The sequence below is a fragment of the Hyperolius riggenbachi genome, chromosome 3 (genome assembly GCF_040937935.1).
Source record: "Hyperolius riggenbachi isolate aHypRig1 chromosome 3, aHypRig1.pri, whole genome shotgun sequence".
Taxonomy (NCBI): Eukaryota; Metazoa; Chordata; class Amphibia; order Anura; family Hyperoliidae; genus Hyperolius; species Hyperolius riggenbachi.
Genome location: NC_090648.1, coordinates 15272971 through 15380991, shown reverse-complemented (window position 1 = coordinate 15380991; position 108021 = coordinate 15272971). Strand labels below are relative to the sequence as shown.

General features: G+C 46.6%; 1 protein-coding gene across 1 annotated transcript; it reads left to right on the top strand.

The window, feature by feature from the left end:
• The first annotated feature begins 32498 nt into the window (after positions 1–32498).
• On the top strand, positions 32499–93264 carry RNF167 (ring finger protein 167). Its single transcript, XM_068273899.1, has 10 exons — positions 32499–32679; positions 48995–49108; positions 63954–64040; positions 64923–65045; positions 65673–65760; positions 65850–65940; positions 66863–66968; positions 89422–89515; positions 90899–90979; positions 91541–93264. Exons 2-10 carry the CDS (start codon positions 49001–49003, stop codon positions 91816–91818), a joined length of 1056 nt encoding a protein of 351 aa, XP_068130000.1. The 5' UTR covers positions 32499–32679; positions 48995–49000; the 3' UTR covers positions 91819–93264.
• The last annotated feature ends 14757 nt before the right edge of the window (positions 93265–108021 follow it).

Here is a 108021-nt window from a genome sequence, read left to right as displayed (position 1 = left end):
GTTTGAACAGCAAAATACTTTTTTAAGTTGTTTCAACTTGTTTCACAACAAAAGCTGTTTGACAATTGTGCTGCATAAAAGACCGCTGTTGAATGTGTGAATGGGGCTTAGCAGACAAGTTTGGCAGATAGTTGGACAGATTGTTGATAGCAGTTTATGAGCCTTTACAGAAAGTCTGCATACACAGATCCAATTTTGATTGGTCAATGATTGGCCAATGTTACTACTTCCGTGTTGTAGGAGAGCTGTTGGCTCTCATGCTACATGAAGGGGGTAAAATTGCCCAATCACTGGCCAGTTAAAATTAGATGTGTAGGCTATAGTGGCTGGATTGTGCACTGGTTAAAAGGGGACTGAAGTAAGAGGTATATGGAGGCCGCCATATTTATTTCCTTTTAAACAATACCAGTTGCCCGGCAGCCCTGCTGGTCTATTTGGCTGCAGTAGGGTCCTGAATAGGATCTAAGGCTAAAAGTATTAGAGGCAAAGGATCAGCAGGACAGCCAGGCAACTGGTATTGCTTAAAAGGAAATAAATATGGCAGCCTCCATATCCCGCTCACTTCAGTTGTCCTTTAAGGGCTCAGCCTCTGACATAGGAGACCTAAGTTTGTATTTCGGCTCTTCCTGTACAGTAAGCTGCACCTATTCAGTAAGGAGGCCTAGGGCAAGACTCCCTAACACTGCTTCTGCCTATTGAGGGCATCCTATTGGCTGCAGCTCTGGTGCTTTGTGTACACCAGGAGAAATTCGCTATATAAATGTGCTGTGTCTTGTCTAGGCTGGGTTGACATTATGCATGTGGTTGTTAAATTAAATCCACTGTGACTGTCCATGGTTTTCACACTCTCGTTGGTGTGCATTGTAACGGATATGTCATACACGGCATCCTTCTGTCTGGACTTTCTGTTTCGTCACTACAATGGACAACTGACAGGATGGATAGGTCAGAGCAGATCCTGTACAAAGGGAACCTGAGGTGAGAGCGATATGGAGGCTGCCATATTTATTTCCTGTTAAATAATACCAGTTGCCTGGCTGCCATGCTAACCTGTTTAACTGCAATAGTGCTGAACCACACACCTGAATCAAGCAGAGCACCTGATCTGCTGCATGCTCGTTCAGGGGCTGTAGCTAAATGTATTAGAGACAGAGGATCAACAGGACTGCCAGGCAACTTGTATTGTTTAAAAAAAAAAGAAAAATATGGCAACCTCCAAATTTCTCTCAGTTCAGGTTCCATTAAAGAGAAACTCCAGTGAAAATAATGTAATAAAAAAGTGCTTCATTTTTACAATAATTGTGTATAAATGATTTTGTCAGTGTTTGCCCATTGTAAAATCTTTTGAATCCCTGATTTACATTCTGACATTTATTACATGGTGACATTTTTACTGCTGGAAGGTGATGTAGCTGCTGCATGCTGTTTTGCAAGTTGGAAACAACTGTAAACAGCTATTTCCCACAATGCAACAGGGTTCACAGACAGGAAACTGCCAGGAGTACCACGGTCCTCAGACTTTCTTGTGGGAGGGGTTTCGCCACAATATCAGCCATACAGCGCCCCCTGATGGTCTGTTTGTGAAAAGGAATAGATTTCTCATGTAAAACGGGGTATCAGCTATTGATAGGGATAAAGTTCAATTCTTGGTCGGAGTTTCTCTTTTAGGCTACTTTCACACTGACATGTTGTGTTGCGTTGGCAAACACAATACCAATATATTGCAATGGGAAGTTCAGGCTAGGTTCACAGTGGTCACATTTGCATAACACACGCTTTATAATGCGTTATAGTGACTGTGAACTGCAATGCAGACTGGACATAGACTTTACACCCAAGGTGGATCTTCGGGGGCAGATGGGACACAGAGGCATGCTCTCTGCCTAATGACATGGCTCTGTGTCCCCACACTGCCGCTCTCCTCCCCCCCCCCCCCCCCCCCCCACTGCTACTGCACCCCGAGTTTAGCCACAAGATTTGTTGCTAACTTGGAGGTAAACACAGGGGAGAGGAATTCACTGTTTAAAATACCCGCCAAGGGCGTTCCTGCAGGGTTACCAGATCTGCCATTGGGCAGCCCTATCCCTGGCCACGCCCCCTGCTGCTCCCCCGCCTCTCTGCACGCTATGTGAGACAACACAGTGCAGCGTCGGGACCCAGAGGTCACGCAAGTGAAAGTGGGCTATTGCAGCCCACGGGACCAGCGGAAAGAGCGGCGGTTTTTGCAGCTACCTGATCGATCCGCTCAGCCCTGCAGATCAGGCAGCATACTTTTTATTTATTTATTTTTTTTGAGCCCACCTCGGGCTCTCTTTAATACAAAGCTTGCATGCAGTTAGAATAATGTGAAAAGTTACAACGCAGTGCTGTGAACAGGCCCATAGAATTGTATGGGCAGCAATTATTGTGCAATGCAACTGAGCACTGTGAACAGGGCCTCACATCCATGCATGAGCAGCATGAGTCCATTGAAATAGCTTCATCTTTATCTTATTATATAATTACTAGTGACCTTAGCCAGTTTAAAAACGGGCTAGGTCTGTCACCACTGCCAGTGTGCGTGTCCCCGCCCCCTGGCTATCCTGCTCCCTGTCCAAAGGGTGTCCCTGCAGCACATGCACACGTGCGCAGTAGCACAAATGCAGGGACACACACACACACGGACACGGGATGCAGAGACACAGGGGCTTCAGTACAGAGGATATAGCAGTGACAGATTACATAGTCACTTCACTGACGGTCCTCAGAGGAGCTCACAATCTAATCCTACCATCGTCACAGTCTAATGTCCTATATTATTATTATTATGTATTGACAGTATATAGCACTGACATCTTCTGCAGCACATTACAGAGTACATAGTCATGTCACTGACTGTCCTCACAGGAGCTCACAGTCTAATCCTACCATTTTGATTGGCTTTTGCACGCTCCACCCACATTTCTGAATATTAATCCCAGTCACCCAGTGACCAACTGTGCAAAGTTTGAGAACCCTGCCATTAACAGTGTAAGAATGGCTGCAGTTTACATTTTCCCATTTAAATGTGTATTTTTCTCCACCCACTGATTTCCTGACATTGTTCAGGTATGTATTTGGCTGGTGTTGGCTCCGCCTACTTTTTCTAACCCTAACACACAATTACTCAATAACCAAGTTTGTGCGCTATGCGGTCTTTGGCATCAATAATTTGCATTGAGATTAAACAAATCTGATTGGCTGTTTGTGGCTCCACCCCTTTGTCTAAATTTGAACCCCAGTCACCCAATGACCAACTGTACCAGGTTTAAGGCTTGTGCCATTAGCAGTGCAAGAGTGGCAGCAATTACATATTCCCCTTGAAAATCAATAGGTGAATTTTGATTGTCTTTTGTAGGCTCCACCCACATTTCTGAATATTAATCTCAGTCACCCAGTGACCAATTGTGCAAAGTTTGAAAACCCTGCCATTAACAGTGTAAGAATGGCTGCAGTTTACCTTTTCCAGTGAAATTTGTATTTGTCTCCGCCTACTGATGACCCAGCATTGCCCGATTATGTATTTTGCAGGTGGTGGCTGCCCCCACTTTTCCTAACCTTAACCAGAGGCGGGACAAGGTCCTCCAGCACCCAAGGCTGAGACACCAAAGTGCGCCCCTCCATCCCTCCCACCCCAGCCGTCACACACTGATTGCTATTAGACTAAGAGGTGCCACAGGGCCCACAACCTCCCCAACACCTTAATATCTAGTTATCTGGCTTGCAGTCACTGCCATGTATCCCCTTTTCTTATTTCTTTCTGCTTCAAACACAATTAGGAATGACAGCTGAATGAATTCTGCGCCCCCTCCTACACTGCGCCCTGAGGCTGGAGCCTCTCCAGCCTATGCCTCGGCCTGGCCCTGACCTTAACACACAATTACTCAATTACTCAATGACCAAGTTTGTGAGCTTTGCGTTTTTTGGCATCCATAACCTGCATTAAAATGAAACAATAAGATTGCCTGTTTGTGGCTCCACCCCCTTTTATCAATTTAAACCCCAGTCACCCAATGATCAACTGTACCAGGTTTAAGGTTTGTGCCATTAACAGTGCAAGAATGGCAGAAATGAAATATTCCCCTGAAAAATCAATAGGTAATTTTTGATTGGCTTTTGTAGGCTCCACCCACTTTTCTGAATATTAATCCCAGTCACCCAGGGACCAACTGTGCAAAGTTTGAGAACCCTACCATTAACGGTGTAAGTATGGCTGCTGTTTACATTTTCCCAGTAAAATTTGTATTTGTCTCCGCCCACTTTTGACCCCACATTGCCCGCTTATGTATTTGGCTGGTGTTGGCTGTGCCCACTTTCCTAACCCTCACCCACAATTAATCAATTACCCAGTTACCAAGTTTGTGAGCTTTGCAGTGTTTGGCATCAATAATTTGCATTGGAATGAAACAAATCTAATTGGCTGTTTGTGGCTCCACCCCCCTTTCTCAAATTGAACCCCAGTCACCCAATGATCAACTGTACCAGGTTTGAGGCTTGTGCCATTCACAGTGCAAGAATGGCAGCAATGTAAATATTCCCCTTGAAAATCAATAGGTTAATTTTGATTGGCTTTTATAGACTCCACCCACCTTTCTGAATATTAATCCCAGTCACCCAACAACCAACTGTGCAAAGTTTGAGAACCCTGCCATTAACAGTGTAAGAATGGCTGCAGTTTACATTTTCCAGTGAAATTTGTATTTGTCTCCGTCCCTTTTTGGTTATGGGAATAAAAAGTACCCTATACTTTATTTCAGATAATGTACTATGTGTGTGCCAAATTTCATTCAAATCCGTTCAGCCATTTTTGCGTAATCGAGTAACAAACATCCAAACATCCGAACTTTCCCATTTATTATATTAGTAGGATTGATATAGCACTGACATCTTCTGCAGCACTTTACAGAGTACATAGTCATGTCACTGACTGTCCTCAGAGGAGCTCACACTCTAATCCTACCATAGTCATAGTCTAATGCCCCACCATATTATTATTATTATTATGTATTTATATAGCACTGACATCTTCTGCAGCACATTACAGAGTACATAGTCATGTCACTGACTGTCCTCAGAGGAGCTCACAATCTAATCCTACCATAGTCATAGTCTAATGTTCTACCATATTATTATTATGTATTTATATAGCACTGACATCTTCTGCAGCACATTACAGAGTACATAGTCATGTCACTGACTGTCCTCAGAGGAGCTCACAATCTAATCCTACCATAGTCATAGTCTAATGTCCTACCATATTATTATTATGTATTTATATAGCACTGACATCTTCTGCAGCACATTACAGAGTACATAATCATGTCACTGACTGTCCTCAGAGGAGCTCACACTCTAATCCTACCATAGTCATAGTCTAATGTTCTACCATATTATTATTATGTATTTATATGGCACTGACATCTTCTGCAGCACATTACAGAGTACATAGTCATGTCACTGACTGTCCTCAGAGAAGCTCACACTCTAATCCTATCATAGTCATAGTCTAATGTCCTACCATATTATTATTATGCATTTATATAGCACTGACATCTCCTGCAGCACATTACAGAGTACATAGTCATGTCACTGACTGTCCTCAGATGAGCTCACAATCTATTCCTACCATAGTCATAGTCTAATGTCCTACCATATTATTATTATGTACTTATATAGCACTGACATCTCCTGCAGCACATTACAGAGTACATAGTCATGTCACTGACTGTCCTCAGAGGAGCTCACAATCTAATCCTACCATAGTCATAGTCTAATGTTCTACCATATTATTATTATGTATTTATATAGCACTGACATCTTCTGCAGCACATTACAGAGTACATAGTCATGTCACTGACTGTCCTCAGAGGAGCTCACAATCTAATCCTACCATAGTCATAGTCTAATGTTCTACCATATTATTATTATGTATTTATATGGCACTGACATCTTCTGCAGCACATTACAGAGTACATAGTCATGTCACTGACTGTCCTCAGAGAAGCTCACACTCTAATCCTACCATAGTCATAGTCTAATGTCCTACCATATTATTATTATGTATTTATATAGCAGTGATATCTTCTACAGCACATTACAGAGTACATAGTCATGTCACTGACTGTCCTCAGAGGAGCTCACAATCTAATCCTACCATAGTCATAGTCTAATGTTCTACCATATTATTATTATGTATTTATATGGCACTGACATCTTCTGCAGCACATTACAGAGTATATAGTCATGTCACTGACTGTCCTCAGAGAAGCTCACACTCTAATCCTACCATAGTCATAGTCTAATGTTCTACCATATTATTATTATGCATTTATATAGCACTGACATCTCCTGCAGCACATTACAGAGTACATAGTCATGTCACTGACTGTCCTCAGAGGAGCTCACAATCTAATCCTACCATAGTCATAGTGTAATGTCCTACCATATTATTATGTATTTATATAGCACTGACATCTTCTGCAGCACATTACAGAGTACATAGTCCTGGCACTGACTGTCCTCAGAGGAGCTCACAATCTAATCCTACCATAGTCATAGTCTAATGTCCTACCATATTATTATGTATTTGTATAGCACTGACATCTTCTGCAGCACTGTACAGAGTACATAGTCATGTCACTGACTGTCCTCAGAGGAGCTCACAATCTAATCCTACCATAGTCATAGTCTAATGTTCTACCATATTATTATTATGTATTTATATGGCACTGACATCTTCTGCAGCACATTACAGAGTACATAGTCATGTCACTGACTGTCCTCAGAGAAGCTCACACTCTAATCCTACCATAGTCATAGTCTAATGTTCTACCATATTATTATTATGCATTTATATAGCACTGACATCTCCTGCAGCACATTACAGAGTACATAGTCATGTCACTGACTGTCCTCAGAGGAGCTCACAATCTAATCCTACCATAGTCATAGTGTAATGTCCTACCATATTATTATGTATTTATATAGCACTGACATCTTCTGCAGCACATTACAGAGTACATAGTCCTGGCACTGACTGTCCTCAGAGGAGCTCACAATCTAATCCTACCATAGTCATAGTCTAATGTCCTACCATATTATTATGTATTTCTATAGCACTGACATCTTCTGCAGCACTGTACAGAGTACATAGTCATGTCACTGACTGTCCTCAGAGGAGCTCACAATCTAATCCTACCATAATCATAGTCTAATGTCCTACCATATTATTATTATGTCTTTATATAACACTGACATCTTTTGCAGCACTTTACAGAGTACATAGTCATGTCACTGACTGTCCTCAGAGGAGCTCACAATCTAATCCTACCATAGTAATAGTCTAATGTCCTACCATATTATTATTATGTATTTATATAGCACTGACATCTTCTGCAGCACATAACAGAGTACACAGGGCCGGGCCGAGGCATAGGCTGGAGAGGCTCCAGCCTCAGGGCGCAGGGTAGGAAGGGGCGCAGAATTCATTCAGCTGTCATTCCTAATTGTGTTTGAAGCAGAAAGAAATAAGAAAAGGGGATACATGGCAGTGACTGCATGCCAGATAACTAGATATTAAGGTGTTGGAGAGGTTGTGGGCCCTGTGGCGCCTCTTAGTCTAATAGCAATCAGTGTGTGACAGCTGGGGTGGGAGGGATGGAGGGGCGCACTTTGGTGTCTCAGCCTTGGGTGCTGGAGGACCTTGTCCCGGCTCTGAAGTACATAGTCATGTCACTGACTGTCCTCAGAGGAGCTCACACTCTAATCCTACCATAATCATAGTGTAATGTTCTACCATATTATTATTATGTATTTATATAGCACTGACATCTTCTGCAGCACATTACAGAGTACATAGTCATGTCACTGACTGTCCTCAGAGAAGCTCACAATCTAATCCTACCATAGTCATAGTCTAATGGCCTACCATATTAATATTATGTATTTATATAGCACTGACATCTTCTGCAGCACATTACAGAGTACATAGTCATGTCACTGACTGTCCTCAGAGGAGCTCACACTATAATCCTACCCTAGTCATAGTCTAATGTCCTACCATATTATTATTATGTATTTATATAGCACTGACATCTTCTGCAGCACTTTACAGAGTACATAGTCATGTCACTGACTGTCCTCAGAGGAGCTCACAATCTAATCCTACCACAGTCATAGCCTAATGCCCTACCATATTATTATTATGTATTTATATAGCACTGACATCTTCTGCAGCACATTACAGAGTACATGGTCATGTCACTGACTGTCCTCAGAGGAGCTCACAATCTAATCCTACCATAGTCATAGTCTAATGTCCTACCATATTATTATGTATTTATATAGCACTGACATCTCCTGCAGCACATTACAGAGTACATAGTCATGTCACTGACTGTCCTCAGAGGAGCTCACAATCTAATCCTGCCATAGTCATAGTGTAATGTCCTACCATATTATTATTATGTATTTATATAGCAGTGACATCTTCTGCAGCACGTAACGTCCTACAGTCATTATTATTGATTTATATAGCGCTAACATCTTCTTTACAGTTGTATAATATAATTACAAGCTATGGGTGCATAACACAAAGGGACTATAACATAAGTATGACAATTACTACAATTAATTCCCCAATAAGTATAAAACAGTTGCAACAGGGGCGTAGCAATAGGGGGTGCAGCAGTAGCGACCGCATCGGGGCCCTTGGGCCAGAGGGGCCCTGCCTCAACTACAGTATTACCTCTCTATTGGTCCTGTGCTCATAATAATCACTCCTACAGATACTATGAATAGTGATAATCATTAACACACTGTTCCCCATCCCCTTCTTGCACCTCTGATACTGTAGTTGCCATTGGCAGGTTTTAGTGCGCCGTATCAATTGTTGTGTATAGAGTGTTTGGGGGGCCCCAATGTAAAACTTGCATCGGGGCCCACAGCTCCTTAGCTACGCCACTGAGTTGCAAGAAACTGGCTCTATCACATTACTATTATTACAATGTAGTGGCATCATCATGTATACACAAAATGCACAATAACTTTTCAGCTCACTGGCTGCCAGAAAAAATACATTTTCCCCAATTAACTTCAAGAATCTGAAGCTAAATTCAAACAAACAAACAAACAAACAAAAACCAGGTACTCACCTCAGGAGAGGGAGGGCTCTAGGAGAGGGAGGGCTCTAGGAGAGGGAGGGCTCTAGGAGAGGGAGGGCTCTGGGTCTTATAGAGCGTTCCTGTCTTGCTCCCTGCGTTCCAGCGCTGGCTCCCCAGGGGCGTGGCTAGCTACAAAGATCAGTGGTACGTGCCCTGGATGTATTCTTGAGTTTCCAGGATGTCCCCCAGGCAGAGTCAGCTGTGGTGCCTCAATGGCAGGCATGCTGGGAGCTGTGGTGCATCAATCGGAGTATGCTCGTTATATGGTGCCTCTATGTGGGCATACTGGGTGCTGTAAATGAAAAAACAGAGGCGCCAAATAGAGTAAAATTAGTGCCAATTAAAATAATTAAAATTGCGAGTGGCAATGGTGGACTTGCCCACCCTACAAGCAAACAACGGACCACTTTCTATGGTAAAAAGGGCAAATTTAATCAATTTAATATTCCAAGATAAAAATACAGTTTGCAACGCGTTTCGCGGGTCACAAGCCCGCTTCCTCAGGCAGAAAAATCATAAGCAGGAGCAACTGAAAACAGAAAGGAAACGAAAAAATATATATATATACACCAAACAAAATCCATAACAATTCAAAATCAAAATCAAAAAGGAAGAAAACGTCAGTTCACATGAGACTACAAAAATTTGTTGCATACAAATAATAATAGTAGTAGTAGTGGTCCAAGGGCTCCAAACAGGGAAGGGGGGGGGGAGCGGGGAAGGGAGGGGGTGTGACGTACCCCATCGACTATATATGATTAGTTGGTTACTAGTTTCCAACTGTGGGACATATATATAAAAAAATAATAATAAAGATATTCCTTCATATTTATCTTAGTTCTGGGTGATCAGAAATAATAATAACATTAATGATAATAATGATAACAGATACCAAATCACCATCATATCAGCCATTAGACATCAAAACAAAAGTATGCGGCTGCACCAACAACGCATGCATATAATACCATATCTACACGCACATATGTATGTATGTATACATATATGCGGGGGATGCATGCAAGGGATACATCCCATATAAACGCAGGACATAAATCAGGGAACACAGAGGTGCATGTAGTCATATATACATATATACTTCTATAGGTCAACATACAGGGGGCTCTATGGATGTCATAAGGGACCATTGTGTATAACCCCTAGAGCTTAATTGGCAGCAATGTATCATATACCGGACCTGTAGTGAGGCATCATGCACCTGTTTACTTAAAGATTGTAACATAGCCCTTACATTAGATGTATAGCGTGACCAAATAGAATATATATGGTCCTATGGCATGGGACAGGTTATGTTCTTATATAGTGGAGTCGGCCCATTATTCATCTCCCACATAAACAGGCCTGATGGTTAAATATAAATAAAGTATATAGAGAACACATAAACAATATACATGTATATGTATATGTGGGTAAAAACAGCCTATAAGGAGTGAACGGGCAGCGGGGGTCAGTGGAAGCCATTGTGAGCTGAAATAAATAAATAAACCAAGGTAAACTTACCCAAGCAGTGGTCAGAACTGGCGTGGCACCTCTGTTACGTCCGGGCGCCACGTCAGCCGCCATATATCCCCCTCCAGGTAGTAACGGTCGTGTGTGAGCGCCGTTATAGGTGGGCGGAGCCAGCAGTATGCGGAAGTGGACGCCCTCCGCCATCCGGCCATTGGTTAATGGCTCCCGGCGGAAGTACGTCACTTCAGGGCATGAGTCCTGTGTGGCCATATCTGTTGGGGTCCGTGCTAAGTCTGATGGGGGCGGAAATGTATCAATGTGGGTTATAAGCCCAGGACCGCATTTTGTTGTAGCCCTGATATATACAGTGTTGCGCGTTGGATAAGCGCAAAGATTTTAACCAGATAAAGTCTGTATATAAATAAATAAATAAAATGACTAAACAAACAGGTAGATCAAAGACTAAATAAGTTGTGTTGTATGGAGACTCGGGGGAAAAAAACAGAGGTGGGTAATTTATTAGGACCTGCTATGCATAAGTTTGTGTCCCATGAGTTATTGCCCCATCTAGTGGTCAAAAAAGAGATGGTGTTAGATAGAGGCTGTAATTAAATCAGGATTGTATGTAATCTATTTAAGGTATTTAAGATGTGTTCCTGTGTTGTGTATCCACACTTGCTCCTATATCCTATGTTCCGATGGGCTAGCACCCAGTAACGGCTACCCCGTATAAAATTGGTTATGATATCCGCATCAAGGTATAAAAATGTTTATAAAAGTGGTAGTACTACTAATAATGATGAGTAATATATAAAGGGATGGAGAAAAAGGTACTAAACATAAGAGGGATAAAAGAGAGCGACTAAGGTATAACAAGATCAACCTAAAAAGCATGACTTACAAAAAGGTCATGGTAAAAAGGAGGGGAGAAATGGAAAATAAGAAGAATAAAAATAATAATAATAATAATAAAGCACATATACATGTAAAATAACATGTACATGTGTGCTCCTATATTCCAATACTACGCTGATGTTATATCTGGTGTGCAGTGCTCACTCTGGACAGCGTATTACATAAAGTGCAAGCATGATGAAAGGACATGTGCCTGCCATATCCAACCAAACTGATAATGTGTGGTGCTTCTAGAAGGTTTTCTCCAATTGCTCATTCAAACCTAGAGGCACCAGAGTTTTCAGCGTTTGGATCCAAAACATCTCCCTGTTCTTCAGTGTCTGGATCGCGTTCTGTGTGAAAGGGTTAATGTGTTCTAAAGCTATGAATGAGAGCAATGATACGTCTCTACTGTGGACTAAATCGAAATGTCTAGAAAGGCTGTGTGTGGCAAGGCCCTTGAGAATGTTCCGTCGGTGTTGTCCAATTCTGTCCCGTAGTTGTTGGCTAGTACGTCCTACATATTGTATCCTACAGGGGCAGGTGGCCACGTAAATAACCAATTTGGAATCACAGTCAATATGTTTCTGGATTGGATAGGAAATTTTGTTGGTAGTTGCAACCAGATGATCCACATTGGTAATGAACGTACATGCTAAACAGCGTGTTTTATTACATGCGTGGGAGCCTACCGGTCGGGATGGCAATTTTGCGGTTGTCCTGATTCTACTAGGTGCTAGTAGATTGCGAAGGTTTGGTGCTCTGCGGAACGTCATTATTGGTTTCTTGGGGATACAATCTCGTAAATATGGATCCTGCTGTAGGATTTCCCATCTGTGGGCCAATATATTCTTTATGTGTTTGTGTTGAGCATTATATTTGGTGATGAATCGCAATGTGGTCTCTGTGTTATGGGGAAGTGTGGTATTGCCACTACTGGGGGATGTGTGGGGATGCTTGGCTTTGGACTTGGCATTTTGTATAAGTTTTTTGGGGTATTTCCTCTCTTTGAATTTGTCCACCAGAACTTTGGACTGGGTTTCATAGTCTTTGATGTCGGTACAGTTCTTACGGATGCGTTTGAATTGGTTATATGGGGTGTTGGTTGTCCATGGTTTGTAGTGGAAGCTGTTAAAGTGGATGTAGCTGTTTGAGTCCACCTGCTTGAAGAAGGTTTTTGTCTTAATCTTTCCTTCGTTATGAAACAAAACCAAGTCCAAAAATTCTAGAGCTGTACTGTTAGATTGTGAGGTGAAGGATAGCTTGGCTCTGTTTGAATTTAGATAATTAAGGAAAAAGGGGATTAGTGACGTGTCACCCTGCCAAATGAAAATTAGATCATCAATGTACCGTTTATATAGCACGATGTGGTCTCTAAATGGGTTATTATTATAAATATAAATAGTTTCTAATAATCCCATGGCGAGGTTAGCATAACTGGGTGCAAAGATGCTGCCCATAGCTGTGCCCCCTATTTGTTGGTAAATAGTGTCCATGAAAGAGAAGTAATTATGGGTTAATATGAATTCGACACATTGTAACAAGAAATTCTTCTGTTTTTGTGGCATATCCGGGTCAGACTGTAAGTAGAACTGTGTAGCTTCGATTCCAAACTCATGCGTAATGTTGGTGTATAAGGCTGATACGTCACATGTCAGCCATGTATAGTCGGATTTCCAGTCCTGGTCTTTGAGTGTGTCTATGAGATGTTGGGAGTCCCTTGTATACGATTCCAATTTACGTACATATTTCTGTAGGTGTTGGTCGACATACTTGGATAAATTGCTGGTAACAGAGTTAATACCTGATATTATGGGCCTTCCTGGGGGGTGTTGCAAATTTTTGTGTATTTTTGGTAATTGATAAAAAAAGGGGGTAGTCGGATTCTCAATCAATATGAAATTTTTTTCATTTTTGGTGATCAGGCCATCCATCAAGGCTGTATTGATAAATGTTTTTAGTGCCGTGTGATATGTAATAGTGGGGTCAGAAGGTAGTGTGCAGTAATTAACAGGGTCTCGAAGTAGGCGGTGGGATTCCTCAATGTAATCTTCCCTGTTGAGTATGACTATCCCTCCCCCCTTGTCTGCAGGTTTGATGACCAAATTTGTATTCTTTTTGAGGTTGTTGAGGGCAGTTTTCTCAGATTGTGTCAAATTGGACGGGAAATCTAGGTTCTCATGGCATAATTTCTGTAGATCCTCCAACGCTAGTGAATAAAAAGTTTCTATAAAATTGCCCTTGGAGGCTGTGGGATAAAATCTAGAACGACCCTTGAGGGAAGTCACTATACATTTCTCCAATTGTAATTCTTGTGGATCTATCGTAATTGTTGGTATACTGTCATCCTGTGTCAGAATAGGTGGTTTAGTATTATCAATTTTCTTTAGCGCAAAATGTCTTTTCAGAGTCAACCTGCGGACAAAGGCATTGAGGTCTGTGTACAGTTCACTGAGTTGGGCCATATTGGTAGGACAAAAGGACAAACCCTTGCTTAATAGTTTTGTCTCGTTTTCCTTAAGAATATAGCTGGACAGGTTAAAAATGGATCTGGTGTGCATGTCATTAGAGGATACTAGGTTTTGTTCCTTTTTTCGTCTGCCCCTCCCTCTTGATCCTCGTTTTCTGTGTTTTGGTATGGACGTTTGCGAATGCTTGTGGGCTGCAATACCATACGTGACGATTTTGGGCTGGGAAGCTGTTTGTGTAGTGAATCTGGCGGGTGAGTGGTGAGGGTGGGTGGGAGATCTAAAAAAGATTCTGAGTGTTCGCTTGAACTCGCTGATAGTGGATGATTGCAAATGGGAAGTGATGAATCCTGTTCAGGTATGTAGAATAAGTGAGCGACTTCTTAACCTGAGCGGGGACAGGTTTAATCTCCCCGCCTGCAATTCAAGTGGTTGCCTGATCCCGGCAACCTACACTTGTGAGTATAATCTACTATTAGATTATTTTCCCTAGACCATTTGATCTACAATAATACACTATTGGGGGCTCTCGATTGTTCCTTTCTCTCTTTATACTGGGTGCTGTGGTGCCGTGCTGGGCACTGTGATGCCTTTATGGGGGCATGCAGGGAGCTGTGGTTCTTCTATGTGGGCATAGTGGGTGTTGTGGTGCCATGCTGGGCACTGTGATGCTGTTATGCTGGGAGCTGCGGCTCTTCTATGGAGGCATGCTGGGAGTTGTGGTGCCTGAATGGGAGGCTCATGGGTGCATAGGAGGGGTCCACTAGAAGGTCAGGGAATGCTATGGGGGGAACTGGCAGTAGGCCAGCCCACCCAGCAGAAAGCCGGACCAGCCAGCACAGAAGTCAGGTAACTCTGCCTAGTTATGTTTAAAGGACACATCCGAGAAGATTACAAATAAAAAAATGCGCATGTGGCTCACAGAGTCGCGATGACATCATCCGGACTGTACTGAGCATGTGCTGTAGTTCTGCACCTGCGCAGTATAGCCCGGATGACATCAGTGCGACTCTGTGAGCCGCACGCTGGAGCGCAGGAAGATTCGGACCTGGTGAGGTCGGCATCTGCACCGGAGGGGACCGGGAGCCACCGGAGCTGCGGCGAGGGCATAGGCCGGCTGCCAGGGGCTGGAGGAAGCCCGAGGTGAGTGGATTTTTTTTTTGGGGGGGTGTATTAATAGAGAGGTGGGGCTTCATCCAACATTTTGCTGGGCAGGCCTACTCAGACCGCTGTTAAAGCGGATCCAAGATGAAAAACGAACTATAACACGTAACTTGTCTATATATCTTACCTAAATTTTAGATAGCTTGTACAGCAAATCTAGCTGCAAACAGCTTCAACAGTGTATGATTATTTCTTCCTGTGATACAATGAGGGCAGCCATGTTCTGCTTGTGATCATTGCACACAGGCAAGCTGCTCTGCATCTCCCCACCCCTCAGCCTGTGAAAACTTCACTCCCCTCTCCTCCTCTCTCCTCCCCTCTCCGACCCCTTGCCTCTGAAATCTCTGGCTAGTAACACCTCCTCCTCCTGCCCAGACTGAGCTCCCATATGCCCTTGCTCCACAGCTCTCAGAGTGCCTAGGTGCTGGAGGAGCTGTGGGCGAGGCTTGTTTAGTTTATAGGGAATTAGGGCCCATTCAAACTAGAAGCGCTTTTATGAACGTTTTGCGATAGATTCGCGTTTTTTTAAATCGCAACCATTCGCTCCTAATTTTCCCATGATTTTTTACCCCGATTTTAAGAAAAGTGAATGGGAGCGATTTTAAAAAACGCTAATCAACCGCAAAACGCTTAGAAAAGCTCTTCTACGGTGAATGGGCCCTGAGGCCCCGTTCACACTTGCGTTTTGGCATGCAAACGGACCGGATCCGGATCGTATCAGGACCTGATCCGGATTGGAGCCGTACGGTTCCGATCCGTTTGCATCAGGACTGTATCAGGCTGCCATACGGATCCGGATCGTAAAAAAATAACAAAATACCTTTAGGCTAATTTCACACCAGGACGTTGCGTTAGAGGGGGCGTTAAGGTCGCATAACGTCCCCCTAACGGAACGCCTGGTGGTGCTAGATCTGGACGTCAGAGTGAGCCGCGTTGTGCAGCTCACTCTGGCGTCAGTGATGCCGTGATGCGCACTCTTGTGCGCATGCGGCATCACGTGGTCCCGCCGGCCAATCGCCGCACAGAGCGGCTGCTCCAGGAAGTAAACACTGCATAACGTGCAGTGCATATTAATTAGCCATGTGCCTGGCCGCTCTCAGCTCCTCCCCAACATTTCTGAGCATGTGCAAGCAGTCTAACGCGGCTCAGCCGCGTCCAAAGTACTGCATGCAGTACGTTGTCTTGTGACGCAGCGTTACAATGTAACGCAACGTCCGCACTGTGAACAGCCCCATTGATTTTTCATTACTGTGCGGTGGGCTGCGTTACAGGCTGCTCTAACGTGCGCCTGTAACGTCCCACTGTGAAACCAGCCTTAAAGAGGAACTGTAACGACAAAACGGCCCCTGGGGGGTACTCACCTCGGGTGGGGGAAGCCTCAGGATCCTAATGAGGCTTCCCACGCCGTCCTGCGTCCCTCGGGGGTCTCGCTGTAGCCCTCCGTACAGCCGTGACGCAATATTTACCTTCCTGGCTCCTGCGCAGGCGCTCTGGCGGCTGGTGGCTCCGAAGTAGGCGGAAATACCCGATCACCGTCGGGTCTGCTCTACAAGTTTCCGGCGCCTGCGCAGTAGAGCGGACCCGACGGAGATCGGGTATTTCCGTCTATTTCCGTGCCGAAAGTCGCCACAGCGCCCCCGCTGGAGCCAGCAAAGGTAAATATTGAACTGACAGTCGGCACAGTCGCCGGCTGTTCGGAGGGCTGCGGCGAGACCCCCGTGGGACAGAGGACGGCGTGGGAAGCCTCATTAGGATCCGGAGGCTTCCCCCACCCGAGGTGAGTACCCCCCAGGGGAGGTTTTTGTTGTTACAGAGTCTCTTTAAAGTTGTTGGGGTCAGCAGAAGGTGCACCTGGTGCACGTGTACAATCAGGTCCTCCGCTGTTTAGGCCTCACCTCCACCTCCCAAATACTGTCAAACAGCTCCAGCACGTGTGTCACTGCTGCTCCACTCCAGATATGCTGGGCCCATGTGTCCCCATCCGAAATGGCCGCTATGATACGCATAGGAAGTGGGGTAGAACGTCCGGTATAAAGTATTGAGGAATGCCCTATAAACTATAGGAAAGGAACACAACTATGCAGTGAGTAAAAGTTTATCTCGGATCCACTTTAAGTTAATGTAAATTTGGCTTCACTCATGACCACACCCACATTCTGGTGCGTTGCCACACCCATTTTCCAGCTGGAGTGCCCAAGAGTGCCCCGGATGTCTTCCGAGATCCCCTGGTCTCCCTCGTTCAAAACTTCCGCCGCGGGAAGCTTTGGAAGTCTTCGGGAGCCCGAGTGCTCGCAAAGATGGGTGGCTCTGCACTGCGCATGCGGGAGTGTGCGTGAGTGCGCGGGGGTGACCAAGTGCTCCCGAAGAGTTCAGAAACCTCCAGCGGCAGAGAGCAGCCTCCAACCCATCGGACTGCTAATGGGGGATCCAGCACTGCAACGAGGGCCCCGGGAGAGGAGCAGGAAGACTCTATAGGACCCAGAGCCTTCCTTTCCTTAGAGGGGAACTGAAGTAAGAGGTATATGGAGGCTGCCATATTTATTTCCTTTTAATCAATACCAGTTGCCTGGCAGCCCTGCTGGTCTATTTGGCTGCAGTAGTATCTGAATAACACCAGAAACAAGCATGCAGCTAGTCTTGTCAGATCTGACTTTAACCACTTCGCCCTATCTGGACGGATATATCCGTCCAGATGGGCACTGCTGCTGCAGCCATGTGGTGCGCGCGATCGGGTGCGCACCTGTGCGCGCTCCCGCTGCCCCCCCCCCCCCCCCCCGATCAGTGAATGGGAATATAATTCCCATTCACCGATCTAAGTCTCCGGCAGAAATGCCGACGCTTTCTCATCAGAGAGCGTGGTATTTCTGCCCCCAGGAAACATCGCCTTCTTCTTATAGTTCCTAGATGCTAGTAAACTGCACCCACATACCTAAATTAAATAAAAAAAATACATTATATTACTTCTAAAATTAGCTATTTACCTCCCAAACTAAAATTACCCAAATACATTTTTGTATTTAAAAAAAAAATAAAAAAATTACAATCAAAAAAAAAAAAAACTACATAAATAGTTACCTAAGGGTCTGAACTTTTTAAATATACATGTCAAGAGAGTCTCATATTAATTTTTTTAAAATTATAAGCTTGTAAATAGTGATGGACGCAAATTGAAAAAATGCACCTTTATTTCTAAATAAAATATCGGCGCCATAAATTGTGATAGGGACGTAATATAAATGGTGTAATAAGCGGGACAAATGGGCACATAAAATGCATGGGTTTTAATTACTGTAGCATGTATTAATTTTAAACTATAATGGCCAAAAACTGAGGAATAATGATTTTTTTCCATTTCTATCTTAATCTTCCTGTTAAAATGCATTTACAGTAAAGTGGCTCTTAGCAAAATGTACTACCCAAAGAAAGCCTAATTAGTGGCGGAAAAAACAAGCTATAGATCAATTAATTGTGATAAGTAACGATAAAGTTATTGGCGAATGAATGGGAGGTGAACATTGCTCGGATGCTTAAGATTTTCGACGCTGTAGGCTGAAGTGGTTAAAGTCTGAAATACCTGATCTGCTGCATGCTTGTTCAGGGGCTATGGCTAATAGTATTAGAGGCAGAGGATCACCAGGGCTGCCAGGCAACTGGTATTGCTTAAAAGGAAATAAATATGGCAGCCTCCATATCCCTCTCACTTCAGTTCCCCTTTAGGTATCTATTTTTTTTTAAATTATTATTTAGCTTCAGGCCTGGAACCCACTACAAAATTCTGATCACAATCGCTAGCGTTTTTAATGAGCGTTATGTGAGCGATTTCATGAGTTTCCTGGCGATTTTGGCAGCGATTTTAAAAAGTGTCAGCTTTTTGCCAGCGATTGTGTAGAGATTTGCAATTAGCGTTTTTAATTCTGATTGGTCCTTTCAATTAATTTAAATTTTTGTAGTGTGCAGTAATGTAAAAAACGCTAGCAAAATCGCTCTGTATTCATGAGCGATGACGCCAGCGTTTATATACTTTACATTGCAGAAACGCTAATGCAATCGCTCCAATAGAATTTGGCCCATCTATTAACATTAGCTGAGCTTTTAGGGAAATCGCGAGTTTTTGAATCACTCCCTAAACGCTCAAAAAAATCGTTCTAGCGGGTTCCAGCCCTCAGAGTGCCTTTGATGTGAGTTTTTGAACCTTATTTATATTGTAGTATTTTTGTTTTACTTACTAGGTATAGAAGATACATGTTTTGAATCAGGATTATCCAAATAAAGGACAACTGAAGTGAGAAGAATATGAAGGCTGCCATATTTATTTCCTTTTAAGCAATACCAGTTGCCTGGCAGCCCTGCTGATCCTCTGCCTCTAATACTATTAGCCATTGCCCCTAAACAAGCATGCTACAGATCAGGATGCTGTTTCAGGTTGTACTGGATTAGCCATATGCTTGTTCCAGGGTTTTGACTCCAACACTACATATGCCAGACTGCCAGGCAACTAGCATTGTATACACGGAAATAAATACAGTGGGTTGCAAAAGTATTCGGCCCCTTTGAAGTTTTCCACATTTTGTCACATTACTGGCACAAACATGCATCAATTTTATTGGAATTCCATGTGAAAGACCAATACAAAGTGGTGTACACGTGAGAAGTGGTACGAAAATCATACATGATTCCAAACATTTTTTACAAATAAATAACTGCAAAGTAGTGTGTGCGTAATTGTTCAGCCCCCTGAGTCAATACTTTGTAGAACCACCTTTTGCTGCAATTACAGCTGCCAGTCTTTTAGGGTATGTCTCTACCAGCTTTGCACATCTAGAGACTGAAATCCTTGCCCATTCTTCTTTGCAAAACAGCTCCAGCTCAGTCAGATTAGATGGACAGCGTTTGTGAACAGCAGTTTTCAGATCTTGCCACAGATTCTTGATTGGATTTAGAACTGGACTTTGACTGGGCCATTCTAACACATGGATATGTTTTGTTTTAAACCATTCCATTGTTGCCCTGGCTTTATGTTTAGGGTCATTGTCCTGCTGGAAGGTGAACCTGCTCCGTCCCAGTCTCAAGTCTTTTGCAGACTCCAAGAGATTTTCTTTCAAGATTGCCCTGTATTTGGCTCCATCCATCTTCCCATCAACTCTGACCAGCTTCCCTGTCCCTGCTGAAGAGATGCACCCCCCCCCTCCCCCCGAGCATGATGCTGCCACCACCATATTTGACAGTGGGGATGGTGTGTTCAGAGTGATGTGCAGTGTTAGTTTTCTGCCACACATAGCGTTTTACATTTTGGCCAAAAAGTTCCACTTTGGTCTCATCTGACCAGAGCACCTTCTTCCACATGGTTGCTGTGTCCCCCACATGGCTTGTGGCAAACTGCAAACGGGACTTCTTATGCTTTCTGTTAACAATGCCTTTCTTCTTGCCACTCTTCCATAAAGGCCAACTTTGTACAGTGCATGACTAATAGTTGTCCTATGGACAGAGTCTCCCACCTGAGCTGTAGATCTCTGCAGCTCGTCCAGAGTCACCATGGGCCTCTTGACTGCATTTCTGATCAGCGCTCTCCTTGTTCGGCCTGTCAGTTTAGGTGGATGGCCTTGTCTTGGTAGGTTTAGAGTTGTGCCATACTCCTTCCATTTCTGAATGATCGCTTGAACAGTGCTCCGTGGGATGTTCAAGGCTTTGGAAATCTTTTTGTAGCCTAAGCCTGCTTTAAATTTCTCAATAACTTGATCCTGGACCTGTCTTGTGTGTTCTTTGGACTTCACGGTGTTGTTGCTCCCAATATTCTCTTAGACAACCTCTGAGGCCATCACAGAGCAGCTGTATTTGTACTGACATTAGATTACACACAGGTGCACTCTATTTAGTCATTAGCACTCATCAGGCAATGTCTATGGGCAACTGACTGCACTCAGATCAAAGGGGGCCGAATAATTATGCACACACCACTTTGCAGTTATTTATTTGTAAAAAAATGTTTGGAATCATGTATGATTTTCGTTTCACTTCTCATGTGTACACCACTTTGTATTGGTCTTTCACGTGGAATTCCAATAAAATTGATTCATGTTTGTGGCAGTAATATGACAAAATGTGGAAAACTTCAAGGGGGCCAAATACTTTTGCAACCCACTGTAAATCCAATCGAGAATCTGTGGCAAGATCTGAAAACTGCTGTTCACAAACGCTGTCCATCTAATCTGACTGAGCTGGAGCTGTTTTGCAAAGAAGAATGGGCAAGGACACTCCGCATCACGTGGTCCCGCCGGCCAATCAGCGGCCGCCAGTGCAGTGAATATTAAGTAGCCATGTGCGCGGCTACTGTAGCAGCATCTCCCCGCCTCCTCTCCGCCCCCTACTGCGCATGTGCAAACAGTCTAACGCGGCTATAGCCGCTCTAACGCCGTAGCATGCTGCACCTTCCCGACAACGTGCAGCGTTACATGTAACGCAACGTGGGCTGTGTGAACAGCCCACTTGTGTTACATTGCTGTGCGTTGGGGGAGCGTTACAGGCGCACTGACGTGCGCCTGTAACGTCCCTGTGTGGAAGCAGCCTAAAAGACTGGCAGCTGTAATTGCAGCAAAAGGTGGTTCTACAAAGTATTGACTCAGGGGGCTGAATAATTACGCACACCCCACTTTGCAGTTATTTATTTGTAAAAAATGTTTGGAATCATGTATGATTTTCGTTCCACTTCTCACGTGTAAACCACTTTGTATTGGTCTTTCACGTGGAATTCCAATACAATTGATTCATGTTTGTGGCAGTAATGTGACAAAATGTGGAAAACTTCAAGGGGGCAGAATACTTTTGCACCCCACTGTATGGCAGCCTCCATATCCCTCTCAACTCAAGTGACCTTTATGGAGAGCATTAACGGTACAATTTTTAGTGAATAATTGTATTTTCAGCCAGATTATTCCAATCAGATTGTATGAAAACAGAGAAGCTGATTGGCCCAATCGCTCCTGAACAATCACATTATCATTCCACATGGTGGATTTTTTTCACAGACACGATCACAAATGGTATAGATATGATTTCCTGAACTTTTAGCCACAGCCCGTGAACAAGCATGCAGCAGATCAGGTGCTCTGACTGAAGTGTAACTGGATTAGCTGCATGCTTGTTTCAGGTGTGTGATTCAGCCACTACTGCAGCCAAAGAGATCAGCAGGGCTGCCAGGCAACTGGTATTGTTTAAAAGGAAATGAATATGGCAGCCTCCTTATCCCTCTCACTACAGTTGTCCTTTGAGGCTGGATTCACAGTGGTCAGCGGTCAGTTTGATTTAAGAAGAATCAAATCTAGTGTAAAGCCTAGTACACACTTTCAATTATGATTGGCCAGTCACTGACTAATTCTACTACCGCCATGTAGTGTGAGGGTCATCAGATATTAATCCTATGAGCAGATTGTGTAGATAAACCCTCATACAACATTGAGGTGGTAAAATTGGCCAGTGATTGGCCAATCAAGACTGAGGGCTCATTTTTCGGCCTTTTCTCAAGCGCAGGCGATTCTTAAAATCGCCCACAAAACGCTTGTGCAATGGATCTGTATGAGAAGGTTCATATCAACACGGTTTGTGCGCCGTGCGTTCAGCAAAGCGCTGCCTGTACCATATTTAGGGTGATTCCACCTCAATGAAAGGTATAGGAAAAACACAAACGCTCACAAAATCGCTTTGTGCAGCGATTGCGTTCGCGTTTTTAAGTATAAATATTGTATTTATTCTTTCCTGGGTCAAAGAGTTCACTTCCTTACTTGCGTCAGGGAGTGAATTACAAAAATTCTCGGTAAAAGCGCTTAGAAAAGTGCTTTTCACAAAAACACATCGCCCACCCAAGCGCCGGGAATCAAAAAAAAAATTGCTCAAAAAAAAAACCCAACGCGGTTGGAATGCAGTGTGAACAGGGCCTGAAAGTGTGTACCAGGCTCAAGACACTGAGGGTTGTGTTGCGTTTTCAGTAACAGCAGGAAAACTGATGCTGCACGTTATTTGCATGTTGTGTCACATGCAGTGAAGCATACAGGCAATGAAGCAAATGCTTCACTGTTATCCCGTACAATTTTCAGCAAAGCACTGCATACAGTGGGATATGGAATGCCGTTATACCTCACCACAACGTACCACTGTAGGACAACTGAGGCACGAGCTATATGCAGGCTGCCATATTTATTTCCTTTTAAACATTACCAGTTGCCTGGCTGTCCTGCTGGTCTATTTGGCTGCAGTAGTGTCTGAATCACACACCAGAAACAAACATGCAGCTAATCTTTTCAGATTACACAATAATGTCAGAAATACCTGATCTGCTGCATGCTTGTTCAGGGGCTATGGCTAAAAGTATTAAAGGCAGAGGATCAGCAAGGCAGCCAGGCAATGTGCCTTGATTAAAAAGAAATAAGTATGGCAGTGCAAATTGGCACAAAAACCAGGTTTCGCTCAGGGCGCTGTGAAACCTAAGGCCGGCCCTGTTACTGATGCCAAAGAAATCACCAGGACAGCCAGGCAACTGGTATTGTTTAAAAGGGAATCAATATGGTAGTCTCCATACCCCTATCAATTCAGGTGTTCAAGTGTCCTGTAGGCTACTTTCCCATCAGGACGTTGCGTTTGATGCACCATAAAGGCCCGGTTCACACTAGCGTTTTGTGTGAAACCGGGCCGTACGTCCGGGTCCGGGGGGGTCCGGGGGGCCGTACGCATCCCTCAGGATCCGGTCAGGTTGCAAATAAAAAAGTATCAGTTCGGCATCCGGAAAGTAACACTTCCGGATTGCCGATACTTTACTTTAAACAGGCGCAGCAGCAGAGACAGGCATGGGGAGAGTGGGGGCCCCTATCTGTCCATGACTGGACCCCCCATGTGGCAAAGGACGGGTGCCGTAATGCCCGTTCCTATTGCCAGTGTGATGAGAAACTTCCGTTTCTCATCACTTCCTATGGTGCGGGGAAAATGGTCAGGTTCAGGGTCAGGTGCGGCGGCTGGAGCTGCGTTCCGGAAAAATGCTGCATGTTGGAAAAATCCTGAACGCAGCCCGGACCCGGATCCTGACAGACGGACGGGTGTGAATGGATACATTGATTAACAATGTATCCATTCACATCCGGGACCGTTTGTACAGTATACGGTGTGTTCCGGTCCGGGGAAACCGGACCTGGAACGCTAGTGTGAACCGGGCCTAAGGTCGCACAACATGCCCCTTATGCAACGCATTGTGCACTATGACTTGGACGTTATAGTGCATTATTTAGCCCTGCATTTGGTGCGCCGTTTTCATCGCATACTGATGGAACGAAAACGGCGCATGCGTTACATTTAAAAAAAATATATACATTACTGACAACACACATAACGCAGCAGATACATTGCTAAACGCACAGCATGCAGCACTTTCTAAATATTGCTACACGTTACACACAACGCAACGTGTGCACTGTGAATGTCGCACAGACTTTGCATTGCGTTATAACATTTTCTAACGTGCAACTTTAACGTCACACTGTGAAAGAGGCCTTAAAGGACAACTGAAGCAAGAGGGATATGGAGGCTGCCATATTTATTTTTTTAATAAATTACTGCTTCTAACCACTTGACGACCGCAGTGTTAAACCTCCCTAAAGACCAGGCCAATTTTAACTAATTGGGCCACTGCAGCTTTAAGGCCAAGCTGCAGGGCCGCACAACTCAGCACACAAGTGATCCTCTCCCCATTTTCTCCCCACCAACAGAGCTCTCTGAACAAGCATATGCAGATCAAGTGTTTCGGACATTATTGTCAGATCTGACAAGATTAGCTGCATGCTTGTGTCTGGTGTGTGATTCAGATACTACTGCAGCCAAATAGATTAGCCAGGCAACTGGTATTGTGTAAAAGGTAATACATATCCATATCCCTGTTAATTCAGGTGTCCTTGAACTGAAGGCTGACAAGGTACAATACAGATTAGACAGATAAGGTGAGAAATTGATAAGGAGAGATATATTGGGGAGAATATATGGGATCCGTTGAAAAGGGCTCCGCCTGTACGAAAAGGGCTCCTCCATAGACATCAATGTTATTTCTGCAAATATGGGCTACAAGGTGGTGAAAAGAGCTCCGGAGTTTTGATATAGGCTACAAGCGGACGCCCTTTTGTAGCCCATATTTTTTTTTATTCTACAAGGTTTTCGGCTACAAAAGGGCACCCCTTTGTAGCCCATATTTTTTATTCAGCTACAAGGTTTTTGGCTACAAGGTTTTTAAGTCTGCTACAAAAGGGAACCCTTTTATAGCCGATATTTTTAATTCGAGGGTGCAGGGGAGGTTAGGATTAGGCATCACAAGGGGGCGGGGGTCTTAGGGTTAGGCACCTCCTAGGTGATTAGGGTTAGGCGTCATCGGGGGAGGGTTCTGTGTGAGAGTAGGGAGCAGTTAGGTCATAATAATCACTTTTCTTAGCTATATCTAGAGCCCTTTTATAACCCAACAAATTTTGCTAATAAACTAAAACTAGCTTTTTCGGCTACACCATGCGCCCTTTATAGCCGAAGTTGGCACATATGGGCTACACCAGACTGCCCTTTGTAGCTGAAGTTGGCATATGGGCTACACCATGTGCCCTTTGTAGCCGAATTTGGTATATATGGGCTACACCAGGAGCCCTTTTTTACAGGAGCCCTTTTCAAATAGACCCGAATATATGGGGAAGCGTAATATCCTGATTGTTATTTGCGTGGATACATTGGGCTCTATTCACAATGAGGTAATTTAGGTAGTGATGAATACCGACCAATATATCTCCATTTTGAAATTCACTATTTTTCTTCTCCCTAAATTACCTCTTGCGGTTAAAGTGCGGTAATGACCTCAAAATGTATCTCCAATTTGAGATTCTCAATTGAATAGTTGGTGTAAACCACCCTGGCGTTCTATTAAATGCGCCAGGGTGGCGGCGCAGCACTATTTTTTTTTTTTTTTTTTTTAAATCATGTAGCTAGCCTAGCGCTAGCTACATGATTCCCCCCTCCCTGCGGCGTCCCTCCCACCCTTCCGCGTCCCTCCCACCTGCGCAGTCCGCCCTGGCCCCCTTGGTGGTGATTGACAGCCCCACTCGCGCAGGCGCAGTACAGGCCGACCTGGAGGTTGCTCTGACGTCATCACCAGGGACCGGAATGGAGCTGTGGCGAACGGCTGACAGCAGAGGTGCAACGAGGAACATGCTGGGAGCTTAAGGCTGGAGGAAGCTCCTGGTAAGTAGCACTTATTTTGTTTAAATATGCCTGATGACTCCTTTAAGGATTTTTTTTTTATCACCTACAAATAGTAGGTGATAATTATCACTTCTCCGCTGTTGGCCTTCAGGATGGAACCTTTTTAGCTTTGTTTGCTCGAGTTTATGTCAGTTTTACATAGAAGGCAAAAGACAAGTGTGTCTAATCTCAAGGCGCACTTTCACACCTCGTACAGTCTTTTAGATGATTTTATAGATGCCGAGGAGGAAATTCCTCTCTGCTCTAAAAGATAAGCAACAGCATAATAACCTTTAAAGAAAAACAAGTAGATGTACAGAGGCGCCAAAAGGATAAAATATGCTAAAATGTTTAAAATATTCGGGTGGCGGCGGTGGACCGGCCACTCAGAAATAGATTCGATGCTGTCGCTTAAGATAAAGACAATTTATTCACATACTCCATGAACAGAACCGCAATGCGTTTCACGGGTATATTCCCGCTTCCTCAGGCAATAAACAGATAGGAGTACACAGTACAGTCTCAAGGTCACGAATAGCGCCTCACTAACTATCTCTGCAGAGGTGCTATTCGTGACCTTGAGACTGTACTGTGTACTCCTGTCTGTTTATTGCCTGAGGAAGCGGGAATATACCCGTGAAACGCGTTGCGGTTCTGTTCATGGAGTATGTGAATGAATTGTCTTTATCTTAAGCGACAGCATCAAGTCTATTTCTGAGTGGCCGGTCCACCGCCGCCACCCGAATATTTTAAACATTTTAGCATATTTTATCCTTTTGGCGCCTCTGTACATCTACTTGTCAAGATATCCACCCTTGGTGGTTGGAAGGGTGACAAACCCTCCTTTCCTTCTTCAGAGAGCGACATCTTAATCCTGAGTGGGGTCAGGTCTAATCTCCCCACCTGCCTATATAGGCCTCGATTCATAAAGCATTCCCGCATTCGGAAATGCTGAAAACTGCTCACTTTACCGACCACACAGCAAAATCTGTATTCATAAAGGCTTTTTCCGCATGAAAAGCCGACATTCGTGAGCAGAGTGATCAATCACCGCCTTGCGCGGTGATTATCATAGCAAAAGTAACAAGTAGTCAATTCATAAAGATTAGAGGTAGCGGTATGCGGACGGGTATTACCGCTACCTCTGATGTGGCGAGAAGCGTGCGGAATACAGTGCAGTGAATGGGACAGACCTCCCAAGCAGCTGCAGAGAGAACACCGCACGGAGGGATTCCGCCTGCTTCTCCTGTTTCTGCATGTCTCCCGACAGCCTAACGCCTGCCTACAGCGGAATATCTCCGCACGCCTGTCACAACTAGCAACATTTTTATGAATTACCACCCTGAAGGCGGAAATACCGACAGCGGTGTTTCCCCGCTCGACGTTACCTTCCCGACAGCACTTTTATGAATCGAGGCCATAGTGGTTGCCTAAACGGTAACCCATGTTTGTAAGTATAATACTTACTCCACACTAATTCTCCCTCATCCAATACATACTACACTATATTGGGCTCTCGGTTTCTCTGTTTTATTTAAAGAAAAACATTTCTTTGATACAACTGATACAAATCCAACAAAAAAATCTCCAGTGTTTCTACTTCCCGTTTTCATGGAAGCAGACAAGGGGCCTGATTCACAAAGCGGTGCTAACAGTTAGCACGCTGGTGAAAAGCCCTTTATCATGCCTAAACTCAGTTTAGGCATGATAAGTTTAGGTGTGATAAGTTTAGGTGTGATAAGTTTAGGCATGATAAGTTTAGGTGTGATAAGTTTAGGCATGATAAGTTTAAGCACCAACTGGGTTAGCACCGCAGTGCACAGCTGATCAAAAGTTTTGCGCTAGCAAAGTCTGGTGCACATCGCATAGAGTTTAATGGCGCTGCTTTGCGTGCGGGACTTTGCACGCTATCTACACTTATCTAAACTTAGCATGCCTAAACTTATCACACCTAAACTTATCACACCTAAACTTATCACGCCTAAACTGGCTTTTCACCAGCGTGGTGCAATGGTTATCATGCCTAAAGTCTCTAACTGGGTTATCACCGCTTTGTGAATCGAGCCCATAGGGCTTGATTCACAAAGCGGTGCTAACCCAGTTAGAGACTTTAGGCGTGATAACCATTGCACCACGCTGGTGAAAAGCCAGTTTAGGCGTGATAAGTTTAGGCGTGATAAGTTTAAGCATGCTAAGTTTAGATAAGTTTAGATTGCACGCAAAGTCCCGCACGCAAAGTAGCGCCATTAAACTCTATGCGAAGTGCACCAGACTATGCTAGCGCAAAACTTTTGATCAGCTGTGCACTGCGGTGCTAACCTAGTTGGTGCTATAGTTATGACGCCTAAACTTATCACACCTAAACTTATCACACCTAAACTTATCACACCTAAACTTATCACGCCTAAACTTATCATGCCTAAACTTATCACGCCTAAACTTATCCCGCCTAAACTTATCACACCTAAACTTATCACGCCTAAACTTATCACGCCAAAACTTATCACGCCTAAACTTATCACGCCTAAACTTATCACGCCTAAACTTATCACACCTAAACTTATCACGCCTAAACTTATCATGCCTAAACTTATCACGCCTAAACTTATCACGCCTAAACTTATCACGCCTAAACTTATCACGCCTAAACTTATCACACCTAAACTTATCACGCCTAAACTTATCACACCTAAACTTATCACACCTAAACTGAGTTTAGGCGTGATAAAGGGCTTTTCACCAGCGTGCTAACTGTTAGCACCGCTTTGTGAATCAAGCCCGTAGGGTTAACATCCTGTGTTTACAAATTAACTGCTCTGCTGAGGCAGCCAGCTGGCACAGCTGAGAGCTCAAATTACACTTGTGATTATTCACAGATGAGGGGGAATTAGACAAGCTAAACTCTCTGTATACATACAGGGTGCATTTCTATATGTTTTCCTTCTCTACTGTGCAAGAGTTCAGGTCCCAATGTGACAGGCTTTCCTGAATCGTCTCTGTGTAATGGGCGGCAAGTATATGGGCTGCCCTACAGTGGTCTTTTTTTCCATACATATTACTAACTGTTTTATCACCTGTTTTACCGGCACTTTTATCAAACATTTATCACACTTGGTAAATTTTTAGTGAATACTCAAAAAAAACGGTACTTATCACTGGAGGTAATTTTTCACCTAAAAAAGAGTTACCGCACATGTTATTGTGAATAGAGCCCAAAGTATGGATTCCTGTATGCGAGGATACAATGTATGGCTGTGGATACAATCTATGGTCGTGGATACAGTGTATGGCCGTGGATACAATGTATGGCCATCCGTGGATACAGTGTATGGCCGTGGATACAATGTATGGCCGTCCGTGGATACAATGTATGGACGTGGATACAGTGTATGGCCGTGGATACAATGGGCTCGATTCACAAAGCGGTGCTAACCCAGTTAGAGACTTTAGGCGTGATAACCATTGCACCACGCTGGTGAAAAGCCAGTTTAGGCGTGATAAGTTTAGGTGTGATAAGTTTAGGCATGCTAAGATTAGATAAGTTTAGATCGCACGCAAAGTTCCGCACGCAAAGCAGCGCCATTAAACTTTATACGAAGTGCACCAGTCTTTGCTAGCGTAAAACTTTTGATCAGCTGTGCACTGCGGTGCTAACGCAGTTGGCGCTTAAACTTATCATGCCTAAACTTATCACACCTAAACTTATCATGCCTAAACTTATCACACCTAAACTTATCACACCTAAACTTATCATGCCTAAACTGAGTTTAGGTGTGATAAAGGGCTTTTCACCAGCGTGCTAACACTTTGCACCGCTTTGTGAATCAAGCCCAATGTATGGACGTGGATACAGTGTATGGCCGTGGATACAGTGTATGGCCGTGGATACAATGTATGGCCGTGGATACAGTGTATGGCCGTGGATACATTGTATGGACGTGGATGCAGTGTTTGGCCGTGGATACAGTGTATGGCCGTGGATACAATCTATGGACGTGGATACAATGGGCTCGATTCACAAAGCGGTGCAAAGTGTTAGCACCGTGGTGAAAAGGCCCTTATCACGCCTAAAGTCACTTTAGGCATGATAAGAAGAAACTCGCGCGAAGTTGCCGCGCGCAAAGTGTTGCGCGCGCAACCGCGCGCGTGCGCGCGCAGCGTCCCCGCTTCGCGCGAAGCTCCCATTAAGCCCTATGGGACTTTGCGCGCGCTCTCACGCGCGAACGCGCGTACGCGCGGTAACTTCGCGCGAAGAGCAGGAAAAAGCGGTGATAACTCAGTGGTGAAAAGGTCATCACGCCTAAAGTCTTTTAGGCGTGATAACTGGGTTATCACCGCTTTGTGAATCGAGGCCAATGTATGGCCGTGGATACAGCGTATGGCCGTGGATACAATGTATGGACGTGGATACAATGTATGGCCGTGGATACAGCGTATGGCCGTGGATACAATCTATGGACGTGGATACAATCTATGGACGTGGATACAATGTATGGCCGTGGATACAGTGTATGGCCGTGGATACAGTATATGGCCGTGGATACAGTGTATGGACGTGGATACAATGTATGGACGTGGATACAATGTATGGACGTGGATACAGTGTATGGCCGTGGATACAGTGTATGGCCGTGGATACAATGTATGGCCGTGGATACAATGTATGGACGTGTATACAATATATGGCCGTGGTTACAGTGTATGGCCGTGGTTACAGTGTTTGGCCGTGGATACAATGTATGGCCGTGGATACATTGTATGGATTCCTGTATGCTGTGGATACAATGTATGGTGGAGGATACGATATATGGCCGTGGATACAGTGTATGGCCGTGGATACAATGTATGGTCGTGGATACAGTGTATGGCCGTGGATACAGTGTATGGCCGTGGATACAGCGTATGGCCGTGGATACAGCGTATGGCCGTGGATACAGTGTATGGCCGTGGATACAATGTACAGGTCCTTCTCAAAAAATTAGCATATTGTGATAAAGTTCATTATTTTCTGTAATGTACTGATAAACATTAGACTTTCATATATTTTAGATTTATTACACACAACTGAAGTAGTTCAAGCCTTTTATTGTTTTAATATTGATGATTTTGGCATACAGCTCATGAAATCCCAAATTTCCTATCTCAAAAAATTAGCATATTTCAAATAATTATGTTCAGTTATGCTCTCAATACTTGATCAGGAATCCTTTTGCAGAAATGACTGCTTCAATGCGGCGTGGCATGGAGGCAATCAGCCTGTGGCACTGCTCAGGTGTTATGGAGGCCCAGGATGCTTCGATAGCGGCCTTAAAGGGGAACTGAAGAGAGAGGTATATGGAGGCTGTCATGTTTATTTCCTTTTAATCAATACCAGTTGCCTGGCAGCCCTGCTGGTCTATTTCTCTGCAGTAGTATCTGATTAAAACCAGAAACAAGCATGCAGCTAGTCTTGTCAGATCAGACTTATAAGTCTGAACCACTGAAACACCTGATCTGCTGCATGCTTGTTCAGGGGCTATGGCTAATAGTATTAGAGGCAGAGGATCAGCAGGGCTGCCAGGCAACTGGTATTGTCTAAAAGGAAATAAACATGACAGCCTCCATATACCTCTCTCTTCAGTTCCCCTTTAAGCTCATCCAGAGTGTTGGGTCTTGCGTCTCTCAACTTTCTCTTCACAATATCCTACAGATTCTCTATGGGGTTTAGGTCAGGAGAGTTGGCAGGCCAATTGAGCACAGTAATACCATGGTCAGCAAACCATTTACCAGTGGTTTTGGCACTGTGAGCTGGTGCCAGGTCGTTCTGAAAAATGAAATCTTCATCTCCATAAAGCTTTTCAGCAGATGGAAGCATGAAGTGCACCAAAATCTCCTGATAGCTAGCTGCATTGACCCTGCCCTTGATAAAACACAGTGGACCAACAGCAGCAGCTGACATGGCATTTTTTGAGAAGGACCTGTATGGTGGAGGATGTGTGTCTTCCCCCTGGGCTGTCAGCTGTGTGGGGAGGGAAGCCCACAGATGCACAATGGAAGGAGGAGGAGGGGATAGAGGAGGAGGAAGTGGCAGTCAGAGGAGGCTGGAGAGACAGGCGGATGTGAGGAGGACAGGCCAGGCGGAGTCACACCAGGAAAACAACCTCAGGAGACACACTGACACACACTGCAATCCCACCGACAACTGACACCCAGCAGCCAAGGGCAGAGGAGCAGAGAGACGGCGCTGACTATGTAACAAGAGACCGCACTGCACACCGGTGAGGTGTGTGTGTGTGTGTGTGTGTGTGTGTGTGTGTGTGTGTGTGTGTGTGTGTGTGTGTGTGTGTGTGTGTGTGTGTGTGTGTGTAGTGTTTGTGTCTCTGTACAGTGTTTGTGTCTCTGTACAGTGTTTGTGTCTCTGTACAGTGTTTGTGTCTCTGTACAGTGTGTGTGTCTCTGTACAGTGTGTGTCTCTCTGTACAGTGTGTGTGTGTGTGTGTGTGTGTAATGTGTGTGTGTGTGTGTAATGTGTGTGTGTGTGTGTGTGTAATGTGTGTGTGTAATGTGTGTGTGTGTGTGTGTGTGTGTGTGTCTCTCTGTACAGTGTTTGTGTCTCTCTGTACAGTGTTTGTGTCTCTCTGTACAGTGTGTCTCTGTACAGTGTGTGTGTGTGTGTGTGTGTGTCTCTGTACAGTGTGTGTGTGTGTGTGTGTGTGTGTGTGTCTCTGTACAGAGTGTGTGTGTGCGTGTTATCATGCAACGCTGCAGAATATGTTGGTGCTTTATACACAAATTTAGCCTCCAAAGGACCCAAAACCTTGCAGGGCCCAGAGCAGAACTCTGCAGGGGGCTAATCGGAGCCCACAGCTGATCTGCTGCAAAGGATTCTAGTTTCTGTGGAATCCCAATATGTGTGTTAGGCTTAAAATGGCAACTGAAGCAAGAGGGCTATGGAGGCAGCCATATTTATTTCCTTTTAAGCTATACTAGTTGCCTGGCAGCCCTGCTGATCCTCTGCCTCTAATACTATTAGCCATAGCCCCTGAACAAGCATGCAGCAGATCAGGTGTTTCTGACATTAATGTCAGATCTGACAAGATTAGCTGCATGCTTGTTCCTGGTATTATTCAGACACTTCTGCAGCCAAATAGATTAGCAGGGCTGCCAGGCAACTGGTATTCTTTAAAGGGGAACTGAAGTAAGATGTATATGGAGGCTGCCATATTTATTTCCTTTTAATCAATACCAGTTGTCTGGCTGTCCTGCTGGTCTATTTGGCTGCAGTAGTATCTGAATAACACCAGAAACAAGCATGCAGCTAGTCTTGTCAGATCTGACTGTCAGAAACACCTGATCTGCTACATGCTTGTTCAGGGGCTATGGCTAATAGTATTGGAGGCAGAGGATCAGCAGGACAGCCAGGCAATGTGCATTATGTAAAACGATATAAACATGTCAGCCTCCATCACTCTCACCTCGGGTTCCCTTCAAGCCTATTAACACACATCCAATTTCATTGGTCAATCACTGACCAATTCTGCCACTTCCATATAGTATGAGGGTTTAAAGGACACCTGAAGAGAGAGGTATGTGGAGGCTGCCATATTTATTTCCTTTGAAGCAATACCAGTTGCCTGGCAGCCATGCTGATCCTCTGCCTCTAATACTTTCAGCCATAGCCCCTGAACAAGCATGCAGCAGATCAGGTGTTTCTGACTTTAAAGTCAGATCTGACAAGACTAGCTGCATGCTTGTTTCTGGTGTGATTCAGGCACTACTGCAGAGAAATAGACCGGCAGGGCTGCCAGGCAACTGGTATTGATTAAAAGGAAATAAATATGGCAGCCTCCGTATACCTCTTACTTCAGTTTCCCTTTAACACAATCTGATCACAGTGCTCAAAATTTGTTAACCCTCACACTACATGGAGGCGGTAAAATTAGCCAATCCAAATTGGATGTGTGTGTCAAGCTTTAGTGCACACCACAAACCTGCTAGCGATTGTGATTTTTGCAATACCATTTTTGTATGAATGTGCTTTATTATTATTATTTTTATTTTTTTATTTATATAGCACCAACATCTTCCGTAGCGCTGTACATAGTACAAAACAAATATTGGGGAACATAGATACACGAGGCATTCACAGCTCTGTACAGTCAGGACATCCGCTCCAGCTGAGCTGCCATAGAAGATGCTACATGCAGCACGTTTGTGATTCTAAGGCCACATACAGACATCAGACCATAGTCTTTGGAAAATGAAAGATCACAGACCAATCTTACCCCCTTCCATGTAGTATGAGAGCCATACTCTACACAGTCTATTCTATGGAGCTGAACTCCCCATCAGACATAAATCTTTGCAAGATGCTGCACACACAGATGCTGTACAGACACAAAAGATCTGTAGCTGCAAAAGATCTGTTCCTGCCAAAGATCCGTTCCTGAAAATTGCAATGATAGTCCATGAGATCTGCAGATCATCATACACACATGATTTAACTGACATTCATCTGCAGATCAGATCCACCAGGATGGATTTTCAGATCTGCGGATGATTGCTTGATCTGCAGATGAATGTCAGTTAAATCATGTGTGTATGATGATCTGCAGATCTCATAGACTATCATTGCAATTTGCAGGAACGGATCTTTGGCAGGAACAGATCTTTTGCAGATACTGATCTTTTGTGTCTGTACAGCATCTGTGTGTGCAGCATCTTGCAAAGATTTCTATCTGATGTGGAGTTCAGCTCCATAGAATAGACTGTGTAGAGTATGGCTCTTATACTACAGGAAGGGTGGTAAGATTGGTCTGTGATCTTTCATTTTCCAAAGACTATAGTCTGATGTGTGTATGAGCCTTGACAGAATTGCTTCGCCTGATTACGTCTGTAGGGAGGGGGCTGTTTGCAAAGGTGGGGCTCTATGACTTGCATGCATGTGTAATGCAACTGCTATGCATCTCTGAGGCTCAATCATTTCTGTTGCCCAATTCTGGACTGTATTACAATTTGCATGATATTTGCATGCAAGAAGTGAGTGTTAGCATGTCATTGACCATCACTAATCGTTCACATCAGCTGATCTCATTTAAAGAACCACCTGCAGAGTGTTTAAACACACTGGAAGTGAGTGGGACATAGAGGCTGACATATTTATTTCCTTTTAAACTATGCACATTGCCTGGCTGTCCTGCTGTTCCTCTGCCTCTAATGCCTGGTGTGTGATTCAAACACTACTGCAGCCAAATAGATTAGCAGGGCTGCCAGGCAACTGGTATGGTTTAAATATGGCAGCCTCCATAGCTCACTTCAGCTGAAGGCTGCCATATTTATTTCCTTTTAAGCAATACCAGTTGCCTGGCTGTCCTGCCGATATTCTGCCTCTAATACTGAACCATGAACAACCATGCTGATCAGGTGCTCTGACTGCTTTAGCTGCTTGCTTGTTTCTAGTGTTGTTCAGACACTACTGCAGCCAAATAGACCAGCAGGGCTGCCAAGCAACCAGTATCTCCCTCTGTGCATATTATTATTATTATTATTATTATTATTATTGATTTATAAAGCGCCAACATATTCCGTGGCGCTGTACAAAGTAAGAAACAAACATTGGGTACATAATACAGACAATGGTGTACACCAATATACACGATACATAATTAGTGACAAAATGCAAAAATGATACAAATACAGAATACAAAATATAGAAATGACAGTGATAAAAGTAACATGATGAATAAAATGCATAATGATTTCCAAGACGCAAAAGGGGGAGAGAGCCCTGCCCTTGCCAGCTTACAATCTAAAGGGAATTGGGGGGGGGGGGGGGGAACAAGAGGAGATATCTATAGAAAAATCCCAACATTTTACGCCTCATTCACACCTAAAATCGAAAAAGCAAGCGTTTTGCGTTTTTGTGAGCTTAACCCCCCTCCCGGCGCTCCACTGCATGCTGCGTTTCTGGTAAAAGGGCTTTTCTAAGAGCTTTTCCCGAGCAGTTTTGTAATTCACTCCCTAACGTAAGTAAGTCAGGAAGTGAACTCTTTGACCCGGAAAATAATAAATACAATGTATCTATTCTTAAAAATGTGTGTGAGCGTTTTGCGTTTTTCCTATAGCTTCCGACCAGGCAAAATCGCCTCACAAATGGTCCAGGCAGCGCTTTGCTGAGCGGATCACAAACTAACCCCTCAGTTGTGAACTCTCTCATAGGGAATCATTGCACAAGCGTTTTTAGGGCGATTTTGAAAATCACAAACGCTGCTAGTGTGTATGAGCCCTTAGCCATTGGTAGTGGGTGTGGTTATAGAAACTGGCAGTTGGTGCTGTCTGTATTTGTTCCCTGTCTGCCAGCAGTAAAGATGATGACCTGCAGACGCATCGTGGATCAAACAACATAAACGAATTACATGGTGAATATCAATCATTTCTACATCTCTCTTTTCTATTTTTCAACCTCTCACTTTGCAGTGTATTGGATTTATTTCCTTTTTACTACTATTTTTGAGATTTTATTGCTGTCTGGGTTCACAGTTTCATTCCTGCTTGCTTTTCTGGGTGTTATAGGGCAGGAAGTGAGTAACGATCAGCATCAGGTACTCCGACTACAATGAAAATCCTTCCATATGGGGAGGTCGGGCTTGACGACTCTTTTACACTACATGCGATTCCGATTTTGATGTGATTGAACATGCGATTATTATGATTTTTAATGCGAGTCCTGCCTGCTGCAATTTTTTTTCTTCTTCTTGTGTTGCTTGCATCCAGGGAAAATCAGGATCGCAAATCTGAAATGCAATTTGCAGTGATAAAGAAGCCTATGCCTTTGTTAAGGTCCACCCGCGACGCAATATTTCGGGCAATTTTTTTTTCACGCAACATTCAACTTTCTCTGCCTAGAGCAAACGTTTCTGTAATTTTGCTGCGTGGGTACGTTTGTGCAATGCACGGCAATCACAACCGTCACGGCGGAGCAGATCTGTAAGATCCCCAGTGACTCCCATTCAAAGTACCGTGATCCTTCTAACTATCGTTGACGCCCATCGTGCGCTGCCGCGTGTTCCCGCGGAAGAAGATGGATCGGGGAACGCTCGTTCCTCAGGTCGTGTAGCCGTAGGATTCCAGATCCATCTTCTGGTGAGTGTTCAGCTTTAGGCTTGGTTCAGACGGGCTTCATATGTAAACAATTGCTGGCTATCATCGTTTTTCACCCCCGCCGGGGTACACGGGAGTGTGGCACTGAAGGACCAGGCCCGGTCCACCCATGATGCCAAGTGAGGCGACTTCCTCAGGTGGTAGAAGTCTTAGGGGAGCACCAGGCAGAAACAGGAAGTGAAGAGAGTGCCTGGCCAACCTATCCTGGTTGCAACTGTACCTGGCTAACCTATCCTGGTTGCAACTGTACCTGGCTAACCTATCCTGGTTGCAACTGTACCTGGCTAACCTATCCTGGTTGCAACTGTACCTGGCTAACCTATCCTGGGGGCAACTGTACCTGGCTAACCTATCCTGGGGGCAACTGTACCTGGCTAACCTATACTGGGGGCAACTGCACCTGGCTAACCTATACTGGGGGCAACTGCACCTGGCTAACCTATACTGGGGGCAACTGCACCTGGCTAACCTATACTGGGGGCAACTGCACCTGGCTAACCTATACTGGGGGCAACTGCACCTGGCTAACCTATACTGGGGGCAACTGCACCTGGCTAACCTATACTGGGGGCAACTGCACCTGGCTAACCTATACTGGGGGCAACTGCACCTGGCTAACCTATACTGGGGGCAACTGCACCTGGCTAACCTATACTGGGGGCAACTGCACCTGGCTAACCTATACTGGGGGCAACTGCACCTGGCTAACCTATACCGGGGGCAACTGTACCTGGCTAACCTATACTGGGGGCACTTATACCTGGCTAACCTATACTGGGGGCAACTGCACCTGGCTAACCTATACTGGGGGCAACTGTACCTGGCTAACCTGTACTGGGGGCAACTGTACCTGGCTAACCTGTACTGGGGGCAACTGCACCTGGCTAACCTGTACTGGGGGCAACTGTACCTGGCTAACCTATACTGGAGGCAACTGTACCTGGCTAACCTATACTGGGGGCAGCTGTACCTGGCTAACCTATACTGGGGGCAGCTGTACCTGGCTAACCTATACTGGGGGCAGCTGTACCTGGCTAACCTATACTGGGGGCAACTGTACCTGGCTAACCTATACTGGGGGCAACTGTACCTGGCTAACCTATACTGGGGGCAACTGTACCTGGCCAACCTATACTGGGGGGCAACTGTACCTGGCTAACCTATACTGGGGGCAACTGTACCTGGCTAAAGTATACTGGGGGCAACTGCACCTAGCTAACCTATACTGGGGGCAACTGTACCTGGCTAACCTATACTGGGGGCAACTGTACCTGGCTAACCTATACTGGGGGCAACTGTACCTGGCTAACCTATACTGGGGGCAACTGTACCTGGCTAAAGTATACTGGGGGCAACTCCACCTAGCTAACCTATACTGGGGGCAACTGCACCTGGCTAACCTATACTGGGGGCAACTGTACCTGGCTAACCTATACTGGGGGCAACTGTACCTGGCTAACCTATACTGGGGGCAACTGTACCTGGCTAACCTATACTGGGGGCAACTGTACCTGGCTAACCTATACTGGGGGCAACTGTACCTGGCTAACCTATACTGGGGGCAACTGTACCTGGCCAACCTATACTGGGGGCAACTGTACCTGGCCAACCTATACTGGGGGCAACTGTACCTGGCCAACCTATACTGGGGGCAACTGTACCTGGCCAACCTATACTGGGGGCAACTGTACCTGGCCAACCTATACTGGGGGCAACTGTACCTGGCCAACCTATACTGGGGGCAACTGTACCTGGCCAACCTATACTGGGGGCAACTGTACCTGGCCAACCTATACTGGGGGCAACTGTACCTGGCCAACCTATACTGGGGGCAACTGTACCTGGCCAACCTATACTGGGGGCAACTGTACCTGGCCAACCTATACTGGGGGCAACTGTACCTGGCCAACCTATACTGGGGGCAACTGTACCTGGCCAACCTATACTGGGGGCAACTGTACCTGGCCAACCTATACTGGGGGCAACTGTACCTGGCCAACCTATACTGGGGGCGACTGTACCTGGCCAACCTATACTGGGGGCGACTGTACCTGGCCAACCTATACTGGGGGCGACTGTACCTGGCCAACCTATACTGGGGGCGACTGTACCTGGCCAACCTATACTGGGGGCGACTGTACCTGGCCAACCTGTACTGGGGGCGACTGTACCTGGCCAACCTGTACTGGGGGCGACTGTACCTGGCCAACCTGTACTGGGGGCGACTGTACCTGGCCAACCTGTACTGGGGGCGACTGTACCTGGCCAACCTGTACTGGGGGCGACTGTACCTGGCCAACCTGTACTGGGGGCGACTGTACCTGGCCAACCTGTACTGGGGGCGACTGTACCTGGCCAACCTGTACTGGGGGCGACTGTACCTGGCCAACCTGTACTGGGGGCGACTGTACCTGGCCAACCTGTACTGGGGGCGACTGTACCTGGCCAACCTGTACTGGGGGCGACTGTACCTGGCCAACCTGTACTGGGGGCGACTGTACCTGGCCAACCTGTACTGGGGGCGACTGTACCTGGCTACCTACCTGTCCTGAGGGTGTTTTTTGGGCGCTCATCGCAGCTATAACGTGCGGTGCAAATTGTCAGGTGCTGTGCGTTTATTCCAATTCGGGAGGGGGACGGGGGCATCCTCACAAGTTTGCCTCAGGCAGCAAAAAGTTTTAAATGGCGGTAAACGACACTACCGGTGCTGCCCATTCATATGAACGGCCAGAGCTTAAATGTCATTTACCGCCCAGCAAGCGTCCATGTGTACCAGGCCTCAGGTTTTATTCAGGCGTTTGACCCTTTCGCAGAACTTCCCTACTTCCTGTTTCACTCACCAGTTTCTGAAGAACAGGAAACTATAGAATTTTGCATGCATTTTGCATTTTACGTGCCTTTTTTTAGATGTTATGTTGTGAAGGAGGCCTCAGGCAACGTATATATGTGGAGGAGAAAGCTAGAAAGCTTGGGAGAGAGTCTACTGATCTATTGTGTTAAAAAGCAGCATGTCAGACTGCCCGTCAAAGGATCCTGACAGTCTGACCTTTGACTGTGGGGGATGGGTCGGTGACTAGTATGGAGAACTAGTTAGTGTCTGCTGGGAGGGGGAAGGTTAGTGAAAGGGCAGAAGCTATGAGGACACAGATTGGACATCTGTGCCAATAAATCTGTTAAAGGAGTTCTGTAGTGTTTTTTTTAAAATAAAGTGTCACTTACCTGGGGCTTCCAGCGCCCCTCCGCAGGTATCCTGTCCCTCGCCGCCACTGAATAATCCTCCGATCCCTGCCGCTAGTCACCATTCATTTATTAGCCTAACTAGACGAATGTCACTGCGGCTGCGCGGCCGCGCATGTCCTCGCTCCCGCCTCGGAGAGCTTACTGCGCAGGTGCAGTACCAGAAAACGTTTGATTTTAAGTAATTACTACTAGGCCTGAACGATTTTAGGAAAAGATTGAATCGCACAATTTCTGTCAGAAATTGCGATTTCGATTCAATTCACGATTTTCTTCAAATCAAGCCTTAGCACTAAATTCACAATGAATAGGAAGGAATATGAAGGAAATACAAAGGAATAGGAAGAAAATGAATACCACCTTAGTTTGTAAACATTCAAAGTGCCCCACTGCAGCTTTGCAGGCTGCAGAAAGAATAGATCACCACAGTCACACCACAGCAGTCATCATCATTGTCATGCTGATGAAGGCAGAGGCGATACACAACTTGAAAGACAGGCATGCAGGCGGAGTCTGCTGACCATGACACAAAGTCTGATTGACATGCATGCGGGCGGAGTCTGCCGTCCGCTCAGCAAATGATGTGGAAGAGCAGGGAGGAGTGAGCCACGAGTGACAGCCTGCGGGCAGAGTTTGCCGCCCTTAATACAAAATAGCCTTGCCTGAAGTGAGCCGCCCCAAGAGTGAGAGCCTACCGCACCTGACACAACGTGATTGACAGCCTGGCATGCGGGCGGAGTATGCCGCCCGCCCAGCTAGTTATGTAGAGGTACTGGGAGGAGACAGCCGCCGCTAGTGTGAGAGCCTGTGGGCAGAGTTTGCCATCCGCTTTGCTGATTGGCTACACACTAGTAGGCGGAAGTTGGAGGAGAGATTGAGCTGCTTCCGTCACTGCGACTGAAAGTACTGGTGCTGAGCCGCCGCTAACCGCTGCTGCACTGAGCGGTAGCGGGGAATGCTAGGCTGAGAGGATAAAAGAGGGGGATAAAAATCGCCGCTATGGCGATCACAGAATCGTCATTTCCGTGATCGCGATTTCGATCCAAAAACGGTTTATCGTTCAGGCCTAATTACTACACTAAGGAAAGTCACTCATTGGGCTTGATTCACTAAACAATGATGACTCAAATATCACACCTTATCAAAGATATCACACCTTATCAGGGTAGCATAACAGTTAACATGCCTTATCAGGGTAGCATAGTGAGCGCTACGAACTCGCAGTGGTTCAGGGCAAGACGAGTGCCATTGCCACTTAGCAGGGATAAGTTTGTAGCTCTCGCTATGCCATACCTCCCAACTTTTTGAGATGAGAAAAAGGGACACTTAAGCCACGCCTCTGCCACACCCCTGGTCACGCCCTCACCACGCCTCCAATCACACATACCATAAAGATTTCATAAGAAACATATGTTGTCTTATAATTCAAACCACACTGGTCCTTTCTATCCTGGTTCATTTTTCTTAATAGTAACATTTTAAAATTACTAATATATCAATTTTAAAGGTTGGGAATAAAATTTAGAGTCAATCAAACACATTTTTAGTATAGAAATATATATATTTACATAGAAAGAGGGACAGTTGGGAGCTATGGCTATGCTCCTCTGATAAGTCGTGCTAACTTTGATAAGGTGTGATATTTGAGTTATCATGGTTTATTGAATCGAGCCCCTTGACTGCAATCTATATATATATAATGGACTAAGTGCCTCAACCTTCAAACAAGAAGAAGAAGTACTTTGCATGAGAAAATGTATGCGTGCTCAAACATCAAGTTTAAGGCCTCTTTTCCATGGACTGTTGAGCTGTGTGCTCAGCAAGCAGTTACCAGGCAGCAGCAAGCAGTTACCAGGCAGCAGCAAGCAGTTACCAGGCAGCAGCAAGCAGTTACCAGGCAGCAGCAAGCAGTTACCAGGCAGCAGCAAGCAGTTACCAGGCAGCAGCAAGCAGTTACCAGGCAGCAGCAAGCAGTTACCAGGCAGCAGCAAGCAGTTACCAGGCAGCAGCAAGCAGTTACCAGGCAGCAGCAAGCAGTTACCAGGCAGCAGCAAGCAGTTACCAGGCAGCAGCAAGCAGTTACCAGGCAGCAGCAAGCAGTTACCAGGCAGCAGCAAGCAGTTACCAGGCAGCAGCAAGCAGTTACCAGGCAGCAGCAAGCAGTTACCAGGCAGCAGCAAGCAGTTACCAGGCAGCAGCAAGCAGTTACCAGGCAGCAGCAAGCAGTTACCAGGCAGCAGCAAGCAGTTACCAGGCAGCAGCAAGCAGTTACCAGGCAGCAGCAAGCAGTTACCAGGCAGCAGCAAGCAGTTACCAGGCAGCAGCAAGCAGTTACCAGGCAGCAGCAAGCAGTTACCAGGCAGCAGCAAGCAGTTACCAGGCAGCAGCAAGCAGTTACCAGGCAGCAGCAAGCAGTTACCAGGCAGCAGCAAGCAGTTACCAGGCAGCAGCAAGCAGTTACCAGGCAGCAGCAAGCAGTTACCAGGCAGCAGCAAGCAGTTACCAGGCAGCAGCAAGCAGTTACCAGGCAGCAGCAAGCAGTTACCAGGCAGCAGCAAGCAGTTACCAGGCAGCAGCAAGCAGTTACCAGGCAGCAGCAAGCAGTTACCAGGCAGCAGCAAGCAGTTACCAGGCAGCAGCAAGCAGTTACCAGGCAGCAGCAAGCAGTTACCAGGCAGCAGCAAGCAGTTACCAGGCAGCAGCAAGCAGTTACCAGGCAGCAGCAAGCAGTTACCAGGCAGCAGCAAGCAGTTACCAGGCAGCAGCAAGCAGTTACCAGGCAGCAGCAAGCAGTTACCAGGCAGCAGCAAGCAGTTACCAGGCAGCAGCAAGCAGTTACCAGGCAGCAGCAAGCAGTTACCAGGCAGCAGCAAGCAGTTACCAGGCAGCAGCAAGCAGTTACCAGGCAGCAGCAAGCAGTTACCAGGCAGCAGCAAGCAGTTACCAGGCAGCAGCAAGCAGTTACCAGGCAGCAGCAAGCAGTTACCAGGCAGCAGCAAGCAGTTACCAGGCAGCAGCAAGCAGTTACCAGGCAGCAGCAAGCAGTTACCAGGCAGCAGCAAGCAGTTACCAGGCAGCAGCAAGCAGTTACCAGGCAGCAGCAAGCAGTTACCAGGCAGCAGCAAGCAGTTACCAGGCAGCAGCAAGCAGTTACCAGGCAGCAGCAAGCAGTTACCAGGCAGCAGCAAGCAGTTACCAGGCAGCAGCAAGCAGTTACCAGGCAGCAGCAAGCAGTTACCAGGCAGCAGCAAGCAGTTACCAGGCAGCAGCAAGCAGTTACCAGGCAGCAGCAAGCAGTTACCAGGCAGCAGCAAGCAGTTACCAGGCAGCAGCAAGCAGTTACCAGGCAGCAGCAAGCAGTTACCAGGCAGCAGCAAGCAGTTACCAGGCAGCAGCAAGCAGTTACCAGGCAGCAGCAAGCAGTTACCAGGCAGCAGCAAGCAGTTACCAGGCAGCAGCAAGCAGTTACCAGGCAGCAGCAAGCAGTTACCAGGCAGCAGCAAGCAGTTACCAGGCAGCAGCAAGCAGTTACCAGGCAGCAGCAAGCAGTTACCAGGCAGCAGCAAGCAGTTACCAGGCAGCAGCAAGCAGTTACCAGGCAGCAGCAAGCAGTTACCAGGCAGCAGCAAGCAGTTACCAGGCAGCAGCAAGCAGTTACCAGGCAGCAGCAAGCAGTTACCAGGCAGCAGCAAGCAGTTGTGAGAGTTTGAGAGCCATTTCACTGCCTATTCACAGTCCATGAAAAAGAGGCCTTACCCTAGCAAGTCTGACATTGCAAATATGGCCTAATTGGCTATTCATGAGGTAATGCTCATGCAAATGCATGCACAAACCAATACCACAAAGCAGTCACCCTGCTACATGCTACATTAGCACTATCCGGCTTAGTGCACACCAGAGCGGTTCGGCAGCGTTTTGCGATCCACTTGCGGCTGCGAATACGCTTGGGTAATGTATTTCAATGGGCTGGTGCACACCAGAGCGGGAGGCGTTTTGCTGAAACGCATACTCCCGAGGTGAGGCATTTTTTGGATTGCGGAGGCGTTTTTGCCTCCAATGTAAAGTATATGAAAAACGCAAACCGCTCTGAAAAACGGCAGTTCAGAGCGGTTTTGCAGGCGTTTTTGTTACAGAAGCTGTTCAGTAACAGCTTTACTGTAACAATATATGAAATCTACTACACCAAAAACGCTTTACAAAACCGCAAAATGCTAGGTGAAATGCTACAGAAAAATAAGAAAAAGCGTTTCAAAATCTGCTAGCAGTTTTTGGTGTGCTCCAGGCCTCCAGGAGGGCCACGGGGAGGATTCCCAATGCCCCCTTTTTATACAACTGGGGGGACCGCAGGGTCCCAGGCTCTCTCACTGCCTGGAAACCACAGCGGCACCCCGGAAGGGGAGGCTGGGTGGCGTGGACGACCCCCCCCCCCAAGTGTGGCCAGCGCCGGGGAGAGCCGTCTGCACCCACCTCCCAATATTAAAAACAGGCACTTACCTTAACGTCCATTGCGTTCTGCTACATGCGCATTCATTTGGGGGCACCACATGAGAAAGGAGAGAAGCATGGGTCACCCCGAGCTTTAGAGCTCAGGGCTGGCTCACATACAGCACTCCAGAGGGGGGGGCGGGGGGGGGGGGGGGAGGACAGGCGCACTCACTCCAGGGTTCACACCACCGGAGCAAGCCATCCACCACCTGCCTCCAAAGGATACAAACTGCACAAAATGTTTTCCATGAGAAAATTAATGCACATGTAGCAGAACCCAATGGACGTTAAGGTAAGTGGCTTTTTTTAATATTAGGAGGTGGGTGCGGACGGCTCTCCCCAGCGCTGGCCACGCTTGTGTGTGGGGGGGGCGGCTGCGCCACCCAGCCTCCCACTCCGGGGTGCCGCTGTGGTTCCCAGGCAGCGAGAGAGCACTTTGCAGTATTGGTTTTTTGACCCTGCATAGTTTGGCATGCGAAAGCAAATGCATATTTGCATGAGCATTGCCTCATGAATAGCCAATTAGGCCGGATTTGCAAAGCCAGACTTGCTAGGGTTAAACTTGGTGTTTGAGCACGCATACATTTTCTCATGGAAAGCCTACTTCTTCTTGTTACAAGGTTGAGGCACGTACTCTATTAGATAGATGCGGCGTATGCTACGACGCGGGTTGGCTAGTTACTGATAATGCAAAGGATCCTGCACATGTTGTCGCTTTAGGCTAACGATTGCGATAGTGTTTTGCGCTTTCTAGTGGGTTCCAGGCCTAAATGTATCAGGAGTCTCTACCTGCAGCCACTTCTAAGACAGGTGCTCTTTGTCAAGGTGCACTTAGCAGTCATGCATGCTGAGACACTTGGTTTTGGGCCTTGTGATATCTGATAGTGTAAAGGTCCTGCATGTGCTGTTGCTTTAAATGTATAAGGAGGCTCTGGACTGGAACACAATTTTAAGAACGGACAAATTTCCACATTAAACACGAAATTCTGATTCGTTTCCGTTATGAAAACGAATATGATTATGAAAAACGATCATAATTACAGATTTCTGCATCAATGCGAAATTTCACGAAATAACACATTTTCGTTTACAGCCGTAATCGTAATTGTGCGAAACTACGCGAAGTTACGCGTAATTGTGATTTGGTCATTATGCTCATCATTGCCAAGTCTTGTGATTGGCCTAAAATTTCCTCGGTAATTTCCTCGGTCTCGGTAATGCAGCATTCCACGGAATTCCAATCTCTGCACTCCAGTTTCCGTTGCAGAATGCCGATTAGAAACTCAGAAATTGGAATTCTGGGGAATTCGGAAGCTCATGAACAAGCATGGCGCCGGCGGAGTCACAGCCAGGGGCGGAGCTACCATGAAGCCACCTGAATCATGTGATCTAAGGGGCGGCATTTAGACAAATAGTTTGGGCCGCCTGCCTGCTCTCCGCTCTCCGGCCCGCCTTCCTGACACACACACACACCACACACCACCCCACACACACACCCCTGAGTCCCCGTCCTCATTCCACCACTACCCGAGAGGTCACTGCTACTGATCGAGTGCAGTGATTGGCCCGATCACAATTCAGAGGTCCTGCCCGTGAGAACATCGCCACCAATTAGCAAAAGGAGAAGCGGGTGGCTGTGATTGGCCTGTCTGGTGCCAGCACCCCCGCCTGATTGGTCGCGTCCCAAAGCTTCCTCTGACTGGCCATGTTGATGAGTATTATATGGGGGTATACATGATTGAGGAGGGGGTGGGGGAGCATGAGAAAGTCTGGGACCCGCCCTGGTCACCGCTCCTGATTTATAGACTATTCTGGGGAAGTGATTCAGAAGGAATAAATGTAGCTTTAGACCTGAACTTTGCTCTGCAGATAGCAGGCTAATAATCGCCTGTGACTGCATTCTTAGGCCTCATTTACACCAGCAGTGTTGCCAACCACGGAAATACATTTTTACTGACAAAGCACAAAAAAATTACTGACAGAACACTTTTTTGCTGACATCTAATATTCCTGAAATTAAATGAAAGATATCACACATGCACCCCACATGCAATACACCGGCAACCACGTGGGGCGCGAAGAAGCATGTAGTGGTGGACACCGGACAGGTGGAGTAATAATGCACAGCATCTGGGGGGGGGGACTTTGATACATTTACATTTGGGGGTACCCATCACGTTTGTTCTCGATTATCGCAGCCATTACCACTGCACATCCAATCGAGCATGCCAACCCGAGTTTTTCCAGCATGTCTGATTGATACATGCGATCGATGCATGCAACCAAATTTGGGCCGAAATTGGTTTGACTGTATAGGCATGCTCTAGGTGGCACCGATTTTTTTTTTTTTAATATCAATAATACTTGTCTTATCTGATGCTCGATCGGCCGCCAAGTCTACAGATATATTCCCATTTTTAGCTAGAGCAGTGTACATTCCAGAGTGATGTGTGAAATGATAAGCAGTAAGTGCTGTGATCTTCTGAAAAAGAGAGAGGTTTTTTTTTACTGACACCACAAAGTTTTTCGTGGACTTTACTGACAGCCCAGATTTGTTGATTTTTTTTTTTTTTTTTACTGACCGTCAGTACATTTACTGGCGGTTGGCAACACTGCACACTAGTGCGCTTCTGTCCGCTTTTCAGCAACACGTATCAATCTTTAACATTGATGTGCTAATAAAAAAAAAAGGAAAGAAGCGCGCAAAGTGTGAATGAGGCGTTGGTATGCATTAGTGTGCGTTGCTACATGTTTTGTTCATAGCAGTGCATTGTGAAAATGATTTCAGTTAAAACGCATATAGTGGGCACTGAGCCATAGGAAGGAAAACGTGGGCATTACTTTGAAAATCCGTTTTCTTTCTGATAGCAACTGGTTAAAGAGGAACTCCAGTGAAAATAATGTAATAAAAAAAAGTTTCATTTTTACAATAATTGTGTATAAATGATTTAGTCAGTGTTTGCTCATTGTAAAATCTTTCCTCTCCCTGATTTACATTCTGACATTTATTACATGGTGACATTTTTACTGCTGGCAGGTGATGTAGCTGCTGCATGCTTTCTTGGCAGTTGGAAACAGCTGTAAACAGCTAATTCCCACAATGCAAAGAGGTTCACAGACAGGAAACTGTCAGCACCATGGTCCTGACATCACACTGTGGGAGGGGTTTCACCACAATATTAGCCATACAGCGCCCCCTGATGATCTGTTTGAGAAAAGGAAATGATTTCTCATGGGAAAGGGGGAATCAGCTACTGATTGGGATGAAGTTCAGTTCCTGGTCACGATTTCTCTTTAAGTGTAAAGTGGCCTAAGATACCAAAACTACATGCGTCTCTCCTCTCCGACCTACAGCTGCCTGCTCACTACCACTACAGGCCAATCCACACCTCCTACTAAAGACTGACAGCTGTGCTTGGCAGCAAGGGGCGTGGCTACAACAGACAGAGCTATTGCTCCGCCCTCCTATAAGCCCAATTGACTACAGGGCCGGGGGTGTGTGTTTCAGATTGACTGATAGTAAGCAGGCGGCTGGAGGTTGCTGAGGGGGAATGATGATTTATAAATTGGTGCAGCAGGTATCTTTCTTTTTTTTTTTTCATGTTCTGTTAAACGGATGTATAAAAAAATGACTAAACTGAGGTTTGAAAATTAAATAAAAGCAATATGAATGTTTCCAGTAAGTTTACCGATTATTTCTCTGTTTTCCAGGGTCCGATGCACAAGATGAAGTCCGTCTCTCCTCTGTCTCCCAGCTATCCAATGCTGGCGTCCGCCCTGCTGCTCCTCTGCGGGGTCCCATTCACCAGTGCATACATCTATGCGGTAAGACAATCCACTAGGCAGCTGAGAAGGGCCAGAGGTACTGCCCCTGCCTGTAAAGCATGAGGTCACGAGTTCCACTCCAGAAAATAAAGAGACAATCACTCCCACCCCTCCCCCATCCCATCTCCTCCCCCAGCCCATCTCCTCCTTCTGCTGGAAGTATACATCACTGGAACAAGCTTCTCACGTATAATGTGTTGTGTATATATTTACACACAAGCGGCAGACACAGATTTTATCTGTCTAGAAGCTGATTGATCAGCTGATGTCAAATAACTTTAACGGTGGCCATTAACGATACAATCCCTCGATTAAATGATCGTTTCCAGTACAACTTCCCACTAACCTATGGGATCAATCTGAAAAACGGATCGATTCCATTATTCTGATTGAATGATTTAGCGGGAACCTGGCCGTTAATTGGCATGGCCTATAATTTCCGATCTATTACTATGACGATTAGTTAATCGGCCGCAGGATTGTATCGTTAATGGCCACCTTAAAGTGAATCTCCATCCATACAATAAGAATCCTTCAGTGCTGCTGTAATAAAAAAGCTCCACTTCCGGCACCTGGCCCCGCCTCCCCTCTCTCCTTGGAGAAAAACGCCCAGCTATTTACTGTGGTAACCACTTCCAGCGCCTGGCCCCGCATCCCCTCTCTCCTCGGAGAGAAAACGCCTAGCTATTTACTGTGGTAACCACTTCCGGCATCTGGCCCCGCCTCCCTTCTCTCATCGGAGAGAAAAACGCCCAGCTATTTACTGTGGCAACCAATTCCGGCGTCTGGCCCCGCCTCCCCTCTCTCCTCGGAGAGAAAAACGCCTAGCTATTTACTGTGGTAACCACTTCCAGCGCCTGGCCCCGCCTCCCCTCTCCTCGGAGAGAAAAACGCACAGCTATTTACTGTGGTAACCACTTCCGGCACCTGGCCCCGCCTCCCCTCTCTCCTCAGAGAGAAAAACGCCAAGCTGGTTACCACAGTAAATAGCTGGGCGTTTTTCTCCGAGGAGAGAGACGAGGGCCAGGCGCTGGAAGTGGTTACCACAGTAAATAGCTGAGCGTTTTTATCCGAGGAGAGAGAGGAGGCGGGGCCAGGCCCCGGAAGTGGTTATCACAGTAAATAGCTGGGCGTTTTTCTCCAGAGAGAGGGGAGGCGGGGCCAGGCGCCGGAAGTGGTTACCACAGTAAATAGCTGTGCGTTTTTCTCAGCAAAATGTCATTTTAAAACCTCATCAAAATTGCATCGAAATCGCATTGTGTTTGTAATTGCGGCTTGCAGTGTAAAAGATCCCTCGTTAGTTTGCTGATGTCCTTGCATTTTGCATTTTGCATGCGACAGGAAAAACGCTAAACAATTGCATTTAGTATAAAATCAGCAGCCCTCACATTAGTTACTTCCTGTAGCAGAGACTTCCAGAGCTGCAGCCTGTGCTCTACTCAGACAGCCCAGTCCATGCCCCGCCTTCTTGCAGCCTGTCACAGCAGCCTTGCCCACAGAGCCTGCTGTTAGCTCCTTCATTCAAGTCACAAATTTTAAAAACAAGACTCTTAGCTGCAGAACCCTCCCTTGAGGCAGAAGAGGTTATGTCAGCCCACGCTGCTTATTAAGCATTCAGGGAGTATAATTAGTACTGTGTGTGTGTTTGGAGCTGTGGATTAGTCATGGTGATATACAGGAATGGATACCTGCTGATTACCTATGCCGGCTGCGCCTCGGTCATTGTGCTGTTTCTCTCCTCCAGTCTGCCTTCTTTCTGTTGCAAAATCTAGTGTTTTTCAGTTCAGGTAACTTTTTACTAATGTATTCAGTAGTTTTTATGATTGATTTTCTTAGTGTTAGCAAAGTTTGTTTTTGTTTGTTTGTTTTTTTGTTTTTGTTTTGCTCCTTTTTATGTTTTTATGTTTTTTTTTTTTGTTTTTTTTGTTTTTAAGTTTTTACATTTAAAAAATGCAAACATGTTCCCCTGGCTTAATAGTGCCAACATGCAGGCCAATGGTATCTCCCTGCCAGTGTTGCCAACCCATCCCTTTTAAATACAGTTACATATGATTTATACAGGTCTTGTGGCTAGTTAGATGCAGTTTAGGCCCTGATTATGTGTAAGTAGCCCCAGAACCTGCATATCTTATGTGTTGGTATTTAAAGGGAACCCGAGGTGAGAGAAATATGGAGGCTGTGCTTTTAAATAATGCAGATTGCCTGGCTGCCCTGATGTTCCTCTGCCTCTAAAGTCCCATCTCCACCATACAATTTTTTTTGTGTGATTCGATTCATCGATTCGATTCAATCAGACATGTCCGATCGGGATTCGATTCATTTTGCCATTGCAGAACAAAGTGGCAAAATGAATCGAATCCTGATCGGACATGTCTGATTGAATCGAATCGCACAAAAAATTGTATGGTGTCGATGGGGCTTAATACTGTAAGCCATAGACCCTGAGGCCCCATTCATACTTAAAAGAGCAAAACGCCGGTGATTACCGCCCGCGTTTTGCGGGAGTGATTTTTTTTTTTTTGCCGTGCAGAAAATCACTGGACACTGCAGCGATTTTTCCGTGATCGCGTTTAGCACTGAAACGCGATCGCCGGGAAATCGCCTGAAAATGGTGCAGGCTACACATTTGCATTTGGCGATTTGCGTTAATCACCGGCGATTAACGCAAATCACCCAAGTAAGAACAGGCCCATTATATTATAGCACTATACAATACAATACAATACAATACAATACAATAACATTTGTAAAGCGCTTTTCTCCCATAGGACTCAAAGCGCATAGTTGTGTCTCAGATTAATACAGGGTTGCAGGCTGGGTTGTGTTACAGAGAAGATAGTCAGATGTTCATGAATGCCAGACTGAAGAGGTAGGTTTTCAGTTTAGACTTAAATGCTTCCAGGGATGGAGCTGTCCTGATTGAGTGTGGCAGGGAGTTCCAAAGTGTAGGGGCAGCATGACAAAAGGCTCTGTCTCCAAAGGTTTTGAGGTGGACTCTGGGGGTGACCAAGGTGTTACGTCCTTTTGATCTAAGATTGTGGGGGGGTGTGATGTAGTTGCAACAAGTCCTTCAGGTATCCAGGGCCCAGATTGTGCAAGGATTTGAATGTCAGTAATCCAATCTTAAACAGAATTCTCCATTTTATCGGTAGCCAGTGGAGTGAGCTCAGGGTTGGTGTTATGTGGCAATGGCGGGGTTGGCTCGTTAACAGCCTTGCGGCTGCATTCTGTACTAATTGCAGGCGGCGTAAGTCTTTCTTATGCAGGCCTGTGTAGAGGACGTTGCAGTAGTCTAACCTTGATGTGACGAAGGCATGGACTAGGGTTGGAATAGGGTTGGAAGATCCTCTGAAGGAATTAGCGCTAGTGCTTGAACATTTTGCCAAAATTGCAGACGAAAGGCTGTAGTGTGAATGGGGCCTGAACAAGCGTGCCGTGGATCAGATATCTATAGGACTATCAGATATCTGATTAGCTGCATGCTGGTTTCAGGTGTGGGATTTACACCCTACTGACCAGAAAGGAAATAAATATGGTTCCATAGGTCTCACACCTCAGGTTCCTTTTAAAGGACCACTATCGGGGAAAAAAAAAAAAAGTAGGCAGTCTGTTACTGATGTCTTATGACTCATTAAAGAGCTTTACATTACATTTGGTGGTGCCGACCCATTCATCCTTTTGGCAGTTAAAGGGGCACTATGGCAAAAAAACTGTAAAATATGTGCAAACATGAACAAATAAGTACATTTCTCCCAGAGTAAAATGAGCCATGAATTACTTTTCTCCTATGTTGCTGTCACTTACAGTAGGTAGTAGAAATCTGACAGGAGTGACAGGTTTTGGACTAGTCCATGTCTTCATAGGGGATTCTCAGCAAGGCTTTTATTCTTTATAAAGATATTCCCTAAAAAGGATTTAAACAATGATGCTGGTCAGCTTCCCTGCTCACTACACAGTTTTTTGGCAGTTTGGACAGAGCAACTGCCATTCACTAAGTGCTTATGAAAATAAATAGATCTCTGAGAATCCCCCATGAAGAGATGGACTAGTCCAAAACCTGTCGCTTCTGTCAGATTTCTACTACTTACTGTAAGTGACAGCAACATAGGAGAAAAATAATTTATGGCTCCATTTACTGTAGAAGAAACATACTCCTTATTTGTATATGTTTGCACATATTTTACAATTTACAATTTTTTTTGCCATAGTGCCCCTACACGTTACATACAAACGCAACGTGTGCACTGTGAATGTCGCACAGACTTTGTATTGCTGTATGTTAGTCCATGTTAAGACTTTATCTAACGTGCGACTTTAACGGCACACCGTGAAAGAGGCCTAAAAGGACCACTTTGTTTTCAACAGCATTTCCTGAACAGCAGTTCACCTGCCAAAATAGCAAGATACCAGCCAGCCTCCCTGCTCACTTGCACACTATTTTGTCAGTTAGACTTTTCAACTGCTGTTCAGGAAATGCTGTTGAAAACAAAGAAAACCCTGATAATCTCCCATGAGGAGATGGACTGGCCCAAAACCTGTCAGTTCTGTCAGATTTTAACTGCCTACTTTTTTTTTTTTTTGCGATAGTGGTCCTTTTAAAGGGATGATTTGACAACCCTGCTGAAAACAGGACTAAAGCCCCATCTACACCATATCATTTTTTTGTTCGATTCAATCCGACATGTCCGATCGGGACTCAATTTGATTCGATTCAATTTGCCATTGTTTTGCAATGGTAAATTTATTCAAATCAAATCCCGATCGGACATGTCGAATCAAAACAAATTGAATCAATGAATCAAATCAAATCTGACAAAACAAATTGTATGGTGTAGATGGGGCTTAATGGGGCACTATGGCACAAAAATGTAACATTTAAAATATGTGCAAACATAAACAAATAAGAAGTATGTTTTTCCAGAGTAAAATGAGCCATAAATTAAGTGAATGGCAGTTGCTCTGTCCAACTGCCAAAAAACTGCAGCGAGCAGGGAAGCCGGCCAGCATCATTGTATAAATCCTTTTTAGGGGATATCTTTATCTTTATAAAGAATAAAAGCCTTGCAGAGAATCCCCCCATGAAGAGATGGACTAGTCCAAAACCTGTCACTTCTGTCAGATTTCTACTGCCTACAGAGTAAAATGAGCCATGAATTACTTTTCTCCTATGTTGCTGTCACTTACAGTAAGTAGTCGAAATCTGACAGAAGTGACACGTTTTGGACTAGTCCATCTCTTCATAGGGGATTCTCAGAGATCTATTTATTTTCATAAGCACTTAGTGAATGGCAGTTGCTCTGTCCAAACTGCCAAAAAACTGTGTAGTGAGCAGGGAGGCTGGCCAGCATCATTGTTTAAATCCTTTTTAGGGAATATCTTTATAAAGAATAAAAGCCTTGCTGAGAATCCCCTATGAAGACATGGACTAGTTCAAAACCTGTCACTCCTGTCAGATTTCTACTACCTACTGTAAGTGACAGCAACATAGGAGAAAAGTAATTCATGGCTCATTTTACTCTGTAGGCAGTAGAAATCTGACAGAAGTGACAGGTTTTGGACTAGTCCATCTCTTCATGGGGGGATTCTCTGCAAGGCTTTTATTCTTTATAAAGATAAAGATATCCCCTAAAAATTAAACAATGATGCTGGCCAGCTTCCCTGCTCGCTGCACAGTTTTTTGGCAGTTGGACAGAGCAACTGCCATTCACTTAGTACATTTGATTATACTGTAAATAAATCCCTGAGAATCCCCTATGAAGAGATGGACTAGTCCAAAACTTGTCACTTCTGTCAGATTTCAACTGCCTACTGTAAGTGACAGCAACATATGAGAAAAGTAATTTATGGCTCATTTTACGCTGAAAAAAATGTAGATCTTATTTGTATATGTTTGCACATATTTTAAATGTTACAATTTTTCGCCATAGTGTCCCTTTAAGGATGTCACCAGCAGGGATACATTTCAGAATGCAAATCAAGGAGAGGAAAGATTGTACAATGGACCAACACCGGCTAAATAATCTATAAATGAATATTGTAAAATATAAGCAATCTTATTCATTAGGTAATTTTCACTGCAGTTCCTCTTTATGGAAAAAATTGTAAATGTATGATGGGGGAAAAAAACCTGATAAATGCTTTAAAGGAGAAATACCAGTTTTGTTGCAGAAAAACACGACTTGCTCCTTTCAGCTTCATGACTTTATAAGGTTTCTCAGCAGAGCATTCAGTTCATAGTGTACTTAAAGAACGCCGCCTTTGACATGGGAGACCAGGGTTCAAATCCTGGTTAGAGTCAGTGCCTATTCAGTAAGGAATTCAAGGCAAGACTCCCTAACACTGCAGGGTGGCCTCTTGAGCGCGTCCCAGTGGCTGCAGCTCTTGAGCGCTTTGAGAAAAGTGCTATACAAATGTTCAGATTATTATTATTACCTCTGCTTTTATTTGCGTATAAAATGTGTCCATTACCCACTGTTCCTACTGTCAGCTGGCCAGTAGGGGGCGTCAGGATTTGCTGTCTCCAGTTTACTCCAGGTGTCACATAGGAGCGATACAAGAAAGGTGGGAGTTTGTGCAAATTCTGTATGCCAAACACAGTGCTATCGCCATGGTTACCGAGCAGCCCAGCTTGGTGTCCGTTTTAGAAATCCTTAGCTGGCAGTGAAACTGAAGTATAAAGTTCAGTTCTTAACCACTTCACCACTGAGGGGTTTTACCCCCTGACCACCAGAGCAATTTTCACCTTTCAGCGCTCCTTCCATTCATTCGTCTATAACTTTATCATTACTTATCGCAATGAAATGAACTATATCTTGTTTTTTCCGCCACCAATTAGGCTTTCTTTAGGTGGGACATTATGCCAAGAATTATTTTTTTCTAAATGTGTTTTAATGGGAAAATAGGAAAAATGTGGGGAAAAAAAAAAATATTTTTCAGTTTTCGGCCATTATAGTTTTTAAATAATGCATGCTACTGTAATTAAAACCCATGAAATTTATGTGCCCTTTTGTCCCGGTTATAAAACCGTTTAAATTATGTCCCTATCACAATGTTTGGCGCCAATATTTCATTTGGAAATAAAGGTGCATTTTTTTCAGTTTTGCGTCCATCCCTAATTACAAGCCCATAGTTTATAAAGTAACAGTGTTATACCCTCTTGACTTAAATATTTAAAAAGTTCAGTCCCTAAGGTAACTAATTATGTATTTTTTTTAATTGTAAATTTTTGAATTTTTTTTTAATTACAAAAAAAAAAAAAATGGGGAGTGTGGGAGGTAATGAGTTAATTTTTTGTGTAAAAGTCATTTATTTGTATGTGAAAAATGTGTAGGGTGTAGTTTACTATTTGGCCACAAGATGGCCACAGTAACTTTTTGCTTTATTGCGACCTCCAAGCCTCCTTCCGGAAGCTTGGAGGAAGAATAAGGAGGCTGGACACGTGAGTTTCTTCTCACAATGATCGCGCTGCCCATAGGAGAGCAGCGGGTCATTGTGGGGCTTAGATCAACGAACGGGAATGGATTTTCCCGTTCATTGATCTCCGGGCGAGCGGGCGGCGGCGGTTTTACTAGCGGCGGGCGGCGTGTTTACGAGCGGGAGCGCGGGCAGCGTCGGGAACGCGGAAAGTACGTGTTTCTCCGTCCCTGGTTTTTAAAGGATGGAAAAAGGGGCGGAGAAATACGTACGCGCGGGGGTAAAGTGGTTAATATAATGAAATTACAGAAAGGCTTGCGGAGCGGTTGGCTGGGCTGATAGTAATCGTATAGCGATAGTGGAATGTCAGTCTAATCACAAATGGATTAGCTGAGACTCGGCTCGCTATAATTCCCTCCGGCACGAAACTCAACCTAAAAGAACTGCAAAAAAATAGGCAGCGCTCCTTATCAGGCTGCAAATGAAATGAAACTAACAGAGCTGTGCAGCGCCCCCCAGGGGCTTATACACACCTTGACTGCAAATCAGATGCAAACTATGCACTAAACCCTAATCTACAGACATTGAATGCAAACTGATACACATGAATGCAGCTAGCCACAAGTAGACTTACATTTCTGTACAACAGGAGGAAATGGCAGCGCTTCCAAATACAGGCTGCTCCGAGTTGATAAACTGTATAGATGTGCAGAGCCCACACACGGGCAGATTGTACAACTTACATTCAAATCTGATGCATCAAAGGAGGACGTTGGCTTCCAAAACAGTTTGCGCACAGATTGTTCAATACTACCCTCTTCCATGACAATGACGTGCCCTCTCGGAAGAGACCTAACACCTAACTGACAATTAACCATAGTTAAAACCTGGGGCTGCTATCCATAAATGGTCTACACATTTTCTAAAGAACTGCAAGAATGTGAGTTGTGTAATCTGCCTGTGGTTGGGCTCTGCACATCTATGCAGCTGGTCAACTCGGTGCAGCCTGTATTTGGAAGCGCTGCCATTTCCTCCTGTTGTACAGCAATGTAAGACTACTTGTGGCAAGCTGGGATTAGTGCATAGTTTGCATCTGATTTGTATTCAAGACGGACGGACACCGCAACACAGGACAGGTAATGTACAGGGGGGTTGCTAGGATCCTAAGGGATACGGGGCACTTTTGGGTACTCCAGCCGGAAAATGGGTGTGGCCACGCACCAGAATGTGGGTGTGATCATGGGTGGAGCCAAAGTTACATGAACTTAAAGTGAACCAGAGACGAAGCACCCTCATGTATTTTACCATATATATCAGTGGGAACATTAGAGAAAACACCTACCCTGCTCTCTGTTTCATTCTTCTCTGCTCAGCTTGCTTGTAAAATCCCCGACTGAGCATTCAATCTGGCTTTGCTCAGGAATCATTATAGCTGAGTCATTATAGCAGAGCCACAAGGGGGCAGGCTTGGGCTTGAAAAGACATCAGAGAAGACAGAATCAGCTATAATGATTCCTGAGCAAAGCTAGACTGAATGCTCAGTCGGGGATTTTATCAGGGCTGCTAACAAGCAGGCTGAGCAGTGAAGAATGAAACAGAGAGCAGGGTAGGTGTTTTCTCTAATGTTCCCACTGATATATATGGTAAAATACACGAGGGTGCTTCCTCTCTGGTTCACTTTCAACAGCAGTCTAAGTAGGCCTGCTCAGCAAAATGTTGGAATAATAAAAAAAAATGCAGAATATGACATAAACAGGCAGTGTCACTTAAACATAACTATGCAGAGTTACCTGACTTCTGTGCTGGCTGGTCTGGCTTTCTGCTGGGCAGGCTGGCCTGATGCCAGTCTCCCCCCCCCCCCCCCCCCCCATAGCATTCCCTGACATTCTAGTGGACCCCCTACCATGTTTCCACAAGCCTCCCATTGAGGCACCACAACTCCCAGCATGCCCCTATAGAAGAGCCACAGCTCCTTGCATGCCCCCATAAAGGCATCACAGCGCCCAGTATGCCCACGTAGAGGCACCACAGCACCTAACATAACAGCAATTGAAGCACCACAGCTCCCAGCATGCCCGCCATTGTGGCACCACAGCTGACTGACCTGGGAGGCATCCAGGTCACCCAAGAATAGATCCGGGGCACGTGCCACTGATCTGTGTAGCTAGCCACGCCCCTGGTGATGTATAGATGCACATTACAGCACATATACATTACATACACACACAGCGGTGAGGTGGCGGACGCAGCGGGCTCGATGATTCCTGAGAGATTTCATGCTGAAATTGGTCGGGAATCGGCCTGCGGTGTGTGGGGAGCCACCAGATCTCTCTCTTATCAGATTGGATCAGAGGGAGATTTGTCTCTTGCTGGAATCTGCCCATCATCACCTGATTTATGGCATCTTTAGGGGATAAAGTGAATTGCATACGGGCCATTGTGTTAGGTTCATAATCTTCGATGCTTTTATCAGATCTGACATGTGATCTGTTAGAGGAAGATTATAAAACGCGTTCCCACGCTTTAGCTTTGCGAGAGACTTGTGAATAGCTCATTCCCTCCGCTTATAATACTTAAATATAATGAAATGTATAAAGTCGCAGGCGGGTCCTCGTTAGCCTCTGATGGCTTCTTGTAAACGTAATAATTAGGCATGCGGATGGCCCATATTCTGCCTGTGAGCTGCACAGCAAAGATGTCAGCCGACGTCCTCGACAAACATAACATCTGTCCCCGTGCTATATCCCCCAACCCCCCCCCCCCCCCCACCCCCATTCCCGTGAATGTGTATATATCCGGAGACCAGCATAATCTTGTTGTGAGGATGGTTTTGTCAAGATAACTTATGTATATCAGAGTGTGGTGCAGGGATGAGCTCAGATCTGCAGCGGAGTACACATGACTCAAAAGAGGCAGCTTCTGGTTACTGTGTAGGGCTTGGGTGAGTATTCTTGCTTATATTACCCAGCATGCAAGGTGCTGTATACTTATATGCATTTATACTTACCTGGGCCACGCCATTCTCTTCGTATCGCCGCCGGTAATCTGGCTGGCCATGCTCTTCTGCGCATGCTTGGCCAAGCGCGTGACCCCTCCCCCCGCGGCAGTCTAGAAGCTGGAAGCGTTCTGCATCTGCGCAATAGTACTGAGCAGGCGCAGAACGCTCCCGGGAGTGAAATGCAGCTGGGCCGCGCACGCACAGAAGAGCACAACTGGCATGTGCAAAAAAAGCACGGTCGCCCAGATTACCGGAGGCAATAAGAAGAGAATGGAGAGGACCAGAAAGGACCCCAGGCACCTCACTGGAGTAAGCCCCAGGTAAGTATACCTATATTTGGGATCTCAAGTACACTTTAAGGATGGCCAGAACATCCTACCTACGATCCTCAGATAGATCCTTCCATGATCAGAGAGGGATCCTCTGCTGTCCCCTTGGGCTCACCGTGAGGGTTGCAGCAGTGTTGAAAGATAAACTGTAGTAAAAATTACTTTATGAATAAAATTTGCTTAATTTAAAAAAAAATAAAATTAAAAAAAAAAAAAATACAATATTCATCTATAAATTATGCATTCAGTGTCTATTGTGAAATATTTTCTCTCCACGATTTACATTCTGACATTTATCACTGGTTATGACATCTTTAGTTCTGCCAGGTGATCTCTGCAGAATGTTCATTACTGAGAGTTCTATGCACAGAGGCAGATATTGCTTGCTTGGCATTTGGAAAAAACCCATTGTTTTCCCACAATGCAATGACACAGACAGCAAACTGTCAGGACCATGGCCATGACATCACCCTGTGGGAGGGGTTTCACCACAATATCAGTCATACAGAGCCCCCTGATGGTCTGTTTGTGAAAAGAAAAAGATTTTTCATGGGAAAGGGGGTATCAGCTACTGATGGGGATGAAATTCAGTTTTGGGTTAAAAGTTCCTCTTCAAGCTCACCTGTCTGCCGGCCCTGTGTCCTGTGTCTTCTCTCTATTGCCGGTGGGCTCCTGTACCTCATGACTCAGTAGTATGTGTATGACCCCCTCCCCCTACATGCCATCAGGTTAAAGCGGATCCAAGATGAAAAACTAACTATAACTAGTGACTTGTCTATATATCTTATCTAAAGTTTAGATGGTTTACACATCAAATCTAGCTGCAAACAGCTTCAACTGTATATAATTATTTCTTCCTGTGATACAATGAGTGCAGCCATGTTCTGTTTGTGATCATTACACACAGGTAAGCTGCTCTGCATCTTCAGCCTGTGAAAACTTCACTACCCTCTCCTCCTCCCTCAAGGTGTATAGTAGGAAGCATAATAACCCTGCCCCCTAGTGGAGAGCAAGGTATATAGTAGGAAGCATAATAACCCTGCCCCCTAGTGGAGAGCAAGGTGTATAGTAGGAAGCATAATAACCCTGCCCCCTAGTGGAGAGCAAGGTGTATTGGAAGCATAATAACCCTGCCCTCTAGTGGAGAGCAAGGTGTATAGTAGGAAGCATAATAACCCTGCCCCCTAGTGGAGAGCAAGGTGTTTTGGAAGCATAATAACCCTCTCCCCTAGTGGAGAGCAATGTGTATAGTAGGAAGCATAATAACCCTGCCCCCTAGTGGAGAGCAAGGTGTTTTGGAAGCATAATAACCCTCTCCCCTAGTGGAGAGCAAGGTGTATTGGAAGCATAATAATCCTGCCCTCTAGTGGAGAGCAAGGTGTATAGTAAGAAGCATAATAACCCTGCCCCCTAGTGGAGAGCAAGGTGTATAGTAGGAAGCATAATAACCCTGCCCTCTAGTGAAGAGCAAGGTGTATAGTAGGAAGCATAATAACCCTGCCCCCTAGTGAAGAGCAAGGTGTATAGTAGGAAGCATAATAACCCTGCCCCCTAGTGGAGAGCAAGGTGTATAGTAGGAAGCATAATAACCCTGCCCTCTAGTGGAGAGCAAGGTGTATAGTAGGAAGCATAATAACCCTGCCCCCTAGTGGAGTGCAAGGTGTATAGTAGGAAGCATAATAACCCTACCCCCTAGTGGAGAGCAAGGTGTATAGTAGGAAGCATAATAACCCTGCCCCCTAGTGAAGAGCAAGGTGTATAGTAGGAAGCATAATAACCCTGCCCCCTAGTGGAGAGCAAGGTGTATAGTAGGAAGCATAATAACCCTGCCCTCTAGTGGAGAGCAAGGTGTATAGTAGGAAGCATAATAACCCTGCCCCCTAGTGGAGAGCAAGGTGTATAGTAGGAAGCATAATAACCCTGCCCTCTAGTGGAGAGCAAGGTGTATAGTAGGAAGCATAATAACCCTGACCCCTAGTGGAGAGCAAGGTGTATAGTAGGAAGCATAATAACCCTGCCCTCTAGTGGAGAGCAAGGTGTATAGTAGGAAGCATAATAACCCTGCCCCCTAGTGGAGAGCAAGGTGTATAGTAGGAAGCATAATAACCCTGCCCTCTAGTGGAGAGCAAGGTGTATAGTAGGAAGCATAATAACCCTGCCCTCTAGTGGAGAGCAAGGTGTATAGTAGGAAGCATAATAACCCTGCCCCCTAGTGGAGAGCAAGGTGTATAGTAGGAAGCATAATAACCCTGCCCTCTAGTGGAGAGCAAGGTGTATAGTAGGAAGCATAATAACCCTGCCCCCTAGTGGAGAGCAAGGTGTATAGTAGGAAGCATAATAACCCTGCCCCCTAGTGGAGAGCAAGGTGTATAGTAGGAAGCATAATAACCCTGCCCTCTAGTGGAGAGCAAGGTGTATAGTAGGAAGCATAATAACCCTGCCCCCTAGTAGAGAGCAAGGTGTATAGTAGGAAGCATAATAACCCTGCCCTCTAGTGGAGAGCAAGGTGTATAGTAGGAAGCATAATAACCCTGCCCCCTAGTGGAGAGCAAGGTGTATAGTAGGAAGCATAATAACCCTGCCCTCTAGTGGAGAGCAAGGTGTATAGTAGGAAGCATAATAACCCTGCCCCCTAGTGGAGAGCAAGGTGTATTGGAAGCATAATAACCCTGCCCTCTAGTGGAGAGCAAGGTGTATAGTAGGAAGCATAATAACCCTGCCCCCTAGTGGAGAGCAAGGTGTATTGGAAGCATAATAACCCTGCCCTCTAGTGGAGAGCAAGGTGTATAGTAGGAAGCATAATAACCCTGCCCCCTAGTGGAGAGCAAGGTGTTTTGGAAGCATAATAACCCTCTCCCCTAGTGGAGAGCAAGGTGTATAGTAGGAAGCATAATAACCCTGCCCCCTAGTGGAGAGCAAGGTGTTTTGGAAGCATAATAACCCTCTCCCCTAGTGGAGAGCAAGGTGTATTGGAAGCATAATAATCCTGCCCTCTAGTGGAGAGCAAGGTGTATAGTAGGAAGCATAATAATCCTGCCCTCTAGTGGAGAGCAAGGTGTATAGTAGGAAGCATAATAACCCTGCCCCCTAGTGGAGAGCAAGGTGTTTTGGAAGCATAATAACCCTGCCCCCTAGTGGAGAGCAAGGTGTATAGTAGGAAGCATAATAACCCTGCCCCCTAGTGGAGAGCAAGGTGTATAGTAGGAAGCATAATAACCCTGCCCTCTAGTGGAGAGCAAGGTGTATAGTAGGAAGCATAATAACCCTGCCCTCTAGTGGAGAGCAAGGTGTATAGTAGGAAGCATAATAACCCTGCCCCCTAGTGGAGAGCAAGGTGTATAGTAGGAAGCATAATAACCCTGCCCCCTAGTGGAGAGCAAGGTGTATAGTAGGAAGCATAATAACCCTGCCCTCTAGTGGAGAGCAAGGTGTATAGTAGGAAGCATAATAACCCTGCCCTCTAGTGGAGAGCAAGGTGTATAGTAGGAAGCATAATAACCCTGCCCCCTAGTGGAAAGCAAGGTGTATAGTAGGAAGCATAATCACTGGAGCTGCTAATTGTCAATCTCTGAATGCAAAAAGTGTCAGTTGAATACAAATTATACGCATTTAATTTCAGCCCGCATGTGATTTGCATTAAATCCGCATGCAAGCTAGCACATTCCCATGCACCGTCTTTAGTAATCATAACCGAGTCTCCGCTAAATGATAGAACCTCAGGAAGAAGCCCCAGTCAGTGATTGCCCATTGTAAAAACTTTCCTCACCCAGACTTACATTCTGAAATATACCACTGGTGCCGACATCTTTACTGCTGACAGGTGCATCACTGCGGAATGTCTGTTTCTGAGAGTTCTGAAGCCAGTACAAAACATGCCTGGTGTCCCAGAATGCTCTGGGAGGATGATTCCGCATAGCTAAACAGCCTAGGCTAAGCAGCACTGAAAGGGTGGGGCTACATACAAATATACAGCTATATATATAGCTACAGGAAGTATTGTTGGATGTTTTTATCGTAAAATTAGCTATCCTGACTAATTTACTGCATTCTATGTCGCTACAGCGTCTTTCAATTGATTTTTCCCCTGTATATCTTGTGATTTCAGTACACGGACAGCAATAGGACAGAACCGCAGGTGTTTGACGATCTTCCTGCGCAGTTCGGGTCCCCGCTGCCGCTGGGCGGGTTGCAGGTGAGTGACGCACTGTATGCACACAACTGGAGATGGGGGAGGGTGGGGGGCAGTAGAGCAGACGCGTACGTCAATCAAGAGCACCCGGAAATTTGACCACCCAGAAAAATTGTTAGTAATTTATTTACCGATATTCTACTATTAAAGTGGGAAAAACAATAGTAAGTTATCAGTATGTAATACCAACATTTTACTATGTTGGTATTACTTACATGCTGGCTAAACCTAAAGCCAACTGTGCGATTTTTACTGCGTTATTTTAATGAGCGATCGTTGCCGCAATATTGCAGCACGGCTACAGGCGCGCAATTACACGAATGGCGTTTGGCGATAATGACCGTCACAACGGATGGAATCTTCAAGATCCCCTATGACTCCCGCGGAAAGTACCTCGCTTGACTTTTTGTTTGCACCCGTCGTGTGATGTCACGAGTTCCCGCAGGTAGGAAGATGGATCGGGGAATGTCGCGGTGGGGTTCCCCGATCCATCCACACCTTAACCCCTGTACCGTGTCACCATAAGGAGCTGTACCGTGTCACCGTCACATGTAGTATGTCACTACATGCACCTCGACTCACATGGAACAACCACTCACTGTGACACGCGAGGATGGAGTCGTGGTGGCATCGGACAGTCGATCGACCCTGCACATGGGGGACACATATACATGGGGGGCAGCAGGACGATTTCCAATAGATATCAACCGGAAATCGATGTGCAGTGTGTGGACAGGTCTGATGGTCTATATGCCCACCTGATGCCTCCTGATCGTCTTTCTCCCCCTCCCCTCTCCATAGGACAGAAATGTCAGAGATTTGTGGTCAGTGAGACCCCTTTTTCCAGGTAGTAGTACTGAGTATACTCACCTCTCTCCTCTACAGGGCTACGTCCTCCTGGCTGCACCAGAGAATGCCTGCCTGCCTCTCACTCCTCCGCCTCCAGCGGACAACAAAACCATCTTCATCGCTCTGATACGCAGATACGACTGCAACTTCGATATCAAGGTGAGAAAAACTACCTCCCCAGACAAAGACTGATACCCCTCCTCCTGCAGGATGACAGAGACTAATGCCCCTCCTCCTGCAGCATGACGCAGATGCCCCTCCTCCTGCAGGGTGGCACAGACAGATGCACCTCCTCCTGCAGGCTGACACAGAATCCCCACCCCCTGCAGGATGACACAGACAGAAGCCTCTTCCCCTGCAGGATGACAGGCAGAAGCCCCTCCTCCTGCAGGATGACACACACAGATGCACCTCCCCCTGCTGGTTGACGCAGAAGTCCCTTCCGCTGCAGGGTAACACAGGCAGCTGCCCCTCTCCCTGCATGATGACACAGGCAGCTGCCCCTCTCCCTGCATGATGACACAGGCAGGTGTCCCTCCTAATGCAGGGTGACACAGACGGAAGCCCACCCCTCTGCAGGATGACAGAAACCATAGCCCCTCCCCCACATGACACAGACAGATGCCCTTCCCCCTGCAGGATGACACAGGCAGGTGCCCCTCCCCTGTAAGGTGCTATAGACAGATGCCCATCTCCCTGCAGGATGACACAGGCAGGTGCCCCCCTCCCCCTGCTTTGTGGGATTTAGGTGGCACTGATGGGTGATCATGTGATCTGTCTCTCTAGGTGCTGCATGCACAGCAGGCGGGGTTTGATGCCGCCATTGTGCACAATGTGGGCTCAGAGAAGCTGCTGAACATGGCGTGGAACGATGGTGAGTATTGGTGACACGTTGTCCTTTCTGTGACCTCTCTATGCCACTGATGAGCCGGATTCTCCATAGTGTCTGTGTTCTTCCTCCAGATTATATCCGCAGCCAGATCACTATACCCGCTGTGTTCACCGGCGCCGCCTCTGGCCGAATCCTGCAGGAGCAATTCTCCTACTATGACCAGTAAGGAGCAGCAATAGAATATGGGCCAATGGGGGGGGGGGGAGAGGGGGAATGGGGTACTCTCACTTCTCACCCCCCACTAATTTCTCCATCTGTCTCCTCACCACCACCTGTCCTCACCCCCTCCCCCCTCATCTCTCTCCTCCCCCATTTCTGTCTTAACCCCCCATCTTTCATACCTACCAACCATCCTAATTTGGCCAGGACTGTCCTGGTTCTCTTCCAGCACTGTGTGATTATGTGCGATGTCAGGAGATGGAGATGCCGGGCACTAGAGCGAGAGAGGACTCACATTATTCAAGTGCTTGGAGGAGGTCAGAGAATCATTCCTACCACTGTGTATATACTTTGCTGCACAAACTGGGGCAGCACAGGACACTGGGCACTAGACGTCAGGGAAGCTATGCTGGGGAGTGAGAGGGGACCACTAGACACTAGGGAAGCTATATTGGGGATGGATGGGGACCACTAAATGCCAGGGAAGCTATATTGGAGAAAGAGCGGGGACCACTAGACACTAGGGAAGCTATATTGGGGAGGGGGACCACTAGACACTAGGGAAGCTACATTGGGGAGGGAGTGGGACCACTAGATGCCAGGGAAGCTATATTGGGGAGGAAGGGGCACCACTAGACACTAGGGAAGCTATATTGGGGAGGGAATGGGAACCACCGGACACCAGGAAACTGTATAGGGCCGGAGGGGGATCTCTGCATTTGGCGCATGATAAAGGTATGGCAGGGGAGGGTCTTGGTGTCCTTTTTTTTTTTTTTTTTTCCTGGTTCCAAAAGTTGGGAGGTATGCTCTCCTCATCCCCATCCTCCCTCCTCACTCTCCTCCTATCCACCACCCTCTCCTCACCCCCCATACCCCCCTTCCTCCCATATCTCATTCTCACACTCCTCTCTCTTCCTCTCCACAGTGCACATGTCTTCCTTATTCCGGAATATTCCTTCAACATTGGATATTACCTCATCCCGTTTATCGTGGTGGTGGCGATCATCATCGTTGTGATGTGTGTGGTGATGGTGAGTTCCTTCCCCTCTATATCTGCATGTAGAATAGCAGGCAAGTCCTCCTCAGGCTTCTTTCCTAGGGTGGCTGAACTGCTCTCTTGTCAGGAAGTTCAGCCTCCTGGCTTCTAGCCACAAGCGCCTTTGCAATGACATGCAGCCCAATGTCCGCATCTGGTAACACAAGTGCATACCCCCCACCTTTGTGAGATAAGAAAGAGGTACACTTAAACCACACCCCCACCACACCCCGAATCTGGCCCAGCACATCCCTAATTACGCATCCCATAAAGGTTTCATAAGAAAAATGTTATTTTATAATTCAAACCACACTGTTTTTTTTTAATTATTATTCGCTTTCATTTTGCTTCATATGAACATTTTAAAAGAACTATACTAATTGGGAGTTTAGCGTCAATTAAACACATTTTTCAGTAGATAAAATACATATACTGTATATACTCAGCTATAAGTCTAGAAATGTAGGTCTGACTCACTAAATAGAAGTATAGAGGTCGACTTGTACTTGAGTTGGACCTAAATTTCTGACTCGTAACGAGGGAGCCATAGCAGCCAGCATGCTTCATAATCCCCCTCCCACCGTCACTTTTTGCTTGGAAAGGCACTATTGTATAGCTTGTATAGTATCCCCTGCCTGGAAGACACTGGAACGTTTGCCAACCAATGGCTTGAAAACTGAGCACAAAGAGTAATATGTGTACTATGACATTAGTGTTGTCCGGATCATGAACGATTTGGATCTTTGATCCGAATCTCTTTTGTGAGTCGAATCATCCGAATCAACAAAATGAGTGATTCGGTTCACAAAGGGGGTGGAGCCAGGAGCGGCACGCCCCCCCCCCTCTCAGGGGTCCTGGAACTAGAGCAGAGATGGATGGCTCTGTTGGAGGGGAGCCAGCCTTGCAGGGACAGGTAGATGAGAGAGAGAGAGAGGGGACATGGGTGCCACTGTCAGATATGTGTAGAGCACACGTACTGGCTATAATGTGCTGCCCATTTTACGCTGTCTGCTCCGTAGAGTGCTGCATAGTGAACCAATGGGAAATGTTTGGCTCAGAAGCACAGTGCAGTAACTTTGCAGACAGCATGCTGGGCTAGGACAGGACAGGCACTGTGATTGCTGTGCAATATGATCCTCCTGCACTCTGCTCTAAACAGCTGCACTTAAAGGGACTCCGAGCAGTGCAGAAACTATGGAAAGATGCATATCATTTTAAAGCTCTCTTTCTCCTCTTTCTGACGACACATAAACCGTGGCGGCCCTACGCCTTTTAGTTTTCTCTATTTTCGCGATCAAAATCGCTGCGGTTGCAATCTCAATCGCGAAAACAGCGAAAACTAAAAGGCGTAGGGCGGCGGTTTATATATCATTGGAAAGAGGAGAAAGAGCGCTTTAAAATGATATGCATCTTTCCATAGTTTCTGCACTGCTCGGAGTCCCTTTAACTTCTCCCTAAATTTATGATGAGTGTTGGAGGTGAGAAAAGGACACATTGGGGAATACTTTCTTTCACTGTGAGATGTTTGCATGCAAAGTATACAGATGAACATATAGGTGAAATATATGTAAAGCATATGAGTGCAACATGTGGGTAATGTGTGCAAACAAATAACGTAATGAACAAAAGTGCTTCATTCTTACAATAGTTATGTATAAATGATTTAGTCAGTGTTTGCCCATTGTAAAATCTTTCCTCTCCCTGATTTACATTCTGACATTTATCACATGGCGACATCTTTACTGCTGGCAGGTGATGTCACTGGAAGGAGATGCTGCTTGCTTTTTTGGCAGTTGGAAACAGCTGTTATTTCCCACAATGCAACAAGGCATCCACAGTGTGCTGTCAGAACCATGGTCCTGACATCACACTGTAGGAGGGGTTTCACCACAATATCAGCCATACAGAGCCCCCTGATGATCCATTTGAGAAAAGGAAAAGATGGGTATCGGCTACTGATTGGGATGAAGTTTAATCCTTGGTTTAATCCCGGGGTAGACTTATACTTGAGTCAAAGAGGGTCAAAAATTGGAGTAGACTTATACACAAGGTCGACTTATATTCGAGGATATACAGTATTTACATAGATCTGTACATGAGTCCTGAAAGAGGGACAAATAAGAGAGAAAGAGGGACTGTCCCTCCAAAAGAGGGACAGTTGAGAGCTATGTCATGTTTGACATTCCATACTTTGCCTTTTACAGAGGCGCTTGGCATAGTACCAGACCTGTTTTTGTATATGCTCCATCTTATTGCCTGAGGAAGCGGGTCACTCCTGCGAAACGCGTTGTATTTTACTGGAGTATGTAAGTAAATTATTTTGCTGAAAATTGATCTGCATTTTCTTGTGTCTGCCCGGAGGAGGTAAGTCCACCACTACCTCCTCACTTTTAAACGTTTTAGATCCTTTTATCCTTCTGGCGCCTCTGTATCCATACTACGTCATACTTTGCCCATAGCTGGTCTGGTGTCATGGTGCATTCAAACTGCAACCATCATCAGGTGAGAAATATTTGCATCTCTACTCTCTGGCCAGTAAAATGTGGGTGGCTAGTGCCAAATTCCATCTCATCACCAGATAACTGCAATCGCTCTTTATCTGGTGAGCACTGTCCATGTCTGGACAGCAGCAGAGCTTGCAATCTCCAGCATTTTCCTGCCCCTCCCTCTCCAACCACCAATCACAGCCATTTCTTTAATATGGTGTCAGGATAATACTCTCCCACTCAGGGGCGGCGCCAGGGGGGTGCTTGGGGGTGCTCGAGCACCCCCTAGAATTGTCCAAGCACCCCCAAAGCACCCCCTGGAGTGAACTGACTTCAGGCGTCTAAAAGTCGCCAAGTCAGTTCACACAGCGGCAGCACGGAGCAGCAGGCAGGGCTACGGTAAGATGGCCGCCCGAAGCCCTGTTCTGCAGACTTCGGGCGGCCATTTTCCCGTAGCCCTGCTCTCAGCATGCAAGCAGGAAGTCTCGTCGTGACGTCGGGAAGGAAGAGGATCGTGGGCGCGCGGGCGCTGCGCGCCACAAGGAGGTCGGGACAGGAGGTCGGGAAAGAAGGTCGGGAAAGAAGGTCTTCTGGCTGTAGGTGAGTAAATGGGTTTTTCTTTTCTTTTTCAGGTGGTGCTGATTGTGCATATTGGGGTCATTTCTGCTACGGATTGTGCATATTGGGGTCATATCTGCTACGGATTGTGCATATTGGGGTCATATCTGCTACGGATTGTGCATATTGGGGTCATATCTGCTCTGGATTGTGCATATTGGGGTCATATCTGCTACGGATTGTGCATATTGGGGTCATATCTGCTACGGATTGTGCATATTGGGGTCATATCTGCTACGGATTGTGCATATTGGGGTCATATCTGCTACGGATTGTGCATATTGGGGTCATATCTGCTACGGATTGTGCATATTGGGGTCATTTCTGCTACCGATTGTGCATATTGGGGTCATATCTGCTACCGATTGTGCATATTGGAGTCATATCTGCTACCGATTGTGCATATTGGGGTCATATCTGCTACCGATTGTGCATATTGGGGTCATATCTGCTACCGATTGTGCATATTGGGGTCATATCTGCTACCGATTGTGCATATTGGGGTCATATCTGCTACCGATTGTGCAGATTGGGGTCATTTCTGCTACCGATTGTGCATATTGGGGTCATTTCTGCTACCGATTGTGCATATTGGGGTCATTTCTGCTACCGATTGTGCATATTGGGGTCATATCTGCTGCGGATTGTGCATATTGGGGTCATATCTGCTGCGGATTGTGCATATTGGGGTCATATCTGCTGCGGATTGTGCATATTGGGGTCATATCTGCTGCGGATTGTGCATATTGGGGTCATATCTGCTGCGGATTGTGCATATTGGGGTCATATCTGCTGCGGATTGTGCATATTGGGGTCATATCTGCTGCGGATTGTGCATATTGGGGTCATATCTGCTATGGATTGTGCATATTGGGGTCATTTCTGCTACCGATTGTGCATATTGGGGCCATATCTGCTACCGATTGTGCATATTGGGGCCATATCTGCTACCGATTGTGCATATTGGGGCCATATCTGCTACCGATTGTGCATATTGGGGTTATTGAACATGTTTTTTATTCAAATCTGCGCACATTACGTCTATTTTCTTGAGAAAACCTGCACAATTATGTGAATTTTCTGGGGAAAGGGGCACCAATACTTGGGCCCTCTGTCTTTGCGTTGCACTTTTAAAGGGAACCCGAGGTTAGAATAATATTGAGGCTGCCATATTTATCTCCTTTTAAGTAATACCAGCTGCCTGGCTGCCGTGTTGGTCCTCTGCCTCTAATTCTTTCAACCATAGACCCTGAACAAGCATGCAGCAGGTCAGGGGTTTCTGACAATATTGTCAGAACTGACAAGATTAGCTGCATGCTTGTTTCTGGTGTAATTCAGTTCACTACTACAGCCAAATAGATCAGCAGGGCTGCCAGGCAACTAGAATTGTTTAAAAGGAAATAAATATGGCAGCCACCATATCACTCTCACCCTGGGTTCACTTTAAATTAGTTAGCCCCGCCCTCATCCGGTCATGACCACGCCCATTGTTTCGCCGCGGCGCGCGAAGCGCGCCGCAGGTTGTAGCCACACCCATTTTTTGCCGCGGCAGGTCGTCAGCTCCCCCTGAAATTGGTCCAGCACCTGCTTAGCACCCCCTAAAAAAAATTCCTGGAGCCGCCACTGCTCCCACTCTCTCACTGATTGGCCGGGGCACCTGGTGTGTCTAGTATCACGTGACCCTAAAGAGCCAGTGGGAAGAGGAGCAACATCTCTGCAGGCCTTATTTAAAGATCTAGCACCACTTGTTCAATCCTTTTTCAATTCTCCTATGACTATGGTAGGATTAGATTGTGAGCTCCTCTGAGGACAGTCAGTGACATGATTATTTACTCTGTATAGTGCTGCAGGAGATGTCAGTGCTATATAATAGAGATGGGAAGTTCAGATCTTTTCAATGATCCGGATGATTCGAATCGGATCATTGAAGAGATCCGGATCTTTGATTCGAATCTCGGATCATTTTACTACCGGAAGCATTCGGGGTGAAATGAACAGCAGGACAGGTCTGTGGACAGGAGAAGGGGAGGGAGTGGACACACAGAGAAGGGGAGAAGATGGACAGAGGGCAGGGAGTGGACAGAGATGGGAGGAGGGACGAGCAGAGAGCAGAAATGTTTGCACGTAATACCCACATGCTGAAGTCATATGCTTTACATATATTTCACCTATATGTTCATCTGTACACTTTGAAAGAAAAGGTCGCACAGTGAAAGAAAGCATTCCCAGAAGATAAGTGCAGCTGTTTAGTGCCGAGTGCAGGAGGATCATATTACGCTGCAATCACAGTGCCTGCAAAGTTACTGAGCTGTGCTGAGCCAAAAGCTTCCCATGTGATCACTGTGCAGCACTACGGAACAGCCAGCCTATAATGGGCAGCACGTTATAGCCAGTATGTGTGCTCTACACATATCTGGCAGTGGCACCCATGTCCCCTCTACCTGTCCCTGCAAGGCTGCCTCCCCTGAGTCCCTTCCAACAGAGCGATCCATCTCTGCTCTGCTTCCAGGACCCGCTGCCCGCTGAGAGGGGGCGTGTCGCTCCTGGCCCCGCCCCTTTTGCGATCCGAATCACTCATTTTGATGATTCGGATGATCGACTCATAAAATAGATTCGGATCAAAGATCCGAATCGTTCATGATCCGGACAACACTACTATATAAATATTTAAGCGCTATATAAATACTTAAATAAAAGTAAATATATAGTCTGTAAAGTGTTGTAGATTCCTGTTTAAATGCAGAATAATATGTCAGAGTAAATTATACTGTAATACAGGGAGTTGGAACAATACGCAGCACCCCAGTCTGGCCACAAGGGGTCACTGCTGGCTAACTATTTGCAAAATCTTATTAGAAGTTTTAAGAACTTTCAAGAAGTTTCTAAGACATCCCAGAATGCACTGCAAGCCTGAGCTGTGCCAGCAGGGCAAGCCCAGGCAGCGTGAGGTCCTGAGGTCCTTGGAGCACTGCAAGTCCCAGCATGCCTTGCCTATTCTTGTAGTTAGTGATCTCTGTTGTGTGATTTCCTGTATTTCTGAGACTGGAGAACATTTTTCCCTCCTTATGTACTGAAGCTCCCAAATCCCAGAGATATCAGTGTGATGTTCATCAATGCAGGACAGAACATCACACAAGGGTCCTCCAGAAGGTAATTGCTGTTGTCATTTAATCAATTAAGGAAACATTTAACTTCCTTTATTTAAAGAAAACCTGTACTGAGAAAAAAAGTTCCCCTAGGGGTACTCGCCTCAGTATGGGGAAAGCCTCTGGGCCCTATCGAGGCTTCCCCCGTCCTCCGGTGTCCCACGGCGGTCTCACTGCAGCCCCCGGAACACACAGGCGACAAATCCGACAGCCTGCGCAATATTTACCTTTCCAGGCTCCAGCGGGGGCGCTATTGCGGCTCTTCTGACGGAGATAGGCGAAAAAAGCCGATCTCCGTCGGGTCCGCTCTACTGCGCAGGAGCAGGAAACTTGCGCCTGCACAGTAGAGCAACCCAACAGAGATCGGCTATTTCCGCTTATCTCCGTCAGAAGAGCAGAGACTGCGCAGGTGCTGGAGCCAGAAAAGGTAAATATTTACATCGCCGCCACTCCGGGAGGATTTTCTCCGCCGCCGTGGGACACAAGAGGACGGGGGAAGCCTCAACAGGATCCGGAGGCTTCCCCCACCCGAGGTGAGTACCCCCCCAGGGGAGTTTTTTCTGATCAGCAAAGCGCTGCTGCTAATGTAGCCCTATGGATACATTCACACTGCAGCGCTTGCGATTGATCTCGCTGCATGCAGCGTTTTGAGGCCAATCGCGTTGCGATTCTCGTCTTTTAAACGGGAATCACAAGCGCACATTGTGGAGAATTGTGAGATTTTGCCTGTGAATCACGGACCCGAGCGCCGTGTGTGAACCAGCCCTAAGGTTTTTCAGTACCTTTTGTAGCATCACTCTCCTCACCTTTGGGTTGGTGGGATTGAGGGGAGAGGGGCTTCATATTAATACTGCTGTATAAACAGTTACCAGTGTTCTGCAGTCATAAAACAAGCGATGCAGGGAGAGAAGAGAGTCACCTGACAGATGTAAGCAACATCACACAGAAATAATACCTTGTGTGGCAGATAAAGCAAGCAGCTGGATGAGCTTTTTTTCCGTTATACCATTTGGTTTGGCATGGCATTGAGCGATGGTTGTTATAGGCTGTATTGATGATTGGGGGTGACACAACAGTCACACTGGTTGAACTCGATGGACGTATGTCTTTTTTCAACCAAAATAACTATGTAACAGTCTAAACATTACAACCACCTTAGCCTCTGCTCCGATATGCACAGAAAAAGGACCCTGCTGGATACATTTTGTGCAGCGCAGCAAAATGCAGCAAATGGATCTGATATTCAAAATCTAATCAGGTAAAAAGGCTATTTACCATTTTTGCCGCAAATCACTGCTTTTATCATGCAGCTTTGTGGTTGGGGGGAAGGGGGGGGGGCATTAAAGTGGACCTGAACTCTTGCACAAGACTGAAGACATACGAGGAGTCACATGACTGCCAATGGCAGAGATAGCAGATAAGCCCATTTGAAAGCACAGGCTGTAAACAATATGTCTGCTTCCAAGAATCAGGAAGTAGAAACCGTGGAGATTTATTTTAGTCTCCAAAAAGTGTGTGTGGGACAGCACTCAAGTGAAGTAGAAGTCAGATTTATTTTAGGATTTGTATCAGCTGTAACAAAGAAATGTTTTTTTGTTTAAAGGTTATCATGCTATTGTGTATCTTTTAGAGCAGAGAGGACGTTCTGACTTCAGGTACGCTTTAAGGTTTAGGGGGTAGGGTTAGGTGCCATTGGGGGAGGGGTCTTAGGGTTAGAGGTTTATGCACCACCTGAGGGTTGTTGGGGTTAGACAACACCATGGTGGGAGGTCTTAGGGTTGGGCACCATCAAGGGGGGAGGTCTTAGGGTTAGGCACCACCAGGGGGAGGTCTTAGGGTTAGGCACCACCAGGGGGGAGATCTTTGGGTTAAAGAAACACTGAAGCGAAAAAAAAATATGATATAATGAATTGGTTGTGTACTATGAATAATTACTAGAAGATTAGCAGCAAAGAAAATATTCTCATACTTTTATTTTCAGGTATATAGTGTTTTTTCTAACATTGCATCATTCTATAATATGTGCAGATTACACAACACTCAGCATTCAAAATGAGTCTTTCAGAGCAGTCTGTGAAGTAATGACCTCTCTCTAGCAGAGGAAAAGTAAATAGTCCACGAACAGTTGAGATAATAAGTCAGATAACAGCCCTCTCCACGGCTAACTTAGTCGGAGAGCTTAATGGCTTGTTTGCATAGAGATAACAACTGGAGTTTCTCAACTCTTCCTGTACTGGAAACAATTACACTGATGTATCTGATCTTAATGTTTTATTTCTTAGCTGTGCTACACATACAAATAATAATATCATCATTTTTTTTTCGCTTCAGTGTCTCTTTAAGCACCACCAAGGGGGAGGTCTTTGGGTTAAGCACCACCACGGGGGAGGTCTTAGGGTTAGGCACCACCGGGGTGGAGGTCTTTGGGTTAAGCACCACCAAGGGGGAGGTCTTAGGGTTAGGCACCACAAGGGGGGAGGTCTTAGGGTTAGGCACCACAAGTGGGGAGGTCTTAGGGTTAGGCACCACCAGGGGGGAGGTCTTAGGGTTATGCACCATCAGGGGGGAGGTCTTAGGGTTAGGCACCATCAGGGGGAGGTCTTAGGGTTAAGCACTACCAGGGGAGAGGTCTTGGGGTTAGGCACCACTGGGGGAGGTCTTAGGGTTAGGCACCACCAAGCGGGGGGGGTCTTGGGGTTAGGCACCACTGGGGGGAGGTCTTAGGGTTAGGCACCACAAGGGGGGAGGTCTTAGGGTTAGGCACCACAAGGGTGGAGGTCTTAGGGTTAGGCACCACCGGGGGGGAGGTCTTAGGGTTAGGCACCACCAGGGGGAGGTCTTAGGGTTAGGAATCGGTAGAGGGAGGATTCTGTGTGAGAGTAGGGTTAGGTTTAGTTATAGTAAAATTTTGGTAAAACCTACCAATATTTTACTATCACAATCCAGCAGTAGAATATTCCTAATTTTGGCAAAATTCTACTAGCGGCAAGCCCCGCCCCCTTTCTTCAGGCACATTTATTTTATGTATACGTTAAAAATAACCTGTGCTTCCATTTGCTATTGTTAACCCCTTGGGGGCTGGGCGCTTCTGGCAGAGACGTCCTTTCCCTGTGTGTGGTGACTGTGATTGGTTCACAGATATCATGGAGTCCGGAGGCAATGAAATGAGGGACGGTGTGACCGCGCAGCGGGGAAATCTACGCCCTGGCGGGCTAAGCGGACGCAAATGGGCTGTAGATTTTAACTAGCGACGTCCAGAAGAGGTCAATGGATCCGTTCAGTACTTAGAAATGCAAGTCCTGACCTGCAGTGCTTTTCCGTATAGCGCATGTGTTTCCCATAGAAATCTATGGTAGAAACGCATCTTCTCTGGGTGAGAAACGGATGAGAAAATCAATAGGTGCGGACGCTGATTTGTCCAATCTGCTCCGGACCGTCACGTTATCACTCAGCTGGTTGCATGAAACGCGGCCTTAGGAGGAAGCGCCCCCCCCGAATTGGAATAATCGCACAGCAACCGACAATTTGCACCGCATGTTATAGCTGCAGTGTGCCCCACCCCCATAAAAAACACTCAGTATAGGTAGGTAGCCAGTTATAGTTGCCCCCAGTATTGGTAGCTAGGTACAGTTGCCCCCAGTATAGGTTAGCCAGGTACAGTTACCCTTAGTATAGGTTAGCCAGGTACAGCTGCCCCGGTATAGGTTAGCCAGGTACAGTTGCCCCCAGTATAGGTTAGCCAGGTACAGTTGCCCCCAGTATAGGTTAGCCAGGTACAGTTGCCCCTGTATAGGTTAGCCAGGTACAGTTGCCCCCAGTATAGGTTGGCCAGGTACAGTTGCCCCCAGTATAGGTTGGCCAGGTACAGTTGCCCCCAATATAGGTTAGCCAGGTACAGTTGCCCCCAGTATAGGTTAGCCTGGTACAGTTGCCCTCAGTATAGGTTAGCCAGGTACAGTTGCCCCCAGTATAGGTTAGCCAGGTACAGTTGCCCCCAGTATAGGTTAGCCAGGTACAGTTGCCCCCAGTATAGGTTAGCCAGGTACAGTTGCCCCCAGTATAGGTTAGCCAGGTACAGTTGCCCCCCAGTATAGGTTAGCCAGGTACAGTTGCCCCCCAGTATAGGTTAGCCAGGTACAGTTGCCCCCCAGTATAGGTTAGCCAGGTACAGTTGCCCCCCAGTATAGGTTAGCCAGGTACAGTTGCTCCAGTATAGGTTAGCCAGGTTCAGTTGCCCCCAGTATAGGTTAGCCAGGTACAGTTGCCCTCAGTATAGGTTAGCCAGGTACAGTTGCCCTCAGTATAGGTTAGCCAGGTACAGTTGCCCTCAGTATAGGTGAGTAGCCAGGTATAGGTGCCCCCAGTATAGGTTAGCCAGGTACAGTTGCCCCCAGTATAGGTTAGCCAGGTACAGTTGCCCCCCAGTATAGGTTAGCCAGGTACAGTAGTTGCCCCCAGTATAGGTTAGCCAGGTACAGTTGCCCCCAGTATAGGTAAGTAGCCAGGTACAGTTGCCCCCAGTATAGGTTAGCCAGGTATAATTGCCCCCAGTATAGGTTAGCTAGGTGCAGTTGCCCCCAGTATAGGTTAGCTAGGTGCAGTTGCCCCAGTATAGGTTAGCTAGGTACAGTTGCCCCTAGTATAGGTTAGCTAGGTACAGTTGCCCCCAGTATAGGTTAGCTAGGTACAGTTGCCCCCAGTATAGGTTAGCTAGCTGCAGTTGCCCCCAGTATAGGTTAGCTAGCTGCAGTTGCCCCCAGTATAGGTTAGCTAGGTGCAGTTGCCCCCAGTATAGGTTAGCTAGCTGCAGTTGCCCCCAGTATAGGTTAGCTAGGTACAGTTGCCCCCAGTATAGGTTAGCTAGGTACAGTTGCCCCCAGTATAGGTTAGCTAGGTACAGTTGCCCCCAGTATAGGTTAGCCAGGTACAGTTGCCCTCAGTATAGGTGAGTAGCCAGGTATAGGTGCCCCCAGTATAGGTTAGCCAGGTACAGTTGCCCCCAGTATAGGTTAGCCAGGTACAGTTGCCCCCCAGTATAGGTTAGCCAGGTACAGTAGTTGCCCCCAGTATAGGTTAGCCAGGTACAGTTGCCCCCAGTATAGGTAAGTAGCCAGGTACAATTGCCCCCGGTATAGGTTAGCTAGGTGCAGTTGCCCCCAGTATAGGTTAGCTAGGTGCAGTTGCCCCCAGTATAGGTTAGCTAGGTGCAGTTGCCCCCAGTATAGTTTAGCTAGGTGCAGTTGCCCTCAGTATAGGTTAGCTAGGTGCAGTTGCCCCCAGTATAGGTTAGCTAGGTGCAGTTGCCCCCAGTATAGGTTAGCTAGGTGCAGTTGCCCCCAGTATAGGTTAGCTAGGTGCAGTTGCCCCCAGTATAGGTTAGCTAGGTGCAGTTGCCCCCAGTATAGGTTAGCTAGGTATAGGTGCCCCAGTATAGGTTGGCCAGGCACTCTCTTCACTTCCTGTTTCTGCCTGGTGCTGCCCCTAGACTTCTGCCGCCTGAGGAAGTCGCCTCACTTGGCATCATGGGCGGACCGGGCCTGTGCGTCTTCCTGTTAGCAGAACCCGTGTCCCCTGGCATCGGCCCTTTCGGGGAAATTCCTCTTTCATTCAGAACAACTTGCAGTTTCCGTGTGACTCTCTAACCTACCTTTTTTTTCTATGTGTGTAAAAATAACGTTCTTTCCAAATATTATCTATCATTATCCAGCTTATAGATCTCGCCAAATAGGCACTGAATATAAGCAACAAGGGCTCCTGCTCTGTGCAACAAACTATACCTGCAGCAAGCGTGTCTGAGCAGCCAACAGTACTCCAAAGAGTAGCAGAATATTGTTGCCATGGTTGGGAAAAGCAAACAAACAACTTAAGCTTCTTAGTGGAATTTCCCAGCTGGTTGCAGATTGAGATGGAAAGATAACGTTTCAGAAACATTACGTAATCTACAAAAACAGCTTTTCAGCACTCGTCTATAGGAGTAAGTTGTAATTAGAAGTAACCTTGAATTGTATGTAGAAGAAAACTTTTTCTGTTAGATTGTCTGTCTGTTAGATTTACCTGCCAGATAGATTTTTTTCCAACATGTTGGAAAAAATCTATCTGGCAGGTAAATCTAACAGAAAATTGTATGGTGTGCGCCTAGCATCAGACCTCTCTAGACCTCTCTTGGCTTCCAGCTGGGGACCACCTGACACATCTTCATTGGCCATCAGTTTAAGAAGCTCAGGTAAAGAGGAGGCCTTCGGGTGAACTGAGACATAGGAGAGGCCCATCCGCTATGCCTGGACCAGTTTAAGAAGCTCTGGTACTGATATGACTCTGAGTGAATTGAGATATTGGAAAGGCCCGCCAACCATTCCTGGACCAGTTTAAGAATCTCAGGTACTGAGGAAAACCTAAGCGTGAACTGAAGTGTAGTCAGGGGCGTTGCTAGTCCCAAAGATCAGTGGCACGTGCCACTGTTCCCCAGGCAGCAGGTGGCAGTATAGTGGCTGCATAGTGTAATGGTTAAAGGCTCTGCCTCCGATACTAAGGACTCCTTAGTAGTAAATAGGTGGTGGCTTACTGAACAGGAAGAGCCGAGATTTGAATCTATGGGAACATGGGAGGGGATCACTAGGAGATCAGGCAATGATATGGGGGAACTGCCAGACAACCTGGCAGCAGGCCATCCCACCCAGCAGAAAGCCAGACCAGCCAGCAGAGAAGCCAGGTAACTCTGCCTAGTTACGTTAAGTGACACTTTATGCGCTATGCTGCATTTAAAAAAAAATTTTTAATGGAGAGGGGAGCTTCATCCAACATTTTGCTGGGCAAACCTACTTAGACCGCTGTTAAGTTCATGTAAATTTGTCTCCACCCATAGCCATGCCCACATTCTTGTGTGTGGCCACACCCATTTTTTTGTCTGGAGTGCACCAAAGTGCCCCGGATCTCTCAGGATCCTGAATGTAGGGAAGGCCCAACAACGTGCCTGGGACCAGTTTAACCTGCTGAGCGGTCTGGACGAGCTCAGCTCGTCCAACACCGCCAGAGGCTGCCGCTCAGGCCCTGCTGGGCCGATTTCAACCAAATAAAAAGCAGCACACACAGCCGGCACTTTGCCAGCCGCGTGTGCTGCCTGATCGCCGCTGCAGCGCGGCGATCCGCCGCGTGCAGCGGCGAAAGAGGTTCCCCCCCAGCCGCCCGAGCCCAGCGTAGCCGGAACGAACAGTTCCGGCCAGCGCTAAGGGCTGGATCGGAGGCGGCTGACGTCAGGCGACGAGGGAAGCGAAACACGGAGGGCCGCTCATTGCGGCCTTCCGTGTTATCTCTTGCCGCCGGAGGCGATCGGAAGATCGCCTCCGGAGCGCCCTCTAGTGGGCTTTCATGCAGCCAACTTTCAGTTGGCTGCATGAAATAGTTTTTTTTTTTATTTAAAAAAAACCCTCCCGCAGCCACCCTGGCGATTTAATCAGAACGCCAGGGTGGTTAAGACGCTCGGGTAAAGAGTAGAGATGGCCCGAACGGTTCCAGGCGAATTTCGGTGGTTCGCGTTCGCCGGTTCGATTTGCCTACATCATTAGGGTCAATTTTGGCCCTCTACCTCACAGTCAGCAGGCACATTGTAGCCAATCAGGCTACATTCCCTCCTGGAGCCACTCCCCCCCACCCCCCCACCCCCCTTATAAAAGGCAGGCAGCGTCAGGCATTGCACTCACTCGTGTGCCTGCAGTAATTAGAGAAGGGACAGCTGCTGCAGACTCTCTTATAGGGAAAGATTAGTTAGGCCCTTGTAGGCTTGTTAGCTTGCGCCTTGCTGATTCTTATTGCTAAAAAAAAGCACCCCTCAACAGCACTTTTGAGAGCTAATCTTGTTCTTGTGATCCAATTTTTTTTGTGTGTGTGTCCCACAGACAGACACTTGTGTTGCATAGACAGCCTTGATAATTCATACTGTGTGTGTGCCACTGCCAGGCCCAGCACATTCAGTGAATACCTGTGTGTGTGTGTGACAGGTGTACATTATAATACCCATCACTGCATATACCTATCTGTTGTTCACAGTGCACCCACCTACCTACGTGAGAGCACGCAGTGTCACTGTGCCTGCCCGGTACCTCTCTGTGTGTGACAGGTGCACATTGTAATACCCATCACTGCATATACCTACCTACCTGTTGTTCACTTCAGTCAGTGCACCAACTTGAGCGCACGCAGTGTCACTGTGTCTGTTCAGTACCTGTCTACGAGTGACAGGTGCACATTATAATACCATCACTGCATATACCTACCTGACAGTCGCTGTTGTTCTATCATTGAGCTACCACAGCCCGGCGACCATATTGGCTTAAAAACCGTCACGGCCTGCACTCTGGCCATGGTGTGCACCAGTCCAGCACGGCCGTTACTACACAAACAGCTGTTTGTGGTGTGTTACACGGTGAGTTTGGTGTGTCAGTGTGAAGCAGTACTCTAATTACACTCCCTGATTGATGTATACACATGTAAGATGTTTGAAAGCATGTTAGGCCTGCAATTTAGCATGCAATGTGATTTCTGCCCTTAAAACGCTGCTTTGCGTCAAATCCAGATTTTTTCCCGGGACTTTTGGCGTCTATCCCACTCCGCCATGCCCCCCTCCAGGTGTTAGACCCCTTGAAACATCTTTTCCATCACTCTTGTAGCCAGCATAAGTGTTTCTAGTTTTCAAAGTTCACCTCCCCATTGAAGTCTATTGCGGTTCGCGTTAGCGGAAGTTCGCGTTCGCGGTTCGCAAACTGAAAATCGGAGGTTCGGGCCATGCTGTTTGTCACCCCTAAATATTGTCTGTAACCTAAATTAATGTCCAGCGCTGCGTAATATGTTGGCGCTTTATAAATACAATAAATAATAATCTGTGGTAAAGAGGACTCTGGGTGAACTGAGATGTATAAAAGGCTCACCAACCATCCCTGGACCAGTCTGAGAAGCTCCGGTACAGAGGAGGACTCTGAACTGACATGTAGGAAAATGTGAGAAGTGTTTAGTGTTCCTGGAGGGCAGAAGTTGTCTGGGGCAATTGAAATGCCAGAGATTCTTGTTTCCTGGCCCCGGGGCAGCAGATAGGGCTCGTCACCAGGTGAGGGTGGGGTGGAAGCATCCTAAGACTACAGGAGAATCCTGTTCTTCTGTACACTGGAGAGGTCACAGGTCTTCTCACGTAGCTTTGCTATCCAGCTATGGAGAATCACTTCTGTCGATTTGCCCACACACAATACAACCAAACCATTCCAGTATTAGGCATTATTCAATAAAACGATTACAGAACAATCACATTGAACTTTTATTTCCAGCAATGGTATCATCCGGATTCAAAACTCCTTGCTTTTGGTGGATTTTATCGACTGATTTTATATCAGTCATGACAAATATCATATGGTCAATTGGTGGTCAAATTTTTTTTTACCCAGGTTTAGTTTTTACAGTATGCGGAATCCAAAGTCACCACTCTGGAGGCAAAAACAAAAATTGCAGTTGTTTTTCTTTAAAGGAATACTGTACGGGGTCAGAGGAAAATGAGTTGAACTTACCCGGGGCTTCTAACGGTCCCTGCAGGCATCCTGTGCCCACGCAGCCGCTCACCGATGCTCCGGCCCCACCGCAGACATCCTGTGCCCGCGCAGCCACTCACCGATGCTCCGGCCCCCCCCGCAGACATCCTGTGCCCGCGCAGCCACTCACCGATGCTCTGGCCCCGCCTCCGGTTCACTTCTGGAATTTAAGACTTTAAAGTCTGAAAACCACTGTGCCTGTGTTGCCGTGTCCTCACTCCTCACTCCCGCTGATGTCACCAAGAGTTTACTGCGCAGGCACAAACCATACTGGGCATGTGCAGTGCTCTCCTGGTGACATCAGCGGAAGCGAGGATCTGGCAACGCAGGCGCAGTGGTTTTCAGACTTTAAAGTCTTAAATTCCAGAAGTGAACCGGAGGCGGGGCCGGAGCATCGGTGAGTGGCTGAGTGGGCACAGGATGTCTGCAGGGGACCATTAAAAGGCCTGGGTAAGTTCAACTCATTTTCCCCCGACCCCCGACCCCCCCCCCCCCCCCCCCCCCGACGACTCCTTTAACCTCCATACAGTCCCAAAAGTCCCCCTCATTTTTCTCTAATGCCCGTGTTATGGTTAGATTGAAAACCAGACCGCACACACAGCTAGTGCTGCAAGTGCTGCAGCGCCCTGCCGATCTTGTTATCTATAAGACTGGACCGTTTCCAAGTTGCATACCAATTGCACCAACTCTGAAATTTAGCGTCTCGATTACCATCTCTGGTGTGCGTTGTTTTCTCACCCTCCACCTGCCTGACATATGCAAGCTCTGACCACGCCTTTGTCCCTGCTGCTGGCCAGTCAGCTCTCTCCTCTAACACTAGGTGGCACAAGCGCACACAGCCTGCTAATACATCTGGTCACATGATCACTACATCTGGTCACATGATCACTACATCTGGTCACATGATCACTACATCTGGTCACATGATCATAACTACATCTGTTCACATGATCACTGGTGGTGAGATCTCTGTGCACCTGAGTTCCCAGCTCTGCCCATCTGCTGCACCCATTACCAGAGGCTCCTCCCCCTGCTGGATTCTCCTATCTCTCAGGGGCTCTGGTGGTGAGATCTCTGTGCACCTGAGTTCACAGCTCTGCACACCTGCTGCCCCCATTACCAGAGGCTCCTCCCCTGCTGGTTTCTTTTATCTCTCAGGGGCTCTGGTGGTGAGATCTCTGTGCACCTGAGTACCCAGCTCTGCCCACCTACTGCACCCATTACCAGAGGCTCCTCCCCCTGCTGGATTCTTCTATCTCTCAGGGGTTCTGGTGGTGAGATCTCTGTGCACCTGAGTTCCCTGCTCTGCACACTTGCTGCTCCCATTACCAGAGGCTCCTCCCCCTGCTGGATTCTCCTATCTCTCAGGGCTCTGGTGGTGAGATCTCTGTGCACCTGAGTTCCCAGCTCTGCACACCTGCTGCACCCATTACCAGAGGCTCCTCCCCCTCCTGGATTCTCCTCTCTCTCAGGGCTCTGGTGGTGAGATCTCTGTGCACCTGAGTTCCCAGCTCTGCACACCTGCTGCACCCATTACCAGAGGCTCCTCCCCCTGCTGGATTCTCCGATCTCTCAGGGGCTCTGGTGGTGAGATCTCTGTGCACCTGAGTTCCCAGCTCTGCACACCTGCTGCACCCATTACCAGAGGCTCCTCCCCCTCCTGGATTCTCCTCTCTCTCAGGGCTCTGGTGGTGAGATCTCTGTGCACCTGAGTTCCCAGCTCTGCACACCTGCTGCACCCATTACCAGAGGCTCCTCCCCCTACTGGATTCTCCTCTCTCTCAGGGCTCTGGTGGTGAGATCTCTGTGCTCCTGAGTTCCCAGCTCTGTACACCTGCTGCACCCATTACCAGAGGCCCCTCCCCCTGCTGGATTCCTCTATCTCTCAGGGGATCTGGTGGTGAGATCTCTGTGCACCTGAGTTCCCAGCTCTGTACACCTGCTGCTACCATTATCACAAGCTCTGCTGGCACGGTTGAATGTATCATGTATTTTATATTATGTAGGCTAGAGCAGCAGGAGGCGGACTCAGTCAGAAGACCTGGTGGGGATATGTCACTGCTGGTGTCCATAGAGGAAGCATGGCTCCAGTGCTGAACTGTTGGTTGTGGGTGGAGCCTCTTGTATTTACGGCTGCAGGAATTCCCGGACTTTGCACTTTGAAACATTCTCTTGTGCATCATTTGGGGCTGATTTTCTGATCTCTGATCCCTGGGCTGATAACGCCGTTTCCACAACAGCAACCAGAATGTGGAGGTGGAGCCTCAGAAATCCGCCACGGAAAGAACGTCACATTCCAGCCGGGAACACCTGAGAATTCATACCTCATCCGGGGTCATTGTGCTCACATTATTGTTATGTATTTATATGACAAGACAAATAACATTTATATCGCGCTTTTCTCCTGGCGGACTCAAAGCGCCAGAGCTGCAGCCACTAGGACGCTCTCTATAGACAGTAGCAGTGTTAGGGAGACTTGCCCAAGGTCTCCTACTGAATAGGTGCTAACTTACTGAACAGGCAGAGCCGAGATTCGAACCCTGGTCTCCTGCGTCAGAGGCAGAGCCCTTAACCATTACACCATCCAGCCCTGACATCTTCTGCAGCACTTTACAGAGTACATAGTCATGTCACTGACTGTCCTCAGAGGAGCTTACAATCTAATCCTACCATAGTCATATGTCTGTGTATGTATCATAGTCTAGGGCCAATTTTTAGGGGGAAGTTAATTCAATTATCTATGTTTTTGGAATGTGGAAGGAAACTGGAGTGCCCGGAGGAAACCCACGCAAGCCCCCGCAATTATTAAAGGAAAGACCCCTTTGGTCTCCTCAGGTACACTTTTAAGTGGGTACTCCATGCTAGAAATGCTGCTAATTCTGACTTGATGCCGTATCTATGCTCCTTTCATGCAACTGTATTCAGGTTGGAAACCGTCCAATCGAATGCAGCAGGTGCAGCGATTTGATTTGCCGGTTTCCAAGCCTCGCCCCTCGGCAGATCCTCAGTGCAGCAGGTGCAGCGATTTGATTTGCCGGTTTCCAAGCCTCGCCCCCCTCGGCAGATCCTCAGTGCAGCAGGTGCAGCGATTTGATTTGCCGGTTTCCAATCCTCGCCCCCCTCGGCAGATCCTCAGTGCAGCGATTTGATTTCCCGGTTTCCAATCCTCGCCCCCCTTGGCAGATCCTCAGTGCAGCAGGTGCAGCGTTTTGATTGGCCGGTTTCCAAGCCTCGCCCCTCGGCAGATCCTCAGTGCAGCGATTTGATTTGCCGGTTTCCAAGCCTCGCCCCTCGGCAGATCCTCAGTGCAGCAGGTGCAGCGATTTGATTTGCCGGTTTCCAAGCCTCGCCCCTCGGCAGATCCTCAGTGCAGCAGGTGCAGCGATTTGATTTGCCGGTTTCCAAGCCTTGCCCCTCGGCAGATCCTCAGTGCAGCAGGTGCAGCGTTTTGATTGGCCGGCTTCCAAGCCTTGCCCCTCAGCGATTCCCGAGTGCAGCAGGCGTATTAGGCTGGAGACGTTCTGTGCAGTCACAGAGGTAATGATAATGGAAGCTATTGTTGTACGTTCTCCTCGCCCATGGCCTGCTGTGTTTAATGAGCTATTGTTAGAACACCTGCCTGTACCAGACACGACGTGCAACTATTGTGTACAACCTGGCCGTGAAATCATCCGCTGCCCTCACTGGCTGCTGCGTGGGATGGTTAACCCTGTATGCGGCGCTTTACCAGACGGTTACCATTTACGTTGTAACGCCAGGCAAACCTTATTAATAGGTAACGACACAGCTTATGTGCGGCATAAAACTCACCCCCCCCAATAACGCCTAAACAATGCTCTGTTCTTCCGTGACCACACTCGGCGAGAGAGGTGCAGCCTGGCGGGAGTCGACGAACAGATCCGCCAACATAAAACCAACATACAGCAAAGACCCCGGTATCCGGCCCCAGTGGTGATCGCCTGATGCTGGGTACATGTGCTTGCCAGTAGAAATGGCTCAGACTGTTCACCGGCGAATGTCCGCTGTCTGCGGCGGGCGGCAAGCACATGGCTTGTTCGTCCTGCCCCTATACATCATCATGGAGCTAAACTTTAACCCCTTACCTCACAGTCAGCAGACAAATGGCAGCCAGTCACTCAGCTAGCACCCCCTCATGGACCCCCCACCCCCCTATCAAAAAGCCGTTGCCATATTGGATTTATTCTCTGCTGGCTGCTGACTGTTAGTGAGAGCAGGGTCAGACTTGCTGCAGATAGGTAGGGAAAGCATTAGCTAGGCCTGTGTTCTTGTTCCTTGCTTGCACCCCAAATAGCCCTTTTGAGGGCTAGCACATTGGTCTCCTGTTTTTTTTATTTTGTGTGTGACACTCCACAGCCCACTGACACCCAGAGCTGTGCATAATGCGATTCCTGCCCTTTAGGGATTAAACAAACATACTGTCATTAAGTTACATTGGTTATGTTAATTAAAATAGATAGGTAATATAATCTCTTACCCACTCTGTTTTAAAAGAACAGGCAAATGTTTGATTTCATGGGGGCTGCCATCTTTTTAGTTGAAAGGAGGTGACAGGGAGCATGAGCCACAGTTCCAACTGTCCTGTGTGCTGATCACCCCTCCCAGTTGCTAGGCAACGTGAATAGCATAGGAAATCCCATCATGCTTTACACAGCATCAAGGGAAAAAAGCCCGGGCAGTTTTCTTTGATGGGTGGAGCTTAGCTAAAAATGCAGCTAAAAATGATGCTTTGGTAAGAAAAACAAAGTTCTGATGCTGTGAAACTGTTAAAGAAACACCAGGCCTTTTCAGTGCTGCTGAGTAGATTTTTAGTCCGGAGGTGCACTTTAAAACCTGACTCTGCGTCGACTCCTTAATTTTCGGTGGGACTTTTGCCATGGATCCCCCTCCGGCATGCTACAGTCCAGGTGTTGGACACCTTGAAACACATTTTCCATCACTTTTGTGGCCAGAAACAGTCTTTGTAGGTTTTAAATTTTGCCTGCTCATTGAAGTCTATGGCGGTTTGCCAGATTCGCATATTTGAAAACATTTGCAGAAGTTCGCATTCGCTGTTCATAAAACCAAAATTTGATGTTCGCATCTCTACTTGCCAGTTGCTTGAGCAACCAGCCAAAAGAGCACAAGTATCCTGCTTCACACTAGCCAGAAAGAACTCCCATAAGGCATTGCTTCAGGGCGGTGCAGATCTTTCCTTTTTATATTCCTGAAAAGCCAGATATACATAAAGTGCCGCTGGAATCATTTTACAGACCAATCAGATCTAGAGACAGAGATTGAGGCAAAGCAGCAGTAGCAGGGCAGGAAGTGGCTGGGGAGACATATGAAGGAGGAGTTGGGGTGTTAGCAGGAGCAGAATGGAGCAGAGAAGCAGTAGCAGAGCAGGAAGTGGCTGGGGAGACATATGAAGGTGGAGTTGGAGGGTTAGCAGGAGCAGAGTGGAGCAGGGCAGCGGCAGCAGAGCAGGAAGTGGCTGGGGAGACATATGAAGGTGGAGTTGGGGTGCTAGCAGGAGCAGAGTGGAGCAGGAAGTGGTAGCAGAGCAGAAAGTGGCTGGGGAGACATATGAAGGTGCAGTTGGAGTGTTAGCAGGAGCAGAGTGGAGCAGAGAAGCAGTAGCAGAGCAGGAAGTGGCTGGGGAGACATATGAAGGAGGAGTTGGAGTGTTAGCAGGAGCAGAATGGAGCAGAGAAGCAGTAGCAGAGCAGGAAGTGGCTGGGGAGACATATGAAGGTGGAGTTGGGGTGTTAGCAGGAGCAGAGTGGAGCAGGGAAGCAGAGCAGGAAGTGGCTGGGGAGACATATGAAGGTGGAGTTGGAGGGTTAGCAGGAGCAGAGTGGAGCAGGGCAGCGGCAGCAGAGCAGGAAGTGGCTGGGGAGACATATGAAGGTGGAGTTGGGGTGTTAGCAGGAGCAGAGTGGAGCAGGGCAGCGGCAGCAGCAGCAGGAAGTGGCTGGGGAGACATATGAAGGTGGAGTTGGGGGGGTTAGCAGGAGCAGAGTGGAGCAGGGCAGCGGCAGCAGCAGCAGGAAGTGGCTGGGGAGACATATGAAGGTGGAGTTGGGGTGTTAGCAGGAGCAGAGTGGAGCAGGGAAGCAGAGCAGGAAGTGGCTGGGGAGACATATGAAGGTGGAGTTGAAGGGTTAGCAGGAGCAGAGCGGAGCAGGGCAGCGGCAGCAGAGCAGGAAGTGGCTGGGGAGACATATGAAGGTGGAGTTGGGGTGTTAGCAGGAGCAGAGTGGAGCAGGGCAGCGGCAGCAGCAGCAGGAAGTGGCTGGGGAGACATATGAAGGTGGAGTTGGGGGGGTTAGCAGGAGCAGAGTGGAGCAGGGCAGCGGCAGCAGCAGCAGCAGCAGGAAGTGGCTGGGGAGACATATGAAGGTGGAGTTGGGGTGTTAGCAGGAGCAGAGTGGAGCAGGGAAGCAGAGCAGGAAGTGGCTGGGGAGACATATGTAGGTGGAGTTGGAGTGTCAGCAGGAGCAGAGTGGAGCAGGGAAGTAGTAGCAGAGCAGGAAGTGGCTCTGAAGACATCTGAAGGTGGAATGATGGGTCTTTCCTAGGAGGTTATTACCATTTGTGCATGAGTAACTCTCCTTTGTTCCATACTCCAGGTGGTTCGCTGTGTCCAGCACAGGAAGAAGCTCCGCAGGAACCGCCTGTCTAAGGATCAGCTGAAGAAGATCCCCATTGAGAAGTTTAAGAAAGGTCAGTAATGGCCAGAGATGGTCTCTAGTAGGACAGTCTCTGGTAGAATTCATCGGTCTCTAGTAGGACAGTCTCTGGTAGAATTCACTAGTCTCTAGTAGGACAGTCTCTGGTAGAATTCACCAGTCTCTAGTAGGACAGTCTCTGGTAGAATTCACCAGTCTCTAGTAGAACAGTTTCTGGTAGAATTCACCAGTCTCTAGTAGGACAGTCTCTGGTAGAATTCACCAGTCTCTAGTAGGACAGTCTCTGGTAGAATTCACCAATCTCTACTAGTAGGACAGTCTCTGGTAGAATTCACCGGTCTCTAGTAGGACAGTCTCTGGTAGAATTCACCAATCTTCTGTAGGACAGTCTCTGGTAGAATCCACCGGTCTATAATAGGACAATTTCTGGTACAATTCACCCGTCTCTAGTAGGACAGTCTCTGGTAGGATTCACCGGTCTCTAGTAGGACAGTCTCTGGTAGAATTCACCGGTCTCTAGTAGGACAGTCTCTGGTAGAATTCACCGGTCTATAGTAGGACAGTCTCTGGTAGAATTCACCAGTCTCTAGTAGGACAGTCTCTGGTAGAATTCACCAGTCTCTAGTAGGACAGTCTCTGGTAGGATTCACCAGTCTCTAGTAGGACAGTCTCTGGTAGAATTCACCAGTCTCCTGTAGGACAGTCTCTGGTAGAATCCACCGGTCTATAGTAGGACAGTCTCTGGTAGAATTCACCAGTCTCTAGTAGGACAGTCTCTGGTAGGATTCACCAGTCTCTAGTAGGACAGTCTCTGGTAGAATTCACCAGTCTCCTGTAGGACAGTCTCTGGTAGAATTCACCAGTCTCCTGTAGGACAGTCTCTGGTAGAATCCACCGGTCTATAGTAGGACAGTCTCTGGTAGAATTCACCAGTCACTGGTAGGACAGTCTCTGGTAGGATTCACCAGTCTCTGGTAGGATTCACCAGTCTCTAGTAGGACAGTCTCTGGTAGGATTCACCAGTCTCTAGTAGGACAGTCTCTGGTAGGATTCACCAGTCTCTAGTAGGACAGTCTCTGGTAGGATTCACCAGTCTCTAGTAGGACAGTCTCTGGTAGAATTCACCAGACTCTAGTAGGACAGTCTCTAGTAGAATCCACCGGTCTATAGTAGGACAGTCTCTGGTAGAATTCTCCAGTCTCTGGTAGGACAGTCTCTGGTAGAATTCACCAGTCTCTGGTAGGACAGTCTCTGGTAGGACATAGTCTAGGGCCAATTTAGGGGGAAGCCAATTAACTTATCTGTATGTTTTTGGGATGTGAGAGGAAACAGGAGTACCCGGAGGAGATTCGTGAAACTTTGGTGGAGCGGGTAAACTTGGGTGTGCAGAACTCATCTTTCTCTCTCTGTTTTCCAGGGGACCCATATGATGTTTGTGCCATCTGTCTAGAGGAGTACGAAGAGGGGGACAAGCTGCGTATCCTGCCTTGCCATCATGGTGAGGATCAGCATGTCCATGGATTTATTTATTTATTGTACTTATAAAGCGCCAACATATTACGCAGCGCTGATATGGAATAATCAAAATGTCCACTTGTGGAAGGGTCTTGGGGTCAATACCGGGAACTGGATACTGTAGAATGTTTACTGGTGGAAGGGTCTCAGGGGCCATACTGGAAAATTTGTGCTGTAGAATGTCCACTGGTGGAAGGGTCAGTTCCCGAGAACTGGGTGCTGTGGAGTGTTCACTGGTGGAAGGGTCAATACTTAGAACTGGGTATTGTTAGAGTGTCTGATGCTGGAAGTATCTCAGGGTCAATACCAGGAATTGGATGCTGTAGAGTGCACACTGGTGAGAGGGTCTCGGGGTCAGTACCAGAAACTGGATGTTGTATGTTGAATATCCACTAGTGGAAGGGTCTAGGGATCGATATTGGCAAAAAAAAAATGTTTAAAAGATTTCCAAGCTACTGAAAGGGTTAATACTAAGACTTCTACTTCACTCAATCATTTCCTGTAACAGATGATCTAGTGATGCTAAATCTCTTCTTTTTTGCAGCCTACCACTGTGCTTGCGTGGACCCCTGGCTGACGAAGACAAAGAAGAACTGCCCTGTTTGCAAGCACCGTGTTCTGCGCTCAGAAGATGACTCAGACTCCGATGGAGAAGTAGGAGAAGCTGGCGGTGGTGGTGGCGGTGGTGAAAGGAGTGATGAGAGTGACAATGAGCGTACCCCTCTGCTTCGGCCCTCGCCAACATTTGGAAGCATGGGCGAATCTTCTCCTGCTGAACAAAGAGAGCAGGAGCCATTGTCCACTACAGCGGTCAACGTCTGAGACCGCACCATGTGCCAGGCGTTTCACGGACACAGACTTCCTCCACAGTTCTTCAGAGTCCTTTGCTCTCATCATTTACCCACTTCCACAATAATCTCGCCAAGTTGGGCTTTTCATATCTTCCATGTTTTAATGTTTTTTGATTTGTTGTTGACTGGTTTTTCTTTTTGGTTTACACTATGTTTGTTCAGTTTCCCATAATTCTTTCCATTGTGATTTTTTTTCTTTTCTCCCCCAATATTCTACCTGCGTCCCTATCCACCTTCTCCTTGTATCAAGATCGATGTTTTTAAAAACCAAGCCCAAACACTGTGTGAGTCAATACAGGTGCGTTAAACCACCTTCTACATAACCGTTCCCTAAGCTGACACGGTGGTGACTCAGGATGCATCTAGTATGGCTTATCAGCGGATTGGCTATCCTATCATTAAATTGACAGGGGTCCAAAAGCTTTCCTTGGGACCCATTCACCTACATGGAAGAGATGAGTCTTTCCTCCTCTTCTCTCTTCCCTCAGGAAATCCCACTGGAAGAACAGTTTTGATCTCAAGAATAAAAAGAAGAGAAAACTCCAAAAGATGTCCCTTTTGCCAACAGGGATGGGGTGGAATCTGCTCCTCGAGGGTATAGGTGATACCCGAGCAAATGATTGACCCTCAGGGGGTAGATTTCCGAAAACAAGAGATAAAAGCCATGTCACTTGATTATATATCTGAATGGCTCCATACTGACATAGTCGATATCTTCATATCTCTTGGGAATTCCACTGGTGGGATTCCTGTTTTCTCATCACCGCTCCCCCTCCACGCTAACCATTGTGAAAAGTTTGTCTTGCTCATTCCAGAACTGATCGTTTATTTTCGGTTGCAGTTAGAGGTGTGGCTACAGACACTTTAGAAGGTGGTCAGATATCTAGAGAATCCAGCATGATCCACTGCAGTCCGACATAGGACTTGGACAATGTGGAGCAGGACTTCGTGTGCAGGTCAAAAGTTTTGGGTCCTGCATGGCCAAAGGGTTTCCAGCAATATAAAGTGTGAATATTTGGAGAATGGTATGTTCCCCATCTTCCCCCACCTGACACACACTCCCCACCACCAAACACTGGTGTCTATCCTAAAACAAACTTATACAAATTATGGAACATGAATACCAACATTGGCTGGGTTTACCTTTGATTATTTTTATTATAGTAACTTTCTTTTGCTGCTGATCTCTTCTGAGTGGTTTCCGTTAATGAATCAATGTAGGAAGAACTAGGCAACCCTTTCTTCGTAGGGTGGATATCATGAATGGACCGGAGGGGATTTGAGGGTGTAGGCTGTGTATTTGTTGTGGTGGGTGTTCCTGCACTCTCCCATGTGTTTGCACTCTTACCTCTGGAATTAATCTGTATCTGACTAATTATCCTGTACAGATTTTATATAAATACAATTTCCTAACGAATTAAGCTTCGTTTTTTTTTTTCTTTTGTGAGGTGAAATTATGGGCATGTTGGTTGTTACTTGTTGCTACGACTCTACTACTAGGTTGACAAAGTAGGACATTAGGGTCCAGCTGTTGTCTTGTTTCGTTTCAGCTTAGGCCTGTTGTCTTGACAACTTTGAGAAGCTGGGTTGGAGGTGAGGTAGGTTTCATAAATGTTTTCACTTGAAAGCCCTGCAGAAAGACAGAACCTTTAATCAACTTCATTCCATCACTGGCATCTCCTTCCACGTTCAGCTTTTACTGGACCTCCTCAGAATGGTGCTAGATCAATCTAAATGTAAACATTGACTTACTACATCTGCCACTGGCCAGGCCTGCGGCTTAATCAGGTGGCCAGCCATTGGTCAGATGTGGTTGCTGAGCTAACCGGGTCCTCGCACTGAAGACAATCCATTGTGGTGGGATGAGTTTTAGATGAGCATTGGTAGTCTAGTCACAAACATGGGTCTCTTGCTCACGAAATCTGTCAACATAGATTGTTCCAAATGAACTCTGGGCTCCTGTAGTTTGAATATAAGGACAGGTATCCTTCAAGATGAGCCTAGAAATCCAACTATACCACAGAGCTCTCCTTAATAAGTGCCACTGCTCACCCTATTCTCGGTGGGGGGCAGTGATGCTGAATGGGGCAGGTAAATTAGTTTCGTTCTATCCAGGTTTGAGTTCAGGAACCTGGCTGACACCCAAAATGCAATGGTTGAGAGGCAGGAGGACACCTTATCCGTGGTGGTGGAGAGGTCCATGGCGGCAGATCTGGGTGTCATCTGCATATAGGTGGTAGTTGAAGTCCAGGGAGGAGATGAGTTTGCCAATGGAGGCGGTTTACATTGAGAACAGCAAGAGAACAGAGACCTGAAAGATCCCAACCGGGGGGGGGGGGGGGTTGATTGAGGAGGTCATAAAGGGAACCTGAAGTGAGAGGTATATGGAGGCTGCCATTTTTATTTCCTGTTAAACAATACCAGTTTCCTGGCAGCCCTGCTGACCACTTTGGCAGCAGTAATGTCTGAATCACACAGAAGTATGCAACTAATCCAGTCAGAGCACCTGATCTGCATGCTTGTTCAGGGTCTATGGATAATAGTATTAGAGACAGAAGACCAGCAGGGCTGCCAGGCAACTGGTATTGCTTAAAAGGAAATAAATACGGCAGCCTCCATTTCGCTTTCACTTCAAGTGTACTTTATAAATCGCGATTAGAGAGGTAGCAGGATATTACAGGGTTTGGAGCAGCCAGGGACAGGCCCCTGTGTCAAACATTGAGGAATTTTACTTTTAAAGCATATCCGAGATGAAAAACTAACTATAACAAGTGACTTGTCTATATATCTTATCTAAAATTTAGATTACACAGCATATCTAGCTGCAAACAGCTTCAACAGTTTATTATTATTTATTCCTGTGATACAATGAGGGCAGCCATGTTCTGTTTGTCACATTACACACAGGCAAGCTGCTCTGCATCTCCAGCCCTCAGGCTGTGAAAACTCCACTCCCCTCTCCTCCCTTCTCCCTCTGCAATCTCTGGCTAGTGACCTCCTCCTGCCCAGACTGAGCTCCCATAAGCCCCTGCTACAGGAGTCTGAAAGTGCCAAGGCACTGGAGAAGCTGTGAGCGAGGCTTGTTTAGTGTATAGGGAATTAGAGTATTAAAACAAAACAAAAAAAGTATTTGGCTTGAGGAATGCCCTATAAACTATATGAAAGGAACCCAACTATGCAATGAGCAAAAGTTTATTTCGGATCCACTTTAAGATCAAGTTATGTAGCGATGTCATCAGTATTGTAAAAACGAACCAGCTAAAATTGCAAGGTTGGCACTGCTTTGGGTAGCAATTGCTATTAGGACCCAAGATTACATTTCCCATGATCCCCAGCAGCATCAGTAAGTGACCCTGCTGAGAGGTCGTAGTGCTGCACACAGTTGTGCACAGTTCACTATGGTTGGCTGTCTTTCTTCTATTCCTCAGTGGTATAAAATGCTCCATCAAGCACAGTGCAGTGGTGACTGCCAGCAATCTCCCCAGAAAAGTCAGTCATGTCCTGGACAGCACAGATTCTTCATTCCTCCTCCCCACTAGTGAAGTCAGGTGGGAAGCAGGTCTATGTATTCGTATGACATCAGTGAGCTGGGCACAGGGTGAGTTTAGACTGCTATCCTGAAACTTCTCCGTGTCCCTTTAATCCACTGATTGGCGATGCTTAAACATGCTCTTTCTTCACTAGGCATCCATATGCTGTGACAGAGTATCTGGCATCTGCACATCAGGTCTGGTGTTCTCAGCAATCTATTCTTTTGTCTGTATCCAGATCCCTGATCACCAGACCTGATGTGCAGATGACAGATGTGTGGCTAATACGGTCACAGGCAGCAGATTGAGCAGTGCTGGCCCAGTGTGTACCGGACATGATTTACCAATGCTTCTCCATTGCTCCTTGAGGATTCCACATGAGGTCCAACAAACCTTATCTGTTTGCATTAAAGCGGAATATAACCCTGCATTTCAACTTTGCTGCTCTAAAACATTATTTATAGCATTTTATATGCAACCAGCATTTTTTTTTTTTTTTACTAGACTAGCATTGGAAGGGTTACACACAGAGCTTTAAAGTTACGTGGAGAGACATGCTGCCGGCAGCCGAAGTTTAGATAGATACATTTAAGTAAACAGAATGTAACAAGTGAGGAATGTTACGCACTCTCTGGCTGTCCTCCAGCTCCTGCACAGTCAGAGAGAGTGAGTCACATTCCTCACTTGTTACATTCTGTTTACTTAAATGTATCTATCTAAACTTTGGCTGCCGGCAGCATGTCTCTCCACGGAACTTTAAAGCTCTGTGTGTAACCCTTCCAATGCTGGTCTAGTAAAAAATAAATAAAAAAATTCTGGTTGCATATAATATGCTGTAAATAATGTTTTAGAGCGAAGTTGAAATGCAGGGTTATATTCCGCTTTAAGGATCCCTGAAGTGGAAGGGATATGGAGACTGGTATGAAAGGAGCGAAAACTGTTATCCTCAACATGGCAGTCCACTGTGCCGATGAGATTGGAGGCTGCCATTTTTATTTCCTGAATTCGAGGTGAGTTATATGGAGGCTGCCATATTTATTTCCTTATAAGAAATACAGATTGCCTGGCTGTCCTGCTGATCCTCTAACACTTTTAGCCATAGATCCACCTCATATGCCTGTGTTCCTCTTGCACCTTTAGTGTCCTCCTGGTATTGCTCTCTGTCCCCTTGGTGTCCCTATGCATCAGAGCTCCATGCAGTTCCTTCCCCCAGCTTCCTGCCACTGTGTCTCCGATCTTCAGCCTATGGGGAAGAAGTATGGCAACTTGTTTCTACTGGAGCTGATGGTCTCGCAGGTGGGACCATAGCTCCTTTATTAGGCCAATCACTGCACTTGCTATGACTGAGCCATGGTCCCACCTGAAAAACCATCGGCTCCAGTAGTAACACAAGTTGCTATACTTCTTCCCTTACTACAGCTAGGGCTTGCTTTCAGGGTGGCTTACATTTCAAGCATGTTGGAAATATCTACAAGGGCTTTACTTTTGGGGATGTCTTAATTTCCACAAGATACTAAACCAGAATTCTCTCCCAGGTGGAGGTGAGTATATCTGAGCTGCAGAGGATGAAGAGTGTAAACAATCAGCACTCAGGGGATCTTCAGACTTTCTGGGCAAAGCGGGGACCGGTGCCGGACCATAAGTGCATTACTGATCAGGAAAGTTGGGATTGGTGTCTTATTTGTGGCATAATCACACATAATCCTTCAGCAGCCATGAGAAATGACCATGACACACAGACTTGTAGGCTGCACCTTGACAAGCCCACAAAACAAACAGCGATCACCACAGCGCCTTTCTTCCAGGGAGCTGATAAGACGTGCCAGTCACAAGTAGGACAAAGGCTAGCCTGGGCCATGACTGCTATACGAGCTGCCACCAGGGGGCAGCCTGTCTGGTGCAAACACACACCCAGCACTTCTGCAAACATGATGACAGAGTGTAAGCTCCCCTGGCGCAGAGACTGATGGGACTGGATCAGTGATCTCTGTACAGCCCCATAAAATATGTCAGAGCTATATAAATGTATAATAATAGTGTGTGACTGTGGTGAGGACATTAGAGTGTAAGCTCCTCTGGTGCAGAGACTGATGGGAATTGATCAGTGATCTCTTTACAGCGCTGTGGAATATGTCAGAGCTATATAAATGTATAATAATAATAGTGTGTGACTGTGGTGAGGACATTAGAGTGTAAGCTCCTCTGGTGCAGAGACTGATGGGAATTGATCAGTGATCTCTTTACAGCGCTGTGGAATGTCAAAGTTATATAAATGTATAATAATAATAATAGTGTGCGACTGTGGTGAGGACATTAGAGTGTAGATTTTTTATTAGAAAAATATTATTTACAATTATAATACAAATAAATAAATAAAATAATTTGATCAATTAATCATACCAAATGTAACAAAAAACAAGATGAAAGAAACAAGAAAAAACAATCAATTCTGCATATATATGCACAAACAAAAGCAGGACTTCTATGTCCAAAAACAACAAAATCAACATAACATTATAATACAATATTAATCTGTTATGAAGACCTGAGCAGAAGAATGCTCAAACATACCACCGATTCAAACAACGAGACATGACTAAATAACACAGACCCAACACCTGAACGTATGCAACAAATACAATAACCAACACCACACAATACCTGACATCACCTAACAACAATCATACAAAATAAATGCACCAACACTAACAATCAAACTACCACATATTCAGGAAAAGGGCAAGTGTACACATACGACGATAAATAATCAAAAACCTGCACAAGACAAAAAAAAAAAAAAAAAAAAAAAAAAAAAAACCTCATCTCCAATACAATAAGAATAAGCTGGAAGGAAAACACCTCCAGTATGTCTGCGGCCAGTCATTTACAAAAAATGTAGAAAAAGATTCAAAATCTAAGTAGTCTGTGATGAGAAATAGAAAGCTCACCCAGAAGAGACGTCAATAGGCTAAGGAGGCCTGATGTTCTGCCAGGCAAGAACCCAGGCACCTCTGCCCATCCTACGCCTCTCCAAGCACCGAATCCTAGAAACCTCACCCAGAATACTGTTCACCACCACCTGAACAGGGAGGAATTTCTGCCTAATGCAAAGCTGACACCGTGCTAACCATGTGTGATGTCTGACAGCTAAACTAACTAAATACAAAGTGCACAAATCAAAACCCTGGCGACGTTTGAATGCTCCGTATGCCCACTCAGCATAACTCAGATGCGCCAGGAAAGGAATACCTAGGCTCCCACCCACCTGTTTACATACTTCCACATTAAAGGGGCAGTGAAGCAAAAAGTGATCCATGGACTCCTCAGCACCACCACACTCCTCACGAGGACATCCACGTGCTTCCACCTTTAGACATTTCACGTTACCCTTAACGTAAAGCTTGCCTTGAAAGGAGAGCCAAGCGATGTCCCACAATTTGTTGGGAATCCGCGGCGAATTAATGAGCCGCAAACCCTCCTCCAGATGCGTGCTTGGGCAATCTCTCAAGTACAGTGAGTCATGAAAGTGTGAGTCTACCACCCGGACCGTGAGAGCACGCCTCCCGACCGATTTGATATCCTCCACAGTCAATCCCCACTGTTTTAGCTTTCTCAGACACGGGGCAACATAGGCCGGAAGATAGTCACGACGTGATGCCAAACTCTTCACTGGACCACTACTTTCCCAACTCGTGAGAGAAGTCCCAAACCAGTCACGAAAAATGCCTACCCAGTCAGGCGGGTTCTCTGCAAGCATGTTACCAAGATTATGTTTGATAAAAAGCAGAGAAAAGAAAACAATCGGGTTGACCATACCTAAGCCACCCTCCTGCCTGACTTTGTAGGTAATGTTTCTGCGCACAATGTTTAACCTGTTTTTCCAGAGCATCTGGAAAAACAGGTCGCATATCCTCGAATACAGGGATTGAGGCAAAATTGCAACATAGCTAACATATAACAGTATTGGTACCAGATGGCTCTTGATCAGATCAACCCTTTCTCTGAAGGTCAAATGCCAACCTTTCCAGCGAGCCACCTTAGCGCCGACATCATTTAGTCTACAAACCCAATTTTGATGGCCGTAATCACCAGGACTGAATTCGATGCCAAGGATCTTAATTTTCGGTTGGGGTACAGGAAAGGAGCCAGGAAGTACAAAGCTCTCTCCATCTTTTCCCATCCAGAAAATTTCACACTTGTCCTGATTGACCTGTGATCCTGATGCTTCTGAGTACCTGGCAATCTCCGAGACAACCACCTTTGCCTCCTCTGTCCCAGAGACTATCACAGTTACATCATCGGCATAGGCCACTACCTTGAAGGATGAGACACCAGGGATGCCCGCAGGAACTCCACTGAGCATGCTGTTCTCTAGCCTCCTCACGAAGGGGTCGATCGCAAACACGTACAGGAGGGAGCTCAAAGGGCAACCCTGACGGACACCAGAACTTACTTCAAAAGGTTTGCCAACCCAACCATTGACAAGCATGAAACTCTCTGCCCCTTTGTACAATGTACGGAGCCAATCAACAAAACCACCCTGTAGACCATAAACGCAAAGTAACTGCCACAGGTACTCATGGTTGACCCGATCAAAAGCCTTGGACTGGTCCAATGCCAGCAAGTACTTTCCCCAACCCTCAGCCCTGCACCGCTCCAAGACTTCCCGGACAGCTAACAACGCTGAGAAAGTGCCTTTACCCGGAACTGAGCAGTGCTGATGGCGAGAAAGCATACATGTTGCCTGAGTCAGACGCCAGAACAAAATTTTTGCCAAAATCTTCCTGTCGACGTTGAGAAGGCTGATGGGACGCCAATTCTCAATCATCTCGGGATCTTTACCTTTTGACAGAAGGATCACAGCCGATTGCCTCATGGACGATGGTAACACACCCTCAGCAAGGCAATGATTAAAAACATCTGCCAATTGAGGTGCCAGAAATGACTTGAAAGTCTTGTAAAATTCAGCCGTCAAGCCATCTGGACCAGGGGTCTTTTTAGGTGTAAGGCTATCAATAGCTCTTAGTACTTCCTCGGTAGTGATTACCTCTGTCAAATTTATGCCAGAAACATCAACATCATCGAGACCTGGTGTAGAGACCAGAAAATCTTTTATCCTTGCTTGATCAAGTGACTTTCTCCCAAGCAAATCAGCATAAAAACCTCTAGCAATGGACAGGATTCCTAGCCTGGACTTTGCTACAAATCCTGAACCATCTCTGAGACCAATGACCGTTTTAAGCGCTGCACCTTGTCTGCAGTTCTGGTAGGGATCAGGCGAGTGGTATTTGCCATAATCCCTTTCCAGACACAGAGAGGACAGCCGGTCATACTGCTGCTGCTTGAGTTGAGTCTTGACCTCAGAGATCTCCCCCTGATCTCCGCCTTCCGAAACAAGGACTTCAAGTCTTCTTCTCAGTCGTTGGTAAGCAACATATTTACCAACGTGTTTTTTCTTGGCTAGGCCCTTGAAGAGTCCAACAACCCGCTTTTTGACTACCTCCCACCACTCTGACCTGTTGCCAAAGCAGTCCAGGATGGTAACCTGCGCCTGAAAAAATTCCTCAACAGATTGTCTTATACTCTCCTCCAGCAATAGAGTCGAATTAAGTCTCCAGATACCCCTACCCCTGGGAGGAGCATCCGAAACATTCAAGTCCACCGACAGAATACAGTGATCAGAGAATTCTACCGGCCGTACCCTATGGGAAGAGGTAGCAAGACTCTCTGTAACAAAAAACCTGTCTATTCTACTCTGACTAGTACCTCTAGAAAAAGTGAACCCAGTGAGGTTTGGTGAATGTCGAACGTGAACATCCACCAAACCAGCCTCACTAACTATTCTATTTAATGAAATACTATCGCAACCCAGCCGAGTATTGGCACCTCTCCTGTCCATTGACCTGACAATGGTGTTAAAATCACCACCAAATACTACATGCCGGGTTGTAAAAAGGAAAGGCCTGATCGCTGTAAAAAGGCATTTCCTCTCCCATTTGGACTGGGGGCCATAGATGTTAATTAGCCTGAGGTCCTGCCCCTTCACAACGACGTCTAGGACCAGACATCTCCCCATTTCTATCTCAAACACTCGCCGGCAAGTTACTGAACCAGTTCTAAAAAGTACTGCCACACCACTGTAAGGCTCAGCCGCAAGAGACCAATAACTCGGACCAGATCTCCAGTCCCTCTTGGCCAGGTGGATATCAGCCAAAGAGGTGAGCCTAGTCTCTTGCAAAAACAAAATGTCAGCATCAAAACGGCTGAGAAAAAATAAGGCTAACTCACGAGCTCTTACTGATTTTATGCTGGCAACATTAATGGTCGCCAGCTTTAGTGGTGGGAGAACAGCCATTTGAGTGTAAAAAATAGAATCCCTCCAACTTACTTCACAAAGGACAAAAAGAAATAAAAGAACACAAGACAGAGACAACATTAGGATGCATTCTTCTGCCCAGAGTCTGCTGTGTCCATGACCTCCTCAGAGGATGGATCTTCCTGCTCGTTTTGCAGAGTACTAAACCTGTTGGACAAATGGATGTCCTGTCTTTTAACAGTGGTCTCATACTGCTTCTGTAATCGCCTCTCCTTAAGGGTTTTAGGTTTATGTTTCTTCACATAACGAAGCCTATTTTCCAGATAAATCAGTTCATCTGGAGGTAGATCATCCCACTCAACCGACATTATCGGCTCTCTCTCTATTGAGGGAGGGACCACAGATGTCTCAGAAAGTAACATTGGGGAGGGGGGATTAGACAAAGGGACAGGGGCGGGAGGTTCATCAGGAGGGACAGGAGGGAGGGCAGAAGGAGGAGGGATAACAGGAGGGGAAGGTGAGGGAGGAGTAGTAGGGGAAACAGTTGGAGAGGGAGAAGAAGGTTTGGGACTTGGCTCAGGTTTTGAAATTGACTGGGCCAGCGGCCCCTTACCATCTCTGGTAACTATAGCTTCCTTGGTCCCTTTTTCCCTTGGGCCCTTGCGCGACCCAGGATAAGGGGTATTAGCGGCTTTCCTTTTAGGACCTCCAGACTCAGGCGATTTTTGGGAGGGAGTACCCGCTCCCCCAGTCACATTCCCAGTACGACCTCTTCCCCTGGCCCTCTTCACTACATGCCACAGTTCCTCAGAGGCCTCCTCAGTGGGCGCTGTTTCAGAGGGGAGCACAGTAGTTGGGTTGACACTAGGTTCAGACACAGGATTCGACACATCAGGAGGGGTGGCAGGGGAAACAGACTGAGAGGTTTGCACAATAGGAAGGTTAAGGGCATACGACTGTACTCCCTCCTCTTCCATCTTTGCCAGCAAGGCCTCCTTCACAGTGGCAGGCAAGTTTTCCCAGGAGTTTGGGCACACACTATAGGGATGGCCAAAACTATGGCACAGATTACACTTGATATTTTTACAATCCTTTGCGTCATGCCCAAACTCCTGGCAAAGACCACACCGGGGCTGCTTACAGCCATAGCTGTAGTGTCCCCTCCCCCCACAACGGTTGCAGACCCTGGGCTGACCTGGGTAGAAAACTGAAATTTTATCTCTTCCGATAAGGGCGGATCTGGGAACATGAGAATACACTCCATTTTCGTATCTCATTTTTATTGAGATTTCATATCCGCCCCACCAGATACCCAGGTCATCCAGGATCCTCTGGGGACGGGACACCACATCTACATAGTGAGAGAGCCAGAGGATAACGTCTTGTACTGGGATGGATTCATTGTATACTACGACGGTAGCCTTCCTCTCCAGGGGTTGCCGAGACACATACGATGCAACAAAGTTTTTCCACTCTGCTCTCCTTCTATCCTTCTCTTCCATAAAAAACTCTTGCCCCCCTGAAGTCAGAAAGCTAACGTCGTAGTACTCAGGGGGGTCACCAGGAGCAATGATCGCATAAATGTCCTGGGCCTTTACACCTGTGCCAAGGAGAAGGCGAACGAAGTCCTGCTTTCCCGGGATCCGGGATTCACCAATCCATTTAAAACGGACCACGTTCCTCCTCCCCCCCGACACAGGTGCATCCTCCCCCTGTACCAAGGGAGCGGGCACTCTCTTACCTCCAGCAACACTACCACCTGACCGACCGCTTGCTGCCTTTTGGGCATACGAAAAGGGTTTAGCCTGCGGCTTGGGTAGCACAGTAGGTGCTACAGTTTCCCCACTCCTGGTGACAGAGGCTAAACCAGAACTAGAAGAAATTGGTGTTTTTTTTACAGAAGGATGACACTCGCCCACTCCAGCAATGACCTCCATGAGGATTTCACTGCCTTTATCATCATAACAAAAAAGTACTTCGTTTCTAATCAGGAAACGCATACCACCTGCTCTGAAATCTGATTGAATACCTAGGCTGGAATCACCTAAGCCTATGGACTCAATCTTACTTAAATTAGACTCTTCCTCTATTTGAAAAAAATCAAGTACTTTACAATTTTTTTCCCCTAATATATACAATACATCAGGTTCTATGACATACCGCTTATTTCCTGCTACAAAATCACCTATCACCCTCGGCCCCAAAAGTTCTTTCTCAAAACGTTCTATTTCCCTGTTTTCTTCAACCTGTTGGGGCAATACCTTTTTGGCAGATGAGTTAGAACCCCCAGAAGGGACATCTGCCACCCCTAAAACCTCCTTTTAAAGACCAGCAGATACTGAAACAGAATCTCCATTGCCTGCCGTGCATGCAAGACCCGGGGCCAGTGCCAACCCATCCACCACCACAGTTTTAATGTCACCAAAAATGGTGTCCACAGTTTTTACTTTAATGTGGACAGTGGACTCAGCTGGCCCCGACCCCAGATCCCCAGCAGGCACGACAGGAGCCCCGACAGGACCCGGAATTGAAGACACAGGGTTATTAACACTATCAATAGACCTGGTTTCATTGTTAATATTGGCAGCTAGCTGCTTTTCTTCAGCAGATGTCTCACTAGTTTGTGCAGCTGGGAGTGAGGACACAATAACCTCTGGCACATGTTTCTGCACAACAACATTACAATCAACACCAGTAGACAAATTAGCATTAACAGACAAAATTTGCTCACAGCCACCATTATCTTCAATGGATGTGGCAGAGTTCCCCCCTGGAGGTGCAGACACCTCAGAAGGGGTTAATGAAACATCCTCATCATGGCTGGTGACAGCTTTACTCACAAAAGCTCCATCACCAGCCTGCAGCTTCTCACCAGTCTGACTCCAGCTCTGCTGGCTCCCACACGCAGGGATGCCGGGGATGCCTCAGAGTACAGAGCTCCAGTAGTGCTGACATCACTTCCTCTTTGCTTTCCCGCCAATCCCGGCCCTGCACCCTCTGCAGTAGACAGCTGTGCAGTGCAGGGCTGGCTGCGAGCAGCATGCTTCTTCCTCATAGTGAGTTTAAGTTTACTTTTCCTCCTTTTTGCTGCTCTTGGCAGCGATGTACGTAAGTTTGTCTCTGTCTTTTCCTCCAGCAGGCCAGCATCAGCAGGTTCCTGACTCACAGGGGGCACATCAGCAGGTTCAGCAGACACATCACTCCCCAGCACACCAGCACTGCTAGGGACAGGCAATTCAGGCTGCATGCCCTCTCCCACCACATCGGCTCCAGCAGGCTCCTGACTCACAGGGGGTGCAGGGACCACATCAGCAGACACAGGCACATCGCTCTCCACCACACCAGCATTCTTAGTATCCTCAGGCTGCATATCCTCCTCCATAGGATCAGTGTCAGCAGGCTCCTGGCTCACAGGGGATGCAGGGGCCACATTAGGCACATTGCTCGTCACACCATCAACTCCACCGGCAGCCGCATTAGGTGTAGGCACGTTAGACTGCAACATTTCCTTCTCCATAGCTTTCTCTGTACACACAGGGCTGCTCTGGGTTTGCACATCAGCACAGCCCCCCTCTCCGGCCACAGCCACACTCTGCTGGGGGGCTCTGAGCACAGCTGGCTCACCAGTACCCTCCACACCTTCCAGGGTCACCTCCATCTCCTCTACCTGCCCACACGGGGTCTCACTGGGATTACCCTCCACCCTTTCCGCGGGACTTACGGTTTGGGATGTCTCAGCTCTCACATCGGCTCCAGGTGTAGGTGTTGCTCTTCCCATAGCTGGCTTTGCTGCTTGCTGACGGAACCGAGCAGCATTACAGTAGGATTCACGGAAGGGTCCACCTTTCTCCTCCAGTTCTGACACCACTTTCCTCTGCTCATCTATTTTTCTTTGTAGCTCCGCAGTTACTGGGTCGGTTTGGAGGAATTCAGGTCTCCATCTCACTCCAAAGCGGTGTATCCGTTCTTTTAGTTGCAACTCCAGTTGGTCATACAGGTGTGAATGATAACTCATTGCCTTATTCCAGGCCACCACATCCGCCACCACATCTCTGGAAGCTGCTTCTCGGATATTCCCCCCTGCCCCTAGGTAAGACAGGTCAGGGGGGGCATGAGCCAGCTGCTCCATTGCTGGAAGCAGCTGGCTAGTGTAGAGAGGGCCCCTGCAGGCCAAGGCCTAAGCAGGGACCTCAGGTGTCTCCAAGCCCAAAAACAAGCACAGAACTGGGCTAGGTATAAGCCGGTTATGCTGCTCTCTGGATCTCAACAGGAGCTCCCCACCGCACGTCTGCTCTGGTGCAGAGACTGATGGGAATGGATCAGTGATCTCTGTACAGCGCTGTGGAATATGTCAGAGCTATATAAATGTATAATAATAATAATAGTGTGTGACTGGGGTGAGAACATTAGAGTGTGAGCTCCTCTGGTGCAGAGACATGGGAATGGAGCAGTGATATCTGTACAGCGCTGTGGTATATGTCAGAGCTATACAAATGTATAATAATAATAGTGTGTGACTGGTGAGGACATTAGAGTTTAAGCTCCTCTGGTGCAGAGACTGATGGGAATGGATCAGTGATCGCTGTACAGCGCTGTGGTATATGTCAGAGCTATATAAATGTATAATAATAAGTGTGTGACTGTGGTGAGGACATTAGAGTTTAAGCTCCTCTGGTGCAGAGACTGATGGGAATGGATCAGTGATCTCTGTACAGCGATGTGGTATATGTCAGAGCTATATAAATGTATAATAATAATAGTGTGTGGCTGTGGTGAGGACATTAGAGTGTAAGCTCCTGTGGTGCAGAGACTGATGGGAATGGATCAGTGATCTCTGTACAGTGCTGTGGAATATGTCAGAGCTATATAAATGTATAATAATAATAGTGTGTGACTGGGGTGAGGACATTAGAGTGTAAGCTCCTCTGGTGCAGAGGCTGATGGGAATGGATCAGTGATCTCTGTACAGCGCTGTGGAATATGTCAGCTATATAAATGTATAATAATAATAATAGTGTGTGGCTGTGGTGAGGACATTAGAGTGTATGCTCCTGTGGTGCAGAGACTGATGGGAATGGATCAGTGATCTCTGTACAGTGCTGTGGAATATGTCAGAGCTATATAAATGTATAATAATAATAGTGTGTGACTGGGGTGAGGACATTAGAGTGTAAGCTCCTCTGGTGCAGAGGCTGATGGGAATGGATCAGTGATCTCTGTACAGCGCTGTGGAATATGTCAGCTATATAAATGTATAATAATAATAATAGTGTGTGACTGGGGTGAGGACATTAGAGTGTAAGCTCCTGTGGTGCAGAGACTGATGGGAATGGATCAGTGATCTCTGTACAGCACTGTGGTATATGTCAGAGCTATATAAATGTATAATAATAAGTGTGTGACTGTGGTGAGGACATTAGAGTGTAAGCTCCTCTGGCGCAGAGACTGATGGGAATGGATCAGTGACCTCTGTACAACGCTGTGGTATATGTCAGAGCTATATAAATGTATAATAATAATAATAGTGTGTGACTGGGGTGAGGACATTAGAGTGTAAGCTCCTCTGGCGCAGAGACTGATGGGAATGGATCAGTGATCTCTGTACAGCGCTGTGGTATATGTCAGAGCTATATAAATGTATAATAATAAGTGTGTGACTGTGGTGAGGACATTAGAGTGTAAGCTCCTCTGGTGCAGAGACTGATGGGAAAGGATCAGTGATCTCTGTACAGCGCTGTGGAATATGTCAGCTATATAAATGTATAATAATAATAATAGTGTGTGACTGGTGAGGACATTAGAGTGTAAGCTCCTCTGGTGCAGAGGCTGATGGGAATGGATCAGTGATCTCTGTACAGCGCTGTGGAATAGGTCAGCTATATAAATGTATAATAATAATAATAGTGTGTGACTGGGGTGAGGACATTAGAGTGTAAGCTCCTCTGGTGCAGAAACTGATGGTAATGGATCAGTGATCGCTGTACAGCGCTGTGGAATATGTCAGCTATATAAATGTATAATAATAATAATAGTGTGTGACTGGGGTGAGGACATTAGAGTGTAAGCTCCTCTGGTGCAGAAACTGATGGTAATGGATCAGTGATCTCAGTACAGGGCTGTGGAATATGTCAGTCTCTGCACCAGAGTAGCTTACACTCTAATGTCCTCACGGTCACACACTTTTATACATTTATATAGAGCTGACATATTCCACAGCGCTGCACAGAGGTCACTTATCCAGAGTTCTCTGAAGTGACTTGCTAAAATTTCGGAAGGCAAGACACTTGGGCATAGTTTGAGCTCTTTTAGCCCACTACAAAAACATTTT

Excerpts from the sequence above, each read along its gene's own strand:
- RNF167 (XM_068273899.1), top strand. The coding sequence starts at position 49,001 with ATGCACAAGATGAAGTCCGTCTCTCCTCTGTCTCCCAGCTATCCAATG. Across the intron at positions 49,109-63,953 it reads CCAGTGCATACATCTATGCG|TACACGGACAGCAATAGGAC; the intron begins GTAAGACAATCC and ends TTGTGATTTCAG. Across the intron at positions 66,969-89,421 it reads TTGTGATGTGTGTGGTGATG|GTGGTTCGCTGTGTCCAGCA; the intron begins GTGAGTTCCTTC and ends TCCATACTCCAG.